This window comes from Pristiophorus japonicus, chromosome 10 (assembly GCF_044704955.1).
Source record: "Pristiophorus japonicus isolate sPriJap1 chromosome 10, sPriJap1.hap1, whole genome shotgun sequence".
NCBI classification, from domain to species: domain Eukaryota; kingdom Metazoa; phylum Chordata; class Chondrichthyes; family Pristiophoridae; genus Pristiophorus; species Pristiophorus japonicus.
In genome coordinates, this window is record NC_091986.1 from 118,248,314 (window position 1) to 118,390,781 (window position 142,468).

General features: G+C 54.7%; 1 pseudogene; it reads right to left on the minus strand.

The window, feature by feature from the left end:
- Nucleotides 1-113,200: 113,200 nt before the first annotated feature.
- LOC139275361 (U2 spliceosomal RNA) lies at nucleotides 113,201-113,402 on the minus strand (annotated as a pseudogene).
- Nucleotides 113,403-142,468: the final 29,066 nt, after the last annotated feature.

The following is a 142,468-nucleotide window of genomic DNA, read 5'->3' on the forward strand; positions in this document are numbered from 1 at the left end:
CTTCTTTCTCTACCATGCTGTAGGCTCTTTCTGCCTTTGACAAACTTTTTGAATCATATGCAACAGGTTGTAATTTGCCAGACTCATTAGCTTGTTGGAGCACGCAACCAACTCCATATGACGAAGCATCACAGGCCAATACTAGATGCTTACATGGATCGTAATGTACCAGCAGCTTGTTAGAGCAAAGCAGATTAGTAGCTTTCTCAAAAGCTCTATCTTGAGATGCATCCCAAACCCAGTTGTCGCCTTTTCTTAGCAGCATGTGCAGTGGCTCTAATAAAGTGCTCAATCTAGGTAAGAAATTACCGAAGTAGTTGAGTAGACCAAGGAACAAATGCAGCTCCGTCACATTCTGAGGTTGGGTGCATTTTTGATGGCCTTGGCTTTTGAGTTCGTAGGCCTGATGCCGTCAGCAGCAATTTTCCTCCCCAGGAATTCGACTTCCAGTGCCATGAAGACGCAATTCGAGCATTTCAGTCTGAGTTCCACTTTGTCCAGACGATGTAGAACCTCTTCCAGGTTGTTCAGATGTTCGGCGGAGTCACGATCTGTGACCAGGATGTCATATTGGAACACAACAGTTCTGGAGACAGACTTCAGTAGACTCTCCATGTTCCTCTGAAATATGGCTGCAGCTGAGCAAATTCCAAAAGGGCACCTGTCATGTATTCAACTGTCATTGTAACCCATGTATAAACTGACCTAAGTTGTACACCGTGAGAACACTGATCACTAGTCCTAACCTGGACTTTCAAGAATAAAAGGGGTAGCTCCACCCACCTTCTTCACTTCGGTGCTGGCAAATAAAGGTTGCTGCTCACAGAGTGATCTTCTCTCAAGTATGGGCCTCGTGTGCATTTTTACTGTATAGTAAGGACATATTATTGGCGACAAGAAACTGGGAGTTAAACCATGCGAGCATGGCCACTAGCAGCACAGATGAGAGGTACTGTGTTGGTGATGATTGGGACGATTTTATTGAGACACTACAGCAAAGTTTCATCACTAAGGAATGGCTGGGACGGGATTCGGCCGACAAACATCGGGCTCATCTCCTGACGGTTTGTGGATCCAGGACGTACTCCCTGATGAAGGACATTCTAGCACCAGAGAAGCCGGCGGACAAGACCTTTGAAGAGCTCAATAAGTTGATTGGGGAACACTTTAAACTGGCGAGCAGCATGCACATGGCGAGACACCGGTTTTACACGCACCGGCGGTGAGAAGGGCAAAGCGTTCCAGATTTCGTGGCAGACGTCCGGTGACTGGCAAGCCTATGTAAGATCCCAGATGCAGAGCGGAGATGCTGCAAGACTTTTTTATTGAGGGCATCGGGCATGCTGGGGTTTTCTGGAAACTGATTGAGACCAAAGACTTGACCCTGGAAACGGTGGCTTTGATGGCCCAGACATTTATCTCAGGGGAGGAAGAGACCAGAATGATGTTTGACAAAAATCTTGGTTTAAATGCAGCAAATGGACAGGGAATCAACATTGTTAATGTGGCACACAATACTCCAGGCAGATAGGGGCAATCGGACATGCCCGAGCATGTTGTCGAACACAAAGGGGGAATTCAACAGAGACAATGGCTAGCTGAATGGCAATTCATGCCATCGCAAGGAACAATGCGCCCAGTAATGGGGCCATCAACACCTGTCAATGGTGCGCTTAAGGAAGCTGAAGTTCAGCGAGTTCATGTGGAGCACATATACAGTTCATACACCAAGACGCCACCGATAATGATGAAAGTGCTCTTCAATGGCATCCCAGTATCAATGGGGCTAGACACGGGGGCCAGCCAGTCCCTGATGAGTATCAAACAGTTCGACAAGTTGTGGGCGTCCAAGGCCAGGAGGCCAAAATTATTGCCGATTGACGCACAGCTATGGACATATATAAAGGACTTGTGGGAGACACTCCTAACCTGGACTTTCAGGTATAAAAGATGTAGCTCCACTCACCTTCTTCACTTCGGTGCTGGCAAATAAAGGTTGCTGGTCACAGAGTGACCTTCTCTCAAGTATGGGCCTCATGTGCATTTGTACTGCATAGTAAGGACATATTAGCACCTGTTGTAGATAAACAGTCCTTTATGAGTGTTGATGCACGTAAGTTTCTTCAACCAGCTCCCGTGTCATGTAGGCTGATGTCAGTTCCAGTTTTGTGAACGACTGCCCCCCAGCTAGCATTGCAAAGAGGTCATCAGCCTTCGGTAACGTGTATTGATCCTGTTTCGAAACTCGGTTGATCGTAACCTTGTAGTCTCCACAAATCCTGACAGTACCATCACCTTTCAACACGGGAACAATGGGGCTGGCCCATTCGTTAAATTCAACTGGTGATATGATCCCTTCACGCTGGAATCTGTCCAGTTTGATTTTGACCTTCTCCCTCATCATGTATGGAACTGCCCGAGCTTTATGATGGACGGTTCTTGCATCCGAGTCCACATGGATCTGCAACTGAGCTCCCGTGAAATTTCCAATGTCTGGTTCAAACAGCGAGGGGAATTTGCTCAGCACTTGAGCACATGGAGTATCCTCCGACGACGACAATGCTTTGATCTCGTTCCAGTTCCATTTGATTTTTTCTAACTAGTTCCTGCCGAACAGCATTGGACCATTGCCTGGAACAATCCATAATGGTAAATCGTGAACCGTACCATCATACGACACCTTGATTACTGCACTGCCAATCAACGTTATGAGTTCTTTGGTGTACGTACACAACTTGACATTGACTGGACTCAGCTTTGGCCTCACAGCCTTAGCATCCCACCACCTGTCGAATGTCCTATGGCTTATTATTGATTGACTTGCACCCGTGTCCAATTCCATCGATACCGGCACACCATTAAGTTTTACCAATTTTCATTATCGGTTGGCTCTTTGTTAGGAATGAATACAGTCCATACACTTCCTCTTCTGGTATCCGGATTGCATATCCGGATACGCGCTAGACTGGTCATCCATGTGGTGTGTCGCAGCACGCTTGCTTAGTTGCGGACACATGCGCTGGAGAAGCCCCAGTCTCGAACAGCCTTTACAACTATACTGTTTAAACCGACATTGATGATGCCGATGATTTCCTCCACAACGCCAACACGGTGATATGGGATTCATTCCCAATGGCAGTCTATGAGCAGCCACAGGTTTCGTGTACGCAGTCGGGTAGGCCTTGCCATATGCAGCTCTGCCAAACAACGATACTATTTTGTTTACAGTACTTGCCGAGTTCCGATTTTTCAATGATATCTGCTTTAAGCTTTTGTCCGTCGTCATACATGATTGGGCAATCGCGATGGCCTTGCTCAAATCCAGCGTCTCCACCGCCAGTAGCTTACGCAGGATCACCTCGTGGTTGATGTCGATTATAAAGAAGTCCGGCAGCATGTCTGCCAATGCAGTTTCGAACTTACACGGTCCAGCTAGACGTCTTAGGTCGGCAACGAATTCCAATACATCCTGGCCCTCAGAACGAACGTGCGTATAGAATCGATATCTTGAGATGATGGTGCCTTCATCTGGTTTGAGATGGTCATGTACCAGAGCGCACAATGTTTCATAGTCCTTGTCCATTGGACTTAAGGGCGAGGGGAGATTCTTTATGAGTCCATAGATTTTCGGACCACAAACCGTGAGGAGGACCGCCCGGCGCCGAACTGCGTCTGTCTCTTTCTCCATTTTGTTGGCCATGAAGTACTGGTTCAAGCGGGCTACAAAGTCTGCCCAATCTTCTCCCTCCACGAATCGCTCCAGAATTCCAATTGTGCTCATTTTTGCTTGCGAAGGTTCTTGTTACCTTGTCGCCAAATGTTGTGTATGCAATAACTCAATAGACTGAATACTGTAAACTCCGAACAGGTACAAACCTGGCTCTACTTTATAAGGGCCCAAAATGATTACATTACAAGATGGCTGGCCTTTTATACCTGGGCCGCACACACGTGCGCACAGCCCAATGACCTCCGACAGTGGCACCACCTGGTGGCTAGTAAACCCAAGCATACATACATGACAGCTTCCTTAATAATAGACTCCAGCATTTTCCCAATGACAGATGTTAGGCTAACTGGTCTATAGTTTCCTGCATTTTGTCTGCCTCCTTTTTTAAATAGGAGTGTTACATTTGCGGTTTTCCAATCTGCTGGGACCACCCCAGAATCCAGGGATTTTTTGTAGATTGCAGCCAATGCATCAACTATCTCTGCAGCTACTTCTCTTAAGACCCTAGGATGTAAGACATCAGGTCCAGGGGACTTGTCCGCCTTTAGTTCCACTATTTTACCGAGTACAATTTCTGTAGTGATAGTGATTGTATTAAGTTCCTCCCTAACTATAGCCCCTTGATTATCCACTGTTGGAATGTTTTTAGTGTCTTCTACTGTGAAGACCGATACAAAATAGTTGTTCAACATCTCTGCCATTTCCCTGTTCTCCATTATTAATACCCCAGTCTCATCCTCCAGGGGACCAACATTTACTTTAGCCACTCTTCTCCTTTTTAGAAACTCTTACTATCTGTTTTTATATTTCGTGCTAGTTTGCTTTCATAATCTATCTTCCCTCTCTTAATCAATTTTTTAGCCATTCTCTGCTGGCTTTTAAAAATTTCCCAATCCTCTGGCCTCCCTCTGGTCTTGGCCACATTGTATGCCTTTGTTTTCAATTTGATACTCTCCCTTACTCAAACCACTGCTCAGGAAAGGGGCTGGCACCTCAATGAACGGGGCTTGCATTTGCTCAAAGGTGAGTACAACAGTGGGGGCTTCATCCATCCCCATCCCCCTCCCCCTCACCCCCATGCTCTTGGTCTGGAAGGTGGGATTGGAAGAAGCTCTCCTCTTCAGGCTCGTCCTCATCTGAATCTTCATCTGCATCATCAGAGTTAACCTCAAGTTCTGCAAAATATAACAGAACAGACAAATGGTTAGCAGCAGAGGAGGGTCAGCGTGGCATGAGTAGGCTAACACAGCGCAGGCAGCAGGCTCATTTGAAGGACTACGATGAATGATAGCACATTGCATCAACCCAAGCGTAGCTGATGGAGACATCCCCATGAACCAAAGCATGGCTAACCCGTACTTAACTTAACATTTAGGAAAGCCAGACTGTGGAATTTGCAGGACTTACCCTTTTCTTCGAGTGTGGGCCCAGCTTGTGTAGTGGTGGTTGCCTTTCTCCAGGCAGGACCCGTCAAAGCAGTGACCCTCTCTTCCAAGGGTGTCAGTGGCTGCAGCTTTGCCAGGCCTCCTCCTGTTCAAGTTCTTTCCCTTTTGTTATGTGCCATTTTCCTCTGCAAAGATGAAAATACAACTTTTTAGAGAGGGTGTCTTTCTGCTGGGTGAGACAGATACAGCTAGTCACGTTTACATTACAATTGCAATTGCATTGAATAAATGAAAATATTACTTACACTAACTACTTGACCAAGGTCCTGCCACTTCGTTTTGCACTGCCCTCCAGATTTCAGGGTGGTCACCATTGCACAATGATTTTCTGCAAGTTGGTTCCAGTGTTTCTTCATTTCATTGGATGGAACTTTTATGTGACCTCTGCTGGTGTCCAGCTTCTGGCCTCAATCACAGTAACTCGTGCCTCCACTTCATCCTGTAAGAAATTCTTGGTCCTTGCACCGCGTTGCATCTTGTATTGCAACTCCGATTTTTCCAATGTTCTCACACAGCACTCAACATTCTCACACACAACTGGCTCTTTAAAAATGGCCGATTGCAGACCGGGAGCTGGACTGCGCATGTGCGCCCATAGGAAGAAAGTCAAAAATGTCCTTTAATTTCGCGCATGCGCAGAAGGTGCAGCATCATCGTTTCGGCACTTACCCTTTTCTTCGAGTGTGGGCCCAACTTGTGCAGTGGTGGTTGTTTTTCTCCGGGCAGGACCCGTCAAAGCAGCGACCCTCTCTTCCAAGGGTGTCAGTGGGTGCAGTTTTGCCAGGCCTCCCCCTGTTCGAGTTCTTTCCCTTTTGTTATGTGCCACTTTCCTCTGCAAAGATGAAAATACAACTTTTTAAAGAGGGTGTCTTTCTGCTGGGTGGGACATGTTTACATTACAATTGCAATTGCATTGGATAAATGAAAATATTACGACTGGACAGGCTGCGAGGCACCAATTTTGAAAAATACAGCGGGGAAACTTGGCACAAATATTTTTGGAATATTGTAAATACAGGCTATATACTGGCTGGCACAAATAAAGCTGAGGTTTGACAGTTTTTACCACATTTGTGCCTAGCAGATGTCAGTATTAGCAAAAATTATTATATCGATTAAAATAAAAACAGAGAATGCTGGAAATCTCAGTGGGTCAGGCAGCGTCTGTGGAGAGAAAAACAGAGTTAACGTTTCGGGTCAACGACCCTTTCTCAGAATGTCGTCGAACCGAAACGTTAACTCTGTTTTTCTCTCCACAGATGCTGCCTGACCCACTGAGATTTCCAGCATTCTCTGTTTTTATTTCAGATTCCAGCATCCGCAGTATTTTGCTTTTGTATTATTATGTGCATGATCGATGACCATAGAGATATAATAGAAGAGCTATGAAACTGAGTGTCACTGTTAGAGAATTTATGCTCGGTGAAGTTGTATTCAAATTACATTTTGTAACTATTCCATACTGTGGTTAAAAGACAGTTTCTCCAGAAATTTGCTGAAACAGTTTAGTGTCTGAAGAATGTCAACAAGATAGCTCAAATCTCCAAGGCTGGTAGCCTATGGTGATGATGATAAGTTAGATTCCTTGTACATGTGCGGAGATAGAACAGTGTATGTTATGTCCTGAGGCTCTGTGGAACCTTATACTTCTTGTACCACAACACAGTGAGGGGCCGAAATTGCCCCTTTTCCGGGAGGCGCTATTGGGGCGCAATTGCCTTTTCGCCTGGGGGCGGGAGGCGGTTGCGCCTGGGGCGAAATTGCTCCTGTGATTTTGAGGGTCATTTGAAGTTAGCACTGCACCCCGCAATTTATGCCCTGGGCGCACCCAGCGATCATTCAGGGAAGAGCCCCTCCCAGGCGGCCGCCCTACGCGGCCCAGTGCATAGAGCTGCTAATCCATGCGTCCCGCTCCCAAGGTGTCTGCCCCGCTACCGCTCCAGAAAAGAAGAGGAGCACCTGATTTAGTGCTCCAATTCCTTTTGGGGACGGTAAACCTAATTTTTCACGATAGGCGAAACTTCTGTGCCTGCCGCAAAGTCGCACACCAAGCGAGTGTTACTGAATTTTTAGCTCCAAGTACTGAGGCCCAGGAGAGATACAATGAAAGCCACATTTCCACTAGATGTGTCATAGAGCAGACAATAGGCATGCTCAAAATACGCTTCAGATGCCTTAACAGATCTGGAGCAGCCCTTCAGTGTGCACCAGCCAGGGTCTCCAGAATCGTTGTGGTCTACTGCGCCCTGCACAACATAGTGCAGCAGCAAGGATTAGCACTGAATGAGGAGCAAAGCCCTGAGCGCACAGTCTCTTCAGAGGAGGAGGAGCAGGTGGAGGAGGAGGAGCATCAACTGGAAGACGAGGAGGAGCTGATAGCGAGGAACTGGAGAGCATCTTGCTACATATCAGAGGGGACAAGAGGACCCACGTCTACACTGACATCCCTTCCAGAAAGGAGCGCTATGAGCCTCTGCCATCTGTGCTCTATAGATAGCCATCTATTCTCCATAGAGACCATGGGCTAGAAATTCGGTGTATTTGCACTTACTGTTAGCGCCACCTGGGCAAATGCCTTACTGCCCATGCGTGATGTTGGCATTGACTCCCGCCTTATTCGGCGGGAGTTTAACAGCAGTGCTATGACGTTCCGCCCTGATCTCCTGCACCCGGAGATTGTGACATCATCGCCATGCACATCGCCCTTTTAGCGCCCCGGCCCCGAAATTGGCTTTCAGCCCCTGAAGCTGCGGGGCGCGATAACAGTGACAGCTTCAGGGGATACATATCGGGTGGCCGGCCGCTACTCGGGCGAAAATTAAAAGGAAGGTGGCCAAGTGCAGAAAAAAATGTAACTTTTCATTGCCGCAAATCATGCGGTTTCTTCACGGAGTTGTGACCGCGATTGCTCAGTCCAGCACTCTGCTTGGTGGTCCAGATAGGTGCCTTTACCTTCTGCAGAGTTGGCAGTGTGGGCCCTTCCCTTTAATTGAGGGAAGAGCCCCTTGGACGCAGCAGCGCTACACGGCCAAGTGATTAGTGCTGCTGAGGCATCCGCCCCATTACTGCCCCTGGAAGAAAGTGGAGTGCTTAACGCTCCACTTCCTTTCGGGGGCAGTAACCCGACTTTATGGAGCGGGACGGAACTTCTGCACCTGCCACTAAGTTTTGCTCCTCCTGAATGTTACCGCCCCCAAACAGGGCAATAATGAATTTCACTCCCCATGTGCTTCTGTGAGTAGCACATTAGCTGCTCCATGTAGGTGACCATTCTATGCATATGAAGGCTTGTGGGAGAAGAAAAATCATCTGTAAACAAGCAGTTTGAAAGTAGCCTTGGGGCATGGGACAAGCAGTTTGGAATTCAAACAGAAAGTCTAACAGGACTGAGTAAAGTTTTGAATTCAAACAGGAAGCGGCATGTTGAAGGACATTCGAGTTGACCAATCAGCGAAAGGATCAAGTTATCTCTGACTAAACAGAACTGGACACCAGATGGCCAGGAGGAGACAGAAGTATAAAAACTTCAAACAAAGGAATATTCTTTCTCTTGAGCTTGGAAAGGATAGCGGAAGGAAGGTGTTGGAAGACAGCTGTCGAACACGTGGAAGGGAACACATGGAAGGGAACACGTGGAAGGGAACACGTGGAAGGGAACACGTGGAAGGTATTTTCAGATGGACTGATCATCCATTGAATTATACTGATCCAGTTAACGTAGGGCATTCTAATTGTACATCACTGGGGGAATAGATAACTGTAAACAGTTGGATATATACATTGCGAGAGCCATTGTGCATGACCAGTTAATGTAGGAACATATACATTGCAAAATTTAAGGTTGTTTTTGTTATGTATGAATAAAGAGTCTGACTAGATACTGTGAGCTCAAAGTAAAGTGTGACCTTAGTCTTTTATTGCAGGTCTCCAGAGTGCCTCTCCAGCCTGTGAGGCCTCCTTAAGTTCAGGTGCTCCCAAGAGATTGTGGGATCCCGTGGGACTCCAGGGGATGAGCCCTCTGGTGGCTACACAATGTATTTACAGGTTTACATATAAAACACTCTCCCCTAAAGTCAATAGTGCAACTATTTACAAGTTGAGTCGATCTGGGGCCTTTCTTTCCCTGGTTGATCATCTCGGTGCAAATGCTGGTTTTGCTGAATCATTTGTTGGGCCCTCGCTGGGCTGCCATGCAGCTGGCCTTGCTGGGCTGCCTGGTGTGGTGACTCCTGCTGGGCTGCTGCAGGTGATGGGTTCTGCTTCATGGTCAACCGCGGTGTCGGTTGCCACAGGTGTGTATGTTGGGGGTCAAAGAAGGTAGGGTCCAATTTGGGTTGTTCTGGATAGTCCGTGAATCTGAGTTTGATTTGGTCCAAGTGTTTCCGGTGAATGAGTCTATTTGAAAGATTGACCCTAAACACCTTACTCCCCTCTTTGTCCACTTGGGACCTTGTCCATAGATCAACACAAATACAGGTCATTGATTTCAATTTCACGTGACACGTTTGCTCTATCATGATATGTACTTTGTTGAAGTCGCCTGCTCTCTACCTGTTCATGTAGATCAGGGTGGACTAATGAGAGCCTTGTCTTAAGTGTCCTTTTCATGAGCAGTTCAGCAGCTGGAATCCCAGTGAGCGAGTGGGGTCTCATGCGGTAGCTAAGCAAGACTCGGGACAGGCGAGTCTGCAGTGAGCCTTCAGTTACCCTCTTCAAGCCCTGCTTGATGGTTTGCACTGCTCTCTCTGCCTGACCATTGGATGCTGGTTTGAACGGGGCAGATGTGACATGATTGATCCCATTACGGGTCATGAACTCTTTGAACTCGGCACTGGTGAAACATGGCACGTTGTCGCTCACAAGGACATCACGCAGGCCGTGCGTGGCAAACATGGCCCGCATGCTTTCAGTGGTGGCAGCGGACGTGCTTGCTGACATTATCTCACATTCAATCCATTTGAAGTACGTATCTACAATCACTAGGATCTTTTTATCCAAAAACGGGCCTTCATAGTCGACTTGGACATTGGACCAAGGTTTGGAGGGCCAAGACCATAAACTTAGTGGCGCCTCCCTGGGTGCATTGCTGAACTGTGAGCATGTGTTACATTTGTGCACGCAGGACTCCAAGTCCTCATCGATACCGGGCCACCACACGTGGGATCTGGCTATCGCTTTCATCATTACAATGCTTGGGTGAGTACTGTGGAGGTCACTGGTGAAAGTGTCCCTGCCCTTCTTGGGGATCACTACCCGATTACCCCACAGAAGGCAGTCTGCCTGTATAGACATTTCAACTTTGTGCCGCTGGTACGGCTTTATCTCTTTCTGCATTTCCAATGGAACACTGGACCAGCTCCCGTGAAGCACACAATTTTTTTTACTAGAGACAGTAAGGGGTCCTGGCTTGTCCACGTTCTAATCTGTCGGGCTGTGACAGGTGATTGCTCACATCGAAACATAGAAACATAGAAATTAGGTGCAGGAGCAGGCCATTCGGCCCTTCGAGCCTGCACCGCCATTCAATAAGATCATGGCTGATCATTCACCTCAGTACCCCTTTCCTGCTTTCTCTCTCCATACCCCTTGATCCCTTTGGCCATAAGGGCCATATCTAACTCCCTTTTGAATATATCTAGCGAACTGGCCTCAACAGCTTTCTGCGGTAGAGAATTCCACAGGTTAACCACTCTCTGAGTGAAGAAATTTCTCCTCATCTCGGTCGTAAATGGCTTACCCTTTATTCTTAAACTGTGAACCCTAGTTCTGGAACTCCCCAGCAATGGGAACATTCTTCTTGCCTCTAACCTGTCCAATCCCGTCAGAATTTTATATGTTTCTATGAGATCCCTTCTCATTCTTCTAAACTCCAGTGGATACAAGCCTAGTTGTCCAGTCTCTCCTCATATGTCAGTCCTGCCATCCCGGGAATCAATCGCTGTACTCCCTAAATAGCAAAATGTCCTTCCTCAGATTAGGGGACCAAAACTGAACACAATATTCCAGGTGTGGCCTCACCAAGGCTCTGTACAACTGCAGTAAGGCCTCCCTGCTCCTATACTCAAATCCTCTAGCTATGAAGGCCAACATGCCATTTGCCTTCTTCACCGCCTGCTGTACCTGCATGCCAAACTTCAATGACAGATGTACCATGTCACCCAGGTCTCATTGCACCTCCCCTTTTCCTAATCTATCACAATTCAGATAATATTCAGTCTTGGTATTTTTGCCACCAAAGTGGATAACCTCACATTTATCCACATTATACTGCATCTGCTATGCATTTGCCCACTCACCTAACCTGTCTAAGTCACCCTGCAGTCTCTTAGCATTCTCCTCACAGCTCACACTGCCACCCAGCCTAGTGTCATCTGCAAACTTGGAGATATTACATTCAATTCCTTCATCTAAATCGTTGATGTATATAGTAAATAGCTGGGGTCCCAGCACTGAGCCCTGCGGCACTCCACTAGTCACTGCCTGCCATTCTGAAAAGGACTCGTTTATCCAGACTCTCTGTTTCCTGTCTGCTAACCAGTTCTCTATACATGTCAATACATTACCCCCAATACCATGTGCTTTAATTTTGCACACCAATCTCTTGTATGGGACCTTGTCAAAAGCCTTTTGAAAGTCCAAATCCACCACATCCACTGGTTCTCCCTTGTCCACTCAACTAGTTACATCCTCAAAAAATTCTAGAAGATTTGTCAAGGATGATTTCCCTTTCATAAATCCATGCTGATTTGGACCGATCCTGTCACTGCTTTCTAAATGCGCTGCTATTTCATCATTAATAATTGATTCCAACATTTTCCCAACCGCCAATGTCAGGCTAACCGGTCTATAATTTCCCGTTTTCGCTCTCTCTCCTTTTTTAAAAAGTGGTGTTACATTCGCTAGCCTCCAGTCCATAGGAACTGATCCAGAGTCAATAGAATGTTGGAAAATGACCAACAATGCATCCACTATTTCTAGGGCCACTTCCTTAAGTACTCTGGGATTCAGACTATCAGGCCCTGGGGACTTATCGGCCTTCAATCCCATCAATTTCCCGAACACAATTTCCTGACTAATAAGGGTTTCCTTCAGTTCTTCCTTTTCGCTACATCCTCGAACCCCTAGTATTTCCGGAAGGTTATTTGTGTCTTCCTCAGTGAAGACAGATCCAAAGTATTTGTTCAATTGGTCTGCCATTTCTTTGTTCCCCATTATAAATTCACCTGATTCTGTCTGCAAAGGACCTACGTTGGTCTTCACTAATCTTTTTCTCTTCACATATCTATAGAAGCTTTTGCAGTCAGTTTTTATGTTCCCTGCAAGCTTCCTCTTATACTTTATTTTCCCCCTCCTAATTAGACCCTTTGTCCTCCTCTGCTGAATTCTAAATTTCTCTCAGTCCTCAGGTTTGCTGCTTTTACTGGCCAATTTATATGCCTCTTCCTTGGATTTAACACTATCCCTAATTTCTCTTGTTAGCTACAGTTGAGCTACCTTTCCCTATTTATTTTTGCTCCAGACAGGGATGTACAATTGTTGACCTTCATCCATGTAATCTATAAATATCTGTCATAGTCTATCCATTGTCAACCCTTTAAGTATCATTTGCTAGTCTATCCTAGCCAATTCACGTCTCATACCATCGAAGTTACCTTTCCTTAAGTTCAGACCGTCCAGTTTGTACTGGTCCCACCTCCCCCAGAACCGGTTCCAATGTCCCAGGAATTTGAATCCCTCCCTCTTGCACCACTCCTCAAGCCACGTATTCATCTTAGCTATCCTGCTATTTCTACTCTGATTAGCACGTGGCACTGGTAGCTATCCTGAGATTACTGCCTTTGAGGTCTTACTTTTTAATTCAACTCCTAGCTCCCTAAATTCAGCTTGTAGGACCTCATCCCACTTTTTACCTATATTGTTGGTACCTATATGCACCACGACATCTGGCTGTTCACCCTCCCCCTCCAGAATGCCGCTCCGAGATATCCTTGACCATTGCACCAGGGAGACAGCATACCATCCTGGAGTCTCGGTTGTGACCGCAGAAATGTCTATCTATCCCCCTTACAATAGAATCCCCTATCACTATAGCTCTTCCACTCTTTTTCCTGCCCTCCTGTGCAGCAGAGCCACCTATGGTGCCATGAACTTGGCTGCTGCTGCCTTCCCCAGTGAGCCATCTCCCCCAACAATATCCAAAGCGATATATCTGTTTTGGAGGGAGATGACTGCAGGGGACTCCTGCACTACCTTCCTACTCCTGCTCTGCCTGATGGTCACCCATCCCCTATCTGCCTTTGTAACCTTTACCTGCGGTGTGACCAACTCACTGAATGCGATATCCACGACATCCTCAGCATCGTGCATGCTCCAGAGTGAATCCATCCGCAACTCCAGTGCCATCATGTGGTCTAACAGGAGCTGCAGCTGGATACACCTCCTGCACACATAGTCGTCAGGGACACTGGAAGCGTCCCTGATTTCCCACATGGCACAGGAGGAGCATGACATGGGTATGGGCTCTCCTGCCATGACTTAACCCTTAAAATAACCTAATGTGGCAACAATGCCAACGGTTTCTTTCTGGCAAGATAAGAAAAAAAGAAAAACTACTCACCAATCAACCAGCCAATCACTTACCCTCTTGGCTGTAACATCGTTTTCTTTTCCTCCCAGGTCGGGGAGTCAGCACTGGTGGGGAAAACAAGACAAAGCAACACCACCCGCTCCCACTTGCCCGAACTCTTACCTTTGCACTCTGACCTGCCGCTGCACTCCGAGCAAGTCTGCATCAAGCCCTCTCTTTTTATATTGTTTCTGGCTGACTCACCACTGGCCTATTTAGGGAACAGTTTTTACTAGCTGGCCAATTAACTAAGCTAGCTTGCTTGTTTGTCTCTGATTAAACCTACAAGAATCCTATCTGTTTAATATTTCAGTTTTACTTAAACTTGTAATCTTATTTTACCTTTAGAATGCTTCCATTACCATGACTAAATCTGCGGGCTGTGCCATTTCCACCCCCATGGTGGGCAATGGCAGCCTACTGAGAGCATCGGCAGTTTTCTGTGCCTGGCCAGTGGCAGATGACATAGTTGTATGCGGACAACATGAGCACCCATCTCTGGATGCGGGCCGATGCAGTCGTATTTATCCACTTACTTTCGGGAAAAAGGGATATCAGTGACTTATGGTCAATTTCCAATTCAAATTTGAACCCAAACAGATATTGATGCATTTTCTTTACACCATAAACACACGCTAACGCATCTTTTTCAATCATGCTGTAGGCTCTCTCAGCCTTAGACAGACTTCTGGATGCAGTTTCCCGAAATCATTAGCTTGTTGCAATACACACCCGACACCGTATGATGACGCATCACATGCTAGTACCAAATGCTTTCATGGATCACACAACATAAGCAATTTGTTTGAGCATAACAATTTTCTAGCTTTTACAAAGGCATTTTCTTGGCTTTTACCCCATACCCATTCAGCCCCTTTACGCAGTAAGACGTGCAGTGGTTCTAACAGTGTGCTGAGACTCGGTAAGAAGCTACCAAAGTAGTTCAGGAGTCCCAGAAACGACCTCAGCTCCGTCACGTTCTGTGTTCTCGATTGCCTCCGTCTTCGAATCGGTGGGCCTGATGCCGTCCACTGTGATTCTTCTCCCCAGGAACTCCACTTCAGGTGCCAGGAAAATGCACTTCGAGCATTTTAACCTGAGCCCCACATGGCTGAGGCGACTAAGAACCTCCTCCAGGTTCTGAAGATGCTCGACTGTATCCTGACCTGTAACCAAGATGTCGTCCTGGAAGACCACCGTGCGCGGGACAGACTTCAGTAAGCTTTCCATGTTTCTCTGGAATATCGCCGCGGCTGATCGAATCCCAAACGGGCATCTGTTGTAAATGAAGAGACCATTGTGCATGTTGATGCAGGTGAGGCCCTTCAATGATTCCTCCAGCTCCTGCGTCATGTAGACCGAGGTCAAGTCCAGCTTCGTGAATGTCGTTCCTCCCTCCAGCATCGCAAAAAGGTCATCTGCCTTTGGTAGTGGGTATTGATCCTGCATGGAGAAACAATTGATAGTTACTTTGTAATCACCACAGATTCTGACGGTGCCATCTCCCTTGAGGACTGGGACAATCGGACTGAATATAAGAACATAAGAACATAAGAATTAGGAACAGGAGTAGGCCATCTAGCCCCTCAAGCCTGCTCCGCCATTCAAAAAGATCATGGATGATCTGGCCGTGGACTCAGCTCCACTTAACGGCCCGCTCCCCATAACCCTTAATTCCCTTTTTGGTTAAAAATCTATCTATCTGTGATTTGAATACATTCAATGAGCTAGTCTCAACTGCTTCCTTGGGCAGAGAATTCCACAGATTCACAACCCTCTGGGAGAAGAAATTCCTTCTCAACTCGGTTTTAAATTGGCTCCCCTGTATTTTGAGGCTGTGCCCCCTAGTTCTAGTCTCCCCGACCAGTGAAAACAACCTCTCTGCCTCTATCTTGTCTATCCCTTTCATTATTTTAAATGTTTCTATAAGATCACCCCTCATCCTTCTGAACTCCAACGAGTAAAGACCCAGTCTACTCAATCTATCATCATAAGATAAACCCCGCATCTCCGGAGTCAGCCTAGTGAATGGTCTCTGTACCCGCTCCAAGGCTAGTATATCCTTCCTTAAGTAAGGTGACCAAAACTGCACGCAGTACTCCAGGTGCTGCCTCACCAATACCCTGTACAGTTGCAGCAGGACCTCCCTGCTTTTGTACTCCATCCCTCTCGCAATGAAGGCCAACATTCCATTCACTTTCCTGATTACCTGCTTCACCTGCAAACTATCCTTCTGTCATTCAACCAATGGTAGAGCAGTGGAGGCGTGTCCTGCTCAGTTGGAGCTGTGAGCAGTGAGTGGAGCAGCTAGCAACTTGAGCTCCTGCCTGGAGAGCCCTGAGACCAGCCCAGGAGGAGAAGGAAGGAAGGGGCTTCACCTACAACTTCACCCAGAGGGAGAGGAGGAGAACAGAAAACATTTAAACAACTTTACCATTCTGCAAGGAGTTGGAGAGAGGGGGAAAAGACCAACAACATCCAGTGTGGAAGGAGGGAGACTCTACAATTCTACAGGTGGGTGTGGGTGCATTTCCCCAAACAGACTTTGTTGTATCGGTGGGGGGAGGAAAGAAGACCACTGAGGGCCGGAACATCGCGGGGGGTGTGTGTGTGTGTGTGGTAGTGTGCGTGGGGGCCGTGCTTACAACTAGGCCCCCCCCACAATTGGAACCCCCCCCACCCCCCACATTTGCCTAGCCTGGGATAGCTGGAGCTACCAGGCTGAAGATTGTCATCAATCACCCAATTAAAGATCGTTAGGAGTGCCTGGTGGCTCCAGCTACCCCAGGTGAAGACATCTTCTCCCCCCACCTGAAGACCACCCCAAGGACTTTTGTGTTTTTGCCATCTGGGGAGTGCACCCACCCACAGCTGCGAGGGGAGACCTGCCCTCGCAGCCCCCCCCCCTTCCCACCCCCCTCTCTCTTTCTCTGCTACTCTGTTTCTCCCCTCTCTCTCTGAGAACCCTTTCCTTCCAAATTTTAAAAAAAAACCAATTAAGACAACTGAGCAGAGGGAGCAAGGCCTCTCCCCAATTGTCAACGAGGGGAGAGGTGCCTCGTTAAGGGCTCCTCTGCTCAGTCATTATACAAGAGGCCAATTAAGACCATTAAGGCCTGTGACTTTGGGGTGGGTGTAGCCCTTAAAGGGACCCCGTGATGGCGACTCCATCCACGCCGGTGGCAGGGCCAGCAAGGACGTATGCGCAGGTGGCAACCGCTTCCACGGCCCCTCCTGCGCCACCCGCTGCCCTGCCACCATTTAGGTTAATTACGAAAAAACACGGGGTCAAGAGCTACACTCACCCCACAATGACCATCGAGGAGTGCGTGCGGGCGATGGCTGGGGTAGTCGGCCCCTCGGCCATTGTCGCAGCCTCCAAGATGTCTGGGAAGGCCGTGTTCTTCCTGGGGTCGGAGCGGGCGGTGTCCCTGGCCCTTGAAAAGGGGCTCACGGTGGGCGGGACGTTCCTGCCGGTGGACCCTCTCGAGGCCACCGCGCAGAGGGTCATCGTGTCAAACGTCCCGCCCTTTGTTTCCGCTGAGCTCCTCCTCCCTCACCTACACCAACTGGGGGAGGTAAGGTCGGGGATCAACCCCATACCGCTCGGCCTCAGGGAGAACAGCCTGCGCCACGTGTTCTCCTTCCGCCGCCAGCTCTTTGTCCGGCTGGCGCGGGAGGACCTGACAGAAGGGCACTTTAATGTGGTGCACGAGGGGACTGCCTACCGCGTCTTCTGGACGTCGGACGGCGTGCGGTGCCATGCCTGCAGGGAGGTGGGGCACGTTCGCAAGAGCTGCCCCGCCTCCAAGGCCGCCAAACCACCGAAGGCGGCCATAGCTGGCGCCGCCGCCACCCCTCCCCCTAGTTGCGTCCGCGTGCCGGGAGCCATGGGTGCGCGGGCATCGTCGGAGGCCTTTGTTTTCAGGGCCTCCGGCGGGGGGGAGGGAGAGCGTCCGAGCGGAAAGAAGGCGCGGAAGAAGGAAAAACATCTAGAGGCGGGTCCCCTCGGTGCGCCGGAAAGTCTGACCACCGCGCTCAGCCCAACCCAGTCACCGGCGAGCGCGGGGTGCCCCGAGCCCGTGCCCGGGCCCTTGAATAACACCACAGAGGGGCCCAGGCGCGGGCAAGAAAAGGAAAAGGGGGGGGCGGAGCGGGAGGCCTCGGCAGACATGGAGGTCTCCCTGACTCCGCGCGCCCCCAGGAACAAAAAGAGGCACCGCCCCAATGAGGCGGAGGGGGAACAACATCCCTCCGCGGAGGAGGCGGTGCCCGCCGCGTGTCCCGCGTCCCCCACCAGCGCCCCCAAATTGCGCTGCAGGCGCGAGGAGTCTTTCCCCGGGGAGGGTGAGGCAGTCGAGGCTGCCCAGCCGCTGCCTCCTGGGGAGGGCGTGGAAGATCTGCCTGTCGTGGGGGGCGTGGGGCCAGTGGAAGAATGCGTAGCCGCCGGGTCGAGCGTCCCGGGGACCGAGGCGGGCGGGGCCGAAAAGGCCGAACCTGAGCCCGCCCAGCCAATACACAACTTACCCCGGGATTTGCTCGACCCGGCAGAGAATGAAACAATTGATTTTAATGATACTGTAGATGCTGGGCCGGGGGGTGGCAGCGGGGAGGGGGAGGAACACCCACCCTCGCCCCTTACTTTGGAGCTGGAGCACTTGGAGGGCCTGGGGATTTCCTATGGCCGGGTCTCTCCTTGTTCTCCGGTTCCTGGGGCGGAGGGGGAACCCCTTCCGCTGTCATTTCCCGACCCGGCACCATTTTTAAAAGAGCCCAGTGGGGACTCCTCTGCCGACGATCCTGGGGGTGGGATCGGGGCAGTGCCAGGGCCGGTTGGAGCGGCCGGTTCATTTGCCGTACCTTGTGCGGTCGATGGGCCGGCTGCTGGCGGCCACCTCCCGGAGGAGGACGGGGACTCGGTGGGGGACGCGGGTGAAGACCTAGAGACCACCGCCAGGGAGGCGGTGGATCTGCTCGCGGCCGCCGCTGAGGCCCTCCTCGTTCCTGCAAAGGAACTCCGGGACTTTTTGGCCCAGAGCCGGGGTCGCCGCGACCAAGCCCGACTGGCCCTGGAAAAATGGTCCGAGCCGGAGCTGATCAAGGGGTCCGTCCGCGCCGCCGTTAAAACCTTGGCCGCGGGCGGGCCCTTGACAAAGGAGCAGCACCTTGAGCTGCGCGAGCTCGAGGGACTCCTCGCTGGGCTGCGGAGGGAGCGGAGTTCAACAAAAGACTCCGCTCCCTCCCCCACAATAGGTTAAGGTAGAGGTTGCACTATGCTTTTGCCATGAAGATAACCATAGCCAGCCTCAACATCAACGGCGGCAGAGGGGCACGCCGTAGATTTGACAATTTTTCGCTCCTGCGGGAGGGGAAATATGCGGTGTGCTTCCTGCAAGAAACCCACACCGTTCCGGGAGACGAAGCCACGTGGCTCCTGGAATGGCAAGGAGAGGTCCGCATGAGCCACCTCACCGCCATTTCTAGTGGGGTGGCCATCTTGCTGGGCCCGCATTTTCAGCCGGAGATCTTGGGGGTCGAGGAGCCCGTGCCAGGCCGCTTGCTGCACGTAACGGTTCGCCTGGGGGACGTGCCGCTCCATCTCGTGAACGTGTACGCCCCTCATCCCGGCCCGCAGCAGACGCGCTTCTTTGAAGAGGTGTCCGCTCTTCTTGGCTCCGTCGACGTCGGCGACTGCATTGTCCTCGGGGGGGATTTTAACTGCACCCTCGAGGCGAGGGACCGCTCCGGTGCCCCGCAGTGCATGACGGCGATGGAGAAGTTGAGGGACCTGGTCGGGTCCTTCGACTTGGTGGACGTCTGGCGAAATCTCCACCCCGACTCCAGCGCCTTTACTTGGGTGAGGCCTGGAGTTGGATGGTCTAGAGTCGACCGCCTTTACGTGTCTCGGGCGTACGTTTCCTGCGTCCCGGCGGCCTCCATGCGGCCGGTGCCGTGTTCGGACCACCACCTGGTGTGGGCGGAGCTCGCTTCGCTCCGCGCGAGGACGGGGTCCGCGTACTGGCACTTTAACAACCGGCTGCTGGAGGACGTGCGGTTCCAGGACTCGTTCCGTCGATTCTGGTCCGACTGGAGAAGGAAGCAGGGGGGCTTCCCCTCCTTGAGGCTATGGTGGGACGTGGGCAAGGCTCACGTCCGCGTCTTCTGTCAAGAGTACGCGAGGGGGTCGACCAAGAGGCGGGCGGCCAGAGTCGGGCGCCTAGAAAAAGAGGTGCTCGACCTGGAAGCCCGTCTCGGTCAAGTCGTCCAGGACCCGGCCCTGCGGACGGTGTACGAAGCGAAGAAGGCCGCGCTGAAGGACCTGCAGCTCGTCGGGTCCCGAGGCGCGTTCGTGAGGTCGCGGATCCGGTTCCTGCGGGATCTGGACCGCGGCTCCCCCTTCTTCTACTCGCTGGAAAAAAGGCAGAGTGTCCGTAAGCAGCTCTTGACGCTGCTGGCCGACGACGGCTCTCTCGTCTCGGATCCGGAGGGCGTCAACAACAGGGTCCGTGAATATTACGGGGCTCTGTTCTCTCCGGATCCGTCCAGCGAGGAAGCGCGTAGAGTTTTGTGGGAGGACCTGCCGAAGGTCGGCCCGGAGGGCGCCGAAAATCTGGAAGCTCCGCTAAGCCTGGCGGAGCTGACCGGTGCCCTCGCCCGGCTCTCGAGGGGAAAATCCCCGGGGCTGGACGGGCTGACCGTGGAGTTCCACAGGGCGTTCTGGGACGTCCTGGGGAGCGACTACGCGCGGGTCCTGGGGGAAAGTCTGGCGACCGGGGAGATGCCCCTCTCTTGGCGCAGGGCAGTCATCGTCCTGCTGCCTAAGAAGGGCGATCTCCGCCTCCTTAAGAACTGGCGCCCGGTCTCCCTCCTCAGCACGGACTACAAAATCTTCGCCAGGGCGATGTCTGCTCGCCTTGGTGCCGTGCTGGACCACATGATCCACCCCGACCAGTCATACACGGTCCCGGGCCGGACAATCCACGATAACATCCATCTGGTCCGGGACCTCATCCATTGTTCCCAGGAGGCTGGTCTGTCGGTCGCCTTCCTATCCCTCGACCAAGAGAAGGCGTTCGACAGGGTGGATCACGACTATCTGCTCGGAACTCTGCGCGCTTTCGGGTTCGGGACGCATTTCGTCGCCCGGATCCGACTCTTGTACGCCGCCGCGGAGTGTCTGATTAAGGTTAACGGGTCCTTGACGGCGCCCCTTCGCTTTAGGAGAGGGGTGCGCCAGGGATGCCCCATGTCCGGCCAGTTATACGCCGTTTGCGTGGAGCCTTTCCTGCGCCTCTTGCGGACGAGGTTGACGGGACTGGCTCTGCAAGGGCCGGGCGTGGAGGTCGTCCTCTCGGCTTACGCCGATGACGTGCTCCTCGCGGTAGAGGATCCCGCTGACCTGCGGAGGATGCGTGAGTGCCAGGAGATTTACTCGGCCGCGTCCTCCGCCAGGATCAACTGGGAGAAATGTTCCGGACTCCTGGTGGGTCAGTGGCGGGTGGACTCCCTGCCGGAGGAGCTCAGGCCTTTTGCCTGGAGCACGACCCATCTCCTCTATCTGGGAGTCTACCTTAGCCCCGACGAGGAAGCCTGGCCGGCGAACTGGCAGGAGCTGGAGGCCAAGGTCGCCGCTCGCCTAGGGCGCTGGACAGGACTGCTCCGAGTGCTGTCCTACAGGGGTCGAGCGCTAGTCATAAACCAGCTGGTGGCCGCAATGCTGTGGTACCGGCTGGTCACTTTGACCCCTCCCCCTGCGTTTGTCGCCAAGATACAGAAGAAGCTGGTGGACTTCTTCTGGAACAACAGGAAGCACTGGGTCTCTGTCGCGGTCTTGAGTCTCCCGCTTGAGGAGGGCGGTCAGTCGTTGGTGTGCGTCAGCGCCCAGCTCGCGACTTTCCGTCTTCAGACCCTGCAGAGATGCCTTTACGTCGAGCCCCCTCCTAGGTGGTGTGCTCTGGCGAGGTATTTCTTCCGCCAGCAGCTCGACCTCAACTATGACACGCAGCTCCTGTTTGTGAACTTGGGGGGTGCCAGGACCGCCCTCCGGGAGCTGCCTGTCTTTTACAGGGAACTCATCAGGGTCTGGAACAAAGTCTCCACCAAGCGCAGCTCTCCGCCGGCTGGAGTGGCGGCCGTCCTGCAGGAGCCGCTGCTCGGGAATCCGTACCTCCACGGCCGAGGCTTCATGTGGCGGTCGGAAGAGAGGGCTGTGGCTGGTGAGGTGACCAGGGTCAGGGACCTGCTCGATGGCGGAGGAGCGGGCTGGATGGCGCCAGTCACGCTGGCGCGGCGCCTAAATTCTGCCAACGTCCGCCGCGCGGCCGATGCCATCGAGTCGCTAAAAACAGCTCTGGGCCCTGACTCCGTTAGGTGTATCGAGGAGGCTCAAGCACGTGGGGAGATCCCGTCCGAACTGACCCCCGTCCGGACGGAATTCCTCATCGGCGCCAAACCCCGGAACCTCCCTCGGGGGCCGGCGCCTCACAACTTGAGCCGCCTCGGGGAAATCCCCTCCGTGCCTTTCAGTTCCGCGCGGAGGGGTTTCCTGTACGGGCTGCTCCTGCACACCCTCAACTTTGCCATCCTCGCCGGCCGTCCGGACACGCCATGGCGTACCATCTTGCCGTCCGGAGGAGGCGGGGGTCCCCGATGGAGGGCACTCTACGCAGGGGTCCTCCCACTATTCATCGGGGACTTGGCCTGGAGGGTGGTGCACGGAGCAGTGCCGTGCAACAAATTTTTAAGCCGGTTCACGGACTCCCAGGCCGCCTGCAATTTCTGCGGTCTGGAGGAGTCCGTGTTCCATGTTTTTATGGAATGCACGAGGTTGCAGCCCCTGTTCCATTATTTGAAGGGGCTGCTCCTGAAATTCTGGCTGCACTTCAGTCCCACTCTCCTGATCTTTGGGCACCCTGTGCGGAGGGGAGCGGGTAGGTCCGAAGGCCTCCTCGTAGGACTGCTCCTGGGCACGGCCAAGGGTGCCATCAGCCGGTCCAGGCAGCGGGCGGTCGAGGGGGTCGTTCAACCTGACTGCCTGCCTCTCTTCCGCTCTTACATCCGGTCCAGGGTGTCCTTGGAGATGGAGCACGCGGTGTCCACCGGTACGCTCGCGGCCTTCCGCGAGAGGTGGGCACCGGAGGGACTGGAGTGCATCATCACGCCCGGCAACCAAATTTTAATTTGATTTTACGTTTTAAAGTTAATTTGTTTTAATTGCCGGTGCTTTTAGTGTCCCCTTCCCTTTTATAGGGGGCACTGGGGAAAAATTGTGATTTTAGTGCCCAAAAAAAAAAAAAACAAAAAAAAAAGAAAAAAAAAAAAAAAAAAAAAAAAAAAAAAAAAAAAAAAAAAAAAAAAAAACACAAAAAAGGGGGGGAAAAAAAAAAAATGGGCCTTGTAAATGTCTGGAGTGTCACCCAGGTCGGGTGGCACAGTTTAATGTTTATGTTTTCGCAGGTAGACTCTAAAAGAGTTTCAACCAATGGTAGAGCAGTGGAGGCGTGTCCTGCTCAGTTGGAGCTGTGAGCAGTGAGTGGAGCAGCTAGCAACTTGAGCTCCTGCCTGGAGAGCCCTGAGACCAGCCCAGGAGGAGAAGGAAGGAAGGGGCTTCACCTACAACTTCACCCAGAGGGAGAGGAGGAGAACAGAAAACATTTAAACAACTTTACCATTCTGCAAGGAGTTGGAGAGAGGGGGAAAAGACCAACAACATCCAGTGTGGAAGGAGGGAGACTCTACAATTCTACAGGTGGGTGTGGGTGCATTTCCCCAAACAGACTTTGTTGTATCGGTGGGGGGAGGAAAGAAGACCACTGAGGGCCGGAACATCGCGGGGGGTGTGTGTGTGTGTGTGGTAGTGTGCGTGGGGGCCGTGCTTACAACTAGGCCCCCCCCACAATTGGAACCCCCCCCACCCCCCACATTTGCCTAGCCTGGGATAGCTGGAGCTACCAGGCTGAAGATTGTCATCAATCACCCAATTAAAGATCGTTAGGAGTGCCTGGTGGCTCCAGCTACCCCAGGTGAAGACATCTTCTCCCCCCACCTGAAGACCACCCCAAGGACTTTTGTGTTTTTGCCATCTGGGGAGTGCACCCACCCACAGCTGCGAGGGGAGACCTGCCCTCGCAGCCCCCCCCCCCTTCCCACCCCCCTCTCTCTTTCTCTGCTACTCTGTTTCTCCCCTCTCTCTCTGAGAACCCTTTCCTTCCAAATTTTAAAAAAAAACCAATTAAGACAACTGAGCAGAGGGAGCAAGGCCTCTCCCCAATTGTCAACGAGGGGAGAGGTGCCTCGTTAAGGGCTCCTCTGCTCAGTCATTATACAAGAGGCCAATTAAGACCATTAAGGCCTGTGACTTTGGGGTGGGTGTAGCCCTTAAAGGGACCCCGTGATGGCGACTCCATCCACGCCGGTGGCAGGGCCAGCAAGGACGTATGCGCAGGTGGCAACCGCTTCCACGGCCCCTCCTGCGCCACCCGCTGCCCTGCCACCATTTAGGTTAATTACGAAAAAACACGGGGTCAAGAGCTACACTCACCCCACAATGACCATCGAGGAGTGCGTGCGGGCGATGGCTGGGGTAGTCGGCCCCTCGGCCATTGTCGCAGCCTCCAAGATGTCTGGGAAGGCCGTGTTCTTCCTGGGGTCGGAGCGGGCGGTGTCCCTGGCCCTTGAAAAGGGGCTCACGGTGGGCGGGACGTTCCTGCCGGTGGACCCTCTCGAGGCCACCGCGCAGAGGGTCATCGTGTCAAACGTCCCGCCCTTTGTTTCCGCTGAGCTCCTCCTCCCTCACCTACACCAACTGGGGGAGGTAAGGTCGGGGATCAACCCCATACCGCTCGGCCTCAGGGAGAACAGCCTGCGCCACGTGTTCTCCTTCCGCCGCCAGCTCTTTGTCCGGCTGGCGCGGGAGGACCTGACAGAAGGGCACTTTAATGTGGTGCACGAGGGGACTGCCTACCGCGTCTTCTGGACGTCGGACGGCGTGCGGTGCCATGCCTGCAGGGAGGTGGGGCACGTTCGCAAGAGCTGCCCCGCCTCCAAGGCCGCCAAACCACCGAAGGCGGCCATAGCTGGCGCCGCCGCCACCCCTCCCCCTAGTTGCGTCCGCGTGCCGGGAGCCATGGGTGCGCGGGCATCGTCGGAGGCCTTTGTTTTCAGGGCCTCCGGCGGGGGGGAGGGAGAGCGTCCGAGCGGAAAGAAGGCGCGGAAGAAGGAAAAACATCTAGAGGCGGGTCCCCTCGGTGCGCCGGAAAGTCTGACCACCGCGCTCAGCCCAACCCAGTCACCGGCGAGCGCGGGGTGCCCCGAGCCCGTGCCCGGGCCCTTGAATAACACCACAGAGGGGCCCAGGCGCGGGCAAGAAAAGGAAAAGGGGGGGGCGGAGCGGGAGGCCTCGGCAGACATGGAGGTCTCCCTGACTCCGCGCGCCCCCAGGAACAAAAAGAGGCACCGCCCCAATGAGGCGGAGGGGGAACAACATCCCTCCGCGGAGGAGGCGGTGCCCGCCGCGTGTCCCGCGTCCCCCACCAGCGCCCCCAAATTGCGCTGCAGGCGCGAGGAGTCTTTCCCCGGGGAGGGTGAGGCAGTCGAGGCTGCCCAGCCGCTGCCTCCTGGGGAGGGCGTGGAAGATCTGCCTGTCGTGGGGGGCGTGGGGCCAGTGGAAGAATGCGTAGCCGCCGGGTCGAGCGTCCCGGGGACCGAGGCGGGCGGGGCCGAAAAGGCCGAACCTGAGCCCGCCCAGCCAATACACAACTTACCCCGGGATTTGCTCGACCCGGCAGAGAATGAAACAATTGATTTTAATGATACTGTAGATGCTGGGCCGGGGGGTGGCAGCGGGGAGGGGGAGGAACACCCACCCTCGCCCCTTACTTTGGAGCTGGAGCACTTGGAGGGCCTGGGGATTTCCTATGGCCGGGTCTCTCCTTGTTCTCCGGTTCCTGGGGCGGAGGGGGAACCCCTTCCGCTGTCATTTCCCGACCCGGCACCATTTTTAAAAGAGCCCAGTGGGGACTCCTCTGCCGACGATCCTGGGGGTGGGATCGGGGCAGTGCCAGGGCCGGTTGGAGCGGCCGGTTCATTTGCCGTACCTTGTGCGGTCGATGGGCCGGCTGCTGGCGGCCACCTCCCGGAGGAGGACGGGGACTCGGTGGGGGACGCGGGTGAAGACCTAGAGACCACCGCCAGGGAGGCGGTGGATCTGCTCGCGGCCGCCGCTGAGGCCCTCCTCGTTCCTGCAAAGGAACTCCGGGACTTTTTGGCCCAGAGCCGGGGTCGCCGCGACCAAGCCCGACTGGCCCTGGAAAAATGGTCCGAGCCGGAGCTGATCAAGGGGTCCGTCCGCGCCGCCGTTAAAACCTTGGCCGCGGGCGGGCCCTTGACAAAGGAGCAGCACCTTGAGCTGCGCGAGCTCGAGGGACTCCTCGCTGGGCTGCGGAGGGAGCGGAGTTCAACAAAAGACTCCGCTCCCTCCCCCACAATAGGTTAAGGTAGAGGTTGCACTATGCTTTTGCCATGAAGATAACCATAGCCAGCCTCAACATCAACGGCGGCAGAGGGGCACGCCGTAGATTTGACAATTTTTCGCTCCTGCGGGAGGGGAAATATGCGGTGTGCTTCCTGCAAGAAACCCACACCGTTCCGGGAGACGAAGCCACGTGGCTCCTGGAATGGCAAGGAGAGGTCCGCATGAGCCACCTCACCGCCATTTCTAGTGGGGTGGCCATCTTGCTGGGCCCGCATTTTCAGCCGGAGATCTTGGGGGTCGAGGAGCCCGTGCCAGGCCGCTTGCTGCACGTAACGGTTCGCCTGGGGGACGTGCCGCTCCATCTCGTGAACGTGTACGCCCCTCATCCCGGCCCGCAGCAGACGCGCTTCTTTGAAGAGGTGTCCGCTCTTCTTGGCTCCGTCGACGTCGGCGACTGCATTGTCCTCGGGGGGGATTTTAACTGCACCCTCGAGGCGAGGGACCGCTCCGGTGCCCCGCAGTGCATGACGGCGATGGAGAAGTTGAGGGACCTGGTCGGGTCCTTCGACTTGGTGGACGTCTGGCGAAATCTCCACCCCGACTCCAGCGCCTTTACTTGGGTGAGGCCTGGAGTTGGATGGTCTAGAGTCGACCGCCTTTACGTGTCTCGGGCGTACGTTTCCTGCGTCCCGGCGGCCTCCATGCGGCCGGTGCCGTGTTCGGACCACCACCTGGTGTGGGCGGAGCTCGCTTCGCTCCGCGCGAGGACGGGGTCCGCGTACTGGCACTTTAACAACCGGCTGCTGGAGGACGTGCGGTTCCAGGACTCGTTCCGTCGATTCTGGTCCGACTGGAGAAGGAAGCAGGGGGGCTTCCCCTCCTTGAGGCTATGGTGGGACGTGGGCAAGGCTCACGTCCGCGTCTTCTGTCAAGAGTACGCGAGGGGGTCGACCAAGAGGCGGGCGGCCAGAGTCGGGCGCCTAGAAAAAGAGGTGCTCGACCTGGAAGCCCGTCTCGGTCAAGTCGTCCAGGACCCGGCCCTGCGGACGGTGTACGAAGCGAAGAAGGCCGCGCTGAAGGACCTGCAGCTCGTCGGGTCCCGAGGCGCGTTCGTGAGGTCGCGGATCCGGTTCCTGCGGGATCTGGACCGCGGCTCCCCCTTCTTCTACTCGCTGGAAAAAAGGCAGAGTGTCCGTAAGCAGCTCTTGACGCTGCTGGCCGACGACGGCTCTCTCGTCTCGGATCCGGAGGGCGTCAACAACAGGGTCCGTGAATATTACGGGGCTCTGTTCTCTCCGGATCCGTCCAGCGAGGAAGCGCGTAGAGTTTTGTGGGAGGACCTGCCGAAGGTCGGCCCGGAGGGCGCCGAAAATCTGGAAGCTCCGCTAAGCCTGGCGGAGCTGACCGGTGCCCTCGCCCGGCTCTCGAGGGGAAAATCCCCGGGGCTGGACGGGCTGACCGTGGAGTTCCACAGGGCGTTCTGGGACGTCCTGGGGGGCGACTACGCGCGGGTCCTGGGGGAAAGTCTGGCGACCGGGGAGATGCCCCTCTCTTGGCGCAGGGCAGTCATCGTCCTGCTGCCTAAGAAGGGCGATCTCCGCCTCCTTAAGAACTGGCGCCCGGTCTCCCTCCTCAGCACGGACTACAAAATCTTCGCCAGGGCGATGTCTGCTCGCCTTGGTGCCGTGCTGGACCACATGATCCACCCCGACCAGTCATACACGGTCCCGGGCCGGACAATCCACGATAACATCCATCTGGTCCGGGACCTCATCCATTGTTCCCAGGAGGCTGGTCTGTCGGTCGCCTTCCTATCCCTCGACCAAGAGAAGGCGTTCGACAGGGTGGATCACGACTATCTGCTCGGAACTCTGCGCGCTTTCGGGTTCGGGACGCATTTCGTCGCCCGGATCCGACTTTTGTACGCCGCCGCGGAGTGTCTGATTAAGGTTAACGGGTCCTTGACGGCGCCCCTTCGCTTTAGGAGAGGGGTGCGCCAGGGATGCCCCATGTCCGGCCAGTTATACGCCGTTTGCGTGGAGCCTTTCCTGCGCCTCTTGCGGACGAGGTTGACGGGACTGGCTCTGCAAGGGCCGGGCGTGGAGGTCGTCCTCTCGGCTTACGCCGATGACGTGCTCCTCGCGGTAGAGGATCCCGCTGACCTGCGGAGGATGCGTGAGTGCCAGGAGATTTACTCGGCCGCGTCCTCCGCCAGGATCAACTGGGAGAAATGTTCCGGACTCCTGGTGGGTCAGTGGCGGGTGGACTCCCTGCCGGAGGAGCTCAGGCCTTTTGCCTGGAGCACGACCCATCTCCTCTATCTGGGAGTCTACCTTAGCCCCGACGAGGAAGCCTGGCCGGCGAACTGGCAGGAGCTGGAGGCCAAGGTCGCCGCTCGCCTAGGGCGCTGGACAGGACTGCTCCGAGTGCTGTCCTACAGGGGTCGAGCGCTAGTCATAAACCAGCTGGTGGCCGCAATGCTGTGGTACCGGCTGGTCACTTTGACCCCTCCCCCTGCGTTTGTCGCCAAGATACAGAAGAAGCTGGTGGACTTCTTCTGGAACAACAGGAAGCACTGGGTCTCTGTCGCGGTCTTGAGTCTCCCGCTTGAGGAGGGCGGTCAGTCGTTGGTGTGCGTCAGCGCCCAGCTCGCGACTTTCCGTCTTCAGACCCTGCAGAGATACCTTTACGTCGAGCCCCCTCCTAGGTGGTGTGCTCTGGCGAGGTATTTCTTCCGCCAGCAGCTCGACCTCAATTATGACACGCAGCTCCTGTTTGTGAACTTGGGGGGTGCCAGGACCGCCCTCCGGGAGCTGCCTGTCTTTTACAGGGAACTCATCAGGGTCTGGAACAAAGTCTCCACCAAGCGCAGCTCTCCGCCGGCTGGAGTGGCGGCCGTCCTGCAGGAGCCGCTGCTCGGGAATCCGTACCTCCACGGCCGAGGCTTCATGTGGCGGTCGGAAGAGAGGGCTGTGGCTGGTGAGGTGACCAGGGTCAGGGACCTGCTCGATGGCGGAGGAGCGGGCTGGATGGCGCCAGTCACGCTGGCGCGGCGCCTAAATTCTGCCAACGTCCGCCGCGCGGCCGATGCCATCGAGTCGCTAAAAACAGCTCTGGGCCCTGACTCCGTTAGGTGTATCGAGGAGGCTCAAGCACGTGGGGAGATCCCGTCCGAACTGACCCCCGTCCGGACGGAATTCCTCATCGGCGCCAAACCCCGGAACCTCCCTCGGGGGCCGGCGCCTCACAACTTGAGCCGCCTCGGGGAAATCCCCTCCGTGCCTTTCAGTTCCGCGCGGAGGGGTTTCCTGTACGGGCTGCTCCTGCACACCCTCAACTTTGCCATCCTCGCCGGCCGTCCGGACACGCCATGGCGCACCATCTTGCCGTCCGGAGGAGGCGGGGGTCCCCGATGGAGGGCACTCTACGCAGGGGTCCTCCCACTATTCATCGGGGACCTGGCCTGGAGGGTGGTGCACGGAGCAGTGCCGTGCAACAAATTTTTAAGCCGGTTCACGGACTCCCAGGCCGCCTGCAATTTCTGCGGTCTGGAGGAGTCCGTGTTCCATGTTTTTATTGAGTGCACAAGGTTGCAGCCCCTGTTCCATTATTTGAAGGGGCTGCTCCTGAAATTCTGGCTGCACTTCAGTCCCACTCTCCTGATCTTTGGGCACCCTGTGCGGAGGGGAGCGGGTAGGTCCGAAGGCCTCCTCGTAGGACTGCTCCTGGGCACGGCCAAGGGTGCCATCAGCCGGTCCAGGCAGCGGGCGGTCGAGGGGGTCGTTCAACCTGACTGCCTGCCTCTCTTCCGCTCTTACATCCGGTCCAGGGTGTCCTTGGAGATGGAGCACGCGGTGTCCACCGGTACGCTCGCGGCCTTCCGCGAGAGGTGGGCACCGGAGGGACTGGAGTGCATCATCACGCCCGGCAACCAAATTTTAATTTGATTTTACGTTTTAAAGTTAATTTGTTTTAATTGCCGGTGCTTTTAGTGTCCCCTTCCCTTTTATAGGGGGCACTGGGGAAAAATTGTGATTTTAGTGCCCAAAAAAAAAACAAAAAAAAAAAAAGAAAAAACAAAAAAAAAACACAAAAAAAGGGGGGAAAAAAAATGGGCCTTGTAAATGTCTGGAGTGTCACCCAGGTCGGGTGGCACAGTTTAATGTTTATGTTTTCGCAGGTAGACTCTAAAAGAGTTTCAACCAATGGTAGAGCAGTGGAGGCGTGTCCTGCTCAGTTGGAGCTGTGAGCAGTGAGTGGAGCAGCTAGCAACTTGAGCTCCTGCCTGGAGAGCCCTGAGACCAGCCCAGGAGGAGAAGGAAGGAAGGGGCTTCACCTACAACTTCACCCAGAGGGAGAGGAGGAGAACAGAAAACATTTAAACAACTTTACCATTCTGCAAGGAGTTGGAGAGAGGGGGAAAAGACCAACAACATCCAGTGTGGAAGGAGGGAGACTCTACAATTCTACAGGTGGGTGTGGGTGCATTTCCCCAAACAGACTTTGTTGTATCGGTGGGGGGAGGAAAGAAGACCACTGAGGGCCGGAACATCGCGGGGGGTGTGTGTGTGTGTGTGGTAGTGTGCGTGGGGGCCGTGCTTACAACTAGGCCCCCCCCACAATTGGAACCCCCCCCACCCCCCACATTTGCCTAGCCTGGGATAGCTGGAGCTACCAGGCTGAAGATTGTTATTAATCACCCAATTAAAGATCGTTAGGAGTGCCTGGTGGCTCCAGCTACCCCAGGTGAAGACATCTTCTCCCCGCACCTGAAGACCACCCCAAAGACTTTTGTGTTTTGCCATCTGGGGAGTGCACCCACCCACAGCTGCGAGGGGAGACCTGCCCTCGCAGTCCCCCCCTTCCCACCCCCCCTCTCTCTTTCTCTGTTACTCTGTTTCTCCCCTCTCTCTCTGAGGCCTCTTCCTTCCAAATTTGCAAAAAAAAAACAATTAAGACAACTGAGCAGAGGGAGCAAGGCCTCTCCCCAATTGTCAACGAGGGGAGAGGTGCCTCGTTAAGGGCTCCTCTGCTCAGTGAACATAAGAGGCCATTAAAGACCATTAAGGCCTGTGACTTTGGGGTGGGTGTAGCCCTTAAAGGGACCCCGTGATGGCGACCCCATCCACGCCGGTGGCAGGGCCAGCAAGGACGTATGCGCAGGTGGCAACCGCTTCCACAGCACCTCCTGCGCCACCCGCTGCCCTGCCACCATTTAGATTAATTACTAGAAAACACGGGGTCAAGAGCTACACTCACCCCACAATGAGCATTGAGGAGTGCGTGCGGGCGATGGCTGGGGTAGTCGGCCCCTCGGCCATTGTCGCAGCCTCCAAGATGTCTGGGAAGGCTGTTTTCTTCCTGGGGTCGGAGCGGGCGGTGTCCCTGGCCCTCGAAAAGGGGCTCACGGTGGGCGGGACGTTCCTGCCGGTGGATCCTCTCGAGGCCACCGCGCAGAGGGTCATCGTGTCGAACGTCCCGCCCTTTGTTCCCGCTGAGCTCCTCCTCCCTCACCTACAACAACTGGGGGAGGTAAGGTCAGGGATCAACCCCATACCGCTCGGCCTCAGGGAGAACAGCCTGCGCCACGTGTTCTCCTTCCGCCGCCAGCTCTTTGTCCGTCTGGCGCGGGAGGACGTGACAGAAGGGCACTTTAATGTGGTGCACGAGGGGACTGCCTACCGCGTCTTCTGGACGTCGGACGGCGTGCGGTGCCATGCCTGCAGGGAGGTGGGGCACGTTCGTAAGAACTGCCCCGCCTCCAAGGCCGCCAAACCACCGAAGGCGGCCAAGGCTGGCGCTGCCGCCACCCCTCCCCCTAGTTGCGTCCGCGTGCCGGGAGCCATGGGTGCGCGGGCATCGTCGGAGGCCTTTGTTTTCAGGGCCTCCGGCGGGGGGGAGGGAGAGCGTCCGAGCGGAAAGAAGGCGCGGAAGAAGGAGAAACATCTAGAGGCGGGTCCCCTCGGTGCGCCGGAAAGTCTGACCACCGCGCTCAGCCCAACCCAGTCACCGGCGAGCGCGGGGTGCCCCGAGCCCGTGCCCGGGCCCTTGAATACCACCACAGAGGGGCCCAGGCGCGGGCAAGAAAAGGAAAAGGGGGGGGCGGAGCGGGAGGCCTCGGCAGACATGGAGGTCTCCCTGACTCCGCGCGCCCCCAGGAACAAAAAGAGGCACCGCCCCAATGAGGCGGAGGGGGAACAACATCCCTCCGCGGAGGAGGCGGTGCCCGCCGCGTGTCCCGCGTCCCCCACCAGCGCCCCCAAATTGCGCTGCAGGCGCGAGGAGTCTTTCCCCGGGGAGGGTGAGACAGTTGAGGCTGCCCAGCCTCTGCCTCCCGGGGATGGAGTGGAAGATCTGCCTGTCGTGGGGGGCATGGGGACCGCGGAGGAATGCGTAGCCGCCGGGTCGAGCGTCCCGGGGACCGAGGCGGGCGAGGCCGAAAAGGCCGAACCTGAGCCCGCCCAGCCAATACACAACTTACCCCGGGATTTGCTCGACCCGGCAGAGAATGAAACAATTGATTTTAATGATACTGTAGATGCTGGGCCGGGGGGTGGCAGCGGGGAGGGGGAGGAACACCCACCCTCGCCCCTTACTTTGGAGCTGGAGCACTTGGAGGGCCTGGGGATTTCCTATGGCCGGGTCTCTCCTTGTTCTCCGGTTCCTGGGGTGGAGGGGGAACCCCTTCCGCTGTCATTTCCCGACCCGGCACCATTTTTAAAAGAGCCCAGTGGGGACTCCTCTGCCGACGATCCTGGGGGTGGGATCGGGGCAGTGCCAGGGCCGGTTGGAGCGGCCGGTTCATTTGCCGTACCTTGTGCGGTCGATGGGCCGGCTGCTGGCGGCCACCTCCCGGAGGAGGACGGGGACTCGGTGGGGGACGCGGGTGAAGACCTAGAGACCACCGCCAGGGAGGCGGTGGATCTGCTCGCGGCCGCCGCTGAGGCCCTCCTCGTTCCTGCAAAGGAACTCCGGGACTTTTTGGCCCAGAGCCGGGGTCGCCGCGACCAAGCCCGACTGGCCCTGGAAAAATGGTCCGAGCCGGAGCTGATCAAGGGGTCCGTCCGCGCCGCCGTTAAAACCTTGGCCGCGGGCGGGCCCTTGACAAAGGAGCAGCACCTTGAGCTGCGCGAGCTCGAGGGACTCCTCGCTGGGCTGCGGAGGGAGCGGAGTTCAACAAAAGACTCCGCTCCCTCCCCCACAATAGGTTAAGGTAGAGGTTGCACTATGCTTTTGCCATGAAGATAACCATAGCCAGCCTCAACATCAACGGCGGCAGAGGGGCACGCCGTAGATTTGACAATTTTTCGCTCCTGCGGGAGGGGAAATATGCGGTGTGCTTCCTGCAAGAAACCCACACCGTTCCGGGAGACGAAGCCACGTGGCTCCTGGAATGGCAAGGAGAGGTCCGCATGAGCCACCTCACCGCCATTTCTAGTGGGGTGGCCATCTTGCTGGGCCCGCATTTTCAGCCGGAGATCTTGGGGGTCGAGGAGCCCGTGCCAGGCCGCTTGCTGCACGTAACGGTTCGCCTGGGGGACGTGCCGCTCCATCTCGTGAACGTGTACGCCCCTCATCCCGGCCCGCAGCAGACGCGCTTCTTTGAAGAGGTGTCCGCTCTTCTTGGCTCCGTCGACGTCGGCGACTGCATTGTCCTCGGGGGGGATTTTAACTGCACCCTCGAGGCGAGGGACCGCTCCGGTGCCCCGCAGTGCATGACGGCGATGGAGAAGTTGAGGGACCTGGTCGGGTCCTTCGACTTGGTGGACGTCTGGCGAAATCTCCACCCCGACTCCAGCGCCTTTACTTGGGTGAGGCCTGGAGTTGGATGGTCTAGAGTCGACCGCCTTTACGTGTCTCGGGCGTACGTTTCCTGCGTCCCGGCGGCCTCCATGCGGCCGGTGCCGTGTTCGGACCACCACCTGGTGTGGGCGGAGCTCGCTTCGCTCCGCGCGAGGACGGGGTCCGCGTACTGGCACTTTAACAACCGGCTGCTGGAGGACGTGCGGTTCCAGGACTCGTTCCGTCGATTCTGGTCCGACTGGAGAAGGAAGCAGGGGGGCTTCCCCTCCTTGAGGCTATGGTGGGACGTGGGCAAGGCTCACGTCCGCGTCTTCTGTCAAGAGTACGCGAGGGGGTCGACCAAGAGGCGGGCGGCCAGAGTCGGGCGCCTAGAAAAAGAGGTGCTCGACCTGGAAGCCCGTCTCGGTCAAGTCGTCCAGGACCCGGCCCTGCGGACGGTGTACGAAGCGAAGAAGGCCGCGCTGAAGGACCTGCAGCTCGTCGGGTCCCGAGGCGCGTTCGTGAGGTCGCGGATCCGGTTCCTGCGGGATCTGGACCGCGGCTCCCCCTTCTTCTACTCGCTGGAAAAAAGGCAGAGTGTCCGTAAGCAGCTCTTGACGCTGCTGGCCGACGACGGCTCTCTCGTCTCGGATCCGGAGGGCGTCAACAACAGGGTCCGTGAATATTACGGGGCTCTGTTCTCTCCGGATCCGTCCAGCGAGGAAGCGCGTAGAGTTTTGTGGGAGGACCTGCCGAAGGTCAGCCCGGAGGGCGCCGAAAATCTGGAAGCTCCGCTAAGCCTGGCGGAGCTGACCGGTGCCCTCGCCCGGCTCTCGAGGGGAAAATCCCCGGGGCTGGACGGGCTGACCGTGGAGTTCCACAGGGCGTTCTGGGACGTCCTGGGGAGCGACTACGCGCGGGTCCTGGGGGAAAGTCTGGCGACCGGGGAGATGCCCCTCTCTTGGCGCAGGGCAGTCATCGTCCTGCTGCCTAAGAAGGGCGATCTCCGCCTCCTTAAGAACTGGCGCCCGGTCTCCCTCCTCAGCACGGACTACAAAATCTTCGCCAGGGCGATGTCTGCTCGCCTTGGTGCCGTGCTGGACCACATGATCCACCCCGACCAGTCCTACACGGTCCCGGGCCGGACAATCCACGACAACATCCATCTGGTCCGGGACCTCATCCATTGCTCCCAGGAGGCTGGTCTGTCGGTCGCCTTCCTATCCCTCGACCAAGAGAAGGCGTTCGACAGGGTGGATCACGACTATCTGCTCGGAACTCTGCGCGCTTTCGGGTTCGGGACGCATTTCGTCGCCCGGATCCGACTTTTGTACGCCGCCGCGGAGTGTCTGATTAAGGTTAACGGGTCCTTGACGGCGCCCCTTCGCTTTAGGAGAGGGGTGCGCCAGGGATGCCCCATGTCCGGCCAGTTATACGCCGTTTGCGTGGAGCCTTTCCTGCGCCTCTTGCGGACGAGGTTGACGGGACTGGCTCTGCAAGGGCCGGGCGTGGAGGTCGTCCTCTCGGCTTACGCCGATGACGTGCTCCTCGCGGTAGAGGATCCCGCTGACCTGCGGAGGATGCGTGAGTGCCAGGAGATTTACTCGGCCGCGTCCTCCGCCAGGATCAACTGGGAGAAATGTTCCGGACTCCTGGTGGGTCAGTGGCGGGTGGACTCCCTGCCGGAGGAGCTCAGGCCTTTTGCCTGGAGCACGACCCATCTCCTCTATCTGGGAGTCTACCTTAGCCCCGACGAGGAAGCCTGGCCGGCGAACTGGCAGGAGCTGGAGGCCAAGGTCGCCGCTCGCCTAGGGCGCTGGACAGGACTGCTCCGAGTGCTGTCCTACAGGGGTCGAGCGCTAGTCATAAACCAGCTGGTGGCCGCAATGCTGTGGTACCGGCTGGTCACTTTGACCCCTCCCCCTGCGTTTGTCGCCAAGATACAGAAGAAGCTGGTGGACTTCTTCTGGAACAACAGGAAGCACTGGGTCTCTGTCGCGGTCTTGAGTCTCCCGCTTGAGGAGGGCGGTCAGTCGTTGGTGTGCGTCAGCGCCCAGCTCGCGACTTTCCGTCTTCAGACCCTGCAGAGATACCTTTACGTCGAGCCCCCTCCTAGGTGGTGTGCTCTGGCGAGGTATTTCTTCCGCCAGCAGCTCGACCTCAATTATGACACGCAGCTCCTGTTTGTGAATTTGGGGGGTGCCAGGACCGCCCTCCGGGAGCTGCCTGTCTTTTACAGGGAACTCATCAGGGTCTGGAACAAAGTCTCCACCAAGCGCAGCTCTCCGCCGGCTGGAGTGGCGGCCGTCCTGCAGGAGCCGCTGCTCGGGAATCCGTACCTCCACGGCCGAGGCTTCATGTGGCGGTCGGAAGAGAGGGCTGTGGCTGGTGAGGTGACCAGGGTCAGGGACCTGCTCGATGGCGGAGGAGCGGGCTGGATGGCGCCAGTCACGCTGGCGCGGCGCCTAAATTCTGCCAACGTCCGCCGCGCGGCCGATGCCATCGAGTCGCTAAAAACAGCTCTGGGCCCTGACTCCGTTAGGTGTATCGAGGAGGCTCAAGCACGTGGGGAGATCCCGTCCGAACTGACCCCCGTCCGGACGGAATTCCTCATCGGCGCCAAACCCCGGAACCTCCCTCGGGGGCCGGCGCCTCACAACTTGAGCCGCCTCGGGGAAATCCCCTCCGTGCCTTTCAGTTCCGCGCGGAGGGGTTTCCTGTACGGGCTGCTCCTGCACACCCTCAACTTTGCCATCCTCGCCGGCCGTCCGGACACGCCATGGCGCACCATCTTGCCGTCCGGAGGAGGCGGGGGTCCCCGATGGAGGGCACTCTACGCAGGGGTCCTCCCACTATTCATCGGGGACTTGGCCTGGAGGGTGGTGCACGGAGCAGTGCCGTGCAACAAATTTTTAAGCCGGTTCACGGACTCCCAGGCCGCCTGCAATTTCTGCGGTCTGGAGGAGTCCGTGTTCCATGTTTTTATTGAGTGCACAAGGTTGCAGCCCCTGTTCCATTATTTGAAGGGGCTGCTCCTGAAATTCTGGCTGCACTTCAGTCCCACTCTCCTGATCTTTGGGCACCCTGTGCGGAGGGGAGCGGGTAGGTCCGAAGGCCTCCTCGTAGGACTGCTCCTGGGCACGGCCAAGGGTGCCATCAGCCGGTCCAGGCAGCGGGCGGTCGAGGGGGTCGTTCAACCTGACTGCCTGCCTCTCTTCCGCTCTTACATCCGGTCCAGGGTGTCCTTGGAGATGGAGCACGCGGTGTCCACCGGTACGCTCGCGGCCTTCCGCGAGAGGTGGGCACCGGAGGGACTGGAGTGCATCATCACGCCCGGCAACCAAATTTTAATTTGATTTTACGTTTTAAAGTTAATTTGTTTTAATTGCCGGTGCTTTTAGTGTCCCCTTCCCTTTTATAGGGGGCACTGGGGAAAAATTGTGATTTTAGTGCCCAAAAAAAAAAAAACAAAAAAAAAAAGAAAAAAACAAAAAAAAAAACACAAAAAAGGGGGGAAAAAATGGGCCTTGTAAATGTCTGGAGTATCACCCAGGTTGGGTGGCACCGTTATTGTTTTATGTTTTCACAGGTAGACTCTAAAAGAGTTTCAACCAATGGTAGAGCAGTGGAGGCGTGTCCTGCTCAGTTGGAGCTGTGAGCAGTGAGTGGAGCAGCTAGCAACTTGAGCTCCTGCCTGGAGAGCCCTGAGACCAGCCCAGGAGGAGAAGGAAGGAAGGGGCTTCACCTACAACTTCACCCAGAGGGAGAGGAGGAGAACAGAAAACATTTAAACAACTTTACCATTCTGCAAGGAGTTGGAGAGAGGGGGAAAAGACCAACAACATCCAGTGTGGAAGGAGGGAGACTCTACAATTCTACAGGTGGGTGTGGGTGCATTTCCCCAAAAGACTTTGTTGTATCGGTGGGGGGAGGAAAGAAGACCACTGAGGGCCGGAACATCGCGGGGGGTGTGTGTGTGTGTGGAAGTGTGCGTGGGGGCCGTGCTTACAACTAGGCCCCCCCCCACAATTGGAACCCCCCCCACCCCCCACATTTGCCTAGCCTGGGATAGCTGGAGCTACCAGGCTGAAGATTGTTATTAATCACCCAATTAAAGATCGTTAGGAGTGCCTGGTGGCTCCAGCTACCCCAGGTGAAGACATCTTCTCCCCCCACCTGAAGACCACCTCAAAGACTTTTGTGTTTTGCCATCTGGGGAGTGCACCCACCCACAGCTGCGAGGAGAGACCTGCCCTCGCAGCCCCCCCCCCTTCCCACCCCCCTCTCTCTTTTCTCTGCTACTCTGTTTCTCCCCTCTCTCTCTGAGAACCCTTTCCTTCCAAATTTAAAAAAAAAAAACCAATTAAGACAACTGAGCAGAGGGAGCAAGGCCTCTCCCCAATTGTCAACGAGGGGAGAGGTGCCTCGTTAAGGGCTCCTCTGCTCAGTGAACATAAGAGGCCATTAAAGACCATTAAGGCCTGTGACTTTGGGGTGGGTGTAGCCCTTAAAGGGACCCCGTGATGGCGACCCCATCCACGCCGGTGGCAGGGCCAGCAAGGACGTATGCGCAGGTGGCAACCGCTTCCACAGCACCTCCTGCGCCACCCGCTGCCCTGCCACCATTTAGATTAATTACTAGAAAACACGGGGTCAAGAGCTACACTCACCCCACAATGAGCATTGAGGAGTGCGTGCGGGCGATGGCTGGGGTAGTCGGCCCCTCGGCCATTGTCGCAGCCTCCAAGATGTCTGGGAAGGCTGTTTTCTTCCTGGGGTCGGAGCGGGCGGTGTCCCTGGCCCTCGAAAAGGGGCTCACGGTGGGCGGGACGTTCCTGCCGGTGGATCCTCTCGAGGCCACCGCGCAGAGGGTCATCGTGTCGAACGTCCCGCCCTTTGTTCCCGCTGAGCTCCTCCTCCCTCACCTACAACAACTGGGGGAGGTAAGGTCAGGGATCAACCCCATACCGCTCGGCCTCAGGGAGAACAGCCTGCGCCACGTGTTCTCCTTCCGCCGCCAGCTCTTTGTCCGGCTGGCGCGGGAGGACGTGACAGAAGGGCACTTTAATGTGGTGCACGAGGGGACTGCCTACCGCGTCTTCTGGACGTCGGACGGCGTGCGGTGCCATGCCTGCAGGGAGGTGGGGCATGTTCGTAAGAACTGCCCCGCCTCCAAGGCCGCCAAACCACCGAAGGCGGCCAAGGCTGGCGCTGCCGCCACCCCTCCCCCTAGTTGCGTCCGCGTGCCGGGAGCCATGGGTGCGCGGGCATCGTCGGAGGCCTTTGTTTTCAGGGCCTCCGGCGGGGGGGAGGGAGAGCGTCCGAGCGGAAAGAAGGCGCGGAAGAAGGAGAAACATCTAGAGGCGGGTCCCCTCGGTGCGCCGGAAAGTCTGACCACCGCGCTCAGCCCAACCCAGTCACCGGCGAGCGCGGGGTGCCCCGAGCCCGTGCCCGGGCCCTTGAATAATACCACAGAGGGGCCCAGGCGCGGGCAAGAAAAGGAAAAGGGGGGGGCGGAGCGGGAGGCCTCGGCAGACATGGAGGTCTCCCTGACTCCGCGCGCCCCCAGGAACAAAAAGAGGCACCGCCCCAATGAGGCGGAGGGGGAACAACATCCCTCCGCGGAGGAGGCGGTGCCCGCCGCGTGTCCCGCGTCCCCCACCAGCGCCCCCAAATTGCGCTGCAGGCGCGAGGAGTCTTTCCCCGGGGAGGGTGAGACAGTTGAGGCTGCCCAGCCTCTGCCTCCCGGGGATGGAGTGGAAGATCTGCCTGTCGTGGGGGGCGTGGGGACCGCGGAGGAATGCGTAGCCGCCGGGCCGGGCGTCCCGGGGACTGAGGCGGGCGAGGCCGAAAAGGCCGAACCTGAGCCCGCCCAGCTATTACCCAACTTCCCCCGGGATTTGCTCGACCCGGCAGAGAATGAAACAATTGATTTTAATGATACTGTAGATGCTGGGCCGGGGGGTGGCAGCGGGGAGGGGGAGGAACACCCACCCTCGCCCCTTACTTTGGAGCTGGAGCACTTGGAGGGCCTGGGGATTTCCTATGGCCGGGTCTCTCCTTGTTCTCCGGTTCCTGGGGCGGAGGGGGAACCCCTTCCGCTGTCATTTCCCGACCCAGCACCATTTTTAAAAGAGCCCAGTGGGGACTCCTCTGCCGACGATCCTGGGGGTGGGATCGGGGCAGTGCCAGGGCCGGTTGGAGCGGCCGGTTCATTTGCCGTACCTTGTGCGGTCGATGGGCCGGCTGCTGGCGGCCACCTCCCGGAGGAGGACGGGGACTCGGTGGGGGACGCGGGTGAAGACCTAGAGACCACCGCCAGGGAGGCGGTGGATCTGCTCGCGGCCGCCGCTGAGGCCCTCCTCGTTCCTGCAAAGGAACTCCGGGACTTTTTGGCCCAGAGCCGGGGTCGCCGCGACCAAGCCCGACTGGCCCTGGAAAAATGGTCCGAGCCGGAGCTGATCAAGGGGTCCGTCCGCGCCGCCGTTAAAACCTTGGCCGCGGGCGGGCCCTTGACAAAGGAGCAGCACCTTGAGCTGCGCGAGCTCGAGGGACTCCTCGCTGGGCTGCGGAGGGAGCGGAGTTCAACAAAAGACTCCGCTCCCTCCCCCACAATAGGTTAAGGTAGAGGTTGCACTATGCTTTTGTCATGAAGATAACCATAGCCAGCCTCAACATCAACGGCGGCAGAGGGGCACGCCGTAGATTTGACAATTTTTCGCTCCTGCGGGAGGGGAAATATGCGGTGTGCTTCCTGCAAGAAACCCACACCGTTCCGGGAGACGAAGCCACGTGGCTCCTGGAATGGCAAGGAGAGGTCCGCATGAGCCACCTCACCGCCATTTCTAGTGGGGTGGCCATCTTGCTGGGCCCGCATTTTCAGCCGGAGATCTTGGGGGTCGAGGAGCCCGTGCCAGGCCGCTTGCTGCACGTAACGGTTCGCCTGGGGGACGTGCCGCTCCATCTCGTGAACGTGTACGCCCCTCATCCCGGCCCGCAGCAAACGCGCTTCTTTGAAGAGGTGTCCGCTCTTCTTGGCTCCGTCGACGTCGGCGACTGCATTGTCCTCGGGGGGGATTTTAACTGCACCCTCGAGGCGAGGGACCGCTCCGGTGCCCCGCAGTGCATGACGGCGATGGAGAAGTTGAGGGACCTGGTCGGGTCCTTCGACTTGGTGGACGTCTGGCGAAATCTCCACCCCGACTCCAGCGCCTTTACTTGGGTGAGGCCTGGAGTTGGATGGTCTAGAGTCGACCGCCTTTACGTGTCTCGGGCGTACGTTTCCTGCGTCCCGGCGGCCTCCATGCGGCCGGTGCCGTGTTCGGACCACCACCTGGTGTGGGCGGAGCTCGCTTCGCTCCGCGCGAGGACGGGGTCCGCGTACTGGCACTTTAACAACCGGCTGCTGGAGGACGTGCGGTTCCAGGACTCGTTCCGTCGATTCTGGTCCGACTGGAGAAGGAAGCAGGGGGGCTTCCCCTCCTTGAGGCTATGGTGGGACGTGGGCAAGGCTCACGTCCGCGTCTTCTGTCAAGAGTACGCGAGGGGGTCGACCAAGAGGCGGGCGGCCAGAGTCGGGCGCCTAGAAAAAGAGGTGCTCGACCTGGAAGCCCGTCTCGGTCAAGTCGTCCAGGACCCGGCCCTGCGGACGGTGTACGAAGCGAAGAAGGCCGCGCTGAAGGACCTGCAGCTCGTCGGGTCCCGAGGCGCGTTCGTGAGGTCGCGGATCCGGTTCCTGCGGGATCTGGACCGCGGCTCCCCCTTCTTCTACTCGCTGGAAAAAAGGCAGAGTGTCCGTAAGCAGCTCTTGACGCTGCTGGCCGACGACGGCTCTCTCGTCTCGGATCCGGAGGGCGTCAACAACAGGGTCCGTGAATATTACGGGGCTCTGTTCTCTCCGGATCCGTCCAGCGAGGAAGCGCGTAGAGTTTTGTGGGAGGACCTGCCGAAGGTCGGCCCGGAGGGCGCCGAAAATCTGGAAGCTCCGCTAAGCCTGGCGGAGCTGACCGGTGCCCTCGCCCGGCTCTCGAGGGGAAAATCCCCGGGGCTGGACGGGCTGACCGTGGAGTTCCACAGGGCGTTCTGGGACGTCCTGGGGAGCGACTACGCGCGGGTCCTGGGGGAAAGTCTGGCGACCGGGGAGATGCCCCTCTCTTGGCGCAGGGCAGTCATCGTCCTGCTGCCTAAGAAGGGCGATCTCCGCCTCCTTAAGAACTGGCGCCCGGTCTCCCTCCTCAGCACGGACTACAAAATCTTCGCCAGGGCGATGTCTGCTCGCCTTGGTGCCGTGCTGGACCACATGATCCACCCCGACCAGTCATACACGGTCCCGGGCCGGACAATCCACGACAACATCCATCTGGTCCGGGACCTCATCCATTGTTCCCAGGAGGCTGGTCTGTCGGTCGCCTTCCTATCCCTCGACCAAGAGAAGGCGTTCGACAGGGTGGATCACGACTATCTGCTCGGAACTCTGCGCGCTTTCGGGTTCGGGACGCATTTCGTCGCCCGGATCCGACTTTTGTACGCCGCCGCGGAGTGTCTGATTAAGGTTAACGGGTCCTTGACGGCGCCCCTTCGCTTTAGGAGAGGGGTGCGCCAGGGATGCCCCATGTCCGGCCAGTTATACGCCGTTTGCGTGGAGCCTTTCCTGCGCCTCTTGCGGACGAGGTTGACGGGACTGGCTCTGCAAGGGCCGGGCGTGGAGGTCGTCCTCTCGGCTTACGCCGATGACGTGCTCCTCGCGGTAGAGGATCCCGCTGACCTGCGGAGGATGCGTGAGTGCCAGGAGATTTACTCGGCCGCGTCCTCCGCCAGGATCAACTGGGAGAAATGTTCCGGACTCCTGGTGGGTCAGTGGCGGGTGGACTCCCTGCCGGAGGAGCTCAGGCCTTTTGCCTGGAGCACGACCCATCTCCTCTATCTGGGAGTCTACCTTAGCCCCGACGAGGAAGCCTGGCCGGCGAACTGGCAGGAGCTGGAGGCCAAGGTCGCCGCTCGCCTAGGGCGCTGGACAGGACTGCTCCGAGTGCTGTCCTACAGGGGTCGAGCGCTAGTCATAAACCAGCTGGTGGCCGCAATGCTGTGGTACCGGCTGGTCACTTTGACCCCTCCCCCTGCGTTTGTCGCCAAGATACAGAAGAAGCTGGTGGACTTCTTCTGGAACAACAGGAAGCACTGGGTCTCTGCCGCGGTCTTGAGTCTCCCGCTTGAGGAGGGCGGTCAGTCGTTGGTGTGCGTCAGCGCCCAGCTCGCGACTTTCCGTCTTCAGACCCTGCAGAGATACCTTTACGTCGAGCCCCCTCCTAGGTGGTGTGCTCTGGCGAGGTATTTCTTCCGCCAGCAGCTCGACCTCAATTATGACACGCAGCTCCTGTTTGTGAACTTGGGGGGTGCCAGGACCGCCCTCCGGGAGCTGCCTGTCTTTTACAGGGAACTCATCAGGGTCTGGAACAAAGTCTCCACCAAGCGCAGCTCTCCGCCGGCTGGAGTGGCGGCCGTCCTGCAGGAGCCGCTGCTCGGGAATCCGTACCTCCACGGCCGAGGCTTCATGTGGCGGTCGGAAGAGAGGGCTGTGGCTGGTGAGGTGACCAGGGTCAGGGACCTGCTCGCTGGCGGAGGAGCGGGCTGGATGGCGCCAGTCACGCTGGCGCGGCGCCTAAATTCTGCCAACGTCCGCCGCGCGGCCGATGCCATCGAGTCGCTAAAAACAGCTCTGGGCCCTGACTCCGTTAGGTGTATCGAGGAGGCTCAAGCACGTGGGGAGATCCCGTCCGAACTGACCCCCGTCCGGACGGAATTCCTCATCGGCGCCAAACCCCGGAACCTCCCTCGGGGGCCGGCGCCTCACAACTTGAGCCGCCTCGGGGAAATCCCCTCCGTGCCTTTCAGTTCCGCGCGGAGGGGTTTCCTGTACGGGCTGCTCCTGCACACCCTCAACTTTGCCATCCTCGCCGGCCGTCCGGACTCGCCATGGCGTACCATCTTGCCGTCCGGAGGAGGCGGGGGTCCCCGATGGAGGGCACTCTACGCAGGGGTCCTCCCACTATTCATCGGGGACTTGGCCTGGAGGGTGGTGCACGGAGCAGTGCCGTGCAACAAATTTTTAAGCCGGTTCACGGACTCCCAGGCCGCCTGCAATTTCTGCGGTCTGGAGGAGTCCGTGTTCCATGTTTTTATGGAATGCACGAGGTTGCAGCCCCTGTTTTATTATTTGAAGGGGCTGCTCCTGAAATTCTGGCTGCACTTCAGTCCCACTCTCCTGATCTTTGGGCACCCTGTGCGGAGGGGAGCGGGTAGGTCCGAAGGCCTCCTCGTAGGACTGCTCCTGGGCACGGCCAAGGGTGCCATCAGCCGGTCCAGGCAGCGGGCGGTCGAGGGGGTCGTTCAACCTGACTGCCTGCCTCTCTTCCGCTCTTACATCCGGTCCAGGGTGTCCTTGGAGATGGAGCACGCGGTGTCCACCGGTACGCTCGCGGCCTTCCGCGAGAGGTGGGCACCGGAGGGACTGGAGTGCATCATCACGCCCGGCAACCAAATTTTAATTTGATTTTACGTTTTAAAGTTTAATTTGTTTTAATTGCCGGTGTTTTTAGTGTCCCCCTCTCCTTTTATAGGGGGCACTGGAAAAAGGAAAAATTTGATTTTAGTGCCCCAAAAAAAAAACACAAAAAAATAAATAAAAAAGGGGCCTTGTAAATGTCTTGTGTGTGTCATCCAGGTCGGGTGGCACGGATACATGTTTTATGTTTTTGCAGGTGAACTCCAAAAAGAGTTTCAACCAATGGTAGAGCAGTGGAGGCGTGTCCTGCTCAGTTGGAGCTGTGAGCAGTGAGTGGAGCAGCTAGCAACTTGAGCTCCTGCCTGGAGAGCCCTGAGACCAGCCCAGGAGGAGAAGGAAGGAAGGGGCTTCACCTACAACTTCACCCAGAGGGAGAGGAGGAGAACAGAAAACATTTAAACAACTTTACCATTCTGCAAGGAGTTGGAGAGAGGGGGAAAAGACCAACAACATCCAGTGTGGAAGGAGGGAGACTCAACTACTCTACAGGTGGGTGTGGGTGCATTTCCCCAAACAGACTTTGTTGTATCGGTGGGGGGAGGAAAGAAGACCACTGAGGGCTGGAACATCGCGGGGGGTGTGCGTGTGTGTGTGTGGTAGTGTGCGTGGGGGCCGTGCTTACAACTGGGCCCCCCCCACAATTGGAACCCCCCCCACCCCCCACATTTGCCTAGCCTGGGATAGCTGGAGCTACCAGGCTGAAGATTGTCATCAATCACCCAATTAAAGATCGTTAGGAGTGCCTGGTGGCTCCAGCTACCCCAGGTGAAGACATCTTCTCCCCCCACCTGAAGACCACCCCAAAGACTTTTGTGTTTTGCCATCTGGGGAGTGCACCCACCCACAGCTGCGAGGGGAGACCTGCCCTCGCAGCCCCCCCCCTTCCCACCCCCCTCTCTCTTTCTCCGTTACCCTCTGTTTCTCCCCTCTCTCTCTGAGAACCCTTTCCTTCCAAATTAATAAAAAAAAACCAATTAAGACAACTGAGCAGAGGGAGCAAGGCCTCTCCCCAATTGTCAACGAGGGGAGAGGTGCCTCGTTAAGGGCTCCTCTGCTCAGTTAACATAAGAGGCCATTAAAGACCATTAAGGCCTGTGACTTTGGGGTGGGTGTAGCCCTTAAAGGGACCCCGTGATGGCGACCCCATCCACGCCGGTGGCAGGGCCAGCAAGGACGTATGCGCAGGTGGCAACCGCTTCCACAGCACCTCCTGCGCCACCCGCTGCCCTGCCACCATTTACACTTATAACAAAAAAACACGGGGTCAAGAGCTACACTCACCCCACAATGAGCATCGAGGAGTGCGTGCGGGCGATGGCTGGGGTAGTCGGCCCCTCGGCCATTGTCGCAGCCTCCAAGATGTCTGGGAAGGCTGTTTTCTTCCTGGGGTCGGAGCGGGCGGTGTCCCTGGCCCTCGAAAAGGGGCTCACGGTGGGCGGGACGTTCCTGCCGGTGGATCCTCTCGAGGCCACCGCGCAGAGGGTCATCGTGTCGAACGTCCCGCCCTTTGTTCCCGCTGAGCTCCTCCTCCCTCACCTACAACAACTGGGGGAGGTAAGGTCAGGGATCAACCCCGTACCGCTCGGCCTCAGGGAGAACAGCCTGCGCCACGTGTTCTCCTTCCGCCGCCAGCTCTTTGTCCGGCTGGCGCGGGAGGACGTGACAGAAGGGCACTTTAATGTGGTGCACGAGGGGACTGCCTACCGCGTCTTCTGGACGTCGGACGGCGTGCGGTGCCATGCCTGCAGGGAGGTGGGGCATGTTCGTAAGAACTGCCCCGCCTCCAAGGCCGCCAAACCACCGAAGGCGGCCAAGGCTGGCGCTGCCGCCACCCCTCCCCCTAGTTGCGTCCGCGTGCCGGGAGCCATGGGTGCGCGGGCATCGTCGGAGGCCTTTGTTTTCAGGGCCTCCGGCGGGGGGGAGGGAGAGCGTCCGAGCGGAAAGAAGGCGCGGAAGAAGGAGAAACATCTAGAGGCGGGTCCCCTCGGTGCGCCGGAAAGTCTGACCACCGCGCTCAGCCCAACCCAGTCACCGGCGAGCGCGGGGTGCCCCGAGCCCGTGCCCGGGCCCTTGAATACCACCACAGAGGGGCCCAGGCGCGGGCAAGAAAAGGAAAAGGGGGGGGCGGAGCGGGAGGCCTCGGCAGACATGGAGGTCTCCCTGACTCCGCGCGCCCCCAGGAACAAAAAGAGGCACCGCCCCAATGAGGCGGAGGGGGAACAACATCCCTCCGCGGAGGAGGCGGTGCCCGCCGCGTGTCCCGCGTCCCCCACCAGCGCCCCCAAATTGCGCTGCAGGCGCGAGGAGTCTTTCCCCGGGGAGGGTGAGACAGTTGAGGCTGCCCAGCCTCTGCCTCCCGGGGATGGAGTGGAAGATCTGCCTGTCGTGGGGGGCGTGGGGACCGCGGAGGAATGCGTAGCCGCCGGGCCGGGCGTCCCAGGGACTGAGGCGGGCGAGGCCGAAAAGGCCGAACCTGAGCCCGCCCAGCTATTACCCAACTTCCCCCGGGATTTGCTCGACCCGGCAGAGAATGAAACAATTGATTTTAATGATACTGTAGATGCTGGGCCGGGGGGTGGCAGTGGGGAGGGGGAGGAACACCCACCCTCGCCCCTTACTTTGGAGCTGGAGCACTTGGAGGGCCTGGGGATTTCCTATGGCCGGGTCTCTCCTTGTTCTCCGGTTCCTGGGGCGGAGGGGGAACCCCTTCCGCTGTCATTTCCCGACCCAGCACCATTTTTAAAAGAGCCCAGTGGGGACTCCTCTGCCGACGATCCTGGGGGTGGGATCGGGGCAGTGCCAGGGCCGGTTGGAGCGGCCGGTTCATTTGCCGTACCTTGTGCGGTCGATGGGCTGGCTGCTGGCGGCCACCTCCCGGAGGAGGACGGGGACTCGGTGGGGGACGCGGGTGAAGACCTCGAGACCACCGCCAGTGAGGCGGTGGATCTGCTCGCGGCCGCCGCTGAGGCCCTCCTCATTCCTGCAAAGGAACTCCGGGACTTTTTGGCCCAGAGCCGGGGTCGCCGCGACCAAGCCCGACTGGCCCTGGAAAAATGGTCCGAGCCGGAGCTGATCAAGGGGTCCGTCCGCGCCGCCGTTAAAACCTTGGCCGCGGGCGGGCCCTTGACAAAGGAGCAGCACCTTGAGCTGCGCGAGCTCGAGGGACTCCTCGCTGGGCTGCGGAGGGAGCGGAGTTCAACAAAAGACTCCGCTCCCTCCCCCACAATAGGTTAAGGTAGAGGTTGCACTATGCTTTTGCCATGAAGATAACCATAGCCAGCCTCAACATCAACGGCGGCAGAGGGGCACGCCGTAGATTTGACAATTTTTCGCTCCTGCGGGAGGGGAAATATGCGGTGTGCTTCCTGCAAGAAACCCACACCGTTCCGGGAGACGAAGCCACGTGGCTCCTGGAATGGCAAGGAGAGGTCCGCATGAGCCACCTCACCGCCATTTCTAGTGGGGTGGCCATCTTGCTGGGCCCGCATTTTCAGCCGGAGATCTTGGGGGTCGAGGAGCCCGTGCCAGGCCGCTTGCTGCACGTAACGGTTCGCCTGGGGGACGTGCCGCTCCATCTCGTGAACGTGTACGCCCCTCATCCCGGCCCGCAGCAAACGCGCTTCTTTGAAGAGGTGTCCGCTCTTCTTGGCTCCGTCGACGTCGGCGACTGCATTGTCCTCGGGGGGGATTTTAACTGCACCCTCGAGGCGAGGGACCGCTCCGGTGCCCCGCAGTGCATGACGGCGATGGAGAAGTTGAGGGACCTGGTCGGGTCCTTCGACTTGGTGGACGTCTGGCGAAATCTCCACCCCGACTCCAGCGCCTTTACTTGGGTGAGGCCTGGAGTTGGATGGTCTAGAGTCGACCGCCTTTACGTGTCTCGGGCGTACGTTTCCTGCGTCCCGGCGGCCTCCATGCGGCCGGTGCCGTGTTCGGACCACCACCTGGTGTGGGCGGAGCTCGCTTCGCTCCGCGCGAGGACGGGGTCCGCGTACTGGCACTTTAACAACCGGCTGCTGGAGGACGTGCGGTTCCAGGACTCGTTCCGTCGATTCTGGTCCGACTGGAGAAGGAAGCAGGGGGGCTTCCCCTCCTTGAGGCTATGGTGGGACGTGGGCAAGGCTCACGTCCGCGTCTTCTGTCAAGAGTACGCGAGGGGGTCGACCAAGAGGCGGGCGGCCAGAGTCGGGCGCCTAGAAAAAGAGGTGCTCGACCTGGAAGCCCGTCTCGGTCAAGTCGTCCAGGACCCGGCCCTGCGGACGGTGTACGAAGCGAAGAAGGCCGCGCTGAAGGACCTGCAGCTCGTCGGGTCCCGAGGCGCGTTCGTGAGGTCGCGGATCCGGTTCCTGCGGGATCTGGACCGCGGCTCCCCCTTCTTCTACTCGCTGGAAAAAAGGCAGAGTGTCCGTAAGCAGCTCTTGACGCTGCTGGCCGACGACGGCTCTCTCGTCTCGGATCCGGAGGGCGCCAACAACAGGGTCCGTGAATATTACGGGGCTCTGTTCTCTCCGGATCCGTCCAGCGAGGAAGCGCGTAGAGTTTTGTGGGAGGACCTGCCGAAGGTCGGCCCGGAGGGCGCCGAAAATCTGGAAGCTCCGCTAAGCCTGGCGGAGCTGACCGGTGCCCTCGCCCGGCTCTCGAGGGGAAAATCCCCGGGGCTGGACGGGCTGACCGTGGAGTTCCACAGGGCGTTCTGGGACGTCCTGGGGAGCGACTACGCGCGGGTCCTGGGGGAAAGTCTGGCGACCGGGGAGATGCCCCTCTCTTGGCGCAGGGCAGTCATCGTCCTGCTGCCTAAGAAGGGCGATCTCCGCCTCCTTAAGAACTGGCGCCCGGTCTCCCTCCTCAGCACGGACTACAAAATCTTCGCCAGGGCGATGTCTGCTCGCCTTGGTGCCGTGCTGGACCACATGATCCACCCCGACCAGTCATACACGGTCCCGGGCCGGACGATCCACGACAACATCCATCTGGTCCGGGACCTCATCCATTGCTCCCAGGAGGCTGGTCTGTCGGTCGCCTTCCTATCCCTCGACCAAGAGAAGGCGTTCGACAGGGTGGATCACGACTATCTGCTCGGAACTCTGCGCGCTTTCGGGTTCGGGACGCATTTCGTCGCCCGGATCCGACTTTTGTACGCCGCCGCGGAGTGTCTGATTAAGGTTAACGGGTCCTTGACGGCGCCCCTTCGCTTTAGGAGAGGGGTGCGCCAGGGATGCCCCATGTCCGGCCAGTTATACGCCGTTTGCGTGGAGCCTTTCCTGCGCCTCTTGCGGACGAGGTTGACGGGACTGGCTCTGCAAGGGCCGGGCGTGGAGGTCGTCCTCTCGGCTTACGCCGATGACGTGCTCCTCGCGGTAGAGGATCCCGCTGACCTGCGGAGGATGCGTGAGTGCCAGGAGATTTACTCGGCCGCGTCCTCCGCCAGGATCAACTGGGAGAAATGTTCCGGACTCCTGGTGGGTCAGTGGCGGGTGGACTCCCTGCCGGAGGAGCTCAGGCCTTTTGCCTGGAGCACGACCCATCTCCTCTATCTGGGAGTCTACCTTAGCCCCGACGAGGGAGCCTGGCCGGCGAACTGGCAGGAGCTGGAGGCCAAGGTCGCCGCTCGCCTAGGGCGCTGGACAGGACTGCTCCGAGTGCTGTCCTACAGGGGTCGAGCGCTAGTCATAAACCAGCTGGTGGCCGCAATGCTGTGGTACCGGCTGGTCACTTTGACCCCTCCCCCTGCGTTTGTCGCCAAGATACAGAAGAAGCTGGTGGACTTCTTCTGGAACAACAGGAAGCACTGGGTCTCTGCCGCGGTCTTGAGTCTCCCGCTTGAGGAGGGCGGTCAGTCGTTGGTGTGCGTCAGCGCCCAGCTCGCGACTTTCCGTCTTCAGACCCTGCAGAGATACCTTTACGTCGAGCCCCCTCCTAGGTGGTGCGCTCTGGCGAGGTATTTCTTCCGCCAGCAGCTCGACCTCAATTATGACACGCAGCTCCTGTTTGTGAACTTGGGGGGTGCCAGGACCGCCCTCCGGGAGCTGCCTGTCTTTTACAGGGAACTCATCAGGGTCTGGAACAAAGTCTCCACCAAGCGCAGCTCTCCGCCGGCTGGAGTGGCGGCCGTCCTGCAGGAGCCGCTGCTCGGGAATCCGTACCTCCACGGCAGAGGCTTCATGTGGCGGTCGGAAGAGAGGGCTGTGGCTGGTGAGGTGACCAGGGTCAGGGACCTGCTCGATGGCGGAGGAGCGGGCTGGATGGCGCCAGTCACGCTGGCGCGGCGCCTAAATTCTGCCAACGTCCGCCACGCGGCCGATGCCATCGAGTCGCTAAAAACAGCTCTGGGCCCTGACTCCGTTAGGTGTATCGAGGAGGCTCAAGCACGTGGGGAGATCCCGTCCGAACTGACCCCCGTCCGGACGGAATTCCTCATCGGCGCCAAACCCCGGAACCTCCCTCGGGGGCCGGCGCCTCACAACTTGAGCCGCCTCGGGGAAATCCCCTCCGTGCCTTTCAGTTCCGCGCGGAGGGGTTTCCTGTACGGGCTGCTCCTGCACACCCTCAACTTTGCCATCCTCGCCGGCCGTCCGGACACGCCATGGCGCACCATCTTGCCGTCCGGAGGAGGCGGGGGTCCCCGATGGAGGGCACTCTACGCAGGGGTCCTCCCACTATTCATCGGGGACTTGGCCTGGAGGGTGGTGCACGGAGCAGTGCCGTGCAACAAACTTTTAAGCCGGTTCACGGACTCCCAGGCCGCCTGCAATTTCTGCGGTCTGGAGGAGTCCGTGTTCCATGTTTTTATTGAGTGCACAAGGTTGCAGCCCCTGTTCCATTATTTGAAGGGGCTGCTCCTGAAATTCTGGCTGCACTTCAGTCCCACTCTCCTGATCTTTGGGCACCCTGTGCGGAGGGGAGCGGGTAGGTCCGAAGGCCTCCTCGTAGGACTGCTCCTGGGCACGGCCAAGGGTGCCATCAGCCGGTCCAGGCAGCGGGCGGTCGAGGGGGTCGTTCAACCTGACTGCCTGCCTCTCTTCCGCTCTTACATCCGGTCCAGGGTGTCCTTGGAGATGGAGCACGCGGTGTCCACCGGTACGCTCGCGGCCTTCCGCGAGAGGTGGGCACCGGAGTGACTGGAGTGCATCATCACGCCCGGCAACCAAATTTTAATTTGATTTTACGTTTTAAAGTTAATTTGTTTTAATTGCCGGTGCTTTTAGTGTCCCCTTCCCTTTTATAGGGGGCACTGGGGAAAAATTGTGATTTTAGTGCCCAAAAAAAAAACAAAAAAAAAAAGAAAAAACACAAAAAAAAACACAAAAAAGGGGGGGGGGGGAAAAAAAAAAAAAAAAAAAAAAAAAAAAAAAAAAATGGGCCTTGTAAATGTCTGGAGTGTCACCCAGGTCGGGTGGCACCGTTTAATGTTTTATGTTTTCACAGATAAACTCAAAAGAGTTTCAACCAATGGTAGAGCAGTGGAGGCGTGTCCTGCTCAGTTGGAGCTGTGAGCAGTGAGTGGAGCAGCTAGCAACTTGAGCTCCTGCCTGGAGAGCCCTGAGACCAGCCCAGGAGGAGAAGGAAGGAAGGGGCTTCACCTACAACTTCTATCCAGAGGGAGAGGAGGAGAAAAGAAAACTTTAAACATCTTTTCACCATTCTGCAAGGAGTTGGAGAGAGGGGGAAAGACCAACAACAAACCAGTGTGGAAGGAGGGAGACTCAACATTCTACAGGTGGGTGTGGGTGCATTTCCCCAAAAAGACTTTGTTGTTTCGGTGGGGGGAGGAAAGAAGACCACTGAGGGCCGGAACATCGCGGGGGGTGTGTGTGTGTGTGTGTGGTAGTGTGCGTGGGGGCCGTGCTTACAACTGGGCCCCCCCCACAATTGGAACCCCCCCCACCCCCCACAATTGCCTAGCCTGGGATAGCTGGAGCTACCAGGCTGAAGATTGTCATCAATCACCCAATTAAAGATCGTTAGGAGTGCCTGGTGGCTCCAGCTACCCCAGGTGAAGACATCTTCTCCCCCCACCTGAAGACCACCCCAAAGACTTTTGTGTTTTGCCATCTGGGGAGTGCACCCACCCACAGCTGCGAGGGGAGACCTGCCCTCGCAGTCCCCCCCTTCCCACCCCCCCTCTCTCTTTCTCTGTTACTCTGTTTCTCCCCTCTCTCTCTGAGAGCCTCTTTCTTCCAAATTTAATTTAAAAAAAAAAACATTTAAGACAACTGAGCAGAGGGAGCAAGGCCCCTCCCCAATTGCCAACTAGGGGAGAGGTACCTCATTAAGGGCTCCTCTGCTCAGTCAATCTACAAGAGGCCTAATAAAGACCATTAAGGCCTGTGACTTTGGGGTGGGTGTAGCCCTTAAAGGGACCCCGTGATGGCGACCCCATCCACGCCGGTGGCAGGGCCAGCAAGGTCGTATGCGCAGGCGGTGTCCACATCCACGGCACCTCCTGCGCCAGCCGCTGCCCTGCCACCTTTCAGACTAATAACAAAAAAACACGGGGTCAAGAGCTACACTCACCCCACAATGAGCATCGAGGAGTGCGTGCGGGCGATGGCTGGGGTAGTCGGCCCCTCGGCCATTGTCGCAGCCTCCAAGATGTCTGGGAAGGCCGTGTTCTTCCTGGGGTCGGAGCGGGCGGTGTCCCTGGCCCTTGAAAAGGGGCTCACGGTGGGCGGGACGTTCCTGCCGGTGGACCCTCTCGAGGCCACCGCGCAGAGGGTCATCATTTCAAACGTCCCGCCCTTTGTTCCCGCTGAGCTCCTCCTCCCTCACCTACACCAACTGGGGGAGGTAAGGTCGGGGATCAACCCCATACCGCTCGGCCTCAGGGAGAACAGCCTGCGCCACGTGTTCTCCTTCCGCCGCCAGCTCTTTGTCCGGCTGGCGCGGGAGGAGACGACGGAGGGGAGCTTTAATGTGGTGCACGAGGGGACTGCCTACCGCGTCTTCTGGACGTCGGACGGCGTGCGGTGCCATGCCTGTAGGGAGGTGGGGCATGTTCGTAAGAACTGCCCCGCCTCCAAGGCCGCCAAACCACCGAAGGCGGCCAAGGCTGGCACCGCCGCCACCCCTCCCCCTAGTTGCGTCCGCGTGCCGGGAGCCATGGGTGCGCGGGCATCGTCGGAGGCCTTTGTTTTCAGGGCCTCCGGCGGGGGGGAGGGAGAGCGTTCGACCGGAAAGAAGGCGCGGAAGAAGGCGAAACATCTCGAGGCGGGTCCCCTCGGTGCGCCGGAAAGTCTGACCACCGCGCTCAGCCCAACCCAGTCACCGGCGAGCGCGGGGTGCCCCGAGCCCGTGCCCGGGCCCTTGAATACCACCACAGAGGGGCCCAGGCGCGGGCAAGAAAAGGAAAAGGGGGGGGCGGAGCGGGAGGCCTCGGCAGACATGGAGGTCTCCCTGACTCCGCGCGCCCCCAGGAACAAAAAGAGGCACCGCCCCAATGAGGCGGAGGGGGAACAACATCCCTCCGCGGAGGAGGCGGTGCCCGCCGCGTGTCCCGCGTCCCCCACCAGCGCCCCCAAATTGCGCTGCAGGCGCGAGGAGTCTTTCCCCGGGGAGGGTGAGACAGTTGAGGCTGCCCAGCCTCTGCCTCCCGGGGATGGAGTGGAAGATCTGCCTGTCGTGGGGGGCGTGGGGACCGCGGAGGAATGCGTAGCCGCCGGGCCGGGCGTCCCGGGGACTGAGGCGGGCGAGGCCGAAAAGGCCGAACCTGAGCCCGCCCAGCTATTACCCAACTTCCCCCGGGATTTGCTCGACCCGGCAGAGAATGAAACAAATAATTATGACACTGTAGATGCTGGGCCGGGGGGTGGCAGCGGGGAGGGGGAGGAACACCCACCCTCGCCCCTTACTTTGGAGCTGGAGCACTTGGAGGGCCTGGGGATTTCCTATGGCCGGGTCTCTCCTTGTTCTCCGGTTCCTGGGGCGGAGGGGGAACCCCTTCCGCTGTCATTTCCCGACCCAGCACCTTTTTTAAAAGAGCCCAGTGGGGACTCCTCTGCCGACGATCCTGGGGGTGGGATCGGGGCAGTGCCAGGGCCGGTTGGAGCGGCCGGTTCATTTGCCGTACCTTGTGCGGTCGATGGGCCGGCTGCTGGCGGCCACCTCCCGGAGGAGGACGGGGACTCGGTGGGGGACGCGGGTGAAGACCTAGAGACCACCGCCAGTGAGGCGGTGGATCTGCTCGCGGCAGCCGCTGAGGCCCTCCTCGTTCCTGCAAAGGAACTCCGGGACTTTTTGGCCCAGAGCCGGGGTCGCCGCGACCAAGCCCGACTGGCCCTGGAAAAATGGTCCGAGCCGGAGCTGATCAAGGGGTCCGTCCGCGCCGCCGTTAAAACCTTGGCCGCGGGCGGGCCCTTGACAAAGGAGCAGCACCTTGAGCTGCGCGAGCTCGAGGGACTCCTCGCTGGGCTGCGGAGGGAGCGGAGTTCAACAAAAGACTCCGCTCCCTCCCCCACAATAGGTTAAGGTAGAGGTTGCACTATGCTTTTGTCATGAAGATAACCATAGCCAGCCTCAACATCAACGGCGGCAGAGGGGCACGCCGTAGATTTGACAATTTTTCGCTCCTGCGGGAGGGGAAATATGCGGTGTGCTTCCTGCAAGAAACCCACACCGTTCCGGGAGACGAAGCCACGTGGCTCCTGGAATGGCAAGGAGAGGTCCGCATGAGCCACCTCACCGCCATTTCTAGTGGGGTGGCCATCTTGCTGGGCCCGCATTTTCAGCCGGAGATCTTGGGGGTCGAGGAGCCCGTGCCAGGCCGCTTGCTGCACGTAACGGTTCGCCTGGGGGACGTGCCGCTCCATCTCGTGAACGTGTACGCCCCTCATCCCGGCCCGCAGCAAACGCGCTTCTTTGAAGAGGTGTCCGCTCTTCTTGGCTCCGTCGACGTCGGCGACTGCATTGTCCTCGGGGGGGATTTTAACTGCACCCTCGAGGCGAGGGACCGCTCCGGTGCCCCGCAGTGCATGACGGCGATGGAGAAGTTGAGGGACCTGGTCGGGTCCTTCGACTTGGTGGACGTCTGGCGAAATCTCCACCCCGACTCCAGCGCCTTTACTTGGGTGAGGCCTGGAGTTGGATGGTCTAGAGTCGACCGCCTTTACGTGTCTCGGGCGTACGTTTCCTGCGTCCCGGCGGCCTCCATGCGGCCGGTGCCGTGTTCGGACCACCACCTGGTGTGGGCGGAGCTCGCTTCGCTCCGCGCGAGGACGGGGTCCGCGTACTGGCACTTTAACAACCGGCTGCTGGAGGACGTGCGTTTCCAGGACTCGTTCCGTCGATTCTGGTCCGACTGGAGAAGGAAGCAGGGGGGCTTCCCCTCCTTGAGGCTATGGTGGGACGTGGGCAAGGCTCACGTCCGCGTCTTCTGTCAAGAGTACGCGAGGGGGTCGACCAAGAGGCGGGCGGCCAGAGTCGGGCGCCTAGAAAAAGAGGTGCTCGACCTGGAAGCCCGTCTCGGTCAAGTCGTCCAGGACCCGGCCCTGCGGACGGTGTACGAAGCGAAGAAGGCCGCGCTGAAGGACCTGCAGCTCGTCGGGTCCCGAGGCGCGTTCGTGAGGTCGCGGATCCGGTTCCTGCGGGATCTGGACCGCGGCTCCCCCTTCTTCTACTCGCTGGAAAAAAGGCAGAGTGTCCGTAAGCAGCTCTTGACGCTGCTGGCCGACGACGGCTCTCTCGTCTCGGATCCGGAGGGCGTCAACAACAGGGTCCGTGAATATTACGGGGCTCTGTTCTCTCCGGATCCGTCCAGCGAGGAAGCGCGTAGAGTTTTGTGGGAGGACCTGCCGAAGGTCGGCCCGGAGGGCGCCGAAAATCTGGAAGCTCCGCTAAGCCTGGCGGAGCTGACCGGTGCCCTCGCCCGGCTCTCGAGGGGAAAATCCCCGGGGCTGGACGGGCTGACCGTGGAGTTCCACAGGGCGTTCTGGGACGTCCTGGGGAGCGACTACGCGCGGGTCCTGGGGGAAAGTCTGGCGACCGGGGAGATGCCCCTCTCTTGGCGCAGGGCAGTCATCGTCCTGCTGCCTAAGAAGGGCGATCTCCGCCTCCTTAAGAACTGGCGCCCGGTCTCCCTCCTCAGCACGGACTACAAAATCTTCGCCAGGGCGATGTCTGCTCGCCTTGGTGCCGTGCTGGACCACATGATCCACCCCGACCAGTCATACACGGTCCCGGGCCGGACAATCCACGACAACATCCATCTGGTCCGGGACCTCATCCATTGCTCCCAGGAGGCTGGTCTGTCGGTCGCCTTCCTATCCCTCGACCAAGAGAAGGCGTTCGACAGGGTGGATCACGACTATCTGCTCGGAACTCTGCGCGCTTTCGGGTTCGGGACGCATTTCGTCGCCCGGATCCGACTTTTGTACGCCGCCGCGGAGTGTCTGATTAAGGTTAACGGGTCCTTGACGGCGCCCCTTCGCTTTAGGAGAGGGGTGCGCCAGGGATGCCCCATGTCCGGCCAGTTATACGCCGTTTGCGTGGAGCCTTTCCTGCGCCTCTTGCGGACGAGGTTGACGGGACTGGCTCTGCAAGGGCCGGGCGTGGAGGTCGTCCTCTCGGCTTACGCCGATGACGTGCTCCTCGCGGTAGAGGATCCCGCTGACCTGCGGAGGATGCGTGAGTGCCAGGAGATTTACTCGGCCGCGTCCTCCGCCAGGATCAACTGGGAGAAATGTTCCGGACTCCTGGTGGGTCAGTGGCGGGTGGACTCCCTGCCGGAGGAGCTCAGGCCTTTTGCCTGGAGCACGACCCATCTCCTCTATCTGGGAGTCTACCTTAGCCCCGACGAGGAAGCCTGGCCGGCGAACTGGCAGGAGCTGGAGGCCAAGGTCGCCGCTCGCCTAGGGCGCTGGACAGGACTGCTCCGAGTGCTGTCCTACAGGGGTCGAGCGCTAGTCATAAACCAGCTGGTGGCCGCAATGCTGTGGTACCGGCTGGTCACTTTGACCCCTCCCCCTGCGTTTGTCGCCAAGATACAGAAGAAGCTGGTGGACTTCTTCTGGAACAACAGGAAGCACTGGGTCTCTGTCGCGGTCTTGAGTCTCCCGCTTGAGGAGGGCGGTCAGTCGTTGGTGTGCGTCAGCGCCCAGCTCGCGACTTTCCGTCTTCAGACCCTGCAGAGATACCTTTACGTCGAGCCCCCTCCTAGGTGGTGTGCTCTGGCGAGGTATTTCTTCCGCCAGCAGCTCGACCTCAATTATGACACGCAGCTCCTGTTTGTGAACTTGGGGGGTGCCAGGACCGCCCTCCGGGAGCTGCCTGTCTTTTACAGGGAACTCATCAGGGTCTGGAACAAAGTCTCCACCAAGCGCAGCTCTCCGCCGGCTGGAGTGGCGGCCGTCCTGCAGGAACCGCTGCTCGGGAATCCGTACCTCCACGGCCGAGGCTTCATGTGGCGGTCGGAAGAGAGGGCTGTGGCTGGTGAGGTGACCAGGGTCAGGGACCTGCTCGATGGCGGAGGAGCGGGCTGGATGGCGCCAGTCACGCTGGCGCGGCGCCTAAATTCTGCCAACGTCCGCCGCGCGGCCGATGCCATCGAGTCGCTAAAAACAGCTCTGGGCCCTGACTCCGTTAGGTGTATCGAGGAGGCTCAAGCACGTGGGGAGATCCCGTCCGAACTGACCCCCGTCCGGACGGAATTCCTCATCGGCGCCAAACCCCGGAACCTCCCTCGGGGGCCGGCGCCTCACAACTTGAGCCGCCTCGGGGAAATCCCCTCCGTGCCTTTCAGTTCCGCGCGGAGGGGTTTCCTGTACGGGCTGCTCCTGCACACCCTCAACTTTGCCATCCTCGCCAGCCGTCCGGACACGCCATGGCGCACCATCTTGCCGTCCGGAGGAGGCGGGGGTCCCCGATGGAGGGCACTCTACGCAGGGGTCCTCCCACTATTCATCGGGGACTTGGCCTGGAGGGTGGTGCACGGAGCAGTGCCGTGCAACAAATTTTTAAGCCGGTTCACGGACTCCCAGGCCGCCTGCAATTTCTGTGGTCTGGAGGAGTCCGTGTTCCATGTTTTTATTGAATGCACAAGGTTGCAGCCCCTGTTCCACTATTTGAAGGGGCTGCTCCTGAAATTCTGGCTGCACTTCAGTCCCACTCTCCTGATCTTTGGGCACCCTGTGCGGAGGGGAGCGGGTAGGTCCGAGGGCCTCCTCGTAGGACTGCTCCTGGGCACGGCCAAGGGTGCCATCAGCCGGTCCAGGCAGCGGGCGGTCGAGGGGGTCGTTCAACCTGACTGCCTGCCTCTCTTCCGCTCTTACATCCGGTCCAGGGTGTCCTTGGAGATGGAGCACGCGGTGTCCACCGGTACGCTCGCGGCCTTCCGCGAGAGGTGGGCACCGGAGGGACTGGAGTGCATCATCACGCCCGGCAACCAAATTTTAATTTGATTTTACGTTTTAAAGTTAATTTGTTTTAATTGCCGGTGCTTTTAGTGTCCCCTTCCCTTTTATAGGGGGCACTGGGGAAAAATTGTGATTTTAGTGCCCAAAAAAAAAAAACAAAAAAAAAAGAAAAAACAAAAAAAAACACAAAAAAGGGGGGAAAAAAGAAAATGGGCCTTGTAAATGTCTGGAGTGTCACCCAGGTCGGGTGGCACAGTTTAATGTTTATGTTTTCGCAGGTAGACTCTAAAAGAGTTTCATGCACAAGGACCAATTGGGGAGCTGTGGAGGCGTGTCCTGCTCAGATGGAGCTGTGAGCAGTGAGGGAAGCAGCTAGCAACTTGAGCTCCTGCCTGGAGAGCCCTGAGACCAGCCCAGGAATAGAAGGAAGGAAGGGGCTTCACTACAACTTCTATCCAGAGGGAGAGGAGGAAAAAGCAGAAAACTCTTTTAACATCTTTTACCATTCTGCAAAGAGTTGGAGAGAGGGGGAAAAACCAACAACATCCAGTGTGGAAGGAGGGAGACCCAACATTCTACAGGTGGGTGTGGGTGCATTTCCCCAAACAGACTTTGTTGTATCGGTGGGGGGAGGAAAGAAGACCACTGAGGGCCGGAACATCGCGGGGGGTGTGTGTGTGTGTGTGTGGTAGTGTGCGTGGGGGCCGTGCTTACAACTAGGCCCCCCCCACAATTGAAACCCCCCCCACCCCCAATTGCCTAGCCTGGGATAGCTGGAGCTACCAGGCTGAAGATTTTCATTAATCACCCAATTAAAGATCGTTAGGAGTGCCTGGTGGCTCCAGCTACCCCAGGTGAAGACATCTTCTCCCCCCACCTGAAGACCACCTCAAAGACTTTTGTGTTTTGCCATCTGGGGAGTGCACCCACCCACAGCTGCGACGAGAGACCTGCCCTCGCAGCCCCCCCCCCTTCCCACCCCCCTCTCTCTTTTCTCTGTTACTCTGTTTCTCCCCTCTCTCTCTGAGAGCCCTTCCTTCCAAATTTAATTTAAAAAACAAACAATTTAAGACAACTGAGCAGAGGGAGCAAGGCCCCTCCCCAATTGCCAACTAGGGGAGAGGTGTGCCTCATTAAGGGCTCCTCTGCTCAGTCATTATACAAGAGGCCAATTAAGACCATTAAGGCCTGTGACTTTGGGGTGGGTGTAGCCCTTAAAGGGACCCCGTGATGGCGACCCCATCCACGCCGGTGGCAGGGCCAGCAAGGACGTATGCGCAGGTGGCAACCGCTTCCACGGCCCCTCCTGCGCCACCCGCTGCCCTGCCACCATTTAGATTAATTACTAGAAAACACGGGGTCAAGAGCTACACTCACCCCACAATGAGCATTGAGGAGTGCGTGCGGGCGATGGCTGGGGTAGTCGGCCCCTCGGCCATTGTCGCAGCCTCCAAGATGTCTGGGAAGGCCGTGTTCTTCCTGGGGTCGGAGCGGGCGGTGTCCCTGGCCCTCGAAAGGGGGCTCACGGTGGGCGGGACGTTCCTGCCGGTGGATCCTCTCGAGGCCACCGCGCAGAGGGTCATCGTGTCGAACGTCCCGCCCTTTGTTCCCGCTGAGCTCCTCCTCCCTCACCTACAACAACTGGGGGAGGTAAGGTCGGGGATCAACCCCATACCGCTCGGCCTCAGGGAGAACAGCCTGCGCCACGTGTTCTCCTTCCGCCGCCAGCTCTTTGTCCGGCTGGCGCGGGAGGACACGACGGAGGGAGATTTTAATGTGGTGCACGAGGGGACTGCCTACCGCGTCTTCTGGACGTCGGACGGCGTGCGGTGCCATGCCTGCAGGGAGGTGGGGCACGTTCGCAAGAACTGCCCCGCCTCCAAGGCCGCCAAACCATCGAAGGCGGCCAAGGCTAGCGCCGCCGCCACCCCTCCCCCTAGTTGCGTCTGCGTGCCGGGAGCCGTAGGTGCGCGGGCATCGTCGGAGGCCTTTGTTTTCAGGGCCTCCGGCGGGGGGGAGGGAGAGCGTCCGAGCGGAAAGAAGGCGCGGAACAAGAAGAAACATCTAGAGGCGGGTCCCCTCAGTGCGCCAGAAGGATTGACCACCGCGCTCGGCCCAACCCAGCCACCGGCGAGCGCGGGGTGCCCCGAGCCCGTGCCCGAGCCCTTGACCAATACCGCAGAGGGGCCCGGGCGCGGGCAAGAAAAGGAAAAGGGGGGGGCGGAGCGGGAGGCCTCGGCAGACATGGAGGTCTCCCTGACTCCGCGCGCCCCCAGGAACAAAAAGAGGCACCGCCCCAATGACGCGGAGGGGGAACAACATCCCTCCGCGGAGGAGTCGGTGCCCGCCGCGTGTCCCGCGTCCCCCACCAGCGCCCCCAAATTGCGCTGCAGGCGCGAGGAGTCTTTCCCCGGGGAGGGTGAGACAGTTGAGGCTGCCCAGCCTCTGCCTCCCGGGGATGGAGTGGAAGATCTGCCTGTCGTGGGGGGCGTGGGGACCGCGGAGCAATGCGTAGCCGCCGGGCCGGGCGTCCCGGGGACTGAGGCGGGCGAGGCCGAAAAGGCCGAACCTGAGCCCGCCCAGCCAATACCCAACTTCCCCCGGGAGACGCTCGACCCGGCAGAAACACAATTTACTGTTTTTAATGAAACTGTAGATGCTGGGCCGGGGGGTGGCAGCGGGGAGGGGGAGGAACACCCACCCTCGCCCCTTACTTTGGAGCTGGAGCACTTGGAGGGCCTGGGGATTTCCTATGGCCGGGTCTCTCCTTGTTCTCCGGTTCCTGGGGCGGAGGGGGAACCCCTTCCGCTGTCATTTCCCGACCCAGCACCATTTTTAAAAGAGCCCAGTGGGGACTCCTCTGCCGACGATCCTGGGGGTGGGATCGGGGCAGTGCCAGGGCCGGTTGGAGCGGCCGGTTCATTTGCCGTACCTTGTGCGGTCGATGGGCCGGCTGCTGGCGGCCACCTCCCGGAGGAGGACGGGGACTCGGTGGGGGACGCGGGTGAAGACCTAGAGACCACCGCCAGGGAGGCGGTGGATCTGCTCGCGGCCGCCGCTGAGGCCCTCCTCGTTCCTGCAAAGGAACTCCGGGACTTTTTGGCCCAGAGCCGGGGTCGCCGCGACCAAGCCCGACTGGCCCTGGAAAAATGGTCCGAGCCGGAGCTGATCAAGGGGTCCGTCCGCGCCGCCGTTAAAACCTTGGCCGCGGGCGGGCCCTTGACAAAGGAGCAGCACCTTGAGCTGCGCGAGCTCGAGGGACTCCTCGCTGGGCTGCGGAGGGAGCGGAGTTCAACAAAAGACTCCGCTCCCTCCCCCACAATAGGTTAAGGTAGAGGTTGCACTATGCTTTTGCCATGAAGATAACCATAGCCAGCCTCAACATCAACGGCGGCAGAGGGGCACGCCGTAGATTTGACAATTTTTCGCTCCTGCGGGAGGGGAAATATGCGGTGTGCTTCCTGCAAGAAACCCACACCGTTCCGGGAGACGAAGCCACGTGGCTCCTGGAATGGCAAGGAGAGGTCCGCATGAGCCACCTCACCGCCATTTCTAGTGGGGTGGCCATCTTGCTGGGCCCGCATTTTCAGCCGGAGATCTTGGGGGTCGAGGAGCCCGTGCCAGGCCGCTTGCTGCACGTAACGGTTCGCCTGGGGGACGTGCCGCTCCATCTCGTGAACGTGTACGCCCCTCATCCCGGCCCGCAGCAAACGCGCTTCTTTGAAGAGGTGTCCGCTCTTCTTGGCTCCGTCGACGTCGGCGACTGCATTGTCCTCGGGGGGGATTTTAACTGCACCCTCGAGGCGAGGGACCGCTCCGGTGCCCCGCAGTGCATGACGGCGATGGAGAAGTTGAGGGACCTGGTCGGGTCCTTCGACTTGGTGGACGTCTGGCGAAATCTCCACCCCGACTCCAGCGCCTTTACTTGGGTGAGGCCTGGAGTTGGATGGTCTAGAGTCGACCGCCTTTACGTGTCTCGGGCGTACGTTTCCTGCGTCCCGGCGGCCTCCATGCGGCCGGTGCCGTGTTCGGACCACCACCTGGTGTGGGCGGAGCTCGCTTCGCTCCGCGCGAGGACGGGGTCCGCGTACTGGCACTTTAACAACCGGCTGCTGGAGGACGTGCGGTTCCAGGACTCGTTCCGTCGATTCTGGTCCGACTGGAGAAGGAAGCAGGGGGGCTTCCCCTCCTTGAGGCTATGGTGGGACGTGGGCAAGGCTCACGTCCGCGTCTTCTGTCAAGAGTACGCGAGGGGGTCGACCAAGAGGCGGGCGGCCAGAGTCGGGCGCCTAGAAAAAGAGGTGCTCGACCTGGAAGCCCGTCTCGGTCAAGTCGTCCAGGACCCGGCCCTGCGGACGGTGTACGAAGCGAAGAAGGCCGCGCTGAAGGACCTGCAGCTCGTCGGGTCCCGAGGCGCGTTCGTGAGGTCGCGGATCCGGTTCCTGCGGGATCTGGACCGCGGCTCCCCCTTCTTCTACTCGCTGGAAAAAAGGCAGAGTGTCCGTAAGCAGCTCTTGACGCTGCTGGCCGACGACGGCTCTCTCGTCTCGGATCCGGAGGGCGTCAACAACAGGGTCCGTGAATATTACGGGGCTCTGTTCTCTCCGGATCCGTCCAGCGAGGAAGCGCGTAGAGTTTTGTGGGAGGACCTGCCGAAGGTCGGCCCGGAGGGCGCCGAAAATCTGGAAGCTCCGCTAAGCCTGGCGGAGCTGACCGGTGCCCTCGCCCGGCTCTCGAGGGGAAAATCCCCGGGGCTGGACGGGCTGACCGTGGAGTTCCACAGGGCGTTCTGGGACGTCCTGGGGAGCGACTACGCGCGGGTCCTGGGGGAAAGTCTGGCGACCGGGGAGATGCCCCTCTCTTGGCGCAGGGCAGTCATCGTCCTGCTGCCTAAGAAGGGCGATCTCCGCCTCCTTAAGAACTGGCGCCCGGTCTCCCTCCTCAGCACGGACTACAAAATCTTCGCCAGGGCGATGTCTGCTCGCCTTGGTGCCGTGCTGGACCACATGATCCACCCCGACCAGTCATACACGGTCCCGGGCCGGACGATCCACGACAACATCCATCTGGTCCGGGACCTCATCCATTGCTCCCAGGAGGCTGGTCTGTCGGTCGCCTTCCTATCCCTCGACCAAGAGAAGGCGTTCGACAGGGTGGATCACGACTATCTGCTCGGAACTCTGCGCGCTTTCGGGTTCGGGACGCATTTCGTCGCCCGGATCCGACTTTTGTACGCCGCCGCGGAGTGTCTGATTAAGGTTAACGGGTCCTTGACGGCGCCCCTTCGCTTTAGGAGAGGGGTGCGCCAGGGATGCCCCATGTCCGGCCAGTTATACGCCGTTTGCGTGGAGCCTTTCCTGCGCCTCTTGCGGACGAGGTTGACGGGACTGGCTCTGCAAGGGCCGGGCGTGGAGGTCGTCCTCTCGGCTTACGCCGATGACGTGCTCCTCGCGGTAGAGGATCCCGCTGACCTGCGGAGGATGCGTGAGTGCCAGGAGATTTACTCGGCCGCGTCCTCCGCCAGGATCAACTGGGAGAAATGTTCCGGACTCCTGGTGGGTCAGTGGCGGGTGGACTCCCTGCCGGAGGAGCTCAGGCCTTTTGCCTGGAGCACGACCCATCTCCTCTATCTGGGAGTCTACCTTAGCCCCGACGAGGAAGCCTGGCCGGCGAACTGGCAGGAGCTGGAGGCCAAGGTCGCCGCTCGCCTAGGGCGCTGGACAGGACTGCTCCGAGTGCTGTCCTACAGGGGTCGAGCGCTAGTCATAAACCAGCTGGTGGCCGCAATGCTGTGGTACCGGCTGGTCACTTTGACCCCTCCCCCTGCGTTTGTCGCCAAGATACAGAAGAAGCTGGTGGACTTCTTCTGGAACAACAGGAAGCACTGGGTCTCTGTCGCGGTCTTGAGTCTCCCGCTTGAGGAGGGCGGTCAGTCGTTGGTGTGCGTCAGCGCCCAGCTCGCGACTTTCCGTCTTCAGACCCTGCAGAGATACCTTTACGTCGAGCCCCCTCCTAGGTGGTGTGCTCTGGCGAGGTATTTCTTCCGCCAGCAGCTCGACCTCAATTATGACACGCAGCTCCTGTTTGTGAACTTGGGGGGTGCCAGGACCGCCCTCCGGGAGCTGCCTGTCTTTTACAGGGAACTCATCAGGGTCTGGAACAAAGTCTCCACCAAGCGCAGCTCTCCGCCGGCTGGAGTGGCGGCCGTCCTGCAGGAACCGCTGCTCGGGAATCCGTACCTCCACGGCCGAGGCTTCATGTGGCGGTCGGAAGAGAGGGCTGTGGCTGGTGAGGTGACCAGGGTCAGGGACCTGCTCGATGGCGGAGGAGCGGGCTGGATGGCGCCAGTCACGCTGGCGCGGCGCCTAAATTCTGCCAACGTCCGCCGCGCGGCCGATGCCATCGAGTCGCTAAAAACAGCTCTGGGCCCTGACTCCGTTAGGTGTATCGAGGAGGCTCAAGCACGTGGGGAGATCCCGTCCGAACTGACCCCCGTCCGGACGGAATTCCTCATCGGCGCCAAACCCCGGAACCTCCCTCGGGGGCCGGCGCCTCACAACTTGAGCCGCCTCGGGGAAATCCCCTCCGTGCCTTTCAGTTCCGCGCGGAGGGGTTTCCTGTACGGGCTGCTCCTGCACACCCTCAACTTTGCCATCCTCGCCGGCCGTCCGGACACGCCATGGCGTACCATCTTGCCGTCCGGAGGAGGCGGGGGTCCCCGATGGAGGGCACTCTACGCAGGGGTCCTCCCACTATTCATCGGGGACTTGGCCTGGAGGGTGGTGCACGGAGCAGTGCCGTGCAACAAATTTTTAAGCCGGTTCACGGACTCCCAGGCCGCCTGCAATTTCTGCGGTCTGGAGGAGTCCGTGTTCCATGTTTTTATTGAATGCACAAGGTTGCAGCCCCTGTTTCACTATTTGAAGGGGCTGCTCCTGAAATTCTGGCTGCACTTCAGTCCCACTCTCCTGATCTTTGGGCACCCTGTGCGGAGGGGAGCGGGTAGGTCCGAGGGCCTCCTCGTAGGACTGCTCCTGGGCACGGCCAAGGGTGCCATCAGCCGGTCCAGGCAGCGGGCGGTCGAGGGGGTCGTTCAACCTGACTGCCTGCCTCTCTTCCGCTCTTACATCCGATCCAGGGTGTCCTTGGAGATGGAGCACGCGGTGTCCACCGGTACGCTCGCGGCCTTCCGCGAGAGGTGGGCACCGGAGGGACTGGAGTGCATCATCACGCCCGGCAACCAAATTTTAATTTGATTTTACGTTTTAAAGTTTAATTTGTTTTAATTGCCGGTGCTTTTAGTGTCCCCCTCTCCTTTTATAGGGGGCACTGGAAAAAGGAAAAATTTGATTTTAGTGCCCCAAAAAAAAAAACACAAAAAAATAAATAAAAAAGGGGCCTTGTAAATGTCTTGTGTGTGTCATCCAGGTCGGGTGGCACGGATACATGTTTTATGTTTTTGCAGGTGAACTCCAAAAAGAGTTTCATGCACAAGGACCAATTGGGGAGCTGTGGAGGCGTGTCCTGCTCAGATGGAGCTGTGAGCAGTGAGGGAAGCAGCTAGCAACTTGAGCTCCTGCCTGGAGAGCCCTGAGACCAGCCCAGGAATAGAAGGAAGGAAGGGGCTTCACTACAACTTCTATCCAGAGGGAGAGGAGGAGAAAGCAGAAAACTTTCAACATCTTTTCACCATTCTGCAAAGAGTTGGAGAGAGGGGGAAAAGACCAACAACATCCAGTGTGGAAGGAGGGAGACTCAACTACTCTACAGGTGGGTGTGGGTGCATTTCCCCAAACAGACTTTGTTGTATCGGTGGGGGGAGGAAAGAAGACCACTGAGGGCCGGAACATCGCGGGGGGTGTGTGTGTGTGTGGTAGTGTGCGTGGGGGCCGTGCTTACAACTAGGCCCCCCCCCACAATTGGAACCCCCCCCACCCCCCACATTTGCCTAGCCTGGGATAGCTGGAGCTACCAGGCTGAAGAGTCATTAATCACCCTATTGAGGATCGTTAGGAGTGCCTGGTGGCTCCAGCTACCCCAGGTGAAGACATCTTCTCCCCCCACCTGAAGACCACCCCAAAGACTTTTGTGTTTTGCCATCTGGGGAGTGCACCCACCCACAGCTGCGAGGGGAGACCTGCCCTCGCAGCCCACCCCCCCTTCCCACCCCCCTCTCTCTTTCTCCGTTACCCTCTGTTTCTCCCCTCTCTCTCTGAGAACCCTTTCCTTCCAAATTAATTTAAAAAAAAACCAATTAAGACAACTGAGCAGAGGGAGCAAGGCCTCTCCCCAATTGTCAACGAGGGGAGAGGTGCCTCGTTAAGGGCTCCTCTGCTCAGTTAACATAAGAGGCCATTAAAGACCATTAAGGCCTGTGACTTTGGGGTGGGTGTAGCCCTTAAAGGGACCCCGTGATGGCGACCCCATCCACGCCGGTGGCAGGGCCAGCAAGGACGTATGCGCAGGCGGTGTCCACATCCACGGCACCTCCTGCGCCACCCGCTGCCCTGCCACCGTTCAGACTTATAACCAGGAAACACGGGGTCAAGAGCTACACTCACCCCACAATGAGCATTGAGGAGTGCGTGCGGGCGATGGCTGGGGTAGTCGGCCCCTCGGCCATTGTCGCAGCCTCCAAGATGTCTGGGAAGGCCGTGTTCTTCCTGGGGTCGGAGCGGGCGGTGTCCCTGGCCCTTGAAAAGGGGCTCACGGTGGGCGGGACGTTCCTGCCGGTAAACCCCTTCGAGGCCACCGCGCAGAGGGTCATCATTTCAAACGTCCCGCCCTTTGTTTCCGCTGAGCTCCTCCTCCCTCACCTACAACAACTGGGGGAGGTAAGGTCAGGGATCAACCCCATACCGCTCGGCCTCAGGGAGAACAGCCTGCGCCACGTGTTCTCCTTCCGCCGCCAGCTCTTTGTCCGGCTGGCGCGGGAGGACGTGACAGAAGGGCACTTTAATGTGGTGCACGAGGGGACTGCCTACCGCGTCTTCTGGACGTCGGACGGCGTGCGGTGCCATGCCTGCAGGGAGGTGGGGCACGTTCGCAAAAACTGCCCCGCCTCCAAGGCCGCCAAACCACCGAAGGCGGCCAAGGCTGGCGCCGCCGCCACCCCTCCCCCTAGTTGCGTCCGCGTGCCGGGAGCCATGGGTGCGCGGGCATCGTCGGAGGCCTTTGTTTTCAGGGCCTCCGGCGGGGGGGAGGGAGAGCGTCCGACCGGAAAGAAGGCGCGGAAGAAGACAAAACATCAAGAGGCGGGTCCCCTCGGTGCGCCGGATAATTTGACCACCGCGCTCAGCCCAACCCCGTCACCGGCGAGCGCGGGGTGCCCCGAGCCCGTGCCCGAGCCCTTGAACAACACCACAGAGGGGCCCGGGCGCGGGCAAGAAAAGGAAAAGGGGGGGGCGGAGCGGGAGGCCTCGGCAGACATGGAGGTCTCCCTGACTCCGCGCGCCCCCAGGAACAAAAAGAGGCACCGCCCCAATGACGCGGAGGGGGAACAATATCCCTCCGCGGAGGAGTCGGTGCCCGCCGCGTGTCCCGCGTCCCCCACCAGCGCCCCCAAATTGCGCTGCAGGCGCGAGGAGTCTTTCCCCGGGGAGGGTGAGACAGTTGAGGCTGCCCAGCCTCTGCCTCCCGGGGATGGAGTGGAAGATCTGCCTGTCGTGGGGGGCGTGGGGACCGCGGAGGAATGCGTAGCCGCCGGGCCGGGCGTCCCGGGGACTGAGGCGGGCGAGGCCGAAAAGGCCGAACCTGAGCCCGCCCAGCTATTACCCAACTTCCCCCGGGAGTTGCTCGACCCGGCAGAAACAAAATATATTGATTTTAATCAAACTGTAGATGCTGGGCCGGGGGGTGGCAGCGGGGAGGGGGAGGAACACCCACCCTCGCCCCTTACTTTGGAGCTGGAGCACTTGGAGGGCCTGGGGATTTCCTATGGCCGGGTCTCTCCTTGTTCTCCGGTTCCTGGGGCGGAGGGGGAACCCCTTCCGCTGTCATTTCCCGACCCAGCACCATTTTTAAAAGAGCCCAGTGGGGACTCCTCTGCCGACGATCCTGGGGGTGGGATCGGGGCAGTGCCAGGGCCGGTTGGAGCGGCCGGTTCATTTGCCGTACCTTGTGCGGTCGATGGGCCGGCTGCTGGCGGCCACCTCCCGGAGGAGGACGGGGACTCGGTGGGGGACGCGGGTGAAGACCTAGAGACCACCGCCAGTGAGGCGGTGGATCTGCTCGCGGCCGCCGCTGAGGCCCTCCTCGTTCCTGCAAAGGAACTCCGGGACTTTTTGGCCCAGAGCCGGGGTCGCCGCGACCAAGCCCGACTGGCCCTGGAAAAATGGTCCGAGCCGGAGCTGATCAAGGGGTCCGTCCGCGCCGCCGTTAAAACCTTGGCCGCGGGCGGGCCCTTGACAAAGGAGCAGCACCTTGAGCTGCGCGAGCTCGAGGGACTCCTCGCTGGGCTGCGGAGGGAGCGGAGTTCAACAAAAGACTCCGCTCCCTCCCCCACAATAGGTTAAGGTAGAGGTTGCACTATGCTTTTGCCATGAAGATAACCATAGCCAGCCTCAACATCAACGGCGGCAGAGGGGCACGCCGTAGATTTGACAATTTTTCGCTCCTGCGGGAGGGGAAATATGCGGTGTGCTTCCTGCAAGAAACCCACACCGTTCCGGGAGACGAAGCCACGTGGCTCCTGGAATGGCAAGGAGAGGTCCGCATGAGCCACCTCACCGGCATTTCTAGTGGGGTGGCCATCTTGCTGGGCCCGCATTTTCAGCCGGAGATCTTGGGGGTCGAGGAGCCCGTGCCAGGCCGCTTGCTGCACGTAACGGTTCGCCTGGGGGACGTGCCGCTCCATCTCGTGAACGTGTACGCCCCTCATCCCGGCCCGCAGCAAACGCGCTTCTTTGAAGAGGTGTCCGCTCTTCTTGGCTCCGTCGACGTCGGCGACTGCATTGTCCTCGGGGGGGATTTTAACTGCACCCTCGAGGCGAGGGACCGCTCCGGTGCCCCGCAGTGCATGACGGCGATGGAGAAGTTGAGGGACCTGGTCGGGTCCTTCGACTTGGTGGACGTCTGGCGAAATCTCCACCCCGACTCCAGCGCCTTTACTTGGGTGAGGCCTGGAGTTGGATGGTCTAGAGTCGACCGCCTTTACGTGTCTCGGGCGTACGTTTCCTGCGTCCCGGCGGCCTCCATGCGGCCGGTGCCGTGTTCGGACCACCACCTGGTGTGGGCGGAGCTCGCTTCGCTCCGCGCGAGGACGGGGTCCGCGTACTGGCACTTTAACAACCGGCTGCTGGAGGACGTGCGGTTCCAGGACTCGTTCCGTCGATTCTGGTCCGACTGGAGAAGGAAGCAGGGGGGCTTCCCCTCCTTGAGGCTATGGTGGGACGTGGGCAAGGCTCACGTCCGCGTCTTCTGTCAAGAGTACGCGAGGGGGTCGACCAAGAGGCGGGCGGCCAGAGTCGGGCGCCTAGAAAAAGAGGTGCTCGACCTGGAAGCCCGTCTCGGTCAAGTCGTCCAGGACCCGGCCCTGCGGACGGTGTACGAAGCGAAGAAGGCCGCGCTGAAGGACCTGCAGCTCGTCGGGTCCCGAGGCGCGTTCGTGAGGTCGCGGATCCGGTTCCTGCGGGATCTGGACCGCGGCTCCCCCTTCTTCTACTCGCTGGAAAAAAGGCAGAGTGTCCGTAAGCAGCTCTTGACGCTGCTGGCCGACGACGGCTCTCTCGTCTCGGATCCGGAGGGCGTCAACAACAGGGTCCGTGAATATTACGGGGCTCTGTTCTCTCCGGATCCGTCCAGCGAGGAAGCGCGTAGAGTTTTGTGGGAGGACCTGCCGAAGGTCAGCCCGGAGGGCGCCGAAAATCTGGAAGCTCCGCTAAGCCTGGCGGAGCTGACCGGTGCCCTCGCCCGGCTCTCGAGGGGAAAATCCCCGGGGCTGGACGGGCTGACCGTGGAGTTCCACAGGGCGTTCTGGGACGTCCTGGGGAGCGACTACGCGCAGGTCCTGGGGGAAAGTCTGGCGACCGGGGAGATGCCCCTCTCTTGGCGCAGGGCAGTCATCGTCCTGCTGCCTAAGAAGGGCGATCTCCGCCTCCTTAAGAACTGGCGCCCGGTCTCCCTCCTCAGCACGGACTACAAAATCTTCGCCAGGGCGATGTCTGCTCGCCTTGGTGCCGTGCTGGACCACATGATTCACCCCGACCAGTCATACACGGTCCCGGGCCGGACGATCCACGACAACATCCATCTGGTCCGGGACCTCATCCATTGCTCCCAGGAGGCTGGTCTGTCGGTCGCCTTCCTATCCCTCGACCAAGAGAAGGCGTTCGACAGGGTGGATCACGACTATCTGCTCGGAACTCTGCGCGCTTTCGGGTTCGGGACGCATTTCGTCGCCCGGATCCGACTTTTGTACGCCGCCGCGGAGTGTCTGATTAAGGTTAACGGGTCCTTGACGGCGCCCCTTCGCTTTAGGAGAGGGGTGCGCCAGGGATGCCCCATGTCCGGCCAGTTATACGCCGTTTGCGTGGAGCCTTTCCTGCGCCTCTTGCGGACGAGGTTGACGGGACTGGCTCTGCAAGGGCCGGGCGTGGAGGTCGTCCTCTCGGCTTACGCCGATGACGTGCTCCTCGCGGTAGAGGATCCCGCTGACCTGCGGAGGATGCGTGAGTGCCAGGAGATTTACTCGGCCGCGTCCTCCGCCAGGATCAACTGGGAGAAATGTTCCGGACTCCTGGTGGGTCAGTGGCGGGTGGACTCCCTGCCGGAGGAGCTCAGGCCTTTTGCCTGGAGCACGACCCATCTCCTCTATCTGGGAGTCTACCTTAGCCCCGACGAGGAAGCCTGGCCGGCGAACTGGCAGGAGCTGGAGGCCAAGGTCGCCGCTCGCCTAGGGCGCTGGACAGGACTGCTCCGAGTGCTGTCCTACAGGGGTCGAGCGCTAGTCATAAACCAGCTGGTGGCCGCAATGCTGTGGTACCGGCTGGTCACTTTGACCCCTCCCCCTGCGTTTGTCGCCAAGATACAGAAGAAGCTGGTGGACTTCTTCTGGAACAACAGGAAGCACTGGGTCTCTGTCGCGGTCTTGAGTCTCCCGCTTGAGGAGGGCGGTCAGTCGTTGGTGTGCGTCAGCGCCCAGCTCGCGACTTTCCGTCTTCAGACCCTGCAGAGATACCTTTACGTCGAGCCCCCTCCTAGGTGGTGTGCTCTGGCGAGGTATTTCTTCCGCCAGCAGCTCGACCTCAATTATGACACGCAGCTCCTGTTTGTGAACTTGGGGGGTGCCAGGACCGCCCTCCGGGAGCTGCCTGTCTTTTACAGGGAACTCATCAGGGTCTGGAACAAAGTCTCCACCAAGCGCAGCTCTCCGCCGGCTGGAGTGGCGGCCGTCCTGCAGGAGCCGCTGCTCGGGAATCCGTACCTCCACGGCCGAGGCTTCATGTGGCGGTCGGAAGAGAGGGCTGTGGCTGGTGAGGTGACCAGGGTCAGGGACCTGCTCGATGGCGGAGGAGCGGGCTGGATGGCGCCAGTCACGCTGGCGCGGCGCCTAAATTCTGCCAACGTCCGCCGCGCGGCCGATGCCATCGAGTCGCTAAAAACAGCTCTGGGCCCTGACTCCGTTAGGTGTATCGAGGAGGCTCAAGCACGTGGGGAGATCCCGTCCGAACTGACCCCCGTCCGGACGGAATTCCTCATCGGCGCCAAACCCCGGAACCTCCCTCGGGGGCCGGCGCCTCACAACTTGAGCCGCCTCGGGGAAATCCCCTCCGTGCCTTTCAGTTCCGCGCGGAGGGGTTTCCTGTACGGGCTGCTCCTGCACACCCTCAACTTTGCCATCCTCGCCGGCCGTCCGGACACGCCATGGCGTACCATCTTGCCGTCCGGAGGAGGCGGGGGTCCCCGATGGAGGGCCCTCTACGCAGGGGTCCTCCCACTATTCATCGGGGACTTGGCCTGGAGGGTGGTGCACGGAGCAGTGCCGTGCAACAAATTTTTAAGCCGGTTCACGGACTCCCAGGCCGCCTGCAATTTCTGCGGTCTGGAGGAGTCCGTGTTCCATGTTTTTATGGAATGCACGAGGTTGCAGCCCCTGTTCCATTATTTGAAGGGGCTGCTCCTGAAATTCTGGCTGCACTTCAGTCCCACTCTCCTGATCTTTGGGCACCCTGTGCGGAGGGGAGCGGGTAGGTCCGAAGGCCTCCTCGTAGGACTGCTCCTGGGCACGGCCAAGGGTGCCATCAGCCGGTCCAGGCAGCGGGCGGTCGAGGGGGTCGTTCAACCTGACTGCCTGCCTCTCTTCCGCTCTTACATCCGGTCCAGGGTGTCCTTGGAGATGGAGCACGCGGTGTCCACCGGTACGCTCGCGGCCTTCCGCGAGAGGTGGGCACCGGAGGGACTGGAGTGCATCATCACGCCCGGCAACCAAATTTTAATTTGATTTTACGTTTTAAAGTTAATTTGTTTTAATTGCCGGTGCTTTTAGTGTCCCCTTCCCTTTTATAGGGGGCACTGGGGAAAAATTGTGATTTTAGTGCCCAAAAAAAAAACAAAAAAAAAAAAAAGAAAAAACACAAAAAAAAACACAAAAAAGGGGGAAAAAAAAAAAAATGGGCCTTGTAAATGTCTGGAGTGTCACCCAGGTCGGGTGGCACCGTTTAATGTTTTTATGTTTTCACAGATAAACTCAAAAGAGTTTCATGCACAAGGACCAATTGGGGAGCTGTGGAGGCGTGTCCTGCTCAGATGGAGCTGTGAGCAGTGAGGGAAGCAGCTAGCAACTTGAGCTCCTGCCTGGAGAGCCCTGAGACCAGCCCAGGAGGAGAAGGAAGGAAGGGGCTTCACTACAACTTTAATCCAGAGGGAGAGGAGGAGAAAGCAGAAAACTTTTAAACATCTTTATCATTTCTGCAAAGAGTTGGAGAGAGGGGGAAAAGACAAACAACATCCAGTGTGGAAGGAGGGAGACTCAACATTCTACAGGTGGGTGTGGGTGCATTTCCCCAAACAGACTTTGTTGTATCGGTGGGGGGAGGAAAGAAGACCACTGAGGGCCGGAACATCGCGGGGGGTGTGTGTGTGTGTGTGGTAGTGTGCGTGGGGGCTGTGCTTACAACTGGGCCCCCCCCACAATTGGAACCCCCCCCACATTTGCCTAGCCTGGGATAGCTGGAGCTACCAGGCTGAAGAGTCATTAATCACCCTATTGAGGATCGTTAGGAGTGCCTGGTGGCTCCAGCTACCCCAGGTGAAGACATCTTCTCCCCCCACCTGAAGACCACCCCAAAGACTTTTGTGTTTTGCCATCTGGGGAGTGCACCCACCCACAGCTGCGAGGGGAGACCTGCCCTCGCAGCCCCCCCCCCTTCCCACCCCCCTCTCTCTTTCTCCGTTACCCTCTGTTTCTCCCCTCTCTCTCTGAGAACCCTTTCCTTCCAAATTAATAAAAAAAAAAAACCCAATTAAGACAACTGAGCAGAGGGAGCAAGGCCTCTCCCCAATTGTCAACGAGGGGAGAGGTGCCTCGTTAAGGGCTCCTCTGCTCAGTTAACATAAGAGGCCATTAAAGACCATTAAGGCCTGTGACTTTGGGGTGGGTGTAGCCCTTAAAGGGACCCCGTGATGGCGACCCCATCCACGCCGGTGGCAGGGCCAGCAAGGACGTATGCGCAGGCGGTGTCCACATCCACGGCACCTCCTGCGCCACCCGCTGCCCTGCCACCGTTCAGACTTATAACCAGGAAACACGGGGTCAAGAGCTACACTCACCCCACAATGAGCATTGAGGAGTGCGTGCGGGCGATGGCTGGGGTAGTCGGCCCCTCGGCCATTGTCGCAGCCTCCAAGATGTCTGGGAAGGCCGTGTTCTTCCTGGGGTCGGAGCGGGCGGTGTCCCTGGCCCTTGAAAAGGGGCTCACGGTGGGCGGGACGTTCCTGCCGGTGGACCCTCTCGAGGCCACCGCGCAGAGGGTCATCATTTCAAACGTCCCGCCCTTTGTTTCCGCTGAGCTCCTCCTCCCTCACCTACAACAACTGGGGGAGGTAAGGTCAGGGATCAACCCCATACCGCTCGGCCTCAGGGAGAGCAGCCTGCGCCACGTGTTCTCCTTCCGCCGCCAGCTCTTTGTCCGGCTGGCGCGGGAGGACACGACGGAGGGAGATTTTAATGTGGTGCACGAGGGGACTGCCTACCGCGTCTTCTGGACGTCGGACGGCGTGCGGTGCCATGCCTGCAGGGAGGTGGGGCATGTTCGCAAGAACTGCCCCGCCTCCAAGGCCGCCAAACCACCGAAGGCGGCCAAGGCTGGCGCTGCCGCCACCCCTCCCCCTAGTTGCGTCCGCGTGCCGGGAGCCATGGGTGCGCGGGCATCGTCGGAGGCCTTTGTTTTCAGGGCCTCCGGCGGGGGGGAGGGAGAGCGTCCGAGCGGAAAGAAGGCGCGGAAGAAGGAGAAACATCTAGAGGCGGGTCCCCTCGGTGCGCCGGAAAGTCTGACCACCGCGCTCAGCCCAACCCAGTCACCGGCGAGCGCGGGGTGCCCCGAGCCCGTGCCCGGGCCCTTGAATACCACCACAGAGGGGCCCAGGCGCGGGCAAGAAAAGGAAAAGGGGGGGGCGGAGCGGGAGGCCTCGGCAGACATGGAGGTCTCCCTGACTCCGCGCGCCCCCAGGAACAAAAAGAGGCACCGCCCCAATGAGGCGGAGGGGGAACAACATCCCTCCGCGGAGGAGGCGGTGCCCGCCGCGTGTCCCGCGTCCCCCACCAGCGCCCCCAAATTGCGCTGCAGGCGCGAGGAGTCTTTCCCCGGGGAGGGTGAGACAGTTGAGGCTGCCCAGCCTCTGCCTCCCGGGGATGGAGTGGAAGATCTGCCTGTCGTGGGGGGCGTGGGGACCGCGGAGGAATGCGTAGCCGCCGGGCCGGGCGTCCCGGGGACTGAGGCGGGCGGGGCCGAAAAGGCCGAACCTGAGCCCGCCCAGCTATTATCCAACTTCCCCCGGGAGTCGCTCGACCCGGCAGAGAATGAAACAATTGATTTTAATGGTACTGTAGATGCTGGGCCGGGGGGTGGCAGCGGGGAGGGGGAGGAACACCCACCCTCGCCCCTTACTTTGGAGCTGGAGCACTTGGAGGGCCTGGGGATTTCCTATGGCCGGGTCTCTCCTTGTTCTCCGGTTCCTGGGGCGGAGGGGGAACCCCTTCCGCTGTCATTTCCCGACCCAGCACCATTTTTAAAAGAGCCCAGTGGGGACTCCTCTGCCGACGATCCTGGGGGTGGGATCGGGGCAGTGCCAGGGCCGGTTGGAGCGGCCGGTTCATTTGCCGTACCTTGTGCGGTCGATGGGCCGGCTGCTGGCGGCCACCTCCCGGAGGAGGACGGGGACTCGGTGGGGGACGCGGGTGAAGACCTAGAGACCACCGCCAGTGAGGCGGTGGATCTGCTCGCGGCCGCCGCTGAGGCCCTCCTCGTTCCTGCAAAGGAACTCCGGGACTTTTTGGCCCAGAGCCGGGGTCGCCGCGACCAAGCCCGACTGGCCCTGGAAAAATGGTCCGAGCCGGAGCTGATCAAGGGGTCCGTCCGCGCCGCCGTTAAAACCTTGGCCGCGGGCGGGCCCTTGACAAAGGAGCAGCACCTTGAGCTGCGCGAGCTCGAGGGACTCCTCGCTGGGCTGCGGAGGGAGCGGAGTTCAACAAAAGACTCCGCTCCCTCCCCCACAATAGGTTAAGGTAGAGGTTGCACTATGCTTTTGTCATGAAGATAACCATAGCCAGCCTCAACATCAACGGCGGCAGAGGGGCACGCCGTAGATTTGACAATTTTTCGCTCCTGCGGGAGGGGAAATATGCGGTGTGCTTCCTGCAAGAAACCCACACCGTTCCGGGAGACGAAGCCACGTGGCTCCTGGAATGGCAAGGAGAGGTCCGCATGAGCCACCTCACCGCCATTTCTAGTGGGGTGGCCATCTTGCTGGGCCCGCATTTTCAGCCGGAGATCTTGGGGGTCGAGGAGCCCGTGCCAGGCCGCTTGCTGCACGTAACGGTTCGCCTGGGGGACGTGCCGCTCCATCTCGTGAACGTGTACGCCCCTCATCCCGGCCCGCAGCAAACGCGCTTCTTTGAAGAGGTGTCCGCTCTTCTTGGCTCCGTCGACGTCGGCGACTGCATTGTCCTCGGGGGGGATTTTAACTGCACCCTCGAGGCGAGGGACCGCTCCGGTGCCCCGCAGTGCATGACGGCGATGGAGAAGTTGAGGGACCTGGTCGGGTCCTTCGACTTGGTGGACGTCTGGCGAAATCTCCACCCCGACTCCAGCGCCTTTACTTGGGTGAGGCCTGGAGTTGGATGGTCTAGAGTCGACCGCCTTTACGTGTCTCGGGCGTACGTTTCCTGCGTCCCGGCGGCCTCCATGCGGCCGGTGCCGTGTTCGGACCACCACCTGGTGTGGGCGGAGCTCGCTTCGCTCCGCGCGAGGACGGGGTCCGCGTACTGGCACTTTAACAACCGGCTGCTGGAGGACGTGCGGTTCCAGGACTCGTTCCGTCGATTCTGGTCCGACTGGAGAAGGAAGCAGGGGGGCTTCCCCTCCTTGAGGCTATGGTGGGACGTGGGCAAGGCTCACGTCCGCGTCTTCTGTCAAGAGTACGCGAGGGGGTCGACCAAGAGGCGGGCGGCCAGAGTCGGGCGCCTAGAAAAAGAGGTGCTCGACCTGGAAGCCCGTCTCGGTCAAGTCGTCCAGGACCCGGCCCTGCGGACGGTGTACGAAGCGAAGAAGGCCGCGCTGAAGGACCTGCAGCTCGTCGGGTCCCGAGGCGCGTTCGTGAGGTCGCGGATCCGGTTCCTGCGGGATCTGGACCGCGGCTCCCCCTTCTTCTACTCGCTGGAAAAAAGGCAGAGTGTCCGTAAGCAGCTCTTGACGCTGCTGGCCGACGACGGCTCTCTCGTCTCGGATCCGGAGGGCGTCAACAACAGGGTCCGTGAATATTACGGGGCTCTGTTCTCTCCGGATCCGTCCAGCGAGGAAGCGCGTAGAGTTTTGTGGGAGGACCTGCCGAAGGTCAGCCCGGAGGGCGCCGAAAATCTGGAAGCTCCGCTAAGCCTGGCGGAGCTGACCGGTGCCCTCGCCCGGCTCTCGAGGGGAAAATCCCCGGGGCTGGACGGGCTGACCGTGGAGTTCCACAGGGCGTTCTGGGACGTCCTGGGGAGCGACTACGCGCAGGTCCTGGGGGAAAGTCTGGCGACCGGGGAGATGCCCCTCTCTTGGCGCAGGGCAGTCATCGTCCTGCTGCCTAAGAAGGGCGATCTCCGCCTCCTTAAGAACTGGCGCCCGGTCTCCCTCCTCAGCACGGACTACAAAATCTTCGCCAGGGCGATGTCTGCTCGCCTTGGTGCCGTGCTGGACCACATGATTCACCCCGACCAGTCATACACGGTCCCGGGCCGGACGATCCACGACAACATCCATCTGGTCCGGGACCTCATCCATTGCTCCCAGGAGGCTGGTCTGTCGGTCGCCTTCCTATCCCTCGACCAAGAGAAGGCGTTCGACAGGGTGGATCACGACTATCTGCTCGGAACTCTGCGCGCTTTCGGGTTCGGGACGCATTTCGTCGCCCGGATCCGACTTTTGTACGCCGCCGCGGAGTGTCTGATTAAGGTTAACGGGTCCTTGACGGCGCCCCTTCGCTTTAGGAGAGGGGTGCGCCAGGGATGCCCCATGTCCGGCCAGTTATACGCCGTTTGCGTGGAGCCTTTCCTGCGCCTCTTGCGGACGAGGTTGACGGGACTGGCTCTGCAAGGGCCGGGCGTGGAGGTCGTCCTCTCGGCTTACGCCGATGACGTGCTCCTCGCGGTAGAGGATCCCGCTGACCTGCGGAGGATGCGTGAGTGCCAGGAGATTTACTCGGCCGCGTCCTCCGCCAGGATCAACTGGGAGAAATGTTCCGGACTCCTGGTGGGTCAGTGGCGGGTGGACTCCCTGCCGGAGGAGCTCAGGCCTTTTGCCTGGAGCACGACCCATCTCCTCTATCTGGGAGTCTACCTTAGCCCCGACGAGGAAGCCTGGCCGGCGAACTGGCAGGAGCTGGAGGCCAAGGTCGCCGCTCGCCTAGGGCGCTGGACAGGACTGCTCCGAGTGCTGTCCTACAGGGGTCGAGCGCTAGTCATAAACCAGCTGGTGGCCGCAATGCTGTGGTACCGGCTGGTCACTTTGACCCCTCCCCCTGCGTTTGTCGCCAAGATACAGAAGAAGCTGGTGGACTTCTTCTGGAACAACAGGAAGCACTGGGTCTCTGTCGCGGTCTTGAGTCTCCCGCTTGAGGAGGGCGGTCAGTCGTTGGTGTGCGTCAGCGCCCAGCTCGCGACTTTCCGTCTTCAGACCCTGCAGAGATACCTTTACGTCGAGCCCCCTCCTAGGTGGTGTGCTCTGGCGAGGTATTTCTTCCGCCAGCAGCTCGACCTCAATTATGACACGCAGCTCCTGTTTGTGAACTTGGGGGGTGCCAGGACCGCCCTCCGGGAGCTGCCTGTCTTTTACAGGGAACTCATCAGGGTCTGGAACAAAGTCTCCACCAAGCGCAGCTCTCCGCCGGCTGGAGTGGCGGCCGTCCTGCAGGAACCGCTGCTCGGGAATCCGTACCTCCACGGCCGAGGCTTCATGTGGCGGTCGGAAGAGAGGGCTGTGGCTGGTGAGGTGACCAGGGTCAGGGACCTGCTCGATGGCGGAGGAGCGGGCTGGATGGCGCCAGTCACGCTGGCGCGGCGCCTAAATTCTGCCAACGTCCGCCGCGCGGCCGATGCCATCGAGTCGCTAAAAACAGCTCTGGGCCCTGACTCCGTTAGGTGTATCGAGGAGGCTCAAGCATGTGGGGAGATCCCGTCCGAACTGACCCCCGTCCGGACGGAATTCCTCATCGGCGCCAAACCCCGGAACCTCCCTCGGGGGCCGGCGCCTCACAACTTGAGCCGCCTCGGGGAAATCCCCTCCGTGCCTTTCAGTTCCGCGCGGAGGGGTTTCCTGTACGGGCTGCTCCTGCACACCCTCAACTTTGCCATCCTCGCCGGCCGTCCGGACACGCCATGGCGTACCATCTTGCCGTCCGGAGGAGGCGGGGGTCCCCGATGGAGGGCACTCTACGCAGGGGTCCTCCCACTATTCATCGGGGACTTGGCCTGGAGGGTGGTGCACGGAGCAGTGCCGTGCAATAAATTTTTAAGCCGGTTCACGGACTCCCAGGCCGCCTGCAATTTCTGCGGTCTGGAGGAGTCCGTGTTCCATGTTTTTATTGAGTGTACGAGGTTGCAGCCCCTGTTCCATTATTTGAAGGGGCTGCTCCTGAAATTCTGGCTGCACTTCAGTCCCACACTCCTGATCTTTGGGCACCCTGAGCGGAGGGGAGCGGGTAGGTCCGAGGGCCTCCTCGTAGGACTGCTCCTGGGCACGGCCAAGGGTGCCATCAGCCGGTCCAGGCAGCGGGCGGTCGAGGGGGTCGTTCAACCTGACTGCCTGCCTCTCTTCCGCTCTTACATCCGGTCCAGGGTGTCCTTGGAGATGGAGCACGCGGTGTCCACCGGTACGCTCGCGGCCTTCCGCGAGAGGTGGGCACCGGAGGGACTGGAGTGCATCATCACGCCCGGCAACCAAATTTTAATTTGATTTTACGTTTTAAAGTTAATTTGTTTTAATTGCCGGTGCTTTTAGTGTCCCCTTCCCTTTTATAGGGGGCACTGGGGAAAAATTGTGATTTTAGTGCCCAAAAAAAAACAAAAAAAAAAAGAAAAAACACAAAAAAAAACACAAAAAAGGGGGGAAAAAAAATGGGCCTTGTAAATGTCTGGAGTGTCACCCAGGTCGGGTGGCACCGTTTAATGTTTTATGTTTTCACAGATAAACTCAAAAGAGTTTCATGCACAAGGACTCCCAGGTCCCTCTGCACCGCAGCATGTTGTAATTTCTCCCCATTCAAATAATATTCCCTTTTACTGTTTTTTTTTCCAAGGAGGATGATCTCACATTTTCCTACATTGTATTCCATCTGCCAAACCTTAGCCCACTCGCTTAACCTATCTAAATTTCTTTGCGGCCTCTCTGTGTCCTCTACACAACCTGCTTTCCCACTAATCTTTGTGCCATCTGCACATTTTGTTACACTACACTCTGTCCCCTCTTCCAGGTCATCTATGTATATTGTAAACAGTTGTGGTCCCAGCACAGATCCCTGTGGCACACCACATTTAAAATAATGAAAGGGATAGACAAGATAGAGGCGGAGAGGTTGTTTCCACTGGTCAGGGAGACTAGAACTAGGGGGCACAGCCTCAAAATATGGGGGAACTAATTTAAAACCAAGTTGAGAAGGAATTTCTTCTCCTAGAGGGTTGTGAATCTGTGGAATTCTCTGCCCAAGGAAGCAGTTGAGGCTAGCTCATTGAATGTATTCAAGTCACAGATAGATAGATTTGTTACCAATAAGGGAATTAAGGGTTACGGGGAGCGGGTGGGTAAGTGGAGCTGAGTCCATGGCCAGATCAGCCATGATCTTATTGAATGGCGGAGCAGGCTCGAGGGGCTAGATGGCCTACTCCTGTTCCTAATTCTTATGTTCTTATGTACCACTAACCACCGATTTCCAACCCGAAAAGGACCCATTTATCCCGACTCTCTGCTTTCTGTTAGCCAGCCAATTCTCGATCCATGCTAATACATTTCCACTGACTCCGCGTACCTCTATCTTCTGCAGTAACCTTTTGTGTGGCACCTTATCGAATGCCTTTTGGAAATCTAAATACACCACATCCATCGGTACACCTCTATCCACCATGCTCGTTACATCCTCAAAGAATTCCAGTAAATTAGTTAAACATGATTTCCCCTTCATGAATCCATGATGTTGCTTAAAGGGGTTAGTGGATTCTGCCTGAGGGATATCAGGATGGCACACCACCGTAACCAACTACAAATGGCCATGAGTAAACCTCAGGAGTGGGTGTTGGGAGGCCAGGTAATGGAACAAAACTATGCAAGGGTGGAAGTGTTTGAACCCCTGTACACGTGAACATATAATATCGTTAATAAAGCTACTCCCATGGTATACAACATCTGGTTACCTAAGAGAATTACATGGTTTTATATTAAACAGATTAAGTGTTTTTAGTCCACTAGCAGGTCACCAAGACAAGAAGAAATGATTATGAGCATGGTGAGCCGGATTCATCCTCTCCAGTGGGATGAGGAAGAAGCGGTGCCTAATGGGATACCACCACCTAATCAGATACAGTATGATCCAAATGGCAGTGGACAGGACATGGGAGCTGGAAGAATCTCTTCGGATCCCAGATCTGGAAACACCTCCTGGCCAAAGACATGCCTCACAAACCCCTCCAATCCCATGAAATAGTGAGAGACATATCGTGAATGGTAGAAGTAGGGATGGCCAAGGGTATAGGACTAGGGTACATTTCCAGTCCCATGCTAATCCTACCACTGTAACTGTCCATTATATCAAGGGATGCAAGGACAAGAGCGCGGTTGTACAAGCAGTAGAGTTTTTTTTTTAAACTCATCCAAAGGTTCCTTCTGTTAATAAACAGATTTGTGGGAAAAGCCAATTGTTTGTCATAAACACATCCCAGGGCCAACAAACGGGCTAATAGTAATCCCAACGCAGATGATATTGTACCATGATGTGCATCACAAAATGGTATCTGTAATATTGGATCTGACCAAAGTGGGACTACCTGGATGGTGCAAGCCTAAAACAGCATGGCTACATGGGAGAATGATCAAGGGATTTTGGTAGAGGGCCAGTAAAACCTACACTGAATCCAAGGAAAGTAATAAGCTTAATCATAGCCTTGACAAGAATGGTACCAAATTAAAGAGAATCATAACAGAAGGCGGCGAGGCCTGATTAACATGCCGCAACTGGTTTTAATGTTAAAAAAAGGGTAAACCAGATTATGGAACAAAAGGCCTTCAACAAAACTGCTCGAAGTAATGTATGGATCTTGGTTAGTGGAACACACACGAGAAAACCTGCGGCGTATTGCAGAGAGAAAGCTTTCCTCGTGGGTAACTGATCGAGACCTGACTCTGTGCCAAGTCAGAAGGTTGATACAGGTGTACCCAGTGAAGAACGAGTGTCATCTACAAGAACTGAATTATATCACCCTGTTAGAGATAGTATAGTATTACCCAATCATGCCTCAGAAAATTTAGTAGGATACAGTGAACACTGGAAATATGTAATCCTGGTGGATGGGAAAACATGGGTAGCCCCAGACATAACTGGGTGTGCTCAAGCTCGGAACATGTTCATTTGCCTCTACAATGTGGTAGAACATGCAGCCTCTGCATGTGAGTTTAATTGGGATGGGATAGCATGGAACTGCACCATGAAGGTAATTGTGGGACAGCATTTCCTTTAGAATCTGTATAACGAGGGAAGGGTGAATATTGTGTCAGCACCATACACCGGGAATACTAGTATGGTACCAACCTGACTGGTCCCATCGCGACGGGAACTTTTTGCTTTACCCCGGTCCAAACTGTGAGACTTGGGCCATAGATTTCATTAAGTTTCTATTTGCATAGGCAAATAGATATCACTGTAAGAGAGGAGTTAAAAGAGTAACTGCCAAAAGGAAGATATAAGTAATTTGAATAGTTAATTGTGCCAATTGAAGACTGAGGTACAATGGACATTAATCAACCAGGGGAACAACAGCTAGACGCAGAGGTGATACCTACGGTACATATGATCGAGATAGCCCGACAATTGGAAATGCATGCTCGAGCCATAAACAACATGACTAGAGGAGTTCGAAACGCATCAGATGAGGCGGCTATGAATTATACGCGCATAATGTTGAGTTCTTGGATACATCAAGACACACAGAACAAGCTAGATAGGTTAGCTAAGGGAAGAGTCCCAATCAGACAAAGTTAAGGAACTTCGCAGTTGTGCATGTAGCCTCTCACAAATGCAATGATACCAGTGATGATGGTCTCATGGGGATAGTTATCCGGAGGACGAAAATGACGGAACCATGGGTCCCGACAAGAGTATACATGGTGTATAATATTGGTTTTAATCGCAATGGAATTGTGTTCCTATACACCAATCCACCTAAGTATGTGCTAAAACACAATGGATCATTGTATTTGGTTGATTTGGATCTGTGTAAAGTCCAGGGGTCGACTGTGATGTGTATGCATAACGTGCTTATTAACAATGAGACTATGGGCTCAATTTTCCCCGGTCATTTGCGCCGTTTTTTTGGCGCACGCCATTTTTTCTGGCGTATTTATTTTTTTCCAAGTTTCCCCCTGCAATCTGAGCCGGCATAACTGACTTAGTTACGATTATTCTAGGCCAGTTTTTTTTACGTCATGTCTGCTATTTTTTTAAATTTTTTGTAGTTTGTCCAACATTTTTTCCTCCTAGGTCACCGTATCTGGCTAATCCCGAAAAACCTTCTGGGCATTTAAGAAAACCAGCGCACATTCACAAATCAGCGCTGAAAGATGCCATTGTTTTTAAGTCAAAGATTTTTCAGGGAGTCGAGATCACTGTCAAAATCAATAATAAAGTTCAACTTTTTTAACATGTCAATGTAGAAGTGTAAATTTGTTGGATTTCAGAAGTTTCCTCATTTTTTTATTCACTCACACGCCACCACCAAACATCTTGAAGCAGGGCCGGAGGGTTGTAGGTTTGGCTGACAGAATTGGCCCCATGCCCGGACACAGCGGCTCAAGGCTCGGCTACAAAACAAGCCGTGGGCGGGGAGGGGGTGGTGGGAGGAGAGAGAGCGAGGTGCCAATCGTAAGGTTTCGAGCCCGGGGAGCGAGGTGCCTATCGGAAGGTTTCGAGCCCGGGGAGCGAGGTGCCAATCGTAAGGTTTCGAGCCCGGGGAGCGAGGTGCCAATCGTAAGGTTTCGAGCCCGGGGAGCGAGGTGCTGATCGGAAGGTTTCGAGCCCGGGGAGCGAGGTGCTGATCGGAAGGTTTCGAGCCCGGGGAGTGAGGTGCTGATCGGAAGGGAGCCCGGGGAGCGAGGTGCCGATCGGAAGGTTTCGAGCCAGGGGAGCGAGGTGCTGATCGGAAGGTTTCGAGCCCGTGGAGCGAGGTGCCGATCGGAAGGTTTCGAGCCCGGGGAGCGAGGTGCCGATCGGAAGGTTTCGAGCCCGGGGAGCGAGGTGCTGATCGGAAGGGAGCCCGGGGAGCGAGGTGCTGATCGGATGGTTTCGAGCCCGTGGAGCGAGGTGCTGATCGGAAGGTTTCGAGCCCGTGGAGCGAGGTGCCGATCGGAAGGTTTCGAGCCCGGGGAGCGAGGTGCTGATCGGAAGGGAGCCCGGGGAGCGAGGTGCTGATCGGATGGTTTCGAGCCCAGGGAGCGAGGTGCTGATCGGAAGGTTTCGAGCCCAGGGAGCGAGGTGCTGATCGGAAGGGAGCCCGGGGAGCGAGGTGCTGATCGGAGGGTTTCGAGCCCGGGGAGCGAGGTGCTGATCGGAAGGGAACCCTGGGAACGAGGTGCTGATCGGAAGGTTTGGAGCCCAGGGAGCGAGGTGCCAATCGGAAGGTTTCGAGCCCGGGGAGCGAGGTGCTGATCGGAAGGTTTGGAGCCCAGGGAGCGAGGTGCTGATCGGAAGGGAACCCTGGGAGCGAGGTGCTGATCGGAGGGTTTCGAGCCCGGGGAGCGAGGTGCTGATCGGAAGGGAACCCTGGGAGCGAGGTGCTGATCGGAAGGTTTGGAGCCCAGGGAGCGAGGTGCTGATCGGAAGGGAACCCTGGGAGCGAGGTGCTGATCGGAGGGTTTCAAGCCCGGGGAGCGAGGTGCTGATCGGAAGGGAACCCTGGGAGCGAGGTGCTGATCAGAAGGTTTGGAGCCCAGGGAGCGAGGTGCCAATCGGAAGGTTTCGAGCCGGGGAGCGAGGTGCCGATCGGAAGGTTTCGAGCCGGGGAGCGAGGTGCTGATCGGAAGGTTTCGAGCCGGGGAGCGAGGTGCCGATCGGAAGGTTTCGAGCCGGGGAGCGAGGTGCCGATCGGAAGGTTTCGAGCCGGGGAGCGAGGTGCCGATCGGAAGGTTTCGAGCCGGGGAGCGAGGTGCCGATCGGAAGGTTTCGAGCCCGGGGAGCGAGGTGCTGATCGGAAGGTTTGGAGCCCGGGAGCGAGGTGCCGATCGGAAGGTTTCGAGCCGGGGAGCGAGGTGCTGATCGGAAGGTTTGGAGCCCAGGGAGCGAGGTGCTGATCGGAAGGTTTGGAGCCCAGGGAGCGAGGTGCTGATCGGAAGGTTTGGAGCCCGGGGAGCGAGGTGCTGATCGGAAGGTTTCGAGCCCGGGGAGCGAGGTGCCGATCGGAAGGTTTGGAGCCCAGGGAGCGAGGTGCTGATCGGAAGGTTTGGAGCCCGGGGAGCGAGGTGCTGATCGGAAGGTTTGGAGCCCGGGGAGCGAGGTGCCGATCGGAAGGTTTCGAGCCGGGGAGCGAGGTGCTGATCGGAAGGTTTGGAGCCCGGGGAGTGAGGTGCTGATCGGAAGGTTTGGAGCCCAGGGAGCGAGGTGCCGATCGGATGGTTTCGAGCCGGGGAGCGAGGTGCTGATCGGAAGGTTTCGAGCCCGGGGAGCGAGGTGCCGATCGGAAGGTTTCGAGCCCGGGGAGCGAGGTGCCGATCGGAAGGTTTCGAGCCCGGGGAGCGAGGTGCCGATCGGAAGGTTTCGAGCCCGGGGAGCGAGGTGCCAATCGGAAGGTTTCGAGCCCGGGGAGCGAGGTGCCGATCGGAAGGTTTCGAGCCCGGGGAGCGAGGTGCTGATCGGAAGGTTTCGAGCCCGGGGAGCGAGGTGCTGATCGGAAGGTTTCGAGCCCGGGGAGCGAGGTACTGATCGGAAGGTTTCGAGCCCGGGGAGCGAGGTGCTGATCGGAAGGTTTCGAGCCCGGGGAGCGAGGTGCTGATCGGAAGGTTTCGAGCCCGGGGAGCGAGGTGCTGATCGGAAGGTTTGGAGCCCAGGGAGCGAGGTGCTGATCGGAAGGTTTCGAGCCCGGGGAGTGAGGTGCTGATTGGAAGGTTTCGAGCCCAGGGAGCGAGGTGCTGATCGGAAGGTTTCGAGCCCAGGGAGCGAGGTGCTGATCGGAAGGGAGCCCGGGGAGCGAGGTGCTGATCGGAAGGGAGCCCGGGGAGCGAGGTGCTGATCGGAAGGTTTCGAGCCCAGGGAGCGAGGTGCTGATCGGAAGGGAGCCCGGGGAGCGAGGTGCTGATCGGAGGGTTTCGAGCCCGGGGAGCGAGCTGCTGATCGGAAGGGAACCCTGGGAACGAGGTGCTGATCGGAAGGTTTCGAGCCCAGGGAGCGAGGTGCTGATCGGAAGGTTTCGAGCCCAGGGAGCGAGGTGCTGATCGGAAGGTTTCGAGCCCGGGGAGCGAGGTGCTGATCGGAAGGTTTCGAGCCCGGGGAGCGAGGTGCTGATCGGAAGGTTTCGAGCCCGGGGAGTGAGGTGCCGATCGGAAGGTTTCGAGCCGGGGAGCGAGGTGCTGATCGGAAGGGAGCCCGGGGAGCGAGGTGCTGATCGGAAGGTTTCGAGCCCAGGGAGCGAGGTGCTGATCGGAAGGGAGCCCGGGGAGCGAGGTGCTGATCGGAGGGTTTCGAGCCCGGGGAGCGAGGTGCTGATCGGAAGGGAACCCTGGGAACGAGGTGCTGATCGGAAGGTTTCGAGCCCGGGGAGCGAGGTGCTGATCGGAAGGTTTGGAGCCCAGGGAGCGAGGTGCTGATCGGAAGGGAACCCTGGGAACGAGGTGCTGATCGGAAGGTTTGAAGCCCAGGGAGCGAGGTGCTGATCGGAAGGTTTCGAGCCCGGGGAGCGAGGTGCTGATCGGAGGGTTTCGAGCCCGGGGAGCGAGGTGCTGATCGGAAGGGAACCCTGGGAACGAGGTGCTGATCGGAAGGTTTGGAGCCCAGGGAGCGAGGTGCCAATCGGAAGGTTTCGAGCCCGGGGAGCGAGGTGCTGATCGGAAGGTTTGGAGCCCAGGGAGCGAGGTGCTGATCGGAAGGGAACCCTGGGAACGAGGTGCTGATCGGAAGGTTTGGAGCCCAGTGAGCGAGGTGCCGATCGGATGGTTTCGAGCCGGGGAGCGAGGTGCTGATCGGAAGGTTTCGAGCCCGGGGAGCGAGGTGCCGATCGGAAGGTTTCGAGCCCGGGGAGCGAGGTGCCGATCAGATGGTTTCGAGCCGGGGAGCGAGGTGCTGATCGGAAAGTTTGGAGCCCGGGGAGTGAGGTGCTGATCGGAAGGTTTGGAGCCCAGTGAGCGAGGTGCCGATCGGATGGTTTCGAGCCGGGGAGCGAGGTGCTGATCGGAAGGTTTCGAGCCCGGGGAGCGAGGTGCCGATCGGAAGGTTTCGAGCCCGGGGAGCGAGGTGCCGATCGGAAGGTTTCGAGCCCGGGGAGCGAGGTGCCTATCGGAAGGTTTCGAGCCCGGGGAGCGAGGTGCCGATCGGAAGGTTTCGAGCCCGGGGAGCGAGGTGCTGATCGGAAGGTTTCGAGCCCGGGGAGCGAGGTGCTGATCGGAAGGTTTCGAGCCCGGGGAGCGAGGTGCTGATCGGAAGGTTTCGAGCCCGGGGAGCGAGGTGCTGATCGGAAGGTTTCGAGCCCGGGGAGCGAGGTGCTGATCGGAAGGTTTCGAGCCCGGGGAGCGAGGTGCTGATCGGAAGGTTTGGAGCCCAGGGAGCGAGGTGCTGATCGGAAGGTTTGGAGCCCAGGGAGCGAGGTGCTGATCGGAAGGTTTCGAGCCCGGGGAGCGAGGTGCTGATCGGAAGGTTTCGAGCCCAGGGAGCGAGGTGCTGATCGGAAGGGAGCCCGGGGAGCGAGGTGCTGATCGGAAGGGAGCCCGGGGAGCGAGGTGCTGATCGGAAGGTTTCGAGCCCAGGGAGCGAGGTGCTGATCGGAAGGGAGCCCGGGGAGCGAGGTGCTGATCGGAGGGTTTCGAGCCCGGGGAGCGAGGTGCTGATCGGAAGGGAACCCTGGGAACGAGGTGCTGATCGGAAGGTTTCGAGCCCGGGGAGTGAGGTGCTGATCGGAAGGTTTCGAGCCCAGGGAGCGAGGTGCTGATCGGAAGGGAGCCCGGGGAGCGAGGTGCTGATCGGAGGGTTTCGAGCCCGGGGAGCGAGGTGCTGATCGGAAGGGAACCCTGGGAACGAGGTGCTGATCGGAAGGTTTGGAGCCCAGGGAGCGAGGTGCTGATCGGAAGGGAACCCTGGGAACGAGGTGCTGATCGGAAGGTTTGAAGCCCAGGGAGCGAGGTGCTGATCGGAAGGTTTCGAGCCCGGGGAGCGAGGTGCTGATCGGAAGGTTTGAAGCCCAGGGAGCGAGGTGCCAATCGGAAGGTTTCGAGCCCGGGGAGCGAGGTGCTGATCGGAAGGTTTGGAGCCCAGGGAGCGAGGTGCTGATCGGAAGGGAACCCTGGGAACGAGGTGCTGATCGGAAGGTTTGGAGCCCAGGGAGCGAGGTGCCAATCGGAAGGTTTCGAGCCCGGGGAGCGAGGTGCTGATCGGAAGGTTTGGAGCCCAGGGAGCGAGGTGCTGATCGGAAGGGAACCCTGGGAACGAGGTGCTGATCGGAAGGTTTGAAGCCCAGGGAGCGAGGTGCCAATCGGAAGGTTTCGAGCCCGGGGAGCGAGGTGCCGATCGGAAGGTTTGGAGCCCAGGGAGCGAGGTGCCAATCGGAAGGTTTCGAGCCCGGGGAGCGAGGTGCTGATCGGAAGGTTTGGAGCCCAGGGAGCGAGGTGCTGATCGGAAGGTTTGGAGCCCAGGGAGCGAGGTGCCAATCGGAAGGTTTCGAGCCCGGGGAGCGAGGTGCTGATCGGAAGGTTTGGAGCCCAGGGAGCGAGGTGCTGATCGGAAGGGAACCCTGGGAGCGAGGTGCTGATCGGAGGGTTTCGAGCCCGGGGAGCGAGGTGCTGATCGGAAGGGAACCCTGGGAGCGAGGTGCTGATCGGAAGGTTTGGAGCCCAGGGAGCGAGGTGCCAATCGGAAGGTTTCGAGCCCGGGGAGCGAGGTGCCGATCGGAAAGTTTGGAGCCCAGGGAGCGAGGTGCTGATCGGATGGTTTCGAGCCGGGGAGCGAGGTGCCGATCGGAAGGTTTGGAGCCCAGGGAGCGAGGTGCTGATCGGAAGGTTTGGAGCCCGGGGAGCGAGGTGCCGATCGGAAGGTTTCGAGCCGGGGAGCGAGGTGCTGATCGGAAGGTTTGGAGCCCGGGGAGCGAGGTGCTGATCGGAAGGTTTGGAGCCCGGGGAGCGAGGTGCCGATCGGAAGGTTTCGAGCCGGGGAGCGAGGTGCTGATCGGAAGGTTTGGAGCCCAGGGAGCGAGGTGCCGATCGGAAGGTTTCGAGCCGGGGAGCGAGGTGCCGATCGGAAGGTTTGGAGCCCGGGGAGCGAGGTGCCGATCGGAAGGTTTGGAGCCCGGGGAGCGAGGTGCCGATCGGAAGGTTTGGAGCCCGGGGAGCGAGGTGCCGATCGGAAGGTTTGGAGCCCGGGGAGCGAGGTGCCGATCGGAAGGTTTGGAGCCCGGGGAGCGAGGTGCCGATCGGATGGTTTCGAGCCCGGGAGCGAGGTGCTGATCGGAAAGTTTGGAGCCCGGGGAGCGAGGTGCCGATCGGAAGGTTTGGAGCCCGGGGAGCGAGGTGCCGATCGGAAGGTTTCGAGCCGGGGAGCGAGGTGCTGATCGGAAAGTTTGGAGCCCGGGGAGCGAGGTGCCGATCGGAAGGTTTCGAGCCTGGGGAGTGAGGTGCTGATCGGAAAGTTTGGAGCCCAGGGAGCGAGGTGCTGATCGGAAGGTTTCGAGCCCGGGGAGCGAGGTGCTGATCGGAAGGTTTCGAGCCCGGGGAGTGAGGTGCCGATCGGAAGGTTTCGAGCCGGGGAGCGAGGTGCTGATCGGAAGGTTTCGAGCCCAGGGAGCGAGGTGCTGATCGGAAGGGAGCCCGGGGAGCGAGGTGCTGATCGGAAGGTTTCGAGCCCAGGGAGCGAGGTGCTGATCGGAAGGGAGCCCGGGGAGCGAGGTGCTGATCGGAGGGTTTCGAGCCCGGGGAGCGAGGTGCTGATCGGAAGGGAACCCTGGGAACGAGGTGCTGATCGGAAGGTTTGGAGCCCAGGGAGCGAGGTGCTGATCGGAAGGGAACCCTGGGAACGAGGTGCTGATCGGAAGGTTTGAAGCCCAGGGAGCGAGGTGCCAATCGGAAGGTTTCGAGCCCGGGGAGCGAGGTGCTGATCGGAGGGTTTCGAGCCCGGTGAGCGAGGTGCTGATCGGAAGGGAACCCTGGGAACGAGGTGCTGATCGGAAGGTTTGGAGCCCAGGGAGCGAGGTGCTGATCGGAAGGGAACCCTGGGAACGAGGTGCTGATCGGAGGGTTTCGAGCCCGGGGAGCGAGGTGCTGATCGGAAGGGAACCCTGGGAGCGAGGTGCTGATCAGAAGGTTTGGAGCCCAGGGAGCGAGGTGCCAATCGGAAGGTTTCGAGCCGGGGAGCGAGGTGCCGATCGGAAGGTTTCGAGCCGGGGAGCGAGGTGCCGATCGGAAGGTTTCGAGCCGGGGAGCGAGGTGCTGATCGGAAGGTTTCGAGCCGGGGAGCGAGGTGCCGATCGGAAGGTTTCGAGCCGGGGAGCGAGGTGCCGATCGGAAGGTTTCGAGCCCGGGGAGCGAGGTGCTGATCGGAAGGTTTGGAGCCCAGGGAGCGAGGTGCTGATCAGAAGGTTTGGAGCCCGGGGAGCGAGGTGCTGATCGGAAGGTTTCGAGCCGGGGAGCGAGGTGCTGATCGGAAGGTTTGGAGCCCAGGGAGCGAGGTGCTGATCGGAAGGTTTGGAGCCCAGGGAGCGAGGTGCTGATCGGAAGGTTTGGAGCCCGGGGAGCGAGGTGCCGATCGGAAGGTTTGGAGCCCAGGGAGCGAGGTGCTGATCGGAAGGTTTGGAGCCCGGGGAGCGAGGTGCTGATCGGAAGGTTTGGAGCCCGGGGAGCGAGGTGCCGATCGGAAGGTTTCGAGCCGGGGAGCGAGGTGCTGATCGGAAGGTTTGGAGCCCGGGAGCGAGGTGCCGATCAGATGGTTTCGAGCCGGGGAGCGAGGTGCTGATCGGAAAGTTTGGAGCCCGGGGAGTGAGGTGCTGATCGGAAGGTTTGGAGCCCAGTGAGCGAGGTGCCGATCGGATGGTTTCGAGCCGGGGAGCGAGGTGCTGATCGGAAGGTTTCGAGCCCGGGGAGCGAGGTGCCGATCGGAAGGTTTCGAGCCCGGGGAGCGAGGTGCCGATCGGAAGGTTTCGAGCCCGGGGAGCGAGGTGCCTATCGGAAGGTTTCGAGCCCGGGGAGCGAGGTGCCGATCGGAAGGTTTCGAGCCCGGGGAGCGAGGTGCTGATCGGAAGGTTTCGAGCCCGGGGAGCGAGGTGCTGATCGGAAGGTTTCGAGCCCGGGGAGCGAGGTGCTGATCGGAAGGTTTCGAGCCCGGGGAGCGAGGTGCTGATCGGAAGGTTTGGAGCCCAGGGAGCGAGGTGCTGATCGGAAGGTTTGGAGCCCAGGGAGCGAGGTGCTGATCGGAAGGTTTCGAGCCCGGGGAGCGAGGTGCTGATCGGAAGGGAGCCCGGGGAGCGAGGTGCTGATCGGAGGGTTTCGAGCCCGGGGAGCGAGGTGCTGATCGGAAGGTTTCGAGCCCAGGGAGCGAGGTGCTGATCGGAAGGGAGCCCGGGGAGCGAGGTGCTGATCGGAAGGGAGCCCGGGGAGCGAGGTGCTGATCGGAAGGTTTCGAGCCCAGGGAGCGAGGTGCTGATCGGAAGGGAGCCCGGGGAGCGAGGTGCTGATCGGAGGGTTTCGAGCCCGGGGAGCGAGGTGCTGATCGGAAGGGAACCCTGGGAACGAGGTGCTGATCGGAAGGTTTCGAGCCCGGGGAGTGAGGTGCTGATCGGAAGGTTTCGAGCCCAGGGAGCGAGGTGCTGATCGGAAGGGAGCCCGGGGAGCGAGGTGCTGATCGGAGGGTTTCGAGCCCGGGGAGCGAGGTGCTGATCGGAAGGGAACCCTGGGAACGAGGTGCTGATCGGAAGGTTTGGAGCCCAGGGAGCGAGGTGCTGATCGGAAGGTTTGAAGCCCAGGGAGCGAGGTGCCAATCGGAAGGTTTCGAGCCCGGGGAGCGAGGTGCTGATCGGAAGGTTTGGAGCCCAGGGAGCGAGGTGCTGATCGGAAGGGAACCCTGGGAACGAGGTGCTGATCGGAAGGTTTGGAGCCCAGGGAGCGAGGTGCTGATCGGAAGGGAACCCTGGGAACGAGGTGCTGATCGGAAGGTTTGGAGCCCAGGGAGCGAGGTGCTGATCGGAAGGGAACCCTGGGAGCGAGGTGCTGATCGGAGGGTTTCGAGCCCGGGGAGCGAGGTGCTGATCGGAAGGGAACCCTGGGAGCGAGGTGCTGATCGGAAGGTTTGGAGCCCAGGGAGCGAGGTGCTGATCGGAAAGTTTGGAGCCCAGGGAGCGAGGTGCTGATCGGAAAGTTTGGAGCCCAGGGAGCGAGGTGCTGATCGGATGGTTTCGAGCCGGGGAGCGAGGTGCTGATCGGAAGGTTTGGAGCCCGGGGAGCGAGGTGCCGATCGGAAAGTTTGGAGCCCAGGGAGCGAGGTGCTGATCGGATGGTTTCGAGCCGGGGAGCGAGGTGCCGATCGGAAGGTTTGGAGCCCAGGGAGCGAGGTGCTGATCGGAAGGTTTGGAGCCCGGGGAGCGAGGTGCCGATCGGAAGGTTTCGAGCCGGGGAGCGAGGTGCTGATCGGAAGGTTTGGAGCCCGGGGAGCGAGGTGCTGATCGGAAGGTTTGGAGCCCGGGGAGCGAGGTGCCGATCGGAAGGTTTCGAGCCGGGGAGCGAGGTGCTGATCGGAAGGTTTGGAGCCCAGGGAGCGAGGTGCCGATCGGAAGGTTTCGAGCCGGGGAGCGAGGTGCCGATCGGAAGGTTTGGAGCCCGGGGAGCGAGGTGCCGATCGGAAGGTTTGGAGCCCGGGGAGCGAGGTGCCGATCGGAAGGTTTGGAGCCCGGGGAGCGAGGTGCCGATCGGATGGTTTCGAGCCCGGGAGCGAGGTGCTGATCGGAAAGTTTGGAGCCCGGGGAGCGAGGTGCCGATCGGAAGGTTTGGAGCCCGGGGAGCGAGGTGCCGATCGGAAGGTTTCGAGCCGGGGAGCGAGGTGCTGATCGGAAAGTTTGGAGCCCGGGGAGCGAGGTGCCGATCGGAAGGTTTCGAGCCTGGGGAGTGAGGTGCTGATCGGAAGGTTTCGAGCCTGGGGAGTGAGCTGCTGATCGGAAAGTTTGGAGCCCAGGGAGCGAGGTGCTGATCGGAAGGTTTCGAGCCGGGGAGCGAGGTGCTGATCGGATGGTTTCGAGCCGGGGAGCGAGGTGCTGATCGGAAGGTTTCGTGCCCGGGGAGTGAGGTGCTGATCGGAAGGTTTCGAGCCGGGGAGCGAGGTGCTGATCGGAAGGTTTCGAGCCGGGGAGCGAGGTGCTGATCGGAAGGTTTCGTGCCCGGGGAGTGAGGTGCTGATCGGAAGGTTTCGAGCCGGGGAGCGAGGTGCTGATCGGAAGGTTTCGAGCCGGGGAGCGAGGTGCTGATCGGAAGGTTTCGAGCCCGGGGAGCGAGGTGCCGATCGGAAGGTTTCGAGCCTGGGGAGTGAGGGGCCGATCGGAAGGTTTCGAGCCTGGGGAGTGAGGTGCTGATCGGAAGGTTTGGAGCCCAGGGAGCGAGGTGCCGATCGGATGGTTTCGAGCCGGGGAGCGAGGTGCTGATCGGAAAGTTTGGAGCCCAGGGAGCGAGGTGCCGATCGGAAGGTTTCGAGCCCGGGGAGCGAGGTGCTGATCGGAAGGTTTCGAGCCCGGGGTGCGAGGTGCTGATCGGAAGGTTTCGAGCCCGGGGAGCGAGGTGCTGATCGGAAGGTTTCGAGCCGGGGAGCGAGGTGCCGATCGGAAGGTTTCGAGCCCGGGGAGCGAGGTGCTGATCGGAAGGTTTCGAGCCGGGGAGCGAGGTGCCGATCGGAAGGTTTCGAGCCCGGGGAGCGAGGTGCTGATCGGAAGGTTTCGAGCCCGGGGAGCGAGGTGCTGATCGGAAGGTTTCGTGCCCGGGGAGCGAGGTGCCGATCGGATGGTTTCGAGCCCGGGGAGCGAGGTGCTGATCGGAAGGTTTCGAGCCCGGGGAGCGAGGTGCTGATCGGAAGGTTTCGAGCCTGGGGAGCGAGGTGCTGATCGGAAGGTTTCGAGCCCGGGGAGCGAGGTGCCGATCGGAAGGTTTCGAGCCCGGGGAGCGAGGTGCTGATCGGAAGGTTTCGTGCCCGGGGAGCGAGGTGCCGATCGGATGGTTTCGAGCCCGGGGAGCGAGGTGCTGATCGGAAGGTTTCGAGCCCGGGGAGCGAGGTGCTGATCGGAAGGTTTCGAACCCGGGGAGCGAGGTGCTGATCGGAAGGTTTCGAACCCGGGCAGCAAGGTGCCGATCGGAAGGGAGCCCGGGGAGCAAGGTGCTGATCGGAAGGGAGCCCGGGGAGCGAGGTGCTGATCGGAAGGGAGCCCGGGGAGCGAGGTGCTGATCGGAAGGGAGCCCGGGGAGCGAGGTGTTGATCGGAAGGTTTCGAGCCCGGGGAGCGAGGTGCTGATCGGAAGGTTTCGAGCCCGGGGAGCGAGGTGCTGATCGGAAGGGAACCCTGGGAACGAGGTGCTGATCGGAAGGTTTGGAGCCCAGGGAGCGAGGTGCTGATCGGAAGGTTTGGAACCCTGGGAACGAGGTGCTGATCGGAAGGTTTGAAGCCCAGGGAGCGAGGTGCCAATCGGAAGGTTTCGAGCCCGGGGAGCGAGGTGCTGATCGGAAGGTTTGGAGCCCAGGGAGCGAGGTGCTGATCGGAAGGGAACCCTGGGAACGAGGTGCTGATCGGAAGGTTTGGAGCCCAGGGAGCGAGGTGCCAATCGGAAGGTTTCGAGCCCGGGGAGCGAGGTGCTGATCGGAAGGTTTGGAGCCCAGGGAGCGAGGTGCTGATCGGAAGGGAACCCTGGGAACGAGGTGCTGATCGGAAGGTTTGGAGCCCAGGGAGCGAGGTGCTGATCGGAAGGGAACCCTGGGAGCGAGGTGCTGATCGGAGGGTTTCGAGCCCGGGGAGCGAGGTGCTGATCGGAAGGGAACCCTGGGAGCGAGGTGCTGATCGGAAGGTTTGGAGCCCAGGGAGCGAGGTGCCAATCGGAAGGTTTCGAGCCCGGGGAGCGAGGTGCCGATCGGAAAGTTTGGAGCCCAGGGAGCGAGGTGCTGATCGGATGGTTTCGAGCCGGGGAGCGAGGTGCCGATCGGAAGGTTTGGAGCCCAGGGAGCGAGGTGCTGATCGGAAGGTTTGGAGCCCGGGGAGCGAGGTGCCGATCGGAAGGTTTGGAGCCCGGGGAGCGAGGTGCCGATCGGAAGGTTTGGAGCCCGGGGAGCGAGGTGCCGATCGGAAGGTTTGGAGCCCGGGGAGCGAGGTGCCGATCGGATGGTTTCGAGCCCGGGAGCGAGGTGCTGATCGGAAAGTTTGGAGCCCGGGGAGCGAGGTGCCGATCGGAAGGTTTGGAGCCCGGGGAGCGAGGTGCCGATCGGAAGGTTTCGAGCCGGGGAGCGAGGTGCTGATCGGAAAGTTTGGAGCCCGGGGAGCGAGGTGCCGATCGGAAGGTTTCGAGCCTGGGGAGTGAGGTGCTGATCGGAAAGTTTGGAGCCCAGGGAGCGAGGTGCTGATCGGAAGGTTTCGAGCCCGGGGAGCGAGGTGCTGATCGGAAAGTTTGGAGCCCGGGGAGCGAGGTGCTGATCGGATGGTTTCGAGCCCGGGGAGCAAGGTGCTGATCGGAAGGTTTCGAGCCCGGGGAGTGAGGTGCTGATCGGAAGGTTTGGAGCCCGGGGAGCGAGGTGCTGATCGGAAGGTTTGGAGCCCGGGGAGCGAGGTGCCGATCGGAAGGTTTGGAGCCCGGGGAGCGAGGTGCCGATCGGAAGGTTTGGAGCCCGGGGAGCGAGGTGCTGATCGGAAAGTTTGGAGCCCAGGGAGCGAGGTGCTGATCGGAAGGTTTCGAGCCGGGGAGCGAGGTGCTGATCGGATGGTTTCGAGCCGGGGAGCGAGGTGCTGATCGGAAGGTTTCGAGCCGGGGAGCGAGGTGCTGATCGGAAGGTTTCGTGCCCGGGGAGTGAGGTGCTGATCGGAAGGTTTCGAGCCGGGGAGCGAGGTGCTGATCGGAAGGTTTCGAGCCGGGGAGCGAGGTGCTGATCGGAAGGTTTCGAGCCGGGGAGCGAGGTGCTGATCGGAAGGTTTCGAGCCCGGGGAGCGAGGTGCTGATCGGAAGGTTTCGAGCCCGGGGAGCGAGGTGCTGATCGGAAGGTTTCGAGCCCGGGGAGCGAGGTGCTGATCGGAAGGTTTCGAGCCGGGGAGCGAGGTGCCGATCGGAAGGTTTCGAGCCCGGGGAGCGAGGTGCTGATCGGAAGGTTTCGAGCCGGGGAGCGAGGTGCCGATCGGAAGGTTTCGAGCCCGGGGAGCGAGGTGCTGATCGGAAGGTTTCGAGCCCGGGGAGCGAGGTGCTGATCGGAAGGTTTCGAGCCCGGGGAGCGAGGTGCTGATCGGAAGGTTTCGAGCCTGGGGAGCGAGGTGCTGATCGGAAGGTTTCGAGCCCGGGGAGCGAGGTGCCGATCGGATGGTTTCGAGCCCGGGGAGCGAGGTGCTGATCGGAAGGTTTCGAGCCCGGGGAGCGAGGTGCTGATCGGAAGGTTTCGAACCCGGGGAGCGAGGTGCTGATCGGAAGGTTTCGAACCCGGGCAGCAAGGTGCCGATCGGAAGGGAGCCCGGGGAGCAAGGTGCTGATCGGAAGGGAGCCCGGGGAGCGAGGTGCTGATCGGAAGGGAGCCCGGGGAGCGAGGTGCTGATCGGAAGGGAGCCCGGGGAGCGAGGTGTTGATCGGAAGGTTTCGAGCCCGGGGAGCGAGGTGCTGATCGGAAGGTTTCGAGCCCGGGGAGAGAGGTGCTGATCGGAAGACTTCTGCACTGAAGACTGCAATGAGTGTGTGGGGGGCAGGGGAGAGGGAGAGAGATAAGGGGAGAAGTCACAAGACTGCAATTAGTTAAGGCAGGGGTAGAGAGGAGCTATCACAAGACTTTTGCATGTGGTTCATCCGTACAGACCTCGGGGAGAGAGAGAACTGTGAACGTATGCTGCCTGTTTGCTTTCCTGCCATTTTGAGCTTCTTTTAAAGATTAACTTTAAGTATGGGGGCAAGACAGACAATACTGTACCTTGCCACTCCATTAATGTACAACTCATGTGTGATGACATTCATCATATCATGTCAGTCGATGCAAGATACCCTGTGAGCACCCATGATGCGTTCATCCTATGCGAGAACATTATTTCCGCCATGTTTCAGCAGCAGCAGCCAGAAGGGCAGAGCTGGCTACTGGGAGACAAAGGGTACGGCCTCGCCACCTGGCTCATGACACCCCTACGTGTAACCCGGACGGAAGCTGACCCTCAATACAACATGTCGCTCATTGCGATGCGCAGCATCATAGAGAGGACCATTGGCATATTGTAACAGCGTTTCCGATGCCTGGACTATTCCGGAGGCTACTTGCTATACTCCCCTGAGATTGTCGGTCAGTTCACTGTTGTGTGCTGCATGCTGCATAACTTAGCCATCATGAGGCAGCAGCAGCTGGTAGTGGAAGACCCACCTGTGGTGAGAGTGACTGATGATAATGATGTGGAAGATGCAGGTGACGAGCAGGAGGAGGAGGACGACAAGGTGAGGAAGCAATGCAAGTGCCTGAGGCCGGAGCACGACGATGGAGGAGGGCGGGCCATCGTTCCCCTTTAACGATTGCTCGAGCCTTGCGCCAGCAGCTCATCCGTGAACACTTTACTGATGCCTGAGGGCTCAGCGGCAACTATTCCACATGGACATGTTTACTGTTTGGAGCTGTTCTGTAATGTTGTGTTGTGTTGTGTTAATGGAACATGATTCAGTTTTAATGTAAAATATATTTTATTCAAAAGTTTACAATGTACTTAACTTAACTTTAATAAAATTATTCTTGTATCAAACTTTACTTTAGGATCACTCTTTAAGATCACTTAAGAATTTTAAGATCACATAAACTTGTAAATTTACAAAACTTACAAAAAACTTTTAATTTCAGAACAGTAACAACAATAATAATAATAACAACAACAACAGCAGCAAAGAAAGGCTGCACCCATCTCTCCTCCCCCTTATTCTAAGACCGCCCACTGCACTTGGCCTTGGACACTGTACCAGCCCTGCCCGCAGGCGATGGCACATTGTTTCATGGCTTGGTACCAAGCTTATTCCTTCTAACAGCTTGGTACTGTGCACCTCTTGAGGGGGGGGTGGCGTCGGCGTCAGGCGGCTTGTTGGAGGGCCCAGCTTTGGGCTCTTCAGAGGCTGGTCTGGGGATTGGAGTGGGAGTGACAGTTGATTCTGTCAATGGGCGCGGGGTCTGGGCGCGTTCCCTTATTGCAGCAGCTAACTCCAACATGCCGTCCCCCATGCACCCTGACAGTGTCTCAATGATCTGCAACATTCCCTCCCTCACGGTCAGTGACGTGGTTTGCACTACCTCTGACATTCCCTCCCTCATGGCCACTATTCCCTCACTGATGGTTCCGGATATCATTCCCATTTCTCGTGTCATTGCTGTTACTTCTCCCAACAGTCCCGCTACTTCATCACTCTCCCCACTGATAGCATCCAGGAGTGATCGGGTAAGGTCAATACTCTCCGCACTTAATGACATCATCAGAACCACATCTGTACCTGGTAGATTCTGTACCTGAGGAGAGCGCGGTCGAGCTCTCCTTCCCCCTCCTCCCCATGGGTGTGCCTCGCTGCATCCCACCACTGGGACCCGCAACCTCAGAAGGTGTGAAACCATGGAATGTCCCACCAACACTAGTCACGGATGGGGCTGTCACCTCCATGAGCAGCACCTCCTCCAAAGTCAGTACAACAGTGGGAGCTTCATCCAGCTCCAGCCCTCCCCCTCACCTCCATGGATGGATTGGAACATGTTCTCTTCAGGCTCGTCCACGTCTGAATCTTCTGCATCGTAAGGGTTGGCCTCAAGTTCTGCAAAATGTAACAGAACAGACAAATAGTTGGCAGCGGAGGAGGGGTCAGGGTGGGTGGCATGAGTAGGCTCACACATCGCAGGCCAGGCAGCAGGCTGATTTGAAGGACCACGATGAATTTGCAGCACTTACCCTCTCCCTCGAGTGTGGGCCCAGCTTGTGCAGTACTGATTGCTTTTGCTTTTTTCCAGGCAGGATCCATCAAAGCAGCGACCCTTTCTTCCAAGGGTGTCAGTGGCTGCAGATTTGCCGGGCCTCCTCCTGTTCGAGTTCTTTCCCTTTTATTATGTGCCACCTTCCTCTGCAAAGATATGAAAACCTAACTTTTTAAAGAGGTGTGTTTCTGTTGGGTGGGACATACAGATGGTCACATTTACAATTACAATTGCATTGAATAAACGAAAATACAAGGTCCTGCCACTTGCTTTTACACTGGCCTCCAGGTCTCATGGTAGTCACCATTGCACAGTAATCTTCTGCAACTTGGTTCCAGCGTTTCTTCATTTCTTTGGGTGGAACTTTTATGTGACCTCTGCTGGTGTCCAGCTCCTTCCATCTGTTCCCAATCACAGTAACTAGTGCCTCCACTTCTTCATGTAAGAAATTCTTGGTCCTTGCACTGTGTTGCATCTTGTATTGCTAGGCTGCAATTTTTCCATGCAATTTTTCCGGGAGTTCGTGGTGCGTCAGCGAGAGGCTCGGGAGGTGCGTTGAAAGGCCTATAAAAAGGCCCAGCGTCCGTGAGTCGTTGGGAGTTCATGGTGCGTCGGCGAGAGGCTCGAGAGGTGCGTTGAGAGGCGTGTTTGTGCAGCTATAGGGAGGCAAAAAGGAAGTAGAAAGAAATCGAAAGGTGACGTCACAGCCAAGGGGGTAAGTGATTGGCTGCTGATTGGTGAGTAGTTTTTCTTTTTCTTTCTTTATCAGTAAGTAACCTTTTAACATTGTTGTTGCCCAATTAAGTTAATCCAAGGGTTAAGTCATGGCAGGAGAGCTCGGACACGTGTTATGCTCCTCCTGTACTATGTGGGAACTCAGGGACACTTCCGGTGTCCCTGACGACTACATGTGTGGGAATTGCATCCAACCTGCAGATCCTGACGGACCGCATTGCGGCACTGGAGCTGCGGGTGAATGAACTCTGGAGCATCCACGATGCTGAGAATGACGTGACTAGCACGTTTAGTGAGTTGGCCACACCGCAGGTAAAGGGTACACAGCCAGATAGGGAACGGGTGACCAACAGGAAGAGCAGTGCAAGGAAGGTAGTGCAGGGGTCCCCTGCGGTCATCCCCCTGCAAAACAGATACACCGCTTTGGGTACTGTTGAGGGGATGACGCATCAGGGGGGAGCAGCAGCCAAGTTCATGGCATCGTGGGTGGCTCTGCTGCACAGGAGGGCAGGAAAAAGAGTGGGAGAGCGATCGTGACAGGGGATTCAATTGTAACGGGAATAGATAAGCATTTCTGCGGCCGTAACCGAGACTCCAGGATGGTAAGTTGCCTCCCTGGTGCAAGGGTCAAGGATGTCTCGGAGCAGGTGCAGGACATTCTGAAAAGGGAGAGTGAACAGCCAGTTGTCGTGGTGCATATAGGTACCAACAATATAGGTCAAGAACCGGATGAGATCCTATGAGACGAATTTAGGGAACTAGGAGCTAAATTAAAAAGTAGGACCTCAAAAGTAGTAATCTCAGGATTGCTGCAAGTGCCACGTGCTAGTCAGAGTAGGAATCGCAGGATAGCGCAGATGAATATGTGGCTTGAGCAGTGGTGCAGCAGGGAGGGATTCAAAGTCCTGTGGCATTGGAACCGGTTCTGGGGGAGGTGGGTACCAGTACAAACCGGACGGTCTGCACCTGGGCAGGACCAGAACCAACGTCCTAGGGGGAGTGTTTGAAGTGCTGTTGGGGAGGAGTTAAACTAATATGGCAGGGGGATGGGAACCTATGCAGGGAGACAGAGGAAAATAAAAGGGAGACAGAGGCAAAAGATAGAAAGGAGAATAGTAAAAATGGAGGGCAGAGAAACCCAAGGCAAACAACAAAAAGGTCCAAATTACAGCAAAATTCTAAAGGGGAAAAGTGAGTTAAAAAGACAAGCCTGAAGACTCTGTGCCTCAATGCGAGGATTATTCGGAATAAAGTGGTAAAGTGGACATATTAACTGCGCAGATAGCAGTTAATGGATATGATGTAATTGGCATCACAGCGACATGGCTCCAGGGTGACCAAGGTCAACATCCAGGGATATTCAACATTCAACATTTAGGAAGGATAGACAGAAAGGAAAAGGAGGCAGGGTGGCGTTGCTCATTAAAGAGGAAATTAATGCAATAGTAAGGAAGGACATTGGCTTGGATAAGATGGAATCGGTATGGGTGGAGCTACGGAATACCAAAGGGCAGAAAACGCTGGTGGGAGTTGTGAACAGGCCACCAAATAGTAGTAGTGAGGTTGGGGACAGCATCAAACAAGAAATAAGGGATGTGTGCAATAAAGATACAGCAGTTATCATGGGCAACTTTAATTTACATATAGATTGGGCTAACCAAACTGGTAGCAATACGGTGGAGGAGGATTTTCTGGAGTGTATTAGGGATGGTTTTCGAGACCAATATGTCGAGGAACCAACTAGAGAGCTGCCCATCCTAGACTGGGTGATGTGTAATGAGAAGGGACTAATTAGCAATCTTGTTGTGCGAGGCCCCTTGGGGAAGAGTGACCATAATATGGTAGAATTCTCTATTAAGATGGAGAGTGACACAGTTAATTCAGAAATTAGGGTCCTGAACTTAAGGCCTGAGGCTTGAATTGGCTAGAATAGGCTGGCAAATGATACTTAAAGGGTTGACGGTGGATAGGCAATGGTAAACAGTTATAGATCACATGGATGAACTTCAACAGTTGTATATCCCTGTCTGGAGTAAAAATAAAACAGGGAAGGTGGCTCAACTGTGGCTAACAAGGGAAATTAAGGATAGTATTAGATCCAAGGAAGAGGCATATAAATTGGCCAGAAAAAGCAACAAACCTGAGGACTGGGAGAAATTTAGAATTCAGCAGAGGAGGACAAAGGATTTAATTAGGAGGGGGAAAATAGAGTATGAGAGGAAGCTTGCCGGGAACATAAAAACTGACTGCAAAAGCTTCTATAGATATGTGAAGAGAAAAAGATTAGTGAAGAAAAACGTAGGTCCCTTGCAGTCGGACTTAGGTGAATTTATAATGGGGAACAAAGAAATGGCAGACCAATTGAACAAATACTTTGGTTCTGTCTTCCCGAAGGAAGACACAAATAACATTCCAGATGTACTAGGGGACCGAGGGTCTAGTGAGAAGGAGGAACTGAAGGATATCCTTATTCGGTGGGAAATTGTGTTCGGGAAATTGATGGGATTGAAGGCCGATAAATCCCCAGGGCCCGATTTTCTGCATCCCAGAGTACTTAAGGAAGTGGCCCTAGAAATAATGGATGCATTGGTGATCATTTTCCAACAGTCTATCGACTCTGGATCAGTTCCTATGGACTGGAGGGTAGCTAATGTAACACCACTTTTTATAAAAGGAGGGAGAGAGAAAACGGGTAATTATAGATCGGTTAGCCTGACATCAGTAGTGGAGAAAATGTTGGAATCAATTATTAAAGATGAAATAGCAGCGCATTTGGAAAGCAGTGACAGGATCGGTCCAAGTCAGCATGGATTTATGAAAGGGAAATCATGCTTGACAAATCTTCTGGAATTTTTTGAGGATGTAACTAGTAGAGTGGACAAGGAAGAACCCATGGATGTAGTGTATTTGGACTTTCAAAAGTCCTTTGACAATGTCCCACATAAGAGATTGGTGTGCAAAATTAAAGCACATGGTATTGGGGGTAATATACTTGCGTGGATAGAGAACTGGTTGGCAGACAGGAAGCAGAGAGTCGGGATAAATGGGTCCTTTTCGGAATGGAGCCAGTGACTAGTGGAGTGCCGCAGGGTTCAGTGCTGGGACCCCAGCTCTTTACAATATACATTAACGATTTGGATGAAGGAATTGAGTGTAATATCTCCATGTTTGCAGATGACACTAAACTGGGTGGCGGTGTGAGCTGTGAGGAGGATGCTAAGAGGCTGCAGGGTGATTTGGACAGGTTAGGTGAGTGGGCAAATGCATGGCAGATGCAGTATAATGTGGATAAATGTGAGGTTATCCACTTTGGTGGCAAAAACACAAAGGCAAAATATTATCTGAATGGCGGCAGATTAGGAAAAGGGGAGGTGCAACGGGACCTGGGTGTCATGGTTCATCAGTCATTGAAAGTTGGCATGCAGGGTACAGCAGGCGGTGAAGAAGGCAAATGGCATGTTGGCCTTCATAGCTAGGGGATTTGAGTGTAGGAGCAGGGAGATCTTACTGCAATTGTACGGGGCCTTGGTAAGGCCTCACCTGGAATATTGTGTTCAGTTTTGGTCTACTAATATGAGGAAGGACGTTCTTGCTATTGAGGGAGTGCAGCGAAGGTTCACCAGACTGATTCCAGGGCTGGCAGGACTGACATATGAGGAGAGACTGGATCAACTGGGACTTTATACACTGGAGTTTAGAAGGATGAGAGGAGATCTCATAGAAACGTATAAGATTCTGACGGGACTGGACAGGTTAGATGCGGGAAGAATGTTCCCGATGTTGGGGAAGTCCAGAACCAGGGGACACAGTATTAGGATACGGGGTAGGCCATTTAGGACTGAGATGAGGAGAAACCTCTTCACTCAGAGAGTTGTTAACCTGTGGAATTCCCTACCGCAGAGAATTGTTGATGCCAGTTCATTGGATAGATTCAAGAGGGAGTTAGATATGGCCCTTACGGCTAAAGGGATCAAGGGGTATGGAGAGAAAGCAGGAAAGGGGTACTGAGGTGAATGTTCAGCCATGATCTTATTGAATGGTGGTGCAGGCTCGAAGGGACGAATGGCCTACTCCTGCACCTATTTTTTATGTTTCTATGTTTCTTACACAGCATTCCTTCTCACACACACAACTGGCTCTTTAAAAATGGCCAATTGCCAAATTGGAGCTGTACTGTGCATGCGCGTTCATTGCAATGATGTCAAAAATGTACCTTTTTTTTTCCGCGTATGTGCAGAAGGTGCGTCATTGTTTTTCGGTGCAGACAGCAGGCTCCACCCCCCGAGGCGACTGTACATGCTGCGCGCCGCCAAATTCGAATTATACATCAGGGAAACTTTGCCAAATTATTTCTGGTGCATTTCTTGCCTAGAAAAACGGGCTTAACTCTGGTAATATGCCAGAAAATGGGCTTGGGGAAACCTGAGCCCTATATGTAGTTTTAATGTTACATGAATTCCTAAATATGATTGACAATTAACATTCGTAAGAAAGCAGGCTTATACCAACGTGGTTTATAAAGGCTGATACCAACGTGGTTTATATATTGTCTAACAACAACCGACACACACTACCGGTACAGGCAGCGCAATGTTACTACTTGTAATGTAAGGAACGGCACTATATGTATTAAATTTCAACAGGTGCTGGAACTTGGCGATTAGAACCTCCTCCCTCTATTGATGCAGAAATCCATGCACATTAATGCGTCTTGCATGAAGGAAAAGTTAAAGGATTATCTCTCTAAATATAGCTGTAAATATGGTTACTTGATGATTAGGAGCCATAATATGTATTTGTATATAGTTTAATATGTATTTGTATGTACCTTTCACATATGTAATGTCTAAAGAGTTGGTTGGGTTATGTACATCTTCACGCATTGCTATGTCTACGTCTTTGGTGTGCGAAGAGCTGGCTGAATTGTGTATGGCTTTTTCGAGTACTATGGAAATGTCTACTAATGTAGGTACATGAGACATTTAAGGGAAGAATGAAGGCTTGTGGGAGAAGAAAAATCATCTGTAAACAAGCTGTTTGAAAGTAGCCTCGGAGGGTGGGACAAGCAGTTTGGAATTCAAACAGGAAGTCTAACAGGACTGAGTAAAGTTTTGAGTTCAAACAGGAAGAGGCATCAAACAGGAAGATGCATGTTGAAGGACATTCGAGTTGACCAATCAGCAAAATGGTCAAGTTGTCTCTGACCAAACAGAACTGGACACCAGATGGCCAGGAGGAGATGGAAGTATAAAAATTTCAAACAAAGGAATCTTCTTTCTCTTGAGCTTGGAAAGGATAGCGGAAGTAAGGTGTTGGAAGACTGCTGTCGAACACGTGGAAGGGAACACATGGAAGGTATTTTCAGATGGACTGATCATCCATTGAATTATACTGATCCAGTTAACGTAGGGGCATTTTAATTGTACGTAACTGGGGAAATAGGATAACTATATACAGTTGGATATATACATTGCGAGAGCCATTGTGCGTGACCAGTTAACGTAGGAACATATACATTGCGAAGTTTAAGGTTGTTTTAATTACGTGACTAGGGAAATTGGAGCATAAATGTTGCGAAGTTTGAATCTAAAATCGGTAAGCTAGAGAATTTGTAATTTCGTTTTTTGATTTTACATCTGTATGCGGTAGTTTTGAACTCAGAACTTTTAGTCATTTTTAATCTTTTTAATAAAGTCCATTGTATTGGAAAATCTCAGTGTTCTTATAAGTCTTGATGTTCAAAACCCATAGGGAAAAATCCTACACATAGAAGAGCCTACGGTCACCATCGCCTGCGACACTGTGGTGCTCATGTTGGAGATTGACTCCTCAATTCTCTGAAAATTTGCAGACATCATGGTCACAAAACCTGTCAGAATCCCCTGCGTTTTTTCCTTCACCTCCAGGATCGCCTTCTTTCTGGATGGCCCCCGAGGCTCAGCGTCTGGATGCAGCTGAACAGAGTTGGGAGCATCCTGCGAGGAATCTCCACTGTTGTACCTGTCTCCACCGTCTGCTCTTACTCACTTGTGACTTGTGACGGACCCGGTGACAACACTACTCTGTCTCGTATTGGACCCACCGAGGTGCGCATCTCTGCACTGGTGCTGGGTATGCTCATGTCTGGTGACAAATATGTCCTCAGAAGCTGGAGACTCCACTAAGGAGTCATCTTCCTCTTCCTCCGGGTCAGTGGGGAAGCTCTTGATGGGCCTGTGAGAGTGTAAAGAGATGAGTTAGATATGCCATATGAAGAATGGGTACACATACCATTATGCATGTGATGACCATTCAGTGGCTGATAACATCAGACCTCATATGAGTTCCTGATGAATACCATGTAGCTGTATGATAAGTAATTCTGTCACCAGGTTGCTATGATGTCCCCCTCTCTTCATCACCCACCTCCAGCTGCTTGGCCACTCCCGATAATTCCAGCACAGCCTCCTCTGCTGTTGTGAGGGTGGTAAATGATGGAGGCTCACCTCCAGTTCCCTGGCACAAGCTAAGTCCATCGGAGGACTCCGGGAACGCAATATCCGTCAAGGTGTAGGGTGGCCCAAGATTTTCTTACTGGCCCAGAGGAGCACTCCTACTTCTCCTGACTCACAGGAAATGAAAAAAAACATACCTTTCTGGATCTCTGGTGGACCTGGCTCCTGTTTCCAGCAGGTTTAGCCTGGTGGGGATACCACCACTGCTCCCCTGCTCAAGCTTCAGGTTAAAAAATAGCAAATCAGACATCATGGGATCCCCATTTGCACATTTAAAGAGGACCCCGCCAGCTTGGGGTGGGTGTCCTTTCTGCATGCATTATAAAATTGGAGTCAGCCAGATAGGGACAGGAATTGAGTGAATAAATCCCCCTGAGTACCCACATATTTCCCTATATTGTTTACAGAGAACTATCTGTCAGTCTGCCTATCTGTCTGTCTGTCTATCTAGCTATCTGTAGAGGGTAAGATAAATACTATTTATTAATTTTCCAATGACCAATCAAAACATTTACTTCACTGTTGCTGAGGAGGTCTTGTAAACTTATTTCAAAATTCTTTCAATGCACATGCAAGGTTCAATACCATTGCTGTTTTTGATATACATTCATGACTTGGACTTGGGGGGTACAGGGTACAATTTCAAAATGTGAAGATGTCATGAAACTTGGAAGTGTAGTAAACAGTGAGGAAGATAGTAATAGACTTTAAGAAGATATAGACAAGCTAGTGGAATGACCGGTCACATGGCAGATGAAATTCAACGCAGTAAAATATGAGGCGATACATTTTGATCGGAAGTATGAGCAGAGACAATACATGCTAAATGGAATACAAGAAGAGAGGGACTTGGGGGTGCTTACGCACAAATCTTTGAAGGTGGCAGGACAAGATAACAAAGCAGTTAATAAAGCTTATGGGATCCTGGGCTTTATAAATGGAAGCATGGGCTAGAAATTCATTATAGCCCAGGAATGGACGGAATCTTTAGAACATTTTTAGAATTGGTGCCAGGCGCTAATACTTTAGACTGCACGCAAAATTTATTCTCACCGCTCAAAACAATTATGGGGGTGTTAAATCAAGTCTTAAAGGCCTAACTCAGTGGTGTTACACTCAAAGGGTGGACCAATATCGGGTGCAGTCTAATCTCAACTCAATATTGCCACAGGCTTTTCCCAGTGCTTAAAGGGGAGGTGCATTGATGCTGCAGCACCTCATTCTCAGCATTGCTGGCTGTGCAGCTGTCTCAGTAAGAGAAGCAGAACAAGGAGAAGGAGCCAGATGACTCATGGCAGATCCACCTCACTCAGGTGGTCAGGGTGAGTGAAGGCTTCAACAAATGCAACATACCACCCTCTTCACACACTGCCTAAAGCACCACATCCCCAGAGCTCACCCACCAACAATCTCTACTTACCAACATTCACACCTACATCTCATGCCTTGCACACAATGACAGCTCTTCAAGTATGGAAGGCACAGGGGTCATTAGTTATTAGAATTAATGTGATATGTGTGATGAGTTGAATGATAGGTTTAATGGAGTTTTCAATGTTTTGTGGTCTCTCTCATTTCACCTTTGCGCCCAGGAGGATGCTGTGATATGAAATGATACAGGAATGGTTTGATGGGAATGTGGTGAGCAAAAGGGATCTGGGGTTAAAGTCATCCTGGTGTGAGGCAGGAGGTTTGTTTGGAGGAGGTGGCAGAGTTCTGTGACCACCAACTTGGCGTTGCGGAGCCATCTAATATATTGTTTCTCACTTAATTGAAGGTAGGATATGTGCTGTTGGAATACCCTTGGAGGGTAAGGCCTCCTGTTGAGAGCCCTGATGGCCCTCCACCCCCTCTGGCCAAATCTTTCAGTCTTTCTCGCTGCCTCTACTCCCTTTGCCGTAGATCCTGGAGGGCTAGATCATCTGTAGCACTTTCATATTTTTTAAGAATAAATATAACTTATTTATCGGGGAGCGGTCGGGTAAGTGGAGCTGAGTCCACAGCCAGATCAGCCATGATCTTGTTGAATGGCAGAGCAGGCTTGAGGGGCTAGATGGCCTACTCCTGTTCCTAATTCTTATGTTCTTATGTTCTAATAACTACTTTTTAGATGCCACAACATTACTGATACAAAAGAATCTTTAAACATAGAAACATAGAAAATAGGTGCAGGAGTAGGCCATTTGGCCCTTTGTGCCTGCACCGCCATTCAATAAGATCGTGGCTGATCATTCCCTCAGTACCCCTTTCCTGCTTTCTCTCCATACGCCTTGATCCCCTTAGCCGTAAGGGCCATATCTAACTCCCGCTTGAATATATCCAATGAACTGGCATCAACAACTCTCTGCGGCAGGGAATTCCACAGGTTAACAACTCTCTGAGTGAAGAAGTTTCTCCTCATCTCAGTCCTAAATGGCCTACCCTTTATCCTAAGACTATGTCCCCTGGTTCTGGACTTCCCCAACATCGGGAACATTCTTCCCGCATCTAACCTGTCCAGTCCCGTCAGAATCTTATATGTTTCTATGAGGTCCCCTCTCATCCTTCTAAACTCCAGTGAATAAAGGCCCAGCTGATCCAGTCTCTCCTCATATGTCAGTGCAGCCATCCCAGGAATCAGTCTGGTGAACCTTCGCTGCACTCCCTCAATAGCAAGAACGTTCTTCCTCAGATTAGGAGACCAAAACTGAACACAATATTCCAGGTGAGGCCTCACTATGGCCCTGTCTAACTGCAGTAAGACCTCCCTGCTCCTATACTCAAATCCCCTACATACCATTTGCCTTCTTCACCGCCTGCTGTACCTACATGCCAGCTTTCAATGACTGATGAATCATGACACCCAGGTCTCGTTGCACCTCCCCTTTTCCTAATCTGCCGCCATTCAGATAATATTCTGCCTTCGTGTTTTTGCCCCCAAAATGGATAACCTCACATTTATCCACATTATACTGCATCTGCCATGCATTTGCCCACTCACCTAACTGTCCAAGTCACCCTGCAGCCTCTTAGCGTCCTCCTCACAGCTCACACTGCCACCCAGTTTAGTGTCATCTGCAAACTTGGAGATATTACACTCAATTCCTTCATCTAAATCGTTAATGTATATTGTAAAGAGCTGGGGTCCCAGCACTGAGCCCTGCGGCACTCCACTAGTCACTGCCTGCCATTCTGAAAAAGACCTGTTTATCCCAACTCTCTGCTTCCTGTCTGCCAACCAGTTCTCTATCCACGTCAATACATTACCCCCAATACCATGCGCTTTGATTTTGCACACCAATCTCTTGTGTGGGACCTTGTCAAAAGCCTTTTGAAAGTCCAAATACACCACATCCACTAGTTCTCTCTTGTCCACTCTGCTAGTTGCATCCTCAAAAAATTCCAGAAGGTTCGTCAAGCATGATTTCCCTTTTATAAATCCATGCTGACTTGGACCGATCCTATCACTACTTTCCAAATGCGCTGCTATTTCATCCTCAATGATTGATTCCAACATTTTCCCCACTACTGATGTCAGGCTAACCGGTCTATAAGTACCCATTTTCTCTCTCCCTCCTTTATTAAAAAGTGGTGTTACATTAGCTACCCTCCAATCCATAGGAACTGATCCAGAGTCGATAGACTGTTGGAAAATGATCACCAATGCATCCACTATCTCTAGGGCCACTTCCTTAAGTACTCTGGGATGCAGACTATCGGGCCCCAGGGATTTATCGGCCTTCAATCCCATCACTTTCCCTACCACAATTTCCCGCCTAATAAGGATATCCTTCAGTTCCTCCTTCTCACTAGACCCACTGTCCTCTAGTACATTCGGAAGGTTATTTGTGTCTTCCTTCGTGAATACTGAATTAAACTGTTGCACAATATCAAACTGACAAGAAAGCACTGAAACTCGACTAACCTGACAGCTGTGACTCATTATGCATGATCCCTTTAAATAACGCTCCTGGAGCTGGCTACCAGCTGCTTCATGCCTCCTCTCCCTGTTGCTGTCTGGTCGAGGCGATAAGGTAGGTAGCGAAAATCAATTTTGCAGATCGGGCACCCAGTGAGCATGGCACGCTCACTGACATCACGATCTGCCTGGCGTTGAAGTCCCCAGCATTGCCTTGTACCGGTGGCGCAATGAGGCTGGATTTTCTATGCATTGCTAGACGTGCCTCGCCTCGGTGCGACTGCAACAGCGTCCCGTTACCGCCCTCTGGAGGCGCTAACGGGAGACACTAACCAACTGAATTTTCCTCCCATATAATACAAAAGCCAGGAAGTTATGCTGAACCTATATAAAACACGAGTTTGGCTCCAGCTGGAGTAATGTCCAATTCTGGCACCACACTTTCGGAAGGACATGAAGGCTTTGGAGAGGGTACAGAAAAGATTTACTGGAATGGTTCCAGGGATGAGGGATTACAGTGATGTGGATAGATTGGAGACGCTGGAGTTGTCCTCCTTAGAGCAGAAAAGGCGAAGAAGAGATTTGATAGATGGCTTTAAAATCCTGAAGGCTTTAGATAGAATAAGTAAAGAGAACCTGTTTCTAATGGCTGAAGGTTCAGTAACCAGAGGGCAAAGATTTAAGGTGATTGGCAAAAGAACCAGAAACGACATGAGGAAAAACTTTTTTATGCAACAAGTGTTTAGAATTGGGAATGCACTGCCTGATAGGGTGGTGGATACAGATTCAATAGTAATCTTCAAAAAGGAATTGGATACGTGAAGGAGAAAAAATTGCAGGAATGTAGAGAAAGAGCAGGGGAGTGGGACTAACTGGATTAGTTTTCGAAAGAACCGACACAGACCTCCTTCCGTGCTGTACTATTCTATGATTCTGTGATTTTATGCAGACCATTCCCAACTTCTATATCCATGCCATGGGAGATCTACTAGTATTTGTAAATTTTGAGACTTAAAATATGTCAACCAAGGGAGATTTCAAAAGTTAAACTTAAATTATCCTTAATATTAATTGAATGGTTGAAAAATTCAAATATCTCAAACTGTTCGGGCTGGATTTTCGGCTTTGCCGTTTTCGGGGCGAGAATGGAAGCGGGGCGGGAAATTTACCGCCCGATTCCTGTTTGTGCTTTGAGGAACAACTTTTGTCATTTGGGCCCTGCACCAGGGGCACAGGGCAAAGGGAGGCGTTGTACTACTTTTGCGGCACAAAAACAGGATTGTCGCCAACTAAATCATGGGGCCAGGAACGCTCCAAGAGAGGCCTTGGGAGGGGGAAAAAAAAATTCACAAAAACGTTCAAAAAACATTGCCAACACCCTTACAACATAAATCGCTGCAAAAAAATAAAAAAATAAAAACAGGAAATTACCTTTTCTGCAGTTTATCCACTCACCGGTGCCGGCAGGGCTGCACCGCTGTGTTTTCCCTCGTGGTCATCGCGGGGCGCGTTTCGGGGCATATGGGTCGGGTGATTATTGAAACTTCTGCCGGTGTCGCAATGCAAGCCATTGCACACGTTCTAAGAGCTACCGCAAAAACCGACCTGAGGATCGCGCCCGGATGCAAAAATTAAATCGCAAAAAAAAATATCAATCACACTTATCTCATGCAGTCATTCCTTCCCTTAGTACCCCGAGACAGCTCTGCACACCAGCTTTCTCTAGCGGTATTTTTTTTTTTATTCATTGCCAATCTTTCCAATTCTTTGTCAAATCACAAATGCCAGAGGTCACCCTGCACCTGTCAAGGATCACTCTGCACCAATGCTCTTAGCCAAAAGGCCTAGAGCCACTGCACCATTCCTGGAAGTACTGCAATACCAGGTTCGTGCCATGGAGGTGGGTGGGTGTGTGCCCCCCACCCACCTCCTATTTCCAAAAAGCATAGGAGAACCACCTTCCTGATCCAGGGAGAACCACTTTCTGGTCATGGTTACTCCCCTGTCAGGTCAGTTACGCATGATCTTAGCCAAAAGGCCGAGAAGCGATATTACTACGAGGCACTATGGGTGCAGCGCAGCCCAGAATTTTACATCCTTGTTGATACTGGGTGCGTTGCACACACTGGCACTCCTCTCCCGGGTGATATTCCTCAGCGCTGTTGGTACCGGCACACTGAATTTGCCGAGCGCCACTAATGTCGTCTCTCGAGGCTGCAAACCCTTTTGCGTCCCTGTAGCGCCCATCATATCCAAACTAATTTCTCCCCCTTTACATTTCTGATTATGCAAATTATTTTTAGCAGAGACTAAGTGGCACAATTTTGATCACATTCTTGATTGCGCCCAAAATGGAAACTCTACACCATCATGTTTAAGAGCACGCAATTATGGGAACTTTTCAGTTTTTAATGTGCCATAAAGAGGCTTCAAGGAAACAGAAATTACAATTCAAGTCTCAGTGAGGCTAAATATAATTTTTTAATTGCTCAAAAATCACAATAAAACTACAAAAAAAATTACTTTGTTTCCTGCTGTGCCTAAAATTCCAGCTTCATTTCACAACTGTTTTGCACCAGCGTAATTGCAGGAAATTTGCATCTGCGGCTCTTGAGTATGGGGGATCCATTAGAATGATTCAAGATGAGTTTGGGCGCAGGGATTAATAAATAGGCATTAAAAGAGCGAACAAATTCAGGCAAACACTCTTGCACATGAGTGTCTTTGATCGTTTATGCTGGGTATTTGCTTTACACGTTGATTACAAGTGTTTCTAGGTGCTAATAAACAGAAGATGCTACCTGCAGAGATCATTTACATTCCAATTGGGGTTTATTAAATAATAAGTCATCAATCTCTGCAATATTCAATAACATTAATGTTTATGGTAATTTTAGCTTTAATGAGCCAGTGAGATGAATAATTTTAGTCGACTATCCAGAATAGATAGACGCAGAACACCTCTGCTGCACAGTATCAATAATGTAGCAGCAATCACACATCAGACAGCCCATGGTGTGTCAAGTGAGTATTGTAGTTGCGTCATTCTCGCTGGACTCATTATGAGCTGTCCTAATAGCTCAGTAACCTTTTAAAGTAGTCAGTCTGTGGAGAGGTTTAAATAAATCTATGACTTGATTTTAACCCTTAATGGGTTTCGGGTGGGCGGACAATAGGTGAGTGTGAAACGCACCCGCTGGACTAAATTTCAAACCCTGAGTATTTTAACTCCCAGGTCTCATTAACATCTGACTGCTGGGCCAGTGATCCTGGTAATTATGTTGTGATTATATGCACCAGGAACCTCTACCACTGACCCTGGAGGACTTTCCAGGATCAGACGAAGGTTTCCTCCTATCTGTATCAGTAGCAGGCACCTCTAAAGATGTGTCTTGGGCACATGCTTGCCCCCATCCAGTACTGTGGATTCTCCTCTTTAGTGATAGAGCTTTTTTTAGAGTCAGATGCAGAGAAATAATATCAGGAAGATATTAATAAACGTGCAGAATGGGCATATAATTGGTAAATGAAATTCAAAATAGAGAAATGTGAGGTATTACATTTTTGTAGGAAGAATAGGGAGGTCACTTATTACAAAAGCAAAATACTGCTGGAATCTGGAATAAAAACAGAAAATGCTGGAAATCTGAATTTGGGCCAGCCTTTTTGTCTCTCTAATCTCTCTTGTCTTCCAACTATCACAGACCTTTCCTTTTGTTCTTCCCCTCCGCCTTTCAGTGCTTGTTAAGAATCTGTTCTTTTTGAATACTCTCTAGTTCTGACGAAGGGTCATCGACCTGAAGTGTTAACTCTGCTTCCTCTCCACAGATGCTGCCTGACCTGCTGAGATCACTTATTACTTGGAGGGTGCGAGTCTTGGTGGGGTAGAGGAGGAAAGGGATCTCTGAGTACAAATACACAAATTACTAAAAGTAGCGACACAGGCTAATGCCATAAAAAAGCAAACCAGGAATTAGGGTTTATTTCTAGAGGGTTAGAATTGAAAAGTAGTGAAGTTATGCTAAACTTGTATTAAACCTTGGTAAGACTACACTTGGAGTACTACATACAATTCTGGTCGCCATATCATAAAAAGGATATAGAGGCACTGGAGAGGGTGCAGAGAAGATTTATAAGCATGATATCAGAAATGCGAGGGTATACATATCAATAAAGGATGAACAGGCTGGGTCTCTTTTCGCTTGAAAAAGAAAGCTGTGAGGGGTGACCTAATAGAGGTCTTTAAAATTATGAAAAGTTTTGATAGAGTAGATACGGAAAGACTGTTGATGTCATGTATTCAACTATCATTGTAACCCATGTATAAGCTGACCTAAGTTGTACGCCTTGAGAACATTGACCACAAGGGGGTGAACTTGTGGGAGACACTCCTAACCTGGACTTTCAGGTATAAAAGGGGAAGCTCCACCCACCTTCATCACTTAAGGTCTTGGTAATAAAGGTAACTGGTCACCGAGTGACCTTCTCTCAGCAGGCGGTCCAATTCGCATTCTATCTTTTCCCGCATCACATATGGCACCGCTCTGGCTTGTGGTGTACTGGCCTGGCGTCCGGGTTTATGTGAGTCACTGCCTTGGCCCCCATGAAAGTGCCAATGCTGGGTTGAAATAATGTCAAATTTGTCCAAGACCTGTGAGCATGATATTTGCTCCACAGAAGAAATTGCATTGACATCGCCCCATTTCTAGTTCATGACAACAAGCCAACTCTTCCCCAGTGATGCGGGACCGTCCCCCGGGACAAGCCAAAGTGGCAACCTGCTCTCCGAATCTTTGTGGGTCACGACTACCGTGGCGCTGCCTAGTACCGGAATGATCTCCTTTTTTAGACCAATATGTCGAGGAACCAACTAGGGGGGAGGCCATCGTAGACTGGGTGTTGTGTAATGAGAGAGGATTAATTAGCAATCTCGTTGTGCGAGGCCCCTTGGGAAAGAGTGACCATAATATGGTGGAATTCTACATTAGGATGGAGAATGAAACAGTTAATTCAGAGACCATGGTCCAGAACTTAAAGAAGGCTAACTTTGAAGGTATGAGGCATGAATTGGCTAGGATAGATTGGCGAATGATACTGAAGGGGTTGACTGTGGATGGGCAATGGCAGACATTTAGAGACCGCATGGATGAACTACAACAATTGTACATTCCTGTCTGTCGTAAAAATAAAAAAGGGAAGGTGGCTCAACCGTGGCTATCAAGGGAAATCAGGGATAGCATTAAAGCCAAGGAAGTGGCATACAAATTGGCCAGAAATAGCAGCGAGCCCGGGGACTGGGAGAAATTTAGAACTCAGCAGAGGAGGACAAAGGGTTTGATTAGGGCAGGGAATATGGAGTACGAGAAGAAGCTTGCAGGGAACATTAAGACGGATTGCAAAAGTTTCTATAGATATGTAAAGAGAAAAAGGTTAGTAAAGACAAACGTAGGTCCCCTGCAGTCAGAATCAGGGGAAGTCATAACGTGGAACAAAGAAATGGCGGACCAATTGAACAAGTACTTTGGTTCGGTATTCACTGAGGAGGACACAAACAACCTTCCGGATATAAAAGGGGTCAGAGGGTCTAGTAAGGAGGAGGAACTGAGGGAAATCCTTATTAGTCGGGAAATTGTGTTGGGGAAATTGATGGGATTGAAGGCCGATAAATCCACAGGGCCTGATGGACTGCATCCCAGAGTACTTAAGGAGGTGGCCTTGGAAATAGTGGATGCATTGACAGTCATTTTCCAACATTCCATTGACTCTGGATCAGTTCCTATGGAGTGGAGGGTAGCCAATGTAACCCCACTTTTTAAAAAAGGAGGGAGAGAGAAAACAGGGAATTATAGACCGGTCAGCCTGACATCGGTAGTGGGTAAAATGATGGAATCAATTATTAAGGATGTCATAGCAGTGCATTTGGAAAGAGGTAATATGATAGGTCCAAGTCAGCATGGATTTGTGAAAGGGAAATCATGCTTGACAAATCTTCTGGAATTTTTTGAGGATGTTTCCATTAGAGTGGACAAGGGAGAACCAGTTGATGTGGTATATTTGGACTTTCAGAAGGCTTTCGACAAGGTCCCACACAAGAGATTAATGTGCAAAGTTAAAGCACATGGGATTGGGGGTAGTGTGCTGACATGGATTGAGAACTGGTTGTCGGACAGGAAGCAAAGAGTAGGAGTAAATGGGGACTTTTCAGAATGGCAGGCAGTGACTAGTGGGGTACCGCAAGGTTCTGTGCTGGGGCCCCAGCTGTTTACACTGTACATTAATGATTTAGACGAGGAGATTAAATGTAGTATCTCCAAATTTGCGGATGACACTAAGTTGGGTGGCAGTGTGAGCTGCAAGGAGGATGCTATGAGGCTGCAGAGCGACTTGGATAGGTTAGGTGAGTGGGCAAATGCATGGCAGATGAAGTATAATGTGGATAAATGTGAGGTTATCCACTTTGGTGGTAAAAACAGAGAGACAGACTATTATCTGAATGGTGACAGATTAGGAAAAGGGGAGGTGCAAAGAGACCTGGGTGTCATGGTACATCAGTCATTGAAGGTTGGCATGCAGGTACAGCAGGCGGTTAAGAAAGCAAATGGCATGTTGGCCTTCATAGCGAGGGGATTTGAGTACAGGGGCAGGGAGGTGTTGCTACAATTGTACAGGGCCTTGGTGAGGCCACACCTGGAGTATTGTGTACAGTTTTGGTCTCCTAACCTGAGGAAGGACATTCTTGCTATTGAGGGAGTGCAGCGAAGGTTCACCAGACTGATTCCCGGGATGGTGGGACTGATCTATCAAGAAAGACTGGATCAACTGGGCTTGTATTCACTGGAGTTCAGAAGAATGAGAGGGGACCTCATAGAAATGTTTAAAATTCTGACGGGGTTAGACAGGTTAGATGCAGGAAGAATGTTCCCAATGTTGGGGAAGTCCAGAACCAGGGGACACAGTCTAAGGATAAGGGGGAAGCCATTTAGGACCGAGATGAGGAGGAATTTCTTCACCCAGAGAGTGGTGAACCTGTGGAATTCTCTACCACAGAAAGTTGTTGAGGCCAATTCACTAAATATATTCAAAAAGGAGTTAGATGAAGTCCTTACTACTAGGGGAATCAAGGGGTATGGTGAGAAAGCAGGAATGGGGTACTGAAGTTGCATGTTCAATCATGAACTCATTGAATGGCAGTGCAGGCTAGAAGGGCCGAATGGCCTACTCCTGCACCTATTTTCTATGTTTCTATGTTTCTATGTTTGTATATGTCCGTAGCTGTGCGTCAATCGGCAATAATTTTGGCCTCCTGGCCTTGGACACCCACAACCTTTCGAACTGTTTGATACTCATCAGGGACTGGCTGGCCCCCGTGTCTAGCTCCATTAATACTGGGATGCCATTGAGGAGCACTTTCATCATTATCGGTGGCGTCCTGGTATATGAACTGTATATGTACTCCACATCAACTCGCTGAACTTCAGCTTCCAGCAATTTCCCCCAGTATTCATTTGGCCTCGTAGGGCTTACATCAGGCCCGTCCTCCTCGTACATCAACCTGGCTGCAGACTTCCTGCACATACGCACCAAGTGACCGCTGACGTTGCAGTTTCTGCAGGTATATTGCTGAGGCTGGGTGTTTGCCTCCACACCTCCAGCATGAGCTGGAGGCCCCGTTGTTGGAAACAAAAGGTCTATTACCAGTCGATCGTCTCAAACTGTCTCTGTAACTATCCTTAAGCGTACTATTAACAGGTGTTGATGGCCCCAGTACTGGCTGCATTGTCCATTGCGATGGCATGAATCGCCATTCAGCTAGCCATTGTCTCTGTTGAATTCCTCCTTTGGGTTCGACTACATGCTGGGGCATGTCCAATTGCCCTTGTGTGCCACATTAACAATGTTGACTCCCTGGTCGTTTGCCGCATTTGAGCCAAGATTTTTGTCATACATCATTCTGGTCTCTTCCTCCCCTGAGATAAATGTCTGGGCTATCAGAGCCGCCACTTCCAAGGTCTCAATCAGTTTTCTGAAAACCCCAGCGTGCCCGATGCTCTCAATAAAAAAAGTCTCGCAGCATCTCCGCTCTGTATGCATCTGTGAACTTACATAGGCTCGCCAGTCGCCGGAGATCTGCCACGAAGTCAGGAATGCTTTGCCCTTCTCGCCGCTGGTGCGTGTAAAACTGGTGTCTCGCCATGTGCATGCTGCTCGCCAGTTTAAAGTGTTCCCCGATCAACTTACTGAGCTCTTCGGACGTCTTGTCCGCCGGCTTCTCTGGAGCTAGAAGGTCCTTCATCAGGGAGTACGTTCTGGATCCACAAACCATCAGGAGAAAAGCCCTGCGTTTGTCGGCCAAATCCTGTCCCAACCATTCCTTAGTGACAAAACTTTGCTGTAGTCTCTCAATAAAGTCGTCCCAATCATCACCAACATAGTACCTCTCATCTGTGCTGCTAGTGGCCATGCACGCATGGTTTAAATCCCAGTTGTGGGGAAGAGCCTAACTAGAGGCCATCAGTATAAGATAGTCAACAAGAAATCAAACAGGGAATTCAGAAGCAACTTCTTTGCCCAGAGAGTGATGAGAATGTGGAACTCGCTGTCACAGGGAGTGGTTGAGGCAAATAATATGGATGCATTTAAAGGGCGGTTAGATAACCGAGGCCCCATTTGCCCTCTTAGCTGGACGTAAAAGATCCCATAGCACTATTCAAAGATGAACAGGAGAGTTATCCCCAGTGTCCTGGCCAATATTTATCCCTCAGTCAACATAATAAAAACAGATTATTTGGTCATTATCACATTGCTGTTTGTGGGAGTTTGCTGTGCGCAAGTTGGCTGCTGCATTTCCCACATTACAACTGTGACAACACTCCAAAAGTACTTCATCGGCTGTAAAGCGCTTTGAGATGTCTGCTGGTCATGAAAGGTGCTTTATAAATACAAGTCTTTGTTTTTTTCTTTCTTTCATATAAGGGAGAAGGGAATAGAGGGTTATGCTTATAGAGTTAGATGAGGAAAGACGGAGGAGGCTCGAGTAGAGCATAAGCGCCGACATGGGCCAGGTTGGGCCAGGCCTGTTTCTATGCCGTGTATCCTATGTAATCCTGTGTAAAAAAAGTCGCTTTGAAAGTTGCTGAATTCATTCACCTGGGCTTCTCCTGAACCACTAATACCTGTTTCCCTAGGAATTCCTCCCTCCTACTAACCATATACCCGCTCCATGACACCTTGGGGGTAAAAAGAGGAAACTTATAATCAAACCAGCACCCTCATTTTGAACCCAAAACATCATTTTTCATACCCATACTTGCTTTCCCAGTTCTTCCACCTACTGCTTGGTGCTGTCCTATTACCAGCTCTCTCAAAGGCAGACAGCAGAGGTTATGCTGCTTGGGTGTTACTGCCATCCCAGCCATGGCACTACAGCTTGAATATGTTCACTGGGGAAGGAATGTTTAAATAAATATGACATGCAAATCACAGCTTCTGGCATACATAAATTACTTTAAAAACTTTCCACCCTTCATCAGAAGCGGTCCTGATAAATAAATCTGCACTATTACTTCCAAAGATCAAAGTGCTTTTGATTCTACAATGGGATTTCCATTTTACCTGTCTCTTTAAAGTTGCTTTAAGGCCCAGGCATTGCATAGACTTCCTCTTCCCTCAAAGTCCCTGCACCAAATGTGCTTCCAGCTGCTCTCAAAGTCCACCCTCTTCATGCTAATGAGAGCCCAAGGCAAAATTGTGTGCTGTTTTGGCCCCTCCCCTCCCGTGCAACACACCCCTGGTATGCAGCAGTCATATTGCCCCTGGACAGTGCATGCTCAAGAAAATCATCCTTTAAAATATGAACAGAGTGGAGGAATACGGAGATCTAGGGTTGCAGATATATGCATTTTTCTTAAGGCAGAGGCCTAGGTGCAAAAGGCCAGAAAAAGGCATTTGAGATTCAGGGATTTATATACAGGCCCACTGAATACTAAAGGGTGTTTAATTTGTACAAAACATTGGTTAGGCCACAGGGGCAGTTTTGCAGCCAGTTCTGGGAACCCTATTATAGGAAGATCATTAGCATCATGGAAAGGACATAAGAAGATGCTACCAAGCACAATTATAGATAAAATGATACCAAGCACAATTATAGATATGAAGAAAGGCTTGAACATTTTCTCTTTTTTCACTAGAACATAGAAAGGTTAAGAAGGTGAACCTAATGGAGGTTTAAACATTTTGAAGGCTTTTGAGAAAATAAATGATGAAAAATTGTTTCCATTATTTGGCAAATCAGTAACGAGCGTATCGATGCAGCGCTGTCACGGCCCCCAGAGAGGAAAGTTAGAAGGTTTTTTTCACACATACTTTTAAAGGAAACTGGGTAATTATTTGAAAATGAAGAATATAAAAGGATATGGAAAAAGGTAAATGACATTAAAATAGACAGCTCCAGTTCAGGGGTTAGCTCTGGTGCAGGCTTATTGGACCAAATGGTCCTTTTTTGTGCTGTAAATTGTATGATTCTTATGAAGGTCTTTTAAAGTTTTCAAAATCCTTATTCAAAGATTGGTACTTTTGTCCAGTGAAAATTCCTCTGTTGAATAAGAACTATATTCACAGCATAATGGCATAGAACATAGCTTGTGTCCTTAAAAAATCTTTTTATTTTAAAAAGATATTGTAGTAGTACAACCTTGAAGCAGTTTAATCTTGCATAGTATTTACAGCACAGAAACAGGCCATTTGGCCCAACAGGTCGATTCTGGTATTTATGCCCCACATCTAACCCCATCAAAATATCCTTCTATGCTAATAGCCTCAACTACTCCTTGTTTAACCACGCCCCGGATAAAGAAGTTGCTCCTGAATTCCCTATTGAATTTATTAATGATTATCTTATATTTATGGCCGCTAGTTCTGCTCTCACCTGCAAGTGGAAACATTAGTGCAAAAATTCGTGGCCACCACGAGATTTGCCGTGTCATCGGCAGCCCGGGTTAATGGCTGCTGAAAATAGTCGAAGTGCTACCAGGGAAAAATTCACTCTGGGGACTAAAGATTTTTAGCTCAGCGCTAACTTACCGTGTAATGCTCTCCTGGTGATGTTAGTGCATGATTGGGAGTTGAAGATGCCGTCCTGAAGCGGACGTTCCAGCTTCCAACAACCTTTGGAAGCGAGGCTACAGTGTTCGCTAGGGATTATGGGAAATTAAAAGGGCAATGCCTTCAGAATTAAAAAAAATTAAAACAAAGTAAAAATAATGCAATTTTCAACACTTAGAAAAAAATTAGCTACCGATCTGAATTACTTTAAGTTCTTCATTCTCATTAGCCCCTTGGTTCCCCATTATTTTTGGTATGCTTTTTATGTCTTCTACTGTTAAGGCAGATACAAAATATTTGTTTAAAGTCTCTGCCTTTTCCTTATTTCAGCTTATTTTATAGTTTTAGCTGCTATCATGTACAAATTCAGAGAAGCATCTCTGTGACCTTGCAGAGCAGCTTTTGATGGAAGGTCATTGCCACAGTAATTGACAAGCATTTAAAACCAAGAGTTATACTCTGACCTGCACATAAAAATGAATTGTTCTCGTAATGAGAGGCATGAGCTGTCGGAAGATACATCTAAACTGATATGGAACTATGTTCAGGAAATGGGATTGAATTTATTTACTTTTCAATTTGGGAAATATTTGAACTAGAAATGGGAGAAGAGGGGAGGGGAAAGCATTAAATGGAGGTCACTAAAAATATATATTTTAAATGCATTGTAGTAAATCTTCATGAGGCAGCTGTCATTAATAAATGAGGAAGTTAAAAAAAATCAGCATTGCTCGAGAATTTATTACAATGTGTCTTTATTAAAATAGCTATTGCAGATTGAAAATTGCATATTGAAGAAAATGTGTAATTGGGGTTTGAAGCATTTAGAAGGAAAAGGGAAAATAGGCTGAGTTAGCATTATTAATAATAAAAGATTTGTTAGTAATCAGATTTTTTTTTAATTGTCAGTTGACAGGAGTACTGCATCAATGAGTATGGAAAAAGGAAAGCATTACTTCTGGGTGATTTGAATTACTCAGAAATTACAAAATCTATCAAAGGAGAATGTGGATTGCTTCTTGATGCAGCATATTAAAATATATCATGACAGAGTTCATTCTTTATTTAATAGTGACCTGAGACTATTAGAGGCTGGAGTATTTGAATGGCAGTGATCATAATGTAATTCAATTCAACCTTGTACCATATAAGTAATAAAGGCCATTGGCTGGCTTTTAGCATCCAAAAATGGGTGGGTTGGAGTCAGTCAGAAGTTTAAATTTTTTTTAATCTCAACTCCGACCCCAACCTTCCTCTATCCACTTCTGGGTTTAAAGGAGACGGGATTGGGGGGAAGGCAGCCAACCACTCCCAGGAGGCAGGTTGGCAATTTAAATATTTTAATCATGCTGGCAGCCTCTAATTTAACTTGTTTTACATGTTAACTGCTTGGCCTTCTGGGCTTCCCAAGCCTCGGGAAACCCGGCATCTGAAGGGAGGTGAGGACAGCTTTGAGGAGAAGGTAAATGCTTTCACAGCACAACCTGTGGGCCAGGAGGAGCAGGAGTGCTCCACCCGGTCCCACAAGCGTTTTCCATCTGATTCCCTACCCCCATACAAAGACCCCCAGATCTGGAATTGGACAGACCCCCAGGATTGGACACCCTCCAAGATCAGACAGCTACCTTCCCCCCAACCAGGGTTGTGGATCGGCCCTCCCTGGTCCTGCGGCCTGCTCCTTCCTGCCCGACTGGAAACCAAGGCTGTCAATCCGGCTGACTTCCGGACGGGGAATCTGTCAAGGTCAAAAGACACAGGTTGTGGAGTTAAAACTCCACAACATGCAGGGAAATGGGTTTCGTGTCCAAAACTCCATCCCCCTGAATATGTAACCCACTTCTATTAATATCCAGGCCCATATCTTTAGATTGACTGGTGTAAAGGTTTTTTGGGTGGTAAGTGAGCAGAAGCACTATTCCATTATGGCCATACAAAAGCAAAAAGGCCATTTTCCAACAACACTATATTAATCCTCAAACTGCTGGTACCTTAACAATATTTGATACCCCAGGTTGGGTTTATGTAAAAGTTTCATTACACCAATATTACAAATAAACTTGTATGCATATAGCACTGTTTATATCCTCAGGAAATTGCAAAATGCTTCACAGCCAATGTACCTTTTTGAGGTGTAATCACTGTTATTATGTAGTCAAACACGACAACCGTTTTTGCACATCATAGAATCATAGCATCATAGAAGTTTACAGCACGGAAGGAGGCCATTTCGGCCCATCGTGTCTGTGCCGGCCAACAAGAGGCTATCCAGCCTAATCCCGCTTACCAGCTCTAGGTCCGTAGCCCTGTAGGTTACGGCACTTCAAGTGGACATCCAAGTACTTTTTAAATGCGGTGAGTGTTTCTGACTCTACCATTCTTTCAGGCAGTGAGTTCCAGACCCCCACAACCCTCTGGGTGAAGAAATTTGCCCTCAAATCCCCTCTAAACCTTCTACCAATTACTTAAAATTTATGCCCCCTGGTTGTTGACCCCTCTGCAAACGGAAATAGTCCCTTTCTATCCACTATATCTAGGCCCTCATAATTTTATACACCTCAATAAGGTCTCCCCTCAGCCTCCTCTGTTCCAAGGAAAACAAACCCAGTCTATCCAATCTTTTCTCATAGCTAAGATTCTCCAGACCTGTTTACATCAATGTAAGGGGATACCTCAGCCATTAATTGAACATTTTCAGATCGTAATTTATACACATACACAGTATGAAATTAATTTTTGCAAATATTGGCCTGGATTACAGTTTTAATGATGTTCAAAATTATCAAAAATTATAACTTTAGTGAGGTTGGTGGAATTAAGGTCATTCCTTATTTTGGATTTCAATCAGTCAAGCTGAAAGCCATGTGGATATTAGCGTATTTTTGATTAGGGAAAGAATGTAAATTAGACCTAAATTAATCTCATGTTATCATTTGTTCAACTGCCAAATATATCTGTACTTCTTCTATCTTCATTTCTTCATTTTAATGACAAGGACACATCTGGGAAAGCGCGTACAGAGTCCCAGTCTTCTGAGCTCACCCTCCATCAAGGAGAAAAACAACTTCATCACATCAACTACATTTCATTTGGTTAATTTATTTGCCAAAAGCTCATACAGTTTCTCCATCACTAATGGCGTTAACAGGATCCAAGGTTAATGAGTTATTGACCATATGTTTAACCCCAGTGAGCACCAATTTGCAACATAAAACTTGCCCCCAGGGTAAATCTTAAACTCCTCAAACAGCATCGGGGTCGATATGCTGGGAAAAAAGTCTTGACATCCAATATTAAGGCTTATGTGCTTCCTTTTGTTCTGTTTATTTTAGAAACATAGAAACATAGAAACATAAAAACATAGAAACATAGAAATTTACAGCGCAGAAGGAGGCCATTTCGGCCCATCGTGTCCGCATCGGCCGACAAAGAGCCGCATGGCCCTCGATCAGCAGCCCTGAAGGTTACATATAAACCTAATAGAACTGTGTCTGATATTGGGTAAGCAGAGTTCTAGTCATTCAACTTTTTATTTTTTTACTTTTATCCTCAGTACTTCTCCTTACTACCTGAGACATAGATTTATATAACATAGAAGATTCAGCTGCAGCAATTTGGATAACCTGAAGGTGATTGATGTTTGTGGACCTAACCTTGAACCTTGCATGCAGTTGCTGATATTTAAGTGGTGCTTTTGTGCCTGACTAACATACTATGTGGAACGAAGGTCCTGTCACGGTGTGATCCCTATCTTTCAACCAACAGAAATGATTGATTCTGCACTGCACTGCTTGTGATGAGAGAGAATGAGAAAGAACTGCTTTTGTCTTCAGTCAAAAAAACATGCTTTATGTTACTAAAGGGAAGATTGTTTAATTCAATGTGTGGCTTTCAAAGAACGTAAATTAAATATTGTAAAAGAAGAAAGCCCATTCATGCACTCATTTAGGATTTTGTTTTGCCTTATGCGCAACAGTTAATAGCTTAGTACAAAACATTATATTGCCAAGGGACACTGCAAATTTATCATGATTTATTGGATGATTTTTCTTCACCCCTCAGCAACAGCTCCAGGGCAGTACGCTGTCTGGTTTTGGTATTCCTTCTTTGTGTTTAAATTGCTTTGCCAGCACAGCCATTATTTTACTGAGAAGCAAACCTATTGTGAACCACTGTGAGGCATGTCTTGTCAGAATAGCTTAACAGATCACATACACAAACACTGTTCAGCAATTTCCATAATGTCAACAGAAAAAGGAAGAAAATGAGAGGATTTAGAATCCCATCCATGTGATCAGAGCATCAACGTTAAAATTAAAATACATGCAAGGACATAGTGACAATGTTGGCATTGTTGTATGCTTAGTGAAACAGTTATCTTAGGAGTACAATTATTTGATCCCATCAAGTCTAAATATTTATTTCCAGTAAGCTGTTAGTCACATCTCAAATGTACCTACTGATAGCTGGATGTATTATCCAAGTCCACCCATGGGGTGGTATTTGCTAGCTAGTAGAGAATTTACAGAGGAAGAGTATTATAAACATATGAGGCTGCAGTTATACTGCCACTTGCTGAAAAGTTGTTTAATTTGCTCATTGAGATGAAAATACCAGTATAACTTGGGTGTCAGATGAGCCATCAGGAGCCTGTCCCACATTGATTTAAGTTCACATCAGATGCAATAACTGATGAAAAGCTTCACTATAAAACTACGCATTGGATCATCTGGGAATATTTAAAATTTATACGGCATCTTTTTAAGGTTAGCAGAGAACAAAGGCTCCTGCCCGTACTTTGGTAATATTAAAAATGAGCTGCTTGGAAAACAGCGCTCTCTGTGTGCTTCCAAACATGTGCACGGCTCCTTTGTTGCTCGCCCTGCTGTTACCCAGAGGAATGTGTAGCTAATAATATAACTACAGTCTGCAGGCGGCACATTAAACTTCATAGATACTAGTTTAAAACCAGAAGTTGCAATATAATTGCAACCTTAGATGATTTGTCAAAGGCAAAGAATAAGCAGCCCACTAGGACCCTTCAAACATGTGTCAGTTATGACTCAGTGGGTAGCATGCTCTAGGTGGGCGGGGCTAGGAGTGAGCAGGTGCTGCTGGTTGTTTGATTAATGCTGGAAGTTGGAGCGAGTTTGTAAAAGGTTGGTGGTGGGTTTGTGTTTTTTTTTAGGTTTTAGGTCCCTTTTTCCCATAAACAACAGCCAGGTGGCTGCTGAGGGGTCCAGAGCACCAGGCCCCTCAGAGGACAATGTTCCCCGAATGAATTTAACCAGGGGAGAAAATGTTGGGGAAAGGGAGATTAAAAGGCCCAAAGATTTGGGTCGGGATCCCAGGAGGTTTGGAAAAGAAAACATGGTGGTGGTTCAATGCCAGGATAAGGAGATACTAGCTTGGGATATTATCCAGGCGGTACATGAGGACTGCAGTGAGGGAAGCTGCTTTTCCTGCCGACCAAAGCCAAATGCTGGGTTCGAGGTGATGGTCAGTGGCTGAGAGGAGGTGGAAAGACTTTTACTGAGTTTGAAGATTGGTTGTAAGTTCTTGGATGTATTTCTGCTGCATTCTGAAGAGGTGGTTGTCTCATTCTGAAACCTGCCAGTTTATCTTGAGGACGATGTGCTAATAAAAAAGTTGGAGTCATGGGACATTAAAATTTGCTCGGCAATAAAGAGGAGATACTATCCAAGAACGTGGGTAGCAGATGGAACCCGTTATGCAAAGGTGCGGTTCTCTGAGGGAGTGAAGTCATTATCCTATGACATGAAATTTGAGACAATGGAAGGAGTACAGTACTTCCGGGTACTGCATGATAATCAGGTGAAGGTTTGCTATTATTGTCTTGGACATGACTACCTTGTAAGAAGCTGTTCAGACCAGTATCGTTATCACTGCGAAAAGACTCGACACATTGCTCAGAGCTGCAAGGCAGAGAGCTATGAGGTGTGTCACAAAGGCCCCACCCACTGTGTGTGAGGCAGAAGGAAGCCACTTGAGTGACAAGGAGATGGGAGAAGGAGCAGAACTTGTGAATGGAGTGGCTGGAGGAGCGGAACACGAGGAGGACACAGCCGGCGAACGGTATGAGAAAAGAGTGCAAGAGGCAGAAAATTGCAGCGCATAGAACAGAATGGAGATGGTGGAAAACATACCAAGTATGGTGGAAAAGGACAAAGACAGCGGGGGGGGGGGGGGGAGGGGAGTACGGGTCAAAGGCAGAGTCGAGCCATAATATGCCAGAATCAGGTGAGTGGAGGTGGGAGTGGGATGGGTGGTAAGTGTAAGTACGCCAAGGAAAAACAGGGAGTCAGACATCTTGGGGAGCTGGAGGGGGAAAGACAAGGAGGTAAGGGTAAGAGGTAAGAGCCTTAAAGAAGCAGAAGGATGGGAGCAGACAAAGATGCCGAAAGGGAGAAAGATAGGTTAGGACACACCATTGTCCCAGGGAGAGAAGAAATGGGGAGCAAGGGTCAGTGGTGGAGATGAGGCCAAAGGGAGCAGAACTGTTGGAGAAATCATGATAGCAAGAAGACTCTCTAAGGGAGATTAAGTATCTGACGGGGAGCAGGGACGGGGGATTACAGATTACAGGGGGATGGGTAGCATCTGCAATATTGTCTACACCAGGGTTGTCCAAACTACAGCCTGGACTTTGCAGGCCTGTTTGATGTGGCTTAGGAGGCCCATGTGATGTGGTGATATGGGGTTCCTTAACCATGGCAATCTGGCCTTCAAAGGCCAGGCAATTTGTCTTGTATTTCTTGTTTGCCTTGTTTAAATTTTCTGAGCTTGGAGGTTTTAAAATGGTTGTGTTTAGTGCTGATGGCCTATTGACGGATAAATCCTAAGTCAGAACACAAAAATCTGATGATATCGGGTTAATGAGAAAATGGATTTAAACCTTATATATGGCTCCTTGATGCTTTATGGCACACACCTATACAGCTCATAAAGAAGAAAGGTTGGATATTTCTGCTCTACACAGTTTTGGGACCCAAGTTTCCACAAGAAAAAAAACGGCGCCTAAAAAAATCCTCGGTATTCTCCACCTACTTACAGGTCCTGTAGCACTCGGCGCAGTCAGCACGAGCTGTAGGGGGGGCGGAGCCAGGTCCCTGCGCTGAAAACAGTGCCAGGACCTCTGCACATGTGCGCTACAGTCGGCACGCAAGTGCAGTAGCTCCAGGCGCCGAACTGTGTAGGAGGGGCCCGAAGCACGCAGCCCCTAGCCCTGGCTGAATGGCCATGCTGGGGCTGCGTGAATGAGACTCCTCCCACGGCCAGCTCCTGCTCCCCCCCCCCGACCAAACCCGACACTCGCTCCCGCCCCCCCCCCCGCCCCGTCGACCAGACCCGACCCGACACCCGCTCCCCCACCCCCGCCCCGACCCGAGACCCGAGACCCGCTCCCCCCACCCCGCCCCGACCCGAGGCCCGCTCCCCCGCCCCGAGGCCCGCTCCCCCACCCCCTGCCCCGACCCGAGGCCCGCTCCCCCCGCCCCGACCCGACACCTGCTCCTGTTCCCCGACCCCCCCACTCTCTCTCCCCCCCTCTCTCTCCCTCTCTCTCGCCCCCCCTCCCTCTCCCCCTCTCTCCCTCTCCCCCTCTCTCTCCCCCCTCCCTCTCCCCCCTCCCTCTCCCCCCCCTCTCTTCCCTCTCTCTCTCTCTCTCCCCTCCCTCCCCCCTCCCCTCTCCTTCCCCTCTCCCCTCTCCTTCCCCTCTCCCCTCTCCCTCCTCTCTCCCCTCTCCCTCCCTCTCTCTCTCTCTCTCTCTCTCTCTCTCTCTCCCCCTCCCGCTCAGCGGCACGAACGGCTGCAGAATTCTCCCTGGCTGAAGCACTTTCACACAGGTAGGAAGATGGTTTATTTAATCTTTTCTTCGCTTATAAATGTTTATTCAGGTTGGATTTATTTGTATAATATTTGTAGAAGTATAAATAAGGATTTATTATAGAATTTAATGAGTTCCCTTCCCCCTCCCCCCCCCCACCTCGTTCTGGGCGCCTAATTTGTAACCTGCGCCTGATTTATTAATGTGTAGAACAGGTTTTTTCAGTTCTACAAAAATCTTCACTGGCTCCATTCTACTTTAGTTTGGAGTACATTTTCACTGTGGAAACTTTCAAATCAGGCGTCAGTGGCCGGACACGCCCCCTTTTGAAGAAAAAATTCTGTTCTAAACTAGAACTGTTCTACCTGACTAGAACTGCAGAAAAAAAAATGTGGAGAATTGCGATTTCTAAAATTGTCCGTTCTCCACCAGTTGCTCCTAAAAATCAGGCGCGAATCATGTGGAAACTTGGGCCCATAGTCACTACATGCTGATCATATTGCTGTATTGATAACAACCTTATGGCCAGCATTGTAGTTGCATTGTATCAATTCTGAAGGAAGTGAGCAGAGAGTGATGTAATAGCTAGATGAAATAATTTACTTGTAAAGTGCAGACATTGAATGTGCTAAGAATGAATGTCAAACAATTGCATGGTTTTAATATAGGCTGTCAAAATACTTTCACTGTTCTTACACTTTGGTTTCAAGTATCCTGTACATAAGTTGCATGCCAAATGTAAATTAGGAGATGAGATTTAAAAGAGACATGATAAATGCAAGAAATCTGAAATCATTTTAGGAAATGCAGACGTCAGTTGGCATCTGAAAGAGAAAGATAGATTAACATTCAGATTTTCATCAGAACTCTATTATGTAGGGTATCCAATTATACTGAAATTAGGTAGCTGTCTGGGAAACAATACTATTAACAAAACCATAGAATAAATTTGAAAAAGATCTCAATCCAGTCCATCACTTTGTTAAACATAAGAACATGAGAATTAGGAACAGGAGTAGGCCATCTAGCCCCTCGAGCCTGCTCCGCCATTCAATAAGATCATGGCTGATCTGGCCTTGGACTCAGCTCCACTTACCCGCCCGCTCCCCATAACCCTTAATTCCCTTATTGGTTAAAAATCTATCTATCGTGACTTGAATACATTCAATGAGCTAGCCTCAACTGCTTCCTTGGGCAGAGAATTCCACAGATTCACAACCCTCTGGGAGAAGAAATTCCTTCTCAACTCGGTTTTAAATTGGCTCCCCCGTAATTTGAGGCTGTACCCCCGAGTTCTAGTCCCCCCGACCAGTGGAAACAACCTCTCTGCCTTTATCTTGTCAATCCCTTTCATTATTTTAAATGTTTCTATAAGATCACCCCTCATCCTTCTGAACTCCAACGAGTAAAGACCCAGTCTACTCAATCTATCATCATAAGGTAACCCCCTTATCTCCGGAATCAGCCTAGTGAATCGTCTCAATACCCCCTCCAAAGCTAGTATATTCTTCCTTAAGTAAGGTGACCAAAACTGCACGCAGTACTCCAGGTGCGGCCTCACCAATACCCTATACAGTTGACGCAGGACCTCCCTGCTTTTGTACTCCATCCCTCTCGCAATGAAGGCCAACATTCCATTCGCCTTTCTGATTACCTGCTGCACCTGCAAATGAACTTTTTGGGATTCATGCTCAAGGACCCCCAGGTCCCTCTGCACCGCAGCATGTTGTAATTTCTCCCCATTCAAATAATATTCCCTTTTACTGTTTTTTTTCCCAAGGTGGATGACCTCACACTTTCCGACATTGTATTCCATCTGCCAAACCTTAGCCCATTCACTTAACCTATCGAAATCCCTTTGCAGCCTCTCTGTGTCCTCTACACAACCCGCTTTCCCACTAATCTTTGTGTCATCTGCAAATTTTGTTACACTACACTCTGTCCCCTCTTCCAGGTCATCTATGTATATTGTAAACAGTTGTGGTCCCAGCACCGATCCCTGTGGCACACCACTAACCACCGATTTCCAACCCGAAAAGGACCCATTTATCCTGACTCTCTGCTTTCTGTTAGCCAGCCAATGCTCTATCCATGCTAATACATTTCCTCTGACTCCGCGTACCTTTATCTTCTGCAGTAACCTTTTGTGTGGCACCTTATTGAATGCCTTTTGGAAATCTAAATACACCACATCCATCGGTACACCTCTATCCACCATGCTCGTTATATCCTCAAAGAATTTCAGTAAATTAGTTAAACATGATTTCCCCTTCATGAATCCATGTTGCGTCTGCTTGATTGCACTATTCCTATCTAGATGTCCCGCTATTTCTTCCTTAATGATAGTTTCAAGCATTTTCCCCACTACAGATGTTAAACTAACCGGCCTATAGTTAGCTGCCTTTTGTCTGCCCCCTTTTTTAAACAGAGGTGTTACATTAGCTGCTTTCCAATCCAATGGTACCTCCCCAGATTCCACAGAATTTTGGTAGATAATAACGAATGCATCTGCTATAACTTCCGCCATCTCTTTTAATACCCTGGGATGCATTTCATCAGGACCAGGGGACTTGTCTACCTTGAGTCCCATTAGCCTGTCCAGCACTACCCCCCTAGTGATAGTGATTGTCTCAAGGTCCTCCCTTCCCACATTCCCGTGACCAGCAATTTTTGGCATGGTTTTTGTGTCTTCCACTGTGAAGACCGAAGCAAAATAATTGTTTAAGGTCTCAGCCATTTCCACATTTCCCATTATTAAATCCCCCTTCTCATCTTCTAAGGGACCAACATTTACTTTAGTCATTCTTTTCCGTTTTCTATATCGGTGAAAGCTTTTACTATCTGTTTTTATGTTTTGCGCAAGTTTACTTCCGTAATCTATCTTTCCTTTCTTTATTGCTTTCTTAGTCATTCTTTGCTGTCGTTTTAAATTCTCCCAATCTTCTAGTTTCCCACTAACCTTGGCCACCTTATACGCATTGTTTTTTAATTTGATACTCTCCTTTATTTCCTTGGTTATCCACAGCTGGTTATCCCTTCTCTTACCGCCCTTCTTTTTCACTGGATTATATTTTTGTTGAGCACTATGAAAGAGCTCCTTAAAAGTCCTCCACTGTTCCTCAATTGTGCCACCGTTTAGTCTTTGTTCCCACTGTTTATCCTACTTTAGCCAACTCTGCCCTCATCCCACTGTAGTCCCCTTTGTTTAAGCATAGTATGCTCGTTTGAGACACTACTTCCTCACCCTCAATCTGTATTACAAATTCAACCATACTGTGATCACTCATTCCGAGAGGATCTTTTACTAGGAGATTGTTTATTATTCCTGTCTCATTACACAGGACCAGATCTAAGTTAGCTTGCTCCCTTGTAGGTTCTGTAACATACTGTTCTAAGAAACAATCCCATATGCATTCTATGAATTCCTCCTCAAGGCTACCCTGTGCAATTTGATTTGACCAATCGATATGTAGGTTAAAATCCCCCATGATTACTGCCGTTCCTTTTTCACATACCTCCATTATTCCCTTGATTATTGTCTGCCCCACCGTGAAGTTATTATTTGGGGGCCTGTAAACTATGCCCACCAGTGACTTTTTCCCCTTACTATCTCTAATCTCCACCCACAATGATTCAACATTTTGTTCATTAGAGCCAATATCATATCTCACAACTGCCCTGATATCATCCTTTATTAACAGAGCTACCCCACCTCCTTTCCCTTCTTGTCTATCTTTCCGAATTGTCAGATACCCCTGTATGCTTAATTCCCAGTCTTGGCCACCCTGCAACCACGTTTCTGTAATGGCCACCAAATCATACCCATTTGTAATGATTTATGCCGTCAACTCATCTACTTTATTTCGAATGCTGCGTGCGTTTAGGTAGAGTGTTTTAATACTAGTTTTTAAACCATGATTTAAAGTAAAACATTCTTGAATATGGGGCCGGACTTTGCTCTCAGCTGTGAACAAACTGCGGCAGCTATTCATAATACTTGCCCACAGACTTTCTATGGGATTTTGCAGTGGAATTTATACTAATTAGAGAGCCATTTTGGTGCAGCGCCCTCTGCAGGGGATCTGGGACCCGTGTGAACAGGCAAAGCAACTGTGTATCTCCTCAACCAATCAGATTGAAAAATTGTTAATGAGCATTGCAGCATCTGAACCAGAAAGAGTCAGTTAGAAAAGTGAATTCAATGTTAAATCAGATATAGAAAGCGAAATAGAGTGAAAGAAAGATGGGATTATGATAGATAAGAGACAGGAAGAAAAAGTGAAAAAATATATTTTTTAAATCTCCAACAGTAATTAAAATCTGAAAGAATGAGACTCTACACTTGTAAAAGCTAAATTTCAGAGGGGTTGTTTGACAGTAATTAAGACATTAAAAATGTATTACACTTGTTATATATGTAAGCCTGTAAATAACTTGTTTAACCACCAGAGGGCTCACCCCCTGGAGTCCCAAGGGATCCCACAATCCCTTGGGAGCACCTGTACTTAAGGAGGCCTCACAGGTTGGAGAGGCACTCTGGAGACCTGCAATAAAAGACTAAGGTCACACTTTACTTTGAGCTCACAGCATCTGGTCAGTCTCTTTATTCATACATAACAACTGGCAATGAGATACAGATGACAAACCTGACTGCAATGATGCAGAGAACAGTGGGCATCCTGGAGAAATTTTCAGAGGAAGATGATTGGGAAACCTTCGTGGAGCGACACAACCAATACTTCGTGGCCAACTAGCTGGAAGGAGAAGCAAATGCTGCCAAACGAAGGGCGATTCTCCTCACCGTTTGCGGGGCACCAACGTATGGCTTCATGAAAAATCTGCTTCCTCCAGCAAAACCCACAGAGAAACCATATGATGACTTGTGTTCACTGGTCCGGGAGCATCTTAACCTGAAGGAAAGCGTTCTGATGGCTAGGTACCGATTCTACATGTAGGAGAAGTCTGAAGGCCAGGAAGTGGCGAGCTATGTCGCCGAGCTAAGACGCCTTGCAGGACATTGCGAATTTGAAGGACATTTGGAGCACATGCTTCGGGACTTCTTTGTACTTGGCATTAGCCATGAAGTAATACTTCTCAAACTTTTGACTGTAGAAACCCCAACCTTAAGTAAAGTCATAGCGATAGCCCAGGCGTTCATCGCCACCTGCGACAATACCAAGCAAATCTCTCAGCACACGAGTGCTGCTACAAGTACTGTGAACAAAGTAATGTTGTTTTCAAATCATAACGTACAGGGCAGGGCTCAGATGCTTGCAGCTGCATGTCTGCAGATGTCTCCGAGTTCACCAACAAGGGTGATGAATGCTAGGCAATTAACACCTTGTTGGCACTGCGGGGGTGATCATTGTTTCTATTCATGCCGCTTCAAAGGATACGTTTGCAAGGGCTGTGGAACAATGGGACATCTCCAACGTATGTGCAGGCGAGCTGCAAACCCTGCTAATCCTGCAAACCACCATGTTGCAGAGGAGGACAGATCCACAGCAGATCACGATGAACCAGTGCCTCAGACCGAGGAGGCAGAGATATATGGGGTGCAAACATTTACCACAAAGTGTCCCTCGATAATGTTGAAGGTTGAATTAAATGGACTCCTGGTGTCAATGGAGCTGGACACGGGTGCGAGCCAGTCCATTATGAGCAAAAAGACTTTCGATAAATTGTGGTGCAGCAAGGCCTCAAGGACAGTCCTGACTCCCATTCGTACTAAACTGTGAACTTACACAAAGAAACTGATTCCTGTAATCGGCAATGCTACTGTAAAGGTCTCCTACAATGGAGCGGTGCACAAGTTACCACTCTGGGTGGTACCGGGCAATGGCCCCACGCTGCTCGGCAGGAGCTGGCTGGGGAAGTTATGCTGGAACTGGGACGACGTCCGAGCGCTCGCGCCCATCGACAACACCTCGTCGCAGTACCGTACATGATGAGAGAGAGGGTGGAGATCGAGCTGGACCGGCTGCAACGAGAGGGTATCATTTCACCGATCGAATTCAACAAGTGGGCCAGTCCAATTGTTCCAGTCCTCAAGGTAGATGGCACCATCAGAATCTGTGGTGATTACAAAGTAACTATGAATCGTTTTTCCTTGCAGGATCAATACCCACTACCAAAGGCAGACACCCTTTTTGCGATGCTGGTGGGAGGAAAGACATTCACGAAGCAGGACTTGACCTCGGCCTACATGACGCAGGAGCTGGAGGAATCCATGAAGGGCCTCACCTACATCAACACACACACAAAGGTCTCTTCATTTACAACAGATGCCCGTTTTGGATTCGATCAGCCGCGGCGATATTCCAAAGAAACATTGAAAGCTTACTGAAGTTGGTCCCGTGCACTGTGGTCTTCCAGAACGACATCTTTGTTACAGTTCGGGACACAGTCGAGCATCTGCAGAACCTGGAGGAGGTTCTTAGTCGGCTTAATTGCGTGGGGCTCAGGTTAAAACACTCAAAGTGCGTTTTCCTGGTGCCTGAAGTGGAGTTCCTGGGGAGAAGAATCGCGGCAGACGGCATCAGGCCCACCGATTCGAAGACGGAGGCAATCGAGAACGCACCGAGGCCACAGAACGTGACGGAGCTGCGGTCGTTTCTAGGACTCCTGAACTACGTTGATAACTTCTTACCGGGTCTCAGCACACTGTTAGAACCACTGCACACTTCACTGCGTAAAGGAGACGAATGGGTATGGGGCAAAAGCCAAGAAAATGCCTTTGTAAAAGTTAGAAAACTTATGCTCAAAAAAATTGTTTGTGTTGTATGATTCATGTAAGCGTTTGGTACTAGCATGTGATGCGTCGTCAAACGGTGTCGGGTGTGTATTGCAACAAGCTAATGAATCTGGGAAATTGCAACCGGTTGCTTATTCATCCAGACATCTGTCTAAGGCTGAGAGGGCCTACAGCATGATTGGAAAAGAAACGTTAACGTGTGTTTATGGGGCAAAGAAAATGCATCAATATCTGTTTGGGCTCAAATTTGAATTGGAAACTGACCATCAGCCACTGATATCCCTCTTTTCTGAAAGTAAGGGGATAATATGAATGCATCTGCCCGCATCTAGAGATGGGTGCTCACGTTGTCTGCATACAACTATGCCATCCGCCACAGGCCAGGCACAGAAAACTGTGCTGATGCTCTCAGTAGGCTGCCATTGCCCATCGTGGGGGTGGAAATGGCACAGCCCACAGATTTAGTCATGGTAATGGAAGCATTCGAGAGTGAGCAATCACTCGTTACCGCCTGACAGATTAGAACCTGGACGAGCCAGGACCCCTTACTGTCCTTAGTAAAAAAACTGTGTGCTTCACGGGAGCTGGTCCAGTGTCCCATTATAAATGCAGAAAGAAATAAAGCCGTACCAGCGGCGCAAAGATGAAATGTCTATACAGGCAGACTGCCTTCTGTGGGGTAATCGGGAAGCGGTACCAAAAAAAGGGCAGGGACACTTTCATCAGTGATCTACACAGTACCCACCCAGGCATTGTAATGATGAAAGCGATAGCCAGATCCCACGTGTGGTGGCCTGGTATCGATGCGGACTTAGAGTCCTGCGTGCACAAATATAACACATGTTTACAGTTAAGCAATGCACCCAGGGAGGCGCCACTAAGTTTATGGCCTTGGCCCTCCAAACCTTGGTCTAGGGTCCATGTCGACTATGCAGGCCCGTTCTTGGGTAAAATGTTCCTATTGGTTGTAGATGCGTACTCCAAATGGATTGAATGTGAGATAATGTCAGCAAGCACGTCCGCTGCCACCACTGAAAGCCTGCGGGCCATGTTTGCCACGCACGGCCTGCTTGATGTCCTTGTGCATGACAACGGGCCGTGTTTCACCTACGCCGAATTCAAAGAGTTTATGACCCACAGTGGGATCAAACATTTACATCTGCCCTGTTCAAACCAGCATCCAATGGTCAGGCAGAGAGAGCAGTGCAAATAATCAAGCAGAGCTTGAAGAGGGAAATTGAAGGCTCACTGCAGACTCGCCTATCCCGAGTCCTGCTTAGATACTGCACGAGACCCCACTCGCTCACTGGGATTCCACCCACTGAACTGCTCATGAAAAGGGCACTTAAGACAAGGCTCTCGTTCGTCCACCCTGATCTACGCAAACAGGTAGAGAGCAAGCAGCTTCAACAATGTCCATATCATGATAGCGCAAATGTGTCACACGAAATTGAGATTAATGATCCTGTATTTGTGTTGAACTATGGACAAGGTCCCAAGAGGCTTCCCGGCACTGTCATGGCCAAAGAGAGGAGTAGGGTGTTTCGGGTCAAACTTTTAAATGGACTCATCTACAGGAAACACTTGGACCAAACCAAACTCAGATTTACGGATTATCCTGAGCAACCCACATTAGACCCTACCTTCTTTGACCCCCCAACACACACCAGTGGTAACCGACACCGCGGTTGACCACAAAGCAGAACCCATCACCCGCAGCAGCCCAACAGGATTTACTACACCAGGAAGCCCAACAAGGCCAGCTGCACCGCAGCCGAGCGAGGGCCCAACGAACAACTCACCAAAACCAGCATTTGCACCGAGACGATCAACCAGGGAAAGAAAGGCCCCAGATCCACTCACCTTGTAAATAGTTACACTGTTGACTTGGGAGGGGTGGGGGGGGTGGGCGGGGAGTGTTATATGTAAACCTGTAAATACCTTGTTTAACCACCAGAGGACTCATCCCCTGGCGTCCCAAGGGATCCCACAATCCCTTGGGAGCACCTGTACTTAAGGAGGCCTCACAGGCTGGAGAGGCACTCTGGAGACCTGTAATAAAAGACTAAGGTCACACTTTACTTTGAGCTCACAGCATCTGGTCAGACTCTTTACTCATATATAACAACACTGTCATAGACAAGCCCTAACTTTTTCTGGCAAGTTTAGTGTGCATTTTTCAGGTCAGTACAGCAACTTCACGCCGATCCAATATTTCAATGCCGAGCCTCTTGGCGAGATATCGGTATAGCGCAGCTTCTGCAGGAGCAGGGTAACTCAGACAGCAACTTCCTGACTTCCACGTTTAACTGCGCATGTGCATCGCCAGAAGTTGCTACCTGATTTACTCTTAATAATGGTGAGCACTGATAGCCTCAAATCCAGGCCCAATGTTTTGTTCCTCTCTCGTTATAGATTCTTGGATTGGGTCATTTTTCTATTGAGTAATCTTATTTACTTTGAAATACATCATTTACTACAGATTATCGTTCCACGGCTATATTCAAAAAATTACTGTGACAGCCAGAGTTTTTTTCACTGCTGAACTTGTTCAATTCATGTCAGGTTGAATAAATAGATTATTAATGTGAGTAATTGTGTTAAATGCTAGATCAGCAGTTTCTTTGTAGCAGTGTTTTGTTTTCAAATAAAAGGATAAGCTTTACATAAAACAAATCTGATCTGAAATTTTAACATGTATCATCTAGTTTTGTGGCCCTGTTACAAAGATAGCACTATTTAGAACTCAGTTGATTTGTTGCAAAACTTTGAAATGATGCTGTTGGAAGTTTGAATAGAATATGTTGCAGGTCAATTTTAGTTAGCTTTTACTGATTTGGAAGAATTTACTTTTCAATTGCCTGCCTTTTCCATCTGCTTTTGCACACCTTGGCATAATAAAAGACAACCATAATGGTGAACTTCAAAATTGTTTCTGACTGGAACTATTTACAATCTGTATTAACGACTTGGAAGAAGGGAGTGAGTGTAATGTAGCTAAGTTTGCTGACGATACAAAGATGAGAGGAGAAGCAATGTGTGAGGAGGACACAAAAAACCTGCTAAAGGACATAGACAGAATAAGTGAGTGGGCAAAAATTTGGTAGCTGGAGTATAATGTTGGAAAGTGTGAGGTCATGCACTTTGGCAGAAAAAAATCGAAGAGCAAGTTATTATTTAAATGGAGAAAAATTGCAAAGTGCTGCAGTACAGCGGGACCTGGGAGTCCCGGTGCATGAAACACAAAAGGTTATTATGCAGGTGAAGCAAGTGATCAGGGAGGCCAATGGATTCTTGGCCTTTATTGTCATGTATTCAACTATCAGTGTAACCCATGTATAAGCTGACCTAAGTTGCACACCTTGAGAACATTGACCACAAGGGGGTGAACTTGTGGGAGACACTCCTAACCTGGGAATTTCAGGTATAAAAGGGGAAGCTCCACCCACCTTCATCACTTGAGGTCTTGGCAATAAAGATAACTGGTCACAGAGTGACCTTCTCTCAAGTATGGGTCTCGTGTGCATTTATACTGTATAGTAAGGACATATCATTGGCGACGAGAAACTGGGATTTAAACCACGCGAGCATGGCCACTAACAGCACAGAAGAGAGGCACTGTGTTGGTGATGATTGGGACGATTTTATTGAGAGACTACAGCAAAGTTTTGTCACTAAGGAATGGTTGGGACAGGATTCGGCAGACAAACACAGGGCTCATCTCCTGACGGTTTGTGGATCCAGAACGTATTCCCTGATGAAAGACCTTCTAGCGCCAGAGAAGCCAGCAGACAAGATGTTCGAAGAGCTCAGTAAGTTGATCGGGGAACACCTTAAACCGGCGAGCAGCATGCACATGGCGAGACACCAGTTTTACAGGCACCGGCGGCGAGAAGGGCAAAGCGTTCCTGACTTCGTGGCAGATCTCCGACGCCTGGCGAGCCTATGTAAGTTCCCAGATGCATGCAGGGTGGAGATGCTGCGAGACTTTTTTATTGAGGGCATCGGGCACGCTGGGGTTTTCAGGAAACTGATTGAGACCAAAGACTTGACCTTGGAAGCGGCGGCTCTGATAGCCCAGACATTTATCTCAGGGGATGAAGAGACCAGAATGATGTATGACAAAAATCTTGGCTCAAATGCGGCAAATGTCCAGGGAATCAACATTGTTCACAAGGCGCACAGTTCTCTAGGCAGACAAGGATGATCGGACATGCCCCAGCATGTAGTCGAACCCAAAGGGGGAATTCAACAGAGACAATGACGAGCATGAACGGCGATTCATGCCATCGCAATGGACAATGCGGCCAGTAATGGGGCCATCAACACCTGTTAATGGTGCGCTTAAGGACAGTTACAGAGACAGTCAGAGACGATCGACTGATAATGGACCTTTTGTTTCCAATAACGGGGCCTCCAGCTCATGCTGGAGGTGTGGAGGCAAATACCCAGCAAGAGCCTGCAGGTATCAGCAATATACCTGCAGAAACTGCAACGTCAGCGGTCACTTGGCGCGTATGTGCAGGAAGCCTGCAGCCAGGTTGATGTACGAGGAGGACGGGCCCGATGTAGAAACATAGAAACATAGAAAATAGGTGCAGGAGTAGGCCATTCGGCCCTTCTAGCCTGCACCGCCATTCAATAAGTTCATGGCTGAACATGCAATGTCAGTACCCCATTCCTGCTTTCTCGCCATACCCCTTGATCCCCCTAGTAGTAAGGACCATCTAACTCCTTTTTGAATATATTTAGTGAATTGGCCTCAACAACTTTCTTTGGTAGAGAATTCCACAGGTTCACCACTCTCTGGGTGAAGAAGTTCCTCCTCATCTCGGTGCTAAATGGCTTACCCCTTATCCTTAGACTGTGTCCCCTGGTTCTGGACTTCCCCAACATTGGGAACATTCTTCCTGCATCTAACCTGTCTAAACCCGTCAGAATTTTAAACGTTTCTATGAGGTCCCCTCTCATTCTTCTGAACTCCAGTGAATAAAAGCCCAGTTGATCCAGTCTTTCTTGATAGGTCAGTCCCGCCATCCCGGGAATCAGTCTGGTGAACCTTCGCTGCACTCCCTCAATAGCAAGAATGTCCTTCCTCAGGTTAGGAGACCAAAACTGTACACAATACTCCAGGTGTGGCCTCACCAAGGCCCTGTACAACTGTAGCAACACCTCCCTGCCTCTGTACTCAAATCCCCTCGCTATGAAGGCCAACATGCCATTTGCTTTCTTAACCGCCTGCTGTACCTGCATGCCAACCTTCAATGACTGATGTACCATGACACCCAGGTCTCTTTGCACCTCCCCTTTTCCTAATCTGTCACCATTCAGCTAATAGTCTGTCTCTCTGTTTTTACCACCGAAGTGGATAACCTCACATTTATCCACATTATACTTCATCTGCCATGCATTTTCCCAC